We start from the raw sequence: 123,039 nt of genomic DNA on the forward strand, positions 1-123,039 counted from the left end.
CCTCAAAGGAACTGACTGTACACCAGGAAATCTATGATGCCACACATTCCTACCTCATGCCAGCACAAAATCATCATTTTCATATGATCTTACTGGGAAAAAAGGGAGTCAGATCCAACTGCAACCACGCATTAAACTGTCTCAAAACTTTTCAATTGGCAGATCTGCCATGCACGCATGTTATAAGCGCTCATAAGAACATATCCTCACTGATCTCTGGACTTCCACATGGTATGCAGATCCTGCTGCATCTTTTTCTATCTACTCTTTCTCAACTTTGGCAAGCCAATCAACCATTCAGTGAATGTTTTGTTTATCCCTCCAGGAATTGAGTTGCAGATCAGATCATGGGTATTTTATGCTGATTCTACCTGCATTATCAAGCAGAAGTTCCAAAACGGCATGCCACCTGGGTTTGCCAGGAATGCTGTTGCCACAGGCATCAGAACAGTCACTGACCTTCTACTGTGACACTTCCGCCCTTCACACGTACCTCTCAAAGCCCCAGAACCTCACAACCAGGATGTTCCTGGTTGATGTCCCCTCTTGGTCAAGCAGAACGGCTTGTTCTACTTCAGACAGTTTTGGAAAGGTATTTGTGTTGTTTCAATTCTCTGATACAACACAACAAAGCATACAGATACAGATGACTGCATCCAGGGTGTTTAATTAATTAATTGGTCAGTATATCTCCTAAAGTTATTACTGGAGCATTATTACAGCATCTTCACCTGTCTTCTACCATAGTCCCATTCTGCAATGGAGAGAGTGGTGACTTGTGGTAGTTACCTGAGAATGAATCTTTTATATTTTTATATAATTTTGGGGCAATGAGAGGATCTAAGTAGACAGCAGAGATGGTGAAAATGTATTCCACTTATTATGCGTCGCTTTCACATTCAAGTGCCAAGTCCACAGAGATATTTGAATAAACACCTAACTACTGTTTAGCTACCAAACATCTAAGTGATTTCAGTGAAGGCCTAGGCGCATAAGTTCCTCTGTGTGTCTCAGTTAAGCTTTCTGAGATAGACCAAACTTATTATTTCATAAAATTAGAAGAATAAGGCTACAAAATTATGTGCTAGGGAAGAACAGGAAGGAAATGCAAAAGCAGAAAGGAGGTAAAATTTATAACTATTCTTACTGAAGCAAAAAAAGAGATTACTTAGAATGTGACACATGGATCTAAAACAAATATTGGGATTGTGAAGGCAAGAACTTAAAAGTTCAGAAACTGTCAGTCTGACCCATGTGCATTTGAGCAATGGGAAGGGCTTTGCAATACTTGCTGTTCAAGCATACATACCAGCTGCATGCTGTGGAGTTTCCAAGATATCCCAGGCCATCAGTTATCCACAAGGCTAATGAGAGCGCTCCGCTTACCCTGTGGGTAAGCTGGAGAATGCACTAGACTAGAGACATCAAGGTAGTTGTTGTGACAAGGCCATGTCTCAGCTCATCAGTTCCCCAAATAGATGGATAAGGAAAGCCTCACTGTTGGATAAACCTTAAGCCACTATTCACCTTAAACCAACACTTAACTCAGGTCAGCCTAAAGACAAAATGCAGGTAAAAGAGCATTTATTCATCACATCCAAGAGCAACAGAAATCTGTAGATTTTACAGGAATTACTGAGGGAATCAGAAAACTCTTATTTGGATATCCAGATGATTTGGGTTTTAAATGGGATTAAAGTATATTGCCCTTGACTGAGACCAGATGTGACCAACCAGTTCTAACTAATGATCAAAACTAATGATCATTAGTTTTGGGTGACTGTTTCCCACAATCTTTAAAACATGCAGTACCACACTCTGAGTGTGTTCAATGACATAAGCTCCACACCATACTTTTCACAGACCAGTGGAAAACATCCAGGCTCTCTCACGATGCACTGAGGCATGTTTCAGAGACAGAAGGGGTTAAAAAGTGGAAAAGGCAGGCATGTTTTCTCTTCTTCCCACCGACTACAGCCTTACACTCTCTTTGTCTCACTTCCGTGTCTTTTCCCTCCCACCACCTGGTCTGGCTCTTGGCTCCTCAGCTTTCAAATCAAGTTCAGGGAACTGGCTCACGATCCCTTGCCCTTATGACTCAGAAAGGACCGAGCATGCTCGGCCATGAGAGACCTTTAGAAAATGTTGATCTTCTATTTTAAGAAGCCAGTGCTGAGCTACTTGTTGGTGGCCTGAATGTTCGACATTTTTCATGAGAAAAACACCACACTTGTGACAGATTCAAAGGTCACACTCTGCTGATAGTTGAGGCCTTGGTCTGATGCACATGGGCAAGAGATCACCTGAAAGAAGGTATCAGAATAGTTTTAGCATTGCAGAAAAAACTCATTCTCCAATCCTAATGTAAACATATGCCTTTTGTTTGTCTATTATGGGACTTAATCCACTGTCTTTATTCTCAGTTTTGTCTTCTTAATCTTAAGGAATGATTGACATTAAAGTATTTGGAGTAGATTTTGTGCAATGACTTTCATGAGGGACTGGCTCAGGATTTTTACTTCTTAGGGTTTATACCAAAAGCAAAGCTGTCCAATTTGCAGTGTTGCATAGTTTCGCAAGAGATCATGTAGCCCATGTAAAGCTGTGTGCAAAGTGGACAGGATTGTGGATGTCACTTCTGATCAGGCTTTTGATGGCCTTAGTTAATAGTGTGTCATGCAAGTTTTCACAGGTATGTGTATATTCTGTGTATATATTCTTGCTGAAGTACAATTACTTTTGGTGTGTGGTCTGCAGAGATGAACTGTTGAAGTTTGGCCTCAGTGCAAGCTGTAAAAGCTTCATGTCACACAGCAACTATGACAGTAAATGGTCAACTACACAGTCCTTTTTAACGTCAAAGTGTAGAACCCCTAATAATTTTCTCAAAAGAAATCTGAAAACATTTTCATCTTTCAGCAGCAGAGACAGTTTAGAGTATTTAAATAAAAGGAAGGTCAGACAGACTACACTTGGCACTGTTGGGAAACGACAGACAGTTTTGAGAAAAACCAAAAAAGGCCACCTGAAAAAAAGCAGCCAAAAGATTCCCGTTTCTTTACTACATTGGTAATTAAATGAGGTTTCAGAAACACTCACAAAAGAGAACAGGGAATTTCCCAAGATTTTACAACTTGTTGTCCCTCTCTGTCCCTGCTCATATCTGAAAGTAAATACACATTATGTAACAGAAGGAAGACCGTTATATATCATTAGTCAGCAGTGCGTTTCCAGCAACTGAGTAAGAGATTATAAAGACAGAGAAATAGCACAAGAAACTGCAAAATCTAGCTAGTAGAGAAAGTAATTTATGTTCACAAGAGACCATTGTTTCCACCTTTCCCCGTTACATCAATTCTATTTGCCTAGATCACATTAGCACCCAAGTAACAGTTGGGCTGTCTTCCAAAGCGCTTCAGCTTTCCTTATCTGAAATGGAATTACTAACTTTCCTTGTTTACTAGTAATTCTATTTATAGTTTACACATGTTTTCCTTTTACATAGAGGCATAGAATGAATAGTTCACTAGGAACTGAGCTGAAAGTGCCCAGAGAATAAAAGAAGGGGGTAAACACATGGGCACAGTAGGGAGTGGGATCTCAAGAACAGGTTAACAGTGGAGGTTAAGAGTGAGCTGCTGACAGAAAGATGCTCCACACAGCATACAACAGAGCTGTGCCACTGGCCCCAGCCATCCATGAGCTTCTGTTTTTTCCTGGGACTGTACGGAATTGAGCAAGAGGAGAACCCTGTTAACATATATCTGTCAACACTCCCTGTTCTAGGGCAGAATCACAAATCCGTATGGATCCTAACACATGTCTGTTGAAGTGCTCTTTCTGATGGTGACAACTGAAAACCCTCCTGAGATCCATCTTCCAGCCTTTCATGATCCCTCATAAATTTTCCTAATACATTATATTTCCCCCATGTCTAAGCAAATCTTCCTTTACTGCAGTTAAAACTCACTATTTCTATCCTACTTACGGTAGGTATAGGGAAAAAAAGCCACTATTGCTTCTATCTTTAATTCAGCCCATTATGCATTTGAAGACCAGGACATCTCCCGTTAATCACCCTTTTTGATTAAGCAACTCCAGAGTGCCTGTTTTTTCCATTTTCCTTAAAGATCGTGTACCTTCAAAGACTCCATATTGCTGTAGCTCTTGTTGGAATTTTCTCCAATCTGTCTACATCCTTCTAAAGTCATACTGCTCCAACTAGACTTAGTGCTGCAGCTAACATTTTGGTAATGTCAAGTGGAAAATCTTGATGTATCCTGCAAGCTAAGCTCTTTGTTTATATGACTCAGGATTTGTCATCTGCAGAGTAGCAGCACTGTTGATGCATTTTTGTGTTTTCAACCACTCAGTCCTTTTTCTGCTACTTAACCACTTGTTCCCCACCAAAACCTGTGACAGACTGCTTGATTTGTTTTAAAATCTCATCCTATTTTTATTAAATCATTCTTCAATTTGTCAAGATAATTTTGAATTCTACTGTCCTTTAATTTACTGAAAATATTATCAGGCACAGGATATGCCCATGAAGCACCTGATTCTTCCACTTTATCTATCATATACTGAATTAATCTACATCATGTTTCCCTGAATTGCTTATCTGAACAGCATCAAAAGCCTCAGTAAAATCGCAAACATCTGAAACCTACTTCTTCCTCCATGCTCACAAGGCTGGTTACACCAGGTCGTAGAAGGCAGATAGACTGATCTGCTTAGAAATAGTTTACAGTTTATTATGACTTGAATTTAATCTATGTTGATGAGTCTTAGTGTTCAGTTCTTCTTTCCTGCTTTCCTTTTCACTGATGTGGAAAAAATACAAAAAAAGGGTTTGGGCAGTAGATACAAGTGTGTATTCAGCTCAGAAGAATTTTGCAGATGAAGTCACTGAAGTTAGCAGTATACAAGGAGATACAAGAAAAAAGTGTCTATAGAATTAAACACAACACTATGTTCAGTTTACTGCAGCAACGCAGGATCTACTGGAAGGTCAGAGACTTTACAGGTAAGCAGTAAACAGCTAGTGTTCAGAAGGAAATAATAGAAAGCGTCATCAAAAGTGCATGAAAATTGTTAGGACAATGTGAAAAAAATGTTTCTAAACTGTAGTTTAGAAGAAAGTTTAACAATTGGAGGACATCCTGTCATTTCCAGGGAAAGAGAAATGCCTACTTTATCTGGTTTACATATTCCTGGCAAGAAAAAAATAAAACCTTATCTCCAAATTTGTTTTTAATTCAAATAGACTGAAAATTCTGAGTGGATACTCCAAAAAAGTGCAGGAGCAAGGCCTTTCTTAAACAAGAAACTTACTGGCTAATTATGCTTGTTCTGAAAAGTTATTCTTAATGGGCTGAATAGTATCTCTTTCAACTGCCTGTGAAAGTGCTTCAGTCATTACAGTTAAGTATGCTGATGACAGGGTGTTTTTTTCCACATAGAATCATAGAATCATGGAATCGTAAGGGTTGGAAAGGACCTTAAGATCATCTAGTTCCAACCCCCCTGCCATGGGCAGGGACACCTTGCACTAAACCACGTGGTCCAAGGCTCTGTCCAACCTGGCCTTGAACACCACCAGGGATGGAGCATTCACAACCTCCCTGGGCAACCCATTCCAGTGCTTCACCACCCTCACTGTAAAGAACTTCTTCCTTATATCTAATCTAAACTTCCCCTGTTTAAGTTTGAACCCATTACCCCTTGTCCTACCACTACAGTCCCTAAGGAAGAGTCCCTCCCCAGCATCCTTGTAGACCCCCTTCAGATACTGGAAGGCTGCTATGAGGTCACCACGCAGCCTTCTCTTGTCCAGGCTGAACAGCCCCAACTCTCTCAGCCTGTCTTCATATGGGACGTGCTCCAGCCCTCTTATCATCCTCGTGGCCCTCCTCTGGACTCACTCCAACAGCTCCATGTCCTTTTTATGTTGAGGACACCAGAACTGTACGCAGTACTCCAAGTGGGGTCTCACAAGAGCAGAGTAGAGGGGCAGGATCACCTCCTTTGACCTCCTGGTCACGCTTCTTTTGATGCAGCCCAGGATACGGTTGGCTTTCTGGGCTGCAAGCGCACACTGCCGGCTCATGTTAAGCTTCTCGTCAACCAACACCCCCAAGTCCTTTTCTGCAGGGCTGCTCGGAATCTCTTCTCTGCCCAACCTGTAGCAGTGCCTGGGGTTGCCCCGACCCAGGTGTAGGACCTTACACTGGGTTTGGTTAAACTTCATAAGGTTGGCATTGGCCCACCTCACAAGCGTGTCAAGGTCCCTCTGGATGGCATCCCTTCCCTCCAGCGTATCAACCGAACCACACAGCTTGGTGTCATTGGCAAACTTGCTGAGGGCGCACTCAATCCCACTGTCCATGTCGCCGACAAAGATGTTGAACAGGACCGGTCCCAACACTGATCCCTGAGGGACACCACTCGTTACAGTTTTCCAACTGGACATCGAGCCGTTTAGCACAACTCTTTGCGTGCGGCCATCGAGCCAGTTTTTTATCCACCAAGTGGTCCATCTATCAAATTGATGTCTCTCCAATTTAGAGACAAGGATGTCATGCGGGACAGTGTCGAACACTTTGCACAAGTCCAGGTAGATGACGTCAACTGCTCTGTCCCTGTCCATCAGTTCCGTGGCTCCATCATAGAAGGCCACCAGATTGGTCGGGCAGGATTTCCCCTTAGTGAAGCCATGTTGGCTGTCACCAACCACCTCATTGTTTTTCATGTGCCTTAGCATGCTTTCCAGGAGAAACTGTTCCAAGATTTTGCCAGGCACAGAGGTGAGACTGACTGGTCTGTATTTCCCTGGGTCTTCCACCTTCCCCTTCTTGAAAATGGGGGTTATATTACCCTTCTTCCAGTCATTGGGAACTTCACCTGACTGCCAGGATTTTTTGAATATGATGGACAGCGGTTTAGCAACTTCATTTGCCAGCTCCTTCAGGACCCGTGGATGGATTTCATCAGGTCCCATGGACTTGTGCACGTTCAGGTTCTTCAGATGGTCTCAAACCTGATCCTCTCCTACAGAGGGCCTAAGGTCTTCATTCTCACAGTCCCTGCATCTGCTTTCCAAGACTTTCATGGTGTGGTCAGAGCATTTGCTGGTGAAGACTGAGGCAAAGAAGTCATTAAGAACCTCAGCCTTCTCCAAATCCATGGTAGCCAGTTCTCCTGATAGCTTCTGGAGAGGGCCCACATTGTCCCTAGTCTGTCTTTTATTTGCTACGTATCTATAGAATCCTTTCCTGTTATCTTTTACATCCCTTGCCAAACTTAATTCTAGCTGGGCCTTAGCTTTCCTAACCTGGCCCCTAGCTTCTCAGGCAATGCTCCTATATTCTTCCCAGGCAGCCTGTCCTCACTTCCACCTTCTATACACTTCTTTCTTCCCTCTAAGTTTCCTCAGCAGCTCCTTGTCCATCCATGGAGGTCTCCTGGCCCTCCTGCTGCACTTTCTTCTAGTCAGGATGCAACACTCTTGAGCACGTAGCAGGTGATCCTTGAATATCGACCAGCAGTCTTGGGCCCCCCTGCCCTCTAGGACCGTATCCCATGAAACCTTACTAAGGAGGTTCCTGAAGAGGCCAAAGTCTGCTTTCTTGAAGTCCAGGGCAGTGAGCTTGCTGCATGCTCTTCTCACTGTCCTGAGGATCTCAAACTCAACCATCTCGTGATCACTAGAGCCAAGGCTGCCCTGGAGCGTTACATTTCCAACCAGTCCCTCCCTGTTGGTGAGCACAAGGTCCAGCATGGCACCTCTCCTCACCGGCTCCTCTATTGCTTGAAAGAGGAAGTTGTCTTCCACACAATCGAGGAACCTCCTGGATTGCTTGTGCCGGGCCGTACCGTCCCTCCAACAGATGTCAGGATGGTTGAAGTCCCCCATGAGGACAAGGGTCTGCGAGCGTGAGGCTGCCCCTATCTGTCTGTAGAGCGCTTCATCCACAGAGTCCTCTTGATCAGGCGGCCTGTAACAGATCCCCACCGTAATGTCCCCCATTGCTGTTTTCCCTTTGATCCTGACCCACAAACACTCTGTTACCTCATCACCCATCCCCAGACAGAGTTCCATACTCTCTAGCCTATCACTGACATAGATAGCAACGCCCCCTCCCCGTCTGCCTGGCCTGTCTTTTCTAAACAACCTGTAACCTTCCATTCCGACACACCAGTCATAGGAGCCATCCCACCATGTTTCTGTGATACCAATGACATCATATTCCCGTAGCCTTGCACACATCTCTAATTCCTCTTGCTTGTTCCCCATACTATGAGCGTTTGTATAGAGGCACCTTAGCCGAGCTCCAAATGCAGCCGACTCAATGGCTGGGGCAGCTGGAACATCTCTACATCGCTCCAAGCACTCATTACAGGTGCTGGCAACTGACTAGGAGTGTTGGGATGGATCAATGCTCCCCTGCCCCAACACATCTAGTTTAAAGCTTTCTTGACCAGCCTGGCAAGCCTCCTACCAAAACAGCTCTTCCCCTTCTTTGTCAGACCAGCTCCACCAGCCTCCAGTAGATCTGGCCTCCCAAATGGAGCCCCATGTTCTAAATAGCCAAACCCCTGACTATGGCACCACCATTCTAACCATTTATTAACCTGCCAAACGCGCCTAGCTTTTTTAAGGTCCTCCCCTTTGTCCTGGAGAATCGATGAAAAAACTATATCTGAGCTCCAGAGCCCCTAACCACCTCTCCCAGGGCTCTGTAGTCCTTCTTAATGTTCTCCAGGCTACTGCTATCTATATCTCTAGCACCCACATGGACCACTAGAAGGGGGTAATAGTTAGCAGGACTTACTAGAGCAGGCAGCCTCTCAGCAGCATCCCTGATCCGAGCCCCTGGCAGGCAACACACCTCCCTCGAGACTGGATCAGGCCGGCAGATGGTTGCCTCTGTGCCTTTCAAAGTAGAGTCCCCTACTACTATGACCCTCCGCTTTTTCCTGGAGGCACCAGTAGTGATCCTCTTTACTGGTGCACCAGCAGGGTGCTCATTAGGTGTGGTGGGTGCTTTCTCATTAGCCACCTGCAGAACTGCGAAGTGGTTCTGGGTGGGGACATCAGATTTAGAAGGAAGCCCCTTGTCGTTAATTGTCCTCTTCCTCCTTTTTTTGTTCGTTTTTCTCGTGACTAATTCCCAGCTTCCCGGGTTGCTGCCCTCCTTCTTTCCTATATGAGCAGTGCTGGACGTTTGCAGCCCCTGCACAGTTTGGGCCTGGAGCAAGCAGCCCAGCCTCCTCTCAGCTTCCCTGGCATCTTTTAGCTCTCCAACAGCCTCCCGCAGCTCAGCCACCTGCTGCAGGAGGACCTCCACCAGGGCGCACCGAGTGCAGCCCTGCCCATTGTGCACCCTTGCCTCAAGAGACCAGTCGAGGCACTCTCTACACTCCGAGGTCTGCACCGCAGCCTCCCCTCTCATCGGCTCTGTCTGGGTGCCTACGCTGGCCACCGCCGGGGCAGAGCTCCCAGAGCGGGCCCTGCTCCTGAGGCGAGTGCTCACCATCCCGCTCGCTACCCGCTCGCCCTGCCTGCGCCAACTGCCGCGCCACGCCCTGACTGACATGCCACGCCCTGTTTGCCCGCCCTGGTCGCCCGCGCTCCCTGGGATGGGTTTTCACCCACTGAGGGCTGGTGCCATCACTCCTGGCGCCGCCCCCTGTGAGTCAGCTGCTCTCATGAGCTGAGCTGCCAGCTCCTGGGCAAGTCATGTCGAGGACTTGAGGCTCCCTCGGTCGCTCTCACCGCTCGGAACTGAGGCTCCTGGACGCTGTGCTTCCCCCCGCTCCGGTGTTAAAGGCGTCCTCTCTGGGCATACTCACCTCGGCAATTGAAAGTGCTTTAGTCATTACAGTGAAGTATGCTGATGACAGGGTGTTTTTTTCCACATACATAAACAACCCTTCTGTAGCTTCCTACTATTATGACAATGGAGTATTTCCATTTCCATCCATTAGATCTCATGGAACCAATGAAGTTAATCAGTCAATGTGTGGGTAGAATCAGTGAAGTTAGAGACGACCTCTAGAGAACACCAGCTTTGATGTCAGGTCAAGTTGCTCAGGGCCTTGTCTAGTCAAGTTCTGAAAATCTTTGATTAATATTATTATTCCAGTATTTATCCACCACTAAAGCCTCTCCTGAGGAATGCTGTTGCAATCTGCCATGTCAGTTGGCTCTACCACACCTACTGCATGTGGTACAGCCTTGGCCCTCTCACACTAGATGCAGCCGAAGTCTATGACTGCATCATCAGTGCTCTCTGTGTTACGTACTTTTTATAGTTTATTTAAATAGGCACTCCTAAAAGAAGTGCTGCAGGCATATATGACATGAGTTCCAATGGTTAAGTAGCAACCAATTAATTCATAGAGATTCTTTTCCCGTAATATCTTCATGCTTACAGAATCACCTATAAAATACCTTCCAAATGGTATTAGACTACAGCTTCCATACATACTTATGGTACTATTTAGTGAAGAAAGAAAACTTTTGGGCACTAATATAAAACAAAGAAGGTGGGATTTGGCATCAGCAAGCTATTTGAAAAGCTACACAATTTTTCGTAATGAGAAAGGAGCATCTGTCTGCCAAATAATCGTGCTGCATGGAGCTATGCCAAGTGCCCCAGGGGGGCATGGATAAGTTCTGGAGCACCACACTGGTGAAATGGAAAGTATGAATGCCTCTGAATGCTGACAAAAGTATGTGTAGGAGTGCAAAACAATTATGTATCACTTAGTGAAAGTCTACAGGCCTACTGCAGTTTCAACCACCTCGTGTCAGCTAATAGAAACAAGTGTTACACTTCCGGTCATGGAAGAGAGAAGCATGGGTAGATAACTATTCTCATTAGAAAAATTGCCTTTCCGCTGTTCAGCTTCAAGAAATGGGAATCTCTTTAAATCAAGAAGAATGCTCTCCCATTCTTGCCTATGTGGTAGGGTATGCAGGGTATGCAGGTTGGCATAAGGCTCAGAACTTTAAAACTGGTTTAATTTATTCACATTATCTCTTATCCGTGGATCCCTGTGCAGGAGGGAGAACCTGACACATGAGGAAAACCTTCAAGTAGATAAAATAAATAAAAAAGAAGGGGGAAAGAAAATTGCAGAACCAATTCCAACATTCAAAAATCATTATTTTAATTTAGATTCCTTTGAGAAACAATCCTATTCTTAATCTATTACATCCCTGTTTGAGTCTGTTACCACTTTACATGTTTAAAAACAAACATCCTGAAAATAAAACATGTGATGTGCCACAAAGTAAGTAGTCTGATGGAAGTGTTTCCTGGGAGAAAAAGAAGAGTTACAGCCTCCTCCAGCTAGTCCAGTCCTCATGTTCAGCCATGCTGATTTTTCTTTTTATATCCAAAAAATCAATATATTCTCACCTCTGAGCATCCCTATCATTGCTGAAACCAAAAATATATCGATGCAATGCAATGGAGCATCCAGATAAGCTTACCAGGGCCAGGGCCCAGCTTCCTCTAAAGAGTAAAATGAACCAGGCAATCATGCTTCCAGCCACCCAGCCATCCATGTCTATATTCTCTCTCGCTGTTCCCAGGAGCTCAGTTGGATGGATGCACACTGGACTTCAACTGAGTTTTCTCCCTCTTTGCCAGTGCTTACTGGCTGACAATATATCCCTTCTTTCCCCATTCACAGCATTATCCTTACCAGTGTTGCAATCATGTTACTCAGTTTGTTTTTGCAGAGAGACAGACCCTGTGGAGGCTTTCAGCCTTAGAGTTCCCTCCATACCATACAGCATGAGGAAGAACCTGGGAGGATTGCTTTCCGTTTAGAAGGGATTACCATTTATTAATGCTCAGTGGGAGACTGGTACGGTCCTGGTGCCATGTTTTCACTACTATCACGTAGGAAAGTAATATCCCCTTCCTGAAACAGTAGCACTGCCACTTTCTGTAATATCGAAGTGTTGTTTTGAGATGGTAGATGGACACTGCACCCATAGAATTATCCCACAATTCACTCCCAATTTTTTTGCCAGGCATTGTCACAGTGAATGCTGCGGGCAATCATGCAGTCATACACAGATACAAGAACTATCAAAGCCTAGCTCAAGGTGACAGTTATGCTCATGTTCTGTGATCTGAGGCTAGCTCTAGGGCAATTCAGTTTTCCAAAAAAAATTTTGTATAACTACATCAGGTGGTCTTGTTTGGCCCCCATTCATCTCATCTACTATTAAAGTCATGTTACGTGACTGACATTAAAGAAGAGATTTCAGGATCTTTTCTACAAGTTTCTTAGAAATGCCCCAGTATTGCCCGCCATAGATGCATATTCTGCAGCATGAATAATGGGCTTAGTGCAAACTACCTACAGGAGCAATATGGAAGTGAAGCATCAGTCTCAAGAACACCCAAGGTTTTTGGCTGCTCTGGGCCTGGCCTGATCAGGTAGAACACAGACATGGGCAGAAAACGTCTGACCACTTGGACCTACCCAAACTGAATGAAGATACCTGCAGGGACCACCTAAGGAATGAAGTTCCTGTTCCTCTGGGAAACTGCTCTGAAGGGAAGGGTGGAAGAGGAGTTAAAATGGATCACGGGAAAAAATAGTATTATTTTGTTGGATAAAACTTGTAAGGATTATATGAATTTTAGCTGTAGGTGTTGAGAGAAGGAGAAAAGAGAAAGACCTAAAGGCTTAATGCTAGACACAAAATCAGATGCCCAGATAGTGAATAATCCAACTAAGGAAATGCTAAATTGCTAATTCTTCACATGAGGAAACATCTCATTAATAACCTTACAAGAACAAACACTTGCCCTGACTTCAAAAGATAATTCCCCTCTGTACATTCCAGTCACTCAGTTCCACCAAAAAGGAAATCTTCAATAGTTTAGCAAAGGCATGAGCACTGAAAGAGACAACTTAATGACTCACCAAACATGTTTGAGATCTCAAAGAGAAGGGCATGTCTCTAGAGGAAACATCTGGACAGAACAAGAGCTTTTTACCTTGTTTGGTTCTGGAAAGCAATCTTTCAAGCCTAGTTTCTTCCCATAAGTATAAAAAAGTATTCCTAGTAGAAGACTAATTTTCACAAGAAGTATTGGCTTAGTTATATTTGGGGAAGAAAACAAATATACTTATTACAAAATGTGAGTGATACGGAGAATCTGTCAGAGATAAATACATGCCAGGAAAGCTTCTTTATTTTTCTTCATTATCATAATTACTTAATCTTAAAAACAAAGGGTGTTGGGTTTTGTGCAGTGAAAGTTGTTAAAAACAAACTAATTTAATTTTCTAAATCTCAAGACTTACTTGCCAAAATGCTCTTCACAGCTCAGACTTGGTAACATTTAATAAGTGGTGGAAGAAACAGCTGGGAGCATGCTGAATCTTTGAAGACTACAAATGAAGCAAAAGCACACAAATTTCTCTCACAATAATTTCATAGTGTTCATTTCTCAAAAGAAATTTAATTTGGCATTGACTTACAGCTGTCCCCAAATGTTGTTTATACTAGGCTGAGCACTCTGCAAGTATTTTCTGTGATTAGATCCCACTTATTTTGCTGTTTCTCACAAAAGAACCCCAACATTTTGGTTGTCCCTGCTGACATGGACCACCAGATGTCATCCACTGCTGTCAGAGTGGAACTGGTTGGCACGTCAGGAGAGTACACTCATTACCTTTCCAATCATATCGATGAATATCACTTCTTTGGAAAAAAACCCTTAATTCTTACTCTCAGCTTGCTTGATAAATGGCACCATGGATTTTCAGCACACTATAATGAACATCTGACAATTCTTAGATGTTCCTGCTACCTAATACCAGTGTAGACCAACTATTCTCTTCAGATACCTCCCTGGTTCTCCCTTCTCACTCCTGACTTTGTCCTGTAACTTGCTTTGAGAGGGAGCATAACCACTCAAAAGTCCACTTCAAACTTGAAACTGATCATCTCTACTGTATACAGTGGAGAGGCATGCATTCAGATGAGTAGGAGAAAGTTTGGAAATGAAGCAACTGCTCTATTAGGCTGGAAAATATGGATTGTTGAACTGTATAATAATTTCTAAAAAAGCAGCTTAGAAATGCATGGTTGGAGTTCATATGTGGTGTTGGCTACAACTTTCCCCAAGTACTTGCTGTGCTTTGGGGAAAACTTCATCATAGAAATAGGAACTTACATGGTATTTAACAAGTTAAAACATTTAGTCACAACATAGGTCACTGTTTCACACAGGACTTGCTTACTCAAAAATATAATGTTCATTTACAATCCATATACTTTATAATTTAAATAAAGGCATGCAATTTGTCAGTAAACATTGCCTTTATAGGAAAGTGCAGTAAAGCTTATCTTTTTCCGTATTTACATAACAGTCTGTCCACTGAGACTTATTGTTGTTATTGGCTTGCCTGAAACCGTTAATAGCATAGATCATCTCCTACCTAAAAATCTTTTATTAGTCTTGAATACACTCATCATTCTTGCAGTCACACTATCACCAGGGAGCCAACATAAAGATATTAGCTCCCAAAATGGGTCTACAAGAACCCTAAGAAAATGAATACAAGATTTTGTATCATCAAATAAAATCGAGTAACACTGTAATGAGCTTTGTTAATCAGACAACCATATGGACTGGCATGACATTTTTCTGAGAAAAAGTAACATGCTGCATCAATGATGCAAGGGGAAAACAAATAGAAGAAAGAATGTTACTAAAATACACTTGAGACCATGAGCCTGGATCCTAAATGTCAGCAGCCCTGGAATTTCCCTGAGAAATAGAATAGGGAACTAGAATGCTGACAAAGCATGCTTTTGTGATCATATATAGAATGTCACCTGGAAGTCAAATAAAAACATCAGCCTTGTCACCTGAAGCTAAGAGACCCTTCAATGGAATGCTATCAGTAGCAAAAGCTTTGATGTTCCTAAGTAGGACAAAATAAGGCATGCTAAAAACTTAAGAAGAAATATGTTCTATTAGTACTTACACTTCTAGTTTTCTTTGTGACTTATTCTTGCCATTCTGATGGCTGCCAATGCAGTCTGCAGAGTCCTTATGTCAATGAGGTAACTTTGCTTAAGGGTAAAGGAGATTCTACAGGAAGCAAATGCACACGAATAATATTTTAAGCATATGAATACAATGTCTTCAGGAAGTGATTGCTAATAAAATAGCGATAGCAATAGTAGTGACATATTCATCACTAGGAAATCACAAACCTAAGGAACAGTTTACTATCTAGGATGATTTTCTAATAAACTGTATTCTGCACAGATGATTATTTTGAAACAAACTGCTACTCCAGAAACAAAAAGGGTAAAACCTTGCTGCCCTCACTACACCTTGCCTTTCCTTTCAAAGGAACATATTAACAAAACATTGCTCACCCTTCATTTCATAAAACTGCACAATTTAAATAGCCTTTTTAATAGCTCCCAAAGCAATAAACTTTTATGGAAGTAGGGTGTTGAGAACATCTGTTATACTTCTTTCAAAGCCAAGAATAAAGACATTAAAAATGCAGGAACCAATCTGTATGACATAGTGCCAAACATAATCATAGCATAAATCAATAGCATTGTCCTGTCTTTTATCCCCAGCCTAAAATACCTCTAAATTGAGCTTGTGTGGGTTACTTTGACACAGTCATGAAAAACAGAAAGATCTACCATGTCACTGAATTCATGCTTTTTCCCTCAGAAGCAGAAATAACTTTCATGTTCAAACCCATCCATTTTCCACTGCATGTTTGGCACAAGCTGAAGGCTAGGGTAAGTTCCCAAAGCCATTTGTTCCATTACTGTTACACCTAAATGAGGAAAGAGTTAGCATGTGAGCCCTAGCTGAGAGGCAACCAACAGGCTAAGGTAAAACTGGCACCCAACTGCAGAAGTGCTTCTACATTATCTTAGGAATAAGTGACACTGGGAAACTTAATCCATGCCTGGCTTAAACTAACATGCTTGCTCCTGTGTGGGAACAGAGAACAGCACTTAAACAGCCAGATAGCTGCACTGGATGTTAATTTCTGTAGTTTCTATTGCCCATGTTAGAAGAGGCTTAAAATACCCTAAACCAGTGCCTGTCCTCTTACATGTTGCTCCCAGTTGGCTTTCAGAATAGAAACATGTGGCCAAAGAAGGTGCCAAGAGGTGGACCAGAAAGACTAATTGCTTAAATGATCTACAACTCAGATCAGAAGCTCTGGCTTGATGGCTCTTCCTAATGTTTAGAAAACAAAAACCCCAAACACCACCACCCCACCCCCCAACAAAAAAACCACCACTACCACCAAAAAATCCCAACACTTGTCTTACCTAATTATTTTCTGTAGAATAGTTGATGTGTATTCTACAGCTGAAAAACAAACTTCCATTAAAGTCAACGGGTATTTTACTATGTGACTGCAATTGGAACAGACCATTGCCCAAAGAGATTTTTGTAAGTGGACTTCTCTATTTTAAGGGCCATTTGTGTGGCATGTCCAATGATTAACTAAATTTCAGAAGTCTCAAGAAATGCTTGAATTTTTTTCCTTGGGTTAGCTGTGGTCTTTCTACAAGAGCAGACAACCTAATTCCCTCATTTCATCCTCAGAAAGAGGAGTGTATTTTCTGAAGAAAGCCCTGAGTTCTCCTTGTGGGCAACTGAAACATTTCCAAAATACATAAACTCCTTGCTGCTCATAGATTGCTTGGAAGTAGAGCTTTCCACAAAAATCTAGTTTAGTTCAAGAAATACTGTCTTCTGTGAAGTGTTCACCTATTACTAATGGCACGAGTTTTGACACAGTAGAATAAATAATTTCCAACTCTTTCTGGAAATCAAGTCAACAGATCCCTAGTTAGATGGTCACCTTCCTTGCCAGGACATGCTCAGGCAGAAGATGTACAGACCTATGCTAACAGCACGAACAGATTGGGTTTCGGCAGCGCACAGTAAAGTTCACATCTTCCTCAACTTCCAAAAGGCACATATTTAGTCTTTAATAGATTGAAAGAAATTTGTTCCTCTTCAGTTTTTTACTAGCCTCCTAAACAGTCAGAAAATACTTAGATGGATGTAGAGATTCAGATCCTTAACAAGAGAGAAAAGTACTTTACATACAGCTTGTGTCAGGCAGCCCAGCTGACACACACAGCTAACTCTGCGCTCATCATTTTGGGTGAACACAGCTCTGACAATATATTCTAAAAACACACCATCTTCACCTTCTCTGGAGTTTCTTCCAGCTCTGCTGTTACTGCACTTGCCTGAACACACTTCTATGGTAACTCTGTCTCTGCTTAGGGAAGAGACCCATGTATTCCAAAGACACTGTGTTAAATAAGGAATTGAAAGTGTCTGTACAGAAAGAGATTTATATTCCGGGTTTCTCTGAATTACAGCTGGTTTCGCTATGACCAGCAATGTACAAGGTCAGCTTTATCAAAAACTTGTCAGTAGTCCAGATCTAAAGCCTGAATCAAAGCTGGAGCTGACTATCCCATTTCCTCCAAAGCTAAAATGTTTCTTTCCTCTGCTTGCTTTCTTTTGTCCTAGACAAACAAAAAGTCATCAACCTTTTACTTGCGAATCTCATAGAAAGATGATTCATATGCATGTCATCCTATGCCCTTCTCTGTATGGGAAGTGATCCAGGACTTGAATCCCACATTCAATTATTTTGATCCCTGACCGCTTGAGATGTTTGTTCTTGTTAGGGACATTGAGTTCATTAGGCCACATAATCTGACCCCTTATATATCACAATCCATACATTTTACTCAGATTGGTGACGACCAAGAACATCAGTCCTCTAAGACAACCCTTAAAATAGGTGAAGAGAACAGGAGAAATCAAGTGTGGTCATTGCTACTTGGAATGGTGGTGGCACTAGGCAACTGCAGGGGCTAGACAGGTTTGTGGGTGCTTGGTAGCAGCAGGGGGATCTCAAGGCACAGGGGAGACCGCATGAAAGGAGAGAAAAGTGAGAGAGAGAGAGAAAAAAAAAACACAGATGATGTCTTCATCCAAAATTGACTCTACTATTAATTCTTTATCTCATTCTCAGAGCCCCTTTGCAATGCCCTTTTCCTCTCTCAGCTTCTTTTTAATTTCACCCCAAACACCAGTTCCCTGCTCTCAGCCTTCCTTCCCTTTTTCCTCTTCTGGTGACCTCCTTTTTGCTACTGCTAGAAAATAAATTTGGAAGCCTCTAGCTTTCTCTGCATAGGAACATTCAAATTGGCCTACCCCACTAAAAAGATTTTGTCTGCTTCTGTCAGTCAGGAGTTTCCCAGCGTATAAAGATCCGATTAGTGTGAAAGTCAAGTATCATTCATACCAATATTTTCAAAACAGATCTAAAAATACTAACAGAAGTTATTATTATCCTTCCACAGCAGAAACATTCCCTAATTTCCCATAATTATAGCTAAGCCTCATGCAGAGAGGGTATAATCAGAGTAATAAAACTGTTTGTTGGAGCATTCACTTGGTAAGACTAAAATTGCAGTTTTAAGTGAGACGCTTGGGCTTTCTCAAAAACTTCAAACATCAGTTCTTTTAAAAGCAATATGGCACGAAAATAATTTTTACATAGTAATATCAAGTCAGATTTATATTGAAAAATAACATTTTCTGGAATGCAGAAAGAAGGGACATGGCTGCCCAGCCTATTCTCTGTTAATATCAACAAAGTCTGAACCTGACTTCAGGCAAAGCTCATACAACCTCTACAACAGAAAGAAAACCATTGATAGAAGGAGGCTCCTCTCTAACCTGTGAAGAGATTAGTTTATTCTTTATTGTATGAACTGGAAAAAAAATGTATTTTGCAAATAAATTTGTAAACTGACTCATGCCTTCTCATATATAATTAACCACTGACCTTATTTTTCAAAGAAACAAATCACATATGTAAGAATGAATTTGGAATTAGAGAGAGATTCTGACATATATCTAGCTAGGCTGGTTCTCATTTTCATTCAAATAATTTCAAGTTATTCCTGAAAATACTCAAAATTACTGTAAAATTCCTTGGATCCCCACTTTAACACCAAAAAAGCTTATGTCCAATGTGGAAGTAAAAACATCTATTAGATCTTCCTCCAAGAGTCTTGGTTATAGAGATTACAATGATAAATCTCATCATCACCTATGAGTTGCACAAATTAGGAAACTAGCTATGTGATGAAGGAATTATGTCAGCTGACATGAATGACAACATACACTGACAGCCTCTTGCTGCCCTCCCACACAGGCATACACTCATCAGATTAGTCTGCCACCTACATAACTCTTTCTATAAGTGAAAAAATATTCCTACTACCGCATGGATGCTCTTTGTGTTAGTGAACTTGTGAAGTCCAAGAAATGGCAAGGCTGACAGACAACAAACATTCTAGTAAGAAAAAAATAGAGCTTAAAATCCTCAGAAAAAAAAAAAAAAACAACAAAACTGCACTTCAATAATCACAGAAGTGAGTTATGGACATCAAGAAAATTCAGTCCAGCTGTATAAGATAAGGCAACTCAGTACTCCGTAAGGTTGGGGCAGTAAGGTTGACCTTCATTTATGAAGCAGATTGGTTTGACCTGTTTTTAAACATTGGTCACAGTTCTATCACAAGTTAACCAGACCTTCCAGAAACTCCTGGAGATCTCAGGACATTGAAAGCTCAGAAGAAAACAGAGTCACATTACGTGCATGCAATTAAAAAGGAATGACCAGCTATCAGCTCAACAAAATCTTCAAGGTTAACAGATCCTCCAAAACCGTACCCCTGTGCCTATCAGCTATATCCACAGTCCCTGAAATATGGCAGAGAACAGTGGCTCTCATCTCTATCTCTGCAGACGCTACCATTTCTAACAGTTAATACCATCTTCCAGGCTCTGCTTGCTTATAGCCTACTTCTAAGCCAAACCTAACCCTTCTTTAGCAGACCCTGAATTCAATATAATCTTTACTAGCCATAGAAGCTGTCTCTTGCTGCATTACCACAAACAATCCATGATGAAACAGCAAGCCCCTTTTCTAGACTTTGTTTTCTGCAGCTAAATGAGGTACCATATGATGCTAAACCTACCTTGAGTTTTGGGACTGAAATTAGCGTTTAAGAAAGCCATGAGAGCCATTTGCTTTCAGAGATGCTAGTTTTCCTTTTATCTTCACAGATTTTAAAGGATTCATACAAACTTTGCTCTCCCAGCCCTACTTTCTCAAATGCTGACCCTGAACTTAGCTTAATATATGCACAGCAGATATTTCAATGTGTCCAAGATGCTTAGGATCCCACTCTACCTGAGAATATCCAGCAGTAAAACATCCTCTCTGGGCCTGGGTTTCTTCAAACATCTCTCTAATCACAACCCTAATTTACCCACCTCCATAACCAGAGATTAACCTATTCAGTCGTTACCAGGCCTAAATAAAATAACTTCTTGAAGCAGTCGGTCAGCAGTATAATTTCTATATATAAATGTTTCTATAATTTCCGTCAGTAAACCTTCCCCACCATGTACAGCTGCCTCAAACATTAAACTAATACCAAACAACACACTCTCCCTACGTCTAACCTAGGTATCCAGCTGGCCATTGAACATAGGCTAAACCATTCTTTCCCACTGGTAAAAATTCAAAGCCTGCCTTTACAGGCAGTACAGGTTTCCTCCTCATGTGAAAAAAACAGGCTTGAGGGAGGAAAGCTATATCAGTATGAACTGGGAAGAATCTTCTAGAAACACGTGTATAATGGCAGCAGGTCCAACTTGCAAGCATGCACTTTGAGAGAGAAAACATGGGACAGGAAAGGGGCTAGCTCATATGATGATGTCAGCGTTAACTTTAGGGGAACGATATAAGCTGAGTGTCCTGTTCATGGAAAATGGAGAAAAAAATGCTATTCAGAATTTGTATGACAATAATTTCACTTCCTCACTAAGGTTCACATTGCTGATTATGTTTTGCCACTATATTTGCTGAGCCAAGCTTTTGTATTGCGCTTGAAAGAAAATGATTGAATGAAAGATCATGCATGCTAGGATACATCCTGTCAAGCCATTAATGAAAAAGAAAAACCCAACATTATTGCTGGGAGTCTTTTCTGTTTTTAAGGGAGTTTGTACTACTTTTTATTTCTTTATCTATCATGGCTGGGACAGCAACAACAATTTTATAAATCTCTTATGTTTTTCAGGAGTTAAGCTGTAAAACACCCATGTAATGTTTTCTGCTTTTACTAAATTTAGCTGCCAGTAAGCTAATTCTCAGTATGTTAACAGCCAAATTAAAATAAATGTAAATGTTAGTATTATAAAGTACAACACCAATCTGTAACATCACCCTAACTATTCCTATTAATACAATTTCTGTATTTATTATTAATCTTTATACTATATTATAAATTAAATATTATAAACAATATAGTAAAATTATAAATAAATTTAATTTAAAAAATAAATCTGGCTGAAATCCATCCTATGCCTGATCTAGAAATGTCACAAAGGTGCCTTTGTTTCTTATATTTTGGAATACTAACACTTTGACTTACCTATAGTTCCAGACCTAAAAATAAAGCCTCAAATAGCATTTTTGTGACAACTGAAACCAATAACCAAAAACATGAACAGTTTCAACCAAAGAAGATAATCAGAAAGAATGCTTTTTGGAGGTCAAAAAAATGCTGCTAAGAATCCCAAAGTTATTAAAAAGTAAGCAAAAGCTTGGGTTCTTGGGTTTATTTTGATATCAAAGCTAACTGTTACTCTGAAGCAATGTTTATTTCTATGCTCGAAAGAAAAAAGCTTTTTTTCATATTAAACCCATATTACATATTTGGGTTTTGAACATGCTATGAGACTGAAAAAGCCATTATGTTGGGTAATACGTTTTATTAGGCAATCCAGTATTGCTGAAAAAAAACCCCCAGATTTTAGGTTTTTTAGGTTTTATTTTCCAAGAACATTGGCTGGTCTAACAAAAGACAATACAACTTCCTACAAACTCTGTTACTCATTTTTATAACAGTTAAATTAATTTGTAGTCTGCTTGGCTTCCTTTCCTTCATCCTTGCTAAAATTAGCTGTTCATGCCTCTATCACCTCCATCCTTCCTGAAAACAATAGTAGGAGCAAGTTTGGATTTTAGTTCTTCCCTTTAATTTTGAAGTCTATTTTTTCATTCTGTTTGAGTTCAGGATTGGGTCAGTCTAAGCCAAATTGTTCAAGAAGTTTCAAATATAATGTGGATCTCTCTCATAAAACTATGTATTCATTCTTCTATATTCAGACACAGTTTAAAGCATGTAGTGCAATTTTTTTTCCTGAGTATAGAAGGGGCAATTTCGGAAAGTATTTGTGAACTCTAATGAGCTACCTCACAAGGTTGCTTTCACAGATTCCTCTAAAGAGGCTCATTCAGAGAAGGAGCCTTGCAGGTGATCTAAAGTATCTTCTTAGGAACCATGTCCCCTTGGCTATAAGAGGAGTACTGGAAAACTAATCCTATGTGTAGAAACTAGTCTTTTCAACTAATCCCTTACAGTTGTATTCCTGTCAAAGTAACGGGTAAGAAAGTCTGTTTTGCAGATCCAGAAGCATATTTAAGATGTCCATGTTGCATACAAAACAATTGCATTTAGGAACTTTTAACTGCTGAACCCAGGTGAGTTGACCCACACAAATCCATGTACTTACATTTGCAAATACAAATTTTAATTAGTATCCTAGGACATAAAGCCCTCTGATTTACATGCAAAAGAATGAGCCACCAAAGTTTCTCACTCAATCACTCCCTATACTTAGTTTGCTTGCTCCTACCATTCCCTTCTGAGCACATCCCCCGATTCATTTCATGCATAGTCACGTCACTTCCATTTCCTTCTAATTATTTCTGGATATTTCCTCTAAAGACTCAACATGCCTTCGATTCTCCAGTATCAAAAATGTCCAAGCACATTGCTGGCTTCCTTCTGCCTTTCACCTTCAAATTCATTGAGCATATTCTGTGCAACAACAGCCTGGAAGCATCTTCCTCCTTTGCCATCCTACATCTACTGCAATCCTGGCACTAAAAAGAAACTCCCACAGGCTATAAGCAACCTGAGAACCAGTATTTAATCCTTTCCCCTCTTGTCTGTCAGGTGTTTTCCAAGCCATTGTATATAAATATACAATCCTTCCTACTTCTCCATTTATACCTTATTGCTAGTAAATCATTAGATTTACAACTCAGCTTCCATCTCTAGTCTAACAGTTTACAGATCTACCACTGAACACCAAGCACTTTTGTCCTAACAAAAACTTTCTTCCACGTATGAAGTATCTTCTTATAAATGTTGAGATGACATCTCAAGCACAGCAGAATCTAAAAAGGGCTCATAATTCCCTTGCAAATATCTGCCATCCTTTTTCTCAGAGACAATGGAAAAGATTCATTCCATCACTAAAACATTCATGACACTATTTATTTCTAACATTGGCTTGTCCTTAAGTCCTCACATAGAGGCTATGCCTAAGTCTTGCCAACTTATTTTCTATGCCACCACCAAGACATCCTTCCTTAACCTTTTTTATTAGATTAACAATTTTTATTAGATTCTTCATTGACACAGGATTTTTATATAATAAAAGCATATAAAGCTTTTCTAGGTTTATCTAACCAGAAGAATACATACCGAGGTTGCTGACAGCAGTCAAATGACTTTGTTAACTTCAAAGTTGACCCTTGCAGTGTTAAATCACCTTCCCTTGAAAGAAGCAGCATTTGATATGGGAAGTAGGGTCTGGCATATTCAATTTTTGGACTGACGACAGGCCCCCATTCATGGTCCCTCACCCCTCTGTTGCCATCAGTGAGGGGAAGCACAGCTGGGAAGGGCCTGGGCCCTCTCCCATTACAACCGATGCAGATGACCTGCATGAAAACCCTTTCAGCCTGTGGTCACGATCCTGCAAAAGAAAGGACATGTTGCCTGGAAGGAGCAGGCGTAGGGTAAAGCTGGAGCAAAGTGGGACAAGTGAGGAACAGAGGACAGTTGGGTAGTTTTGACTTGTAATCTCTAGCGATAACTTCCTATATGCAATGCTCTATTTGACTCCACTGCATGCCAGTGGCCTAAGACTAGAGAGACATCAAGAGACACCAAGTACTGGTAAGTTCTCCAAGATATACACTCCTGACTTCTGTAATGGAGCCTTTATTTTGAGACAAGTGTGTGGCAGTTTTGGACAATGCAAGACAAAAATGAAACTTAACAATATACACATCAGGATTAAAATACATGTAAATCAAGATTAAATCTCGGGCCCTTTGCAGATGATTCATTCAATCCCATTTCCAAATAACTGTACTGATCTTGAGATCTCAGGTTCCCTGAGCTAGCAGAAGCTCTCCAAGAGCTGTCAACATTAACTCTGTACATAGAGGCACAGAGATAAGGTCTTTTTGGCTGTTTGTCTGAGACTGGAAAGTTCACTCCCACACACTAAAAATTATTACAGATCCCACCACAGCACTGTCCTCATAATAAAGGCAATTCTTACTTCCCCTCCCAGAACCTATTAACACTATACTAACCTATTAAACAATAAATCCCAAGCACTAAACTACTAACTACTAACTAATCCCAAACACTACTACTAACACTAAAAAAAAATAACAAAAAAATAAAGGGGAAAAAATTGAGCTCATTTCATACACTGTGATTCCCAAGATGCTCTGATGCCAAAGCGCAAACACAAACCACTCAGGGCTGTGTTTACCACAGAGGGGTACCAAGATGTGAAATTCCGCTCATGAAATTGCCATTCTCACTGGTTTATACTGCATTTTCTATCTGCAAGTGTAGGCCAGAAGAATTTTTTGACACAAATTTATTATCGGGAAATTTTTGTTAAAAAAAACCCTCCTACACTTTGTGCACTGAAAACTATAGCAGGAAATGTAACATAAAAGCAGCACAGTCAGTAAATACTCTAGTCAGGGTAAAACCAAAAGAGAAGAAAGGGCTTAGATGTAGTTTTATGTGATATACCTGCCAAAGTTCCCACATCAGGTTTCACAGGTTTAGGCTTTAGGTTTCATATTTTCCTTTGAAAGGTATTTTGTCCTTTCACTGTAAATGGAGCTACACTGTCATCAGAGGAAGCTAACCAGACGGTGTACTTTCTCTAGAGTCAAGCTCACCATGAAGTCACACTGGAAAAAAAAAATTACACTGATTATTTGGCTCTGTAATTTCTCCCATCCAGCTTTTAATAAAAACAGATAATGCAAAGCTTTGCTGTTCCTTGTGGTTGCTGAGCTGGTAAAGGTTAGAGTTTCTACTTGGGAATTTGCCAATCTCTATAGCAAACGGCTATACCTGGTTTGTATGAATTGTTCAGACATCAGTGTTAAATACGTCTAAATACATCTAAATATATACTTTGGGTTTTTTTTTCTTTTAATACTTTAACATTAGGCTTTATCATTGTGAACCGCTTCTCATTTATATTTTTAATTTTCTAGCTTTTCATTCCTGTATATTTTTCTGCATGGGAACTCCACCCTCTCAAAAATCTGATCCAACCAAAATTCAACTTTTGTTATGTGCTCTACACTTAATGTTACTAATTTGTCATCATTAAGTAAAAATTATGCATTCTGTGTCTAATTCTGATCAGTATGTATTTCCAACTGTGAAATCAGGTTCGGCGTCAGAAGGTTAAACGAAACTGGATCCCCTAGCCACAGGAAGGGGACCCATCCCTTCCTACTCACCAGCCACTCAGAAAGGGTACTCAAGGGGAATCACCCAAGGGACCACCTAAAGAGTGCTCATAACATTGCCCTGATGAGCTCTGGTCTCCAGCACAAGAAAGGAGGAAATATGTTGCCTTATTTTATTCCCTCATGTCATTGTCCTTCCTCGTATTGTGACTGGACTAAACCACATGTCATCCTGAGATGGGAGCCACCTCCTGCAGCTGCTGAATTCAGGACCATGAGGAATTAATTGCCTGCCTCATCTGTGTGTCAGATGAGGGGAGAAAAAAGGGTTTCAACTCACCTGTGGCTAAGTAGATGTTTTCAGCTCCATCCCACTACAACTCACATGTGCTGATAGCTCGTGAGTTGATCCACCCATGACACCAGCACATACTTCAATTGCCAGACTTTCTCATAGGGCATAGAAGAGATTTTCTCATATGGAAGAACTTGCAGACTGCAGTGTAAACATCCCAGCAGCACAGGCCTCTGGTTACATTTCCATCTGTTACAACTTTAGAAGTTTCTAATGCATCTGGCAAACAAACAAACAAATTTGCAAATCCATTATGAAAGTGAAAAAAACTTGGAAGGTTACAAGACCTACTTCTATGCTTTTACCAAACCAAACTTCCTTAAAATATAAAGCCTAGGTTCTAAAACATTGAAAAAAACTAAAAATTTACCTCTAAATGAAATCCAGGGATTGAGGTATTCCCCTCTGACCTTATGTGGTGGAGATGATGCTGGGTATTTCAACACATGAGATGCAGTCTGCTTAATGTAAGAGAATTCCCTCCAAGTTTCCTGCAGAACAGACACAGTTTCCTGTAACAGTACGTTTATCTGCGAGAAGCCATTATCTACTCAGCAGTGGGTCTTGCTAAAGAGAAATTGAGCCCCACTAGGAAAACAGCGAGAGGGTCATTGCATCATTCAGCACTGATTCATCTTGGCTTTGACTGGTATCTGGTAAACTACAAATAACCTAAGGTACCTTTTAACGCTCTAATCACTTTAACTCTCATAATATTTGTCCACATCAATCATAGGGAAACAAAATGTGATAAAACTAATCCTTAAAAAACCTCATCTTCTTTAGGCTTGCAAGTAGTACCTCAGCGCTGAAAACTAACACCATATCTCCTTTTCCAGAATTGTGGGGGTATGCAAAAGTGCATTTAATTTAGGGTTAGTTCATTCCTGGGGAACAGATGCTCCAGTGTGGTTCAGAATGCACCCTCTCTCTAATTTATGACTTGCATTGCTTTCTCTAAACTCTCATCTCACACTCCATGGTCTCTGCTTCTCTCTTCCCCCTGCTTTTCACTTCATCCTCAGTAAAAAAACTGAAAAAATTGTAACAAAATTAGCCTGCTCAACCCACCTATATACTAAGTCCTTGTCATTTTCTATGTTCCTATGAGTCAGTGTTTTAACCACCGTCTATTTTCAGCAGATCTGACCTTTTGTATACCTTCCTTCCATCCCTCGCTTCTTTTCCTTTAGCACACCCTGATAGCCAGTCCCTATCTTCTACCTCTAAGTGTTGTTACCTAGCCTCAATTTTACCAGACAACTTAGATAACAGAAGTTTGTTGACAAGCTGCAATCTAATGTACATAAAACTGGAGAGGGAGTAATGTATAATGGAAAAGGGAAACGAGTTAAAAGGCAAGCTCCTAATAAAACCCCTTAAGAATGTGCTGTGCTAGAGTGCCAATGAACTGTAATGCAGACCATGGGCAAGACTATTCAATAAAGAGCTATAAAAAACTCCTGTAAAATAAGAGCTGCAATTCAACTGTTTACTTTTCTCCAGACATGCTTAACTTTTAGTCTAACTCAATCTCCTATTTTTCCCTTGAGTACTTTTCAGAGCTAGCAAACACTTCCCCAGCTAACCCCAAGTAAACACTTCAACTCATCAGTCATATATTACATGTCACAGAAAGTGTTTGCATCCACACCACAAACTGACAGCTTCAGTAAAACTACCTAGAACAAGATCGTTAACTAATGGACTTCTCGTTTTGACAACAAAGAGGAGAAGCCCTCACTAAGTAGCTCACCAAATGGCTGGTTTAGGCTCAAAAATAATGAAGGGGCTATTGCAAAATGAAAAATGAAGTCCAGATGTCTGTTCCCAAAAAGGCAAAAAGAATATTACTATATTTGCATCCTCAACAAAGCTTTTAATGCCTCTTATTCTCCTGTCTCCTCACTTGAAGCTATGCCTTTTGTCTACCCAAAACGAAGAGAACAGACCTGGAGGTTCAGCCCACAGCTAAATCACTGCAGTTCTTTCCAAGTCACTTCCTACCCCAGGCAGCCAAAAATCCTATACACGATCTCCCCACTGTTTGTATCCAGAAGGCATCTCTTGCTAAAACTCACACTCGTAAGGAACTCCCATTAAACAAAAGTAAAAGCATTTTGCCATCCTTTTCCAAGGATACACAATCCCTTTTGCCATGGTACACAGATGAGAGTGGTTACCAAAACTGACTCCCTATCTCCTTCCAACTGCTCAGAGCTTCCTGTTATCCCATGCTTTACACTCCGTGCATACACTGTATTGGAGGGGGTGTGAGAAGAGGAAGGGAGGATGTTGTAGGTACCATATGTTTACACAGTTCCAGTCACAACAGAGGTCTTTATCCATAAGCAGAGTTCCTAGACACTGTGATAATAAACAAACAGTAACAACATGCCTGGCAGAGACAGGCTTCTCAATCCAGGCTGTGAGCACCGAATCCCTCTCCAGCACAGTGCAGATTTCACATACAATTGCTAGCTGCTCTCATTTGAGCTCAGTTTCCCTAAAGAGGCTATTCCTGGTGTCCCCAGCACTCAGACCCACTCCCGCCCATTGCATGGGAGCAGTCATAGCTGTGACAAAGCTCCCCAGGCAGCCAGGGACTTGAAGCAGACCCCTGTACTGGCACATCCCGGCTGCTAACAGGGCCCCTTCCCAGCTGAGCCAGCGTCAGGAGCTCCAGAGCTCACAGTGAAGAAGGGAAAGCATGTCAGCAACCCTGCAAGGTGACTCAAAGTGGTAAACAGCTCCCCACTAAGCACTTTCCTATTGAGATGACTGTGCTCCCTGCCTTACACATGCTCTGCTGACAGGCTGCAAACAAGTTCAAAGGGTCAGCAATCCTGCAGCAGATGCTGGGAGAAGGCAACCAGCAGAACCACCTTCAGCTACATCACCAAAAAAGAGGAAAAGTAGTACCACTGCATCACATCACAACAGGAGCCAGGAGAAGGGTGTCAGGACTCCTCTCAGGCAGCATCACTGGCCATCTTCATAACTCCATGAACAAAAAAAAAGTTCATCTACCAGTAATGTAGAAGTCTCTGCACTTGAGAGGAGTTTCTGCTGGTGTTCATTGCTTCTCTTCCAGCTGCGCAGGCTGAGCACTGGTAAGGGTAAGAAGTACGGGGGGTGGGCAGTAGACAACTGGAGAAAATTCAGAAGCCATCCATCTCCCACAGGGAATGGCAGTGCCTGGCACAGACCAGCACGAAGGTGGCTGGTTCAGGCCCATCTGGCAACAGAGGAAACCATGAAATTGTGGAGGCTGGCAGGGACTTCTGGAGATCACCTAGGCCAACCTTTCACAGCAGGGCTGGCTTCAAACAACGCCCATATGCCCCAGGGAGCTCTTGTCTCTGTGCTGGCCTTGGACAGCTCATGGGTTTCAGGGCCTGAGTTGAAGTCAAATGCAGATGGTGGTAGTAATAGAAAGAGAAGGTGGCTTAAACCAGGCTGAACACACCATGTGAATGCCCATAGTGCCATAATTAAAAGGACTGGGGATACCTCCACCATATACATACATTTGTTCCTCCAGCCTCCTGCTTTCTCTGCATCTTCAGCCAGATGCAGTTCACTATCTACTGGAAAGCCAAGCAGCCTCTTCATCTGTGTGCAAGAATAAAAAGAAAAAGAGCCAAGAGTCATTTTCACAATGAAGACATTGTGTCACAGACTTCCTTATTAACTGTGCTGCTCGTGAGGGAGCTGGGGGTGGGGAGGACATCAAAACCCTTGGTATGGGAAGCATTTGAGTTGACATTCAAGTACAAACAGCTTTGCTCCATTAGACTTTATGCCACCAGCAGTGATTACATCAAGTCAGAATTTGAATACACTCTGACCTGGATTTCAGGAGCCCATACAGAAGATGGTTGTCTCAATCCAGCTTCATAGATGTACTGATTCACTTAGGATTTGCTGTTCTATTCGTTAAAAATAAAATAAATCAACATATACAGACAGTGGATTGACAGTTGGATTTTGGGTAAGGACACAAATGATTGGGTCAGGGAGTGCGAGCAGTAGGATTTTTTTTTCTCCAGAAAAATCCGGGAATTTCTAATTTGTATCACTGTTGGGGTATCGTCAGGAATGTTGTAATTAGATTGATCAGAGAAAGTCAGTTAATTTCCTGGTCCTGCTGCTATGTTTTTTATTAGTCAATCAACTGATATTTGGACAATGAGTCATCTCATACTTATTATCAGCAATATGTCATTTTTCCTTGTCAGTATTTCTAAGCTAGTCTGGAAAGCAGAGTATACTGGGAGCCTTACAGGAATCTTCTGCTGTTTCTTTTAGGAATTTACTTTGCAGAGCTGGGCCTCGTGCTGATTACCATCAAAGATCTGCTGTTGTCTTACAGCAATTTATGTAATAATATATTAATAAGGAGCCATAAAAAGCCGTATTTTTCTCATAACACGAAGAATGAAAAATATCAAAAGTTTTCTCCAAGAAGTATTAAGTCAGTTTTATGGTGGCAAGGAACTCTGACAATTTTAGCAGGGTGCACAAGTGAGATGAGGATGCTGATCTATTTTCTTTGACAATTGTTATTATCATCTTTGAAGTTTTTAGCATGTAAGAGGAATGTTTCTAATTAAACTGAGAAGACAGGGAACATATCTCTAACATACAAATGAGAAAATGCTTCTATGATCACTCAAAAGTTACTCACTGTTGCAGTCTACTTTCATTTTCCTTCTTGTGAGTGTCCATGTCATAACAACAAGATACTTTAGGCAATTTAGCAGTGATTGTAACCAACCGTTACAAGCCTCCTTCCCAGCCTCACTCGTGATTCAGCAGTTCACCTTAAGCCATCTTCTTTCTCCATAAATCACCTCCTACAGACCTGCTATTCCAACCTTCTTTCGTTTTGCACCGTGCTTAGTTCCACTCGCTGTTCACGATTTCCTTTGTCTCCACATCCCCCTTGGCACAGCTGGTTTCTCAATCAAAATAATTCACCAGGATTTTGTCTCCCTCCTCCCTGAGGAAAATGGTAGCATCTAAAGCTACTAAATCTTCCTCCACAGAACCTTGCTTTTAAAAAAAAATATTTTTGTTTTGTGACGTTTTTGTTTGTGAAGAAAATAGAAGACGATACCAGGACACACTGTCTTCCTTCAGTCTCACTTTCGAAATGTCTCTAAAAGCTGCAGAGCATCATTAGATATCTCAGCTGTGATTCTGACCGCACTTTTTTTTGCAGAAAGCAGTGTCCCAGGCTGCTGATCTCTATGTGACTTCTAAGCTCTTTGAAACACAGGCCACCCTCCCCTTCAGCCCATTTCCATCAGGCTGAGGCTCTGAGAGTTTCTTTGCTCAGTCTCACCCTCATTCGTGCGATATACAGTTAGAGATTACACTGGCATTCAGAAAAGAACAGAGTTCAACAAAAGAGCTTTGTAGACCAAACTCACGCAAGCTTTAGTGATCTCTTCAGTGAAGAGCTAATGATTAGTTTCAATTCTGAATTATATGTGATATTTTCTATGGGACCTTGCACCTATGGTTATGACTCCTGTCAAGTTAGAAGACATGTAATCAGAAAAGATTAAGCATGCAGGAATGAAATTGCATTTTATGTGGCAAAATAATTCTTGGTTATAAGAAAACCACAGCAATTAGGGTAAAAAAAAACAAACCAAACTCTCAGAGTGTATGTAAAATAAACACACAGGAATGATTCAGCTCCAAAATGCAGAATGATAAATTGCCTTTAGGAATGGACAAGCTTTTGCTGTCACCATTAGAAAACAGAAGCAGCATTTACAGGCTTTGCTTCTAGATAACCCCCAAATCCCAAAAAAAAGTCTCAAGTAAAATGAGAGCCCAGTGGTAGGAATATTGTTATTTTTAGCATCTGTGTACATTTAATGTACAAACTGTGCACAGCACCTTCAAAATTGACCAAATTTTTCATTCCCTTCTGACTTCAAATCACCCATCCAAATAAAATAAACAAAGAAAATATCTAATACACCATAATACACATGGTCAGTAGCCAACTAGGAAGAGCTTCTCATTAATGAAGTTATTAGATTAAATATACATAATAACATGCAGAAAATAGGTGCCTTGTGTGCATTCCTGATTGCTATACAATTCCAAAACGATAAGCCCAAGTAAAGCAATGTAAAGAAAGAAAGGAAAATGCACTGGCTTTTGAAGTCAGTGTTGAAACATGAGACCGTATCCTCCAGAGAGGATGTCCTAGATCAAATTTGCACATAGCAGCTAGGAGATTTTTTTTCATGATAAAACTAAACTTTATTTGCAGAAAAGCTGTATATTTGGATTATTAAAATCAACTAGGAAATTGATTATTTTTGCTGGATCTAAAAATCCATCTTTTAAAGTAACAAACACGATTATGATTCATTTCCATATCTCAAAATTAAATGCTTTTAGTTTTGTTTCCAAATCAAGCTAATAATTTTGGATTAATATAAAACTTTAAAATATCAAGAAAGAGATATTGTAACTTTCCTTCTAAAATGGAAAGAAAAACACCCCATTTGGATTGATTCCAAATGACTGTTTTTCCAAGAAAAGCAATTAAAGTCACAGAAAGCTCCAGTTTCTAGACAGCTCCACACATCTGTGTACCCCTTCCCATGTGGCCCTGGAGGAGGGAGACCAAGGCTCTGCCCCTGCAGGGGCAGGTGGGGACACCAGAGCATGGCACCCTGTCCCAGCCTTGAACCTGTCACATGTACAAGCTCCTCTCGTGCTCAAGATGTCTCCTGAAGAGCCACCATGAGTTACAGCTACATTATGCTGTGAGTTCTGGGGGGAGCTTGGGGGCTTTTGGTTAGAAACAGCAGATGCTAAGGAGAGAACAAGAGTTTGAGGGCGGAGGAGTAAGAGTCTGGAACTGATCATGAGGAGCAATGTGGAGATGATACAGGAAAACTGTACAGCATAGAATAAGGTGAAATGAAGAGAGGAAGGAAAAAACAAACAAACTTTTTTAGCAAGTACTTTTGAAATGAAGTGCCAGAGCACTTCTGACTGTTGATCTCTCAATTTTCATTCCCCTAAAAGGCCATCCAGTAGTAAAGTTGACCAAGATCCAGAAAGCTTTTGGAGGCAAAACTAGCGTTGGATAGTAATATGGCATCATGAAAAAGAAGGTGGGGGTGGGGCAGAGGAAAACACCCAGAGAAAGAGGGGATGAATGGCAACTGTAAGTACAAAAATATCAGTATTCAACACAGAGCAATTCTCCTTGTTTAGACCTATTTCCACATATTTTGTTCTAGTACCTGCACAATGCTGCTTGAGGTCTAACCCAGAATTTCAAGTGGGCAGGAAACTCCCCCTTTACCACAAGAAAAATTCCGCTCACTCTGTCCTTAAGCAGTGTTATTCCCCTTTTGTATTACAAAGTTGAGAAAACCCCACAAAACATTTCAGATCCTTCTACTTTTGAGTAAGCTTTTTTCCCACCCTTCCAGATTCAGATATTAGTTTCAGCTCAAAGGAAGCATTGCCGAAGTCTGCATCAGCACTTCCTTTTTTTTTGGAGTGGAGGTTGAATTCTCATCTTGACACGCTGCAAGCCAAAACCAAGCCTCTACCTGGTAGAAAGGACTAAGGCCCAATCAGGGTTTGGGAGGTTTTTTTCATTCTTTCTATTCCAGATGCAAAACAGCTTACATCGGCCAGGATGACACAACTCAGACCAATGTAGTACCTGCAGGCGAGGGGGAATGCGTTCAGAGTTTTGCTCAGGTAAAGTCAGTGCAGCCTGTTTCAACCAATCTCCAAAAGAGGAAGCATTTCTGGAACTGGAAACACGATGTTTTAGCCAGCTGTCGCTTGCTCAAGCTGACAGCAAAATGCTAAAGAGAAACTAAATTAAGAAAAAAAAAAAAAAAAGGGAAAGAAAAAACAAAAGCCAGAGTGTTTTCATTTGGTAAAGGTTGAAGCTATGTTTTCTCAGGGAATGCCAAGTAAACTGAAACTGTCCTAGTGTTTTTAGCCACTCAAACTATCACTGATCTCTATGGCCATCATTCTGTCTTGTACCACATTTGGTGTGGTTTCAGAAGTTGGGCATCTCTAGGCATGCTCTTTCTCCTCTTCTCTTTATTTTTTTATATCTTATTCTTTTTCTTTTTTCCTCTTGTTCTATTTTTTTCCTCTCCACTTTTCTTTCATCAACCCTACGTTTGTTATTAAGCCTCCAAGGTTGAGCTTCTCTTTAGGCAGGATATTCTTACTGTGAATATATCAGACTTTCTGAAGACCAACAGAAAATACATTAAATAATTCAAGGGTACTGTACCTATAATGCATTACACTATTTAAGTTAGATAATTCAAACAGGTTAGCATGCAGTAAGAGGCAAAATAAGAAACACAGCAGTACAGTTTTATCGACTGCCAGTCCTCTTGTTGCAATAAAAGCTAAATAGAAGATTCCCGTCATAAAAGACTCCTGGTACTATAACACAGACTTCCAAAAATAAGTACAAATAGCTGTTTAGTATGCACAGAATGTCATATGAATTTCTCCTAGGACTTACTCCATGCTTCCCACCATGCTTTTGCATGTCATCAGTCTGCCACCATTCCCTTTTCTACAGCACCTCTTGCTAAGGGTGCTCTCCCTTTTGGCAAGTAGGGGTCACAGCTCTGGAGTTCACATTCTTGCTAAGAACTGTGGCACTACTGAGCGCTATTCTGCAGACCTGACAAAGTGAGCACGAATAGACCTGATCCAAACAGAACTGTTCTGTTTAGATCAAAATTTGGCTCCCCAATTTTGTCACATTTATATTCAATCTTTTTTCCATGGAAAAAACCCAGAGGGTCATAGTTCAAATCAAAGAAACAGCTTGCGAGTTGTAAATCCTTGTTTCCCGTCTTTATGAGTTACACACTATGACCACAGAAACCACAGAACCTCTGCCAGGTCCTCCCTGACACAGCAGTATCTCCAGCTACCTCCAGGTTTTCTGTACTGTCCCACAAAATCCTCAGTTCTCTCCCATGTCCCCAAAGGTCACCTCCTCTCCCACACACACTGCAACATCACACTTGTGTCTCGTTTGGCTTTTAGCTAAATAACAGACAGTGCAGGCTTCAATTCGTGCAAAGCTATGCATTTGTGCCGGGGTCAGCAGACGTCTTTCACACACTGTGAACCAGGGTTGGTCCCTCCCTGCCTCTTTGTAAATGCGTAAATAAAATTGTAAATATCTTTCGCCTTTTCCCAGCCAGTGATTGATTTTCATAAAATGTGAAAGCATGTAATATCTTGGGACCTCTCCTGCTCTGTCTGATTCTGCTGAGTTGCGTAACAAGTCCACAAATTACTGGAAAAGCCTGATGGACGCTGCAGTTGCGTAACTGTCATTTCTGTCTGAAACAGAGCAAAAACCAACACTATCACCACCACACAAGTTTCAACTGTCTTAGAATCATAAACTCATAGAATGGTTTGGGTTGGAAAGGAGTTTAAGATCATCTAGTTCCAAACCCCTTGCCATGTGCAGGGATGCCTTCCACTAGACCAGGTTGCTCAAAGCCCCGTCCAACCTGGCCTTCAACACTTCCATGAATAGGGCACCCAGAACTTCTCAGGGCAGCCTGTTCTGGTGTCTCACCACCCCCACAGTAATTTCTTTCTCATGTCTAACATAAATCTAGCCTCTGTTAGTTTAGCCTCTACTTGTCCTGTCACTAAATGCCCTTGTAAAAAGTCCCTATCCAGCTTTATTGTAGGCTCCTTTTAGGTACCGAAAGACTGTTATTTACATTTTTATACATATATAAAAGTAGATATATGTATGCATATATATATATGTAATAAGCTTGAGTTACGTCACATATTGCTAGACAATTCAACACCAGAAGTGCCACACATCCATTTCTAATAATCTCATCCTTTTGGAATAAGATTTTGGGTTTTTGACTATGGGTCAATCTACACAGCGAAAGTCCTGCTGGCAGCAGATGGGGTACACCTGTCCCAAAGGGGAAAAAGGATTCTAGTCCAGGAGCTAGCAGGGCTTTAAAGGTTTGAAAGGGGAAAGGGTTCGCTAGAAAGGAGCTATGGGGTAGTGTGCCACTGTTGGAGTCCAGATCCATGAGGCAACTTAAATGAACTTATGCCAATGCCCACAGCATGGGCAACAAACAGGAGGAGCTGCAAGCTATTGTGCGGCAGGGAAATCATGACATAGTCACCATCACAGAAATGTGGTGGAATGATTCACGTGATTGGAGTGCTGCAGTGGATAGCTACAGGCTCTTCAGAAGGGACAGGCAAGGATAAAGAGGTGGTGGGGTTGTGTTGTATGCCAGGGAGTGCATTGACTGTCTTGAACTCAATGTTGTGAGTGACAAGGCTGAACGTCCGTGGGTGAAGGTCAGGGGGAAGGCCAATCAACTAGATAAGCTGGTAGGAGTCTCTTATAGACTACACAACCAGGATAAAGCTACAGATGAAGTGCCCTTCAAACAATTGGGAGAAGTTTCACAATTGCTTGCCCTTCCTTGTTCTCGTGGGGGACTTTAACCTCCCAGATGTCTTCTGGAAGTACAACACAGCAGAGAAGAAACAATCCAGGAGGTTCTTGGAGGGTGTAGAAGATAGATAGCTTCCTAACCCAGCTGGTTAGTGGGCCAACTAGGGGAGATGCCTAGCTAGGTTTGCTGTTCGCAAACAGAGGACTGGTGGGTGATGTGATGGTTGAGGCCATATGAGGCAAAGTCATCACAAAATAATTGAATTTTCAATCCTTGGAGAAGCCAGGAAGAAGGTCAGCAAAACCTCCACCTTAGGCTTCTGGAGGGCTGACTTTGGCCTGTTTAAGTCACTGGTTGGCAGAATTCCTTGGGAAATATTACTGAAGGACAAAGGGTCCAGGAAGGCTGGACACTCTTCAAGAATGAAATCACTAAGGCGCAGGAACCAATGGTCCCTATGTGTTGGAAATCAAACCAGTGGGGAAGAAAACTGGCCTGGCTGAACAGGGAAATATTGCTGGAACTCAGGAAAAAAAGAGAATTTATCACCTATGGAAGAACGGACTGACACCCCAGGAAAAATACCAGGATGTTGTTAGGTTATGTAGAGAGGAAGTTAGAAAGGTGAAGGCACAGATGGAACTAAATCTGGCCACTGCCATAAAAGGTAATAAAAAGTACTTTTACAAATATATTAGCAATAAAAGGAGGGCCAAGGAGAACCTCCATCCTCTACTGTATACCAGGGGAATCCTAGGGACTGAGCATGAGGAAAAGGCTGAGGTATTTAATGCTGCCTTTGCCTCGGTCTTTAATAGACACACCAGCCATCCTCAGGGTACTCAGTTGCCCAGGCTGGATGGCAGAGATGGGCAGCTGATTGAAGTCCCCATAATTCAGGAAGAAATAGTTAGAGACCACCTGCTCCGCTTAGATGTACACAAGTCTATGGGGCCAGATGGGTTACACCTAAGAATGTTGAAGGAGCTGGCAGAAGAGCTTGCTAAGCCACTCTCCATCATCTATCAGCAGTCCTGGTCTAGTGGGCAGGTCCCAGAGGATTGAAGTTTGGCAGCATGATGCCTCTGTACAAAAAGGGCAGGAAGGAAGACCCTGGAAACCACAGGCCTGTCAGCCTAACCTCAGTGCTGGGGAAGGTCATGGAGCAGATGATCCGAAGTGACATCATAAAGCACATGTGGGAAAACAGAGGGATCAGGCCCAGCCAGCATGGGTTCATGAAGGGCAGGTCCTGCTTGACCAGCCTGATCTCCTTCTACGAGAATGTGACCCACCTGGTTGATGAGGGAAAGGCTGTGGACATTGTCTATTTTGACTTTAGTAAAGCATTTGACTGTCTCCCACAGTGTTCTCCTGGATAAATTGGCTGCTCATGGCCTGGATAGGTGGATTCTTCACTGGGTAGAAAACTGGGTGGGTGGCCAAGCCCAAAGAGTGGTGGTAAAAGGCACCACATCTAGTTGGCAGCCGGTCACTAGTGGTGACCCTCTGGGCTCGGTGTTAGGACCAGTGTTGTTTAGTGTCTTCACTGATGATCTGGATGAGGGGACTGAGTGCACCCTCAGGAAATTTGCACACGACACCAACTTGGGTGGGAGTGTTGATCAGCTGAAGGATAGGGAGGCTCTGCAGAGAGATCTGGACAGGCTGGATCAATGGGCTGTGGCCAATGGTATGATGTTAAACAAGGCAAAGTGCCGGGTCCTGCACTTGGGCCACAACAACCCCATGCAATGCTACAGGCTTGGGGAAGAGTGGCTGGAAAGCTGCTCAACAGAAAAGGAGCTGGGGTGCTGATTGGTGGCTGCTGAACAAAAGCCAGCTTGTGCCCAGGCAGCCAACAAGGCCAACGGCATCCTGGTCTGTGTCAGCAATAGTGTGTCCAGCAGGGCCAGGGCAGAGATCATTCCCCTGTACTGGGCACTGGTGAGGCTGCCCCTCAAATCCTGTGTTCAGTTCTGGGCCCCTCACTACAAGAAAGACATTGGGGTGCTGGAGCGGGTCCAGAGAAGGGCAATGGAGTTGTGAAAGGTCTGGAGAATAAGTCTTATGAGGAATGGCTGAGGGACCGGTGGGGCGGTTAGTCTGGAGGAGGCTCAGGGGGGACCTTATCACTCTCTACAACTACCTGAAACGAGGTTGTAGTAAGGTGGGGGTCGGTCTCTTTTCCCAAATAACAAGTGATAGGACAAGAGGTAATGGCCTCAAGCTGCACCAGGGGAGGTATAGAGTGGATATGAGGAAAAATTTCTTCACAGAGAGGATGCTCAGGCATGGAACAGGCTGCCCAGGGCAGTGTTGGAATCAGCCCCTGGAAGTGTTCAAAAACTGTGTAAATGAGGCCCTCAGTGATATGGTTTACCTCAGGTCTTGGCAGTCCTGAGGTAATGGTTGGACTTGATCATCTTAAAGGTCTTTTCCAACCTAGCTGATTCTGTGATCCTGGAATTTCCACCCAAGCAGAACAAAAATGCAGCTCTTCCCTGAAAGCCACTGGCAAAGTTAGTTACACTAAACACCAGTTACCTTTGTGTAACTTGAGCCCAAACCTTGGTTTGGATCCTATGTTGATTTTAACATGCTGCTGTCAGGATTTTTTTTTTTACGCCAAAAGGCAGAAGCACTGTAAGTATGCAGCCATAACAGCATAATTATTAGAAAACCCTTACAACACTGGATTTTACACCTTTACACATGTATTGCAGCAAGCAAAACAAGCTTCTAAATCCCTCTCCTTGCCACAACCAGCTAGAAGCTTAGAGAGTGCTACATCTACATTAAATAATCAAAATTTGTAATAATGGCACTAGGAAATAGATCAAGCCTCATTACTTGTTTTGTTTGAGTATTAGTGCTTTTTAGATAACATACACATATCAGCTTTTCAGGCATCTGAAAAGACCATTTACTGCCAAGTCAAATTTAGATGCCTGTATTAAGAATGTTTTGATTAAATTCTTCTAACAAAGAAGTGAATACAGCTTTACCAGAATACATTTATAGATTTCTTCACTTTTCATTCACGACTTCACTGTAGCCACCAGGAAGATGTAGGTACCAAGAAAGCTGTTTGGCATAGCAGGGTAAAGCAAATACAATTGAACTTTTCTGCTAAAATGTCTGGGAGATAAAGAGTGAATATGTATTTCTGACTGCTGTTATATTTTCTGAGTTAAAAATCTCCTACAGTTTTAAGTTTAGTTCTTATTTATTACTCCCAGACCTAATGGGAAAAACACATCAGGTCACAGCAGACGAAGAACATGTATATTGCTGTATTTTATTCTTCATTTTGCTTTTCTTCAGCTGTAATGATTAGAAATATAATTCGTCCTGAGGGAATGTTGAGGTCTCAGAAGAAGGTTTGGCAGCAAGAGGCAGATGCTAGAAGTAATTTCTGAATGCAGAAGGTCTATACTATGCCTCTAACCACCTGGGAGATAGCTTTTTCCTCTGTGTTTGCAGAGCTCCTGGCACCCAGAGTTTGTAGGGTTTCAAAACCATATTATAGATAATAGTATTTGAAATAGTGCTAACTGCAAATTATTAGGATCTATCAGTAAGGCTAACTTCTAGAAATGATACTGGTGCTAGCACATAAGCACTGATTTATCCCATTACTCGCTGATTAAGAGGGTTGAGAGAAGACCAGGGAAGCAGTAAGCTAAAGTTCAATAGAGAAACGAAGTAGAACAGATAATCAGCTTGTTATGCTGATATGGCTGAGTGCATGTGCCTTTCCACATACAATATGCTCTGCTTTTTTGTTATCTGTCCAGAGCTTTCAGAGTTAAACAGTGCTCTTCTGCTAGCTGCGCCAAGTATGGAGGCAAATGAAATTCCTTCTATTAAGAAATGGTTCCATTACTCAAGATACAAATCCAAGTCACAAAAAGGGGGGGTGGGGGTGGGGGGGGGGAATCTAAAACCCAGATATAGCGTATTGGCTAAACTATGGAATTAATTCCCAGAAAGAAAAGGAGGCAGAATAGCAGGCTTAGGCCCTAGGTTTAATAGTGGTGGGAAGTGGGTTTTGCTTATGAATACAGCATCAGGACTTGCTAGAAAGCAGGTAAAAGAGAAAACTATCAGTCATGGTACTTGCAAAAGAGGGCTGCTACATAGACTAATTGTCCACCAGCCAGTTCCAATCTAGTGATTTTGCTTCAGCTTTCTGGCTTGGGAAACAAGTATGCTATGCAATGCAAAATGAAGATGTCATAAACTGGAAAAGCAATTCCCCACAGGCGAGTTGCAAGAAGCATCAGACAGTGCTGAATCCAAGATGAGCCACGGCTGTGGGAACAGAGGAAAGGCACTAGCTGGAAACAGCTAGGTTTTTTAATTAAATATTCTTTTGCTTTCCTCACCACATTAGTAGCAAAAATATTAAACCATTACTCACTGTCTTGACGCTCCAAATTTCGGTTGGGCTGATCATATTGGAATTGTCGCTGGTGAAAAACTCTGATGCCCTGGAACATTGCATCCTGCAGCTCTACGTCAGCATGGCCCTGCTGACTCCATAGGCACGGCCCCACCGTGCACAAGTCCTTTTCCCTCACACATCATCAGTCTACTTGGCTTCCACACCAGAACCTGGCACTTGCTTTGCATCCAGGGAAGAAACCACGCATGGGAGTATTGGAGCCACCACTCATAAACACACTATGCAGCAGAAAAGTCCAGTGTGAGTTAAGGTCACTTCGTTGGGCACAGTGACCCAAACCAAGGCCTCCCCAGGCTAGGATTCAGGAAGGGAAAGCCTTCTCTCCTGCTCCTTTGAGCTGGGATGAGCCAGTCTCAAGGAAGCTCTAGAGAAACAGGCAACAGGAGGCTCTCCCAGAGGGAGAAAGACCTAGAGCGAAAACACCTGAAATGCAAGCCAACCCACATAGACCCAAGTAGCAGAGGAAAAGGGACAGAGGCAAGTACTTGTCTTCTCAGACATAGTTTTCCAGGATGGGTTTTGAGGGATAAGCCTCCACTTGCAGCAGGACATGTAAAGAAGAACTTCTTCCTTATATCTAGTCTAAACTTCCCCTGTTTAAGTTTGAAGCCATTACCGCTTGTCCTACCACTACAGTCCCTAATGGAGAGTCCCTCCCCAGCATCCTTATAGGCCCCCTTCAGATACTGGAAGGCTGCTATGAGGTCTCCATGCAGCCTCCTTTTCTCCAGGCTGAACAGCCCCAACGTTCTCAGTGTGCATAAAATGGACTAGTTCTCAATCAATGCAGGACAAGGGAGTCATCATCTGACTGCTTAAGTAAAAAAACACTGCAAACCTGGCAAAGCAGCTGGCAGTACTCAGCCAGTTTTCTTAGGGGAGGAGGGGAGGCTGTCAGCAGCTGCTCAAGAGAAGTCATTTGGGCTTACCAGGAGAAGAGAATACTAGTGGAGAAGACCGCTAGGATAAGAAAAGAGAGAAGGCAGCTGGTAGGCATTTGCTCTTTCTATAAGCTCAGCTGACTAGGCCACCTCTGAGCTTGCAGGTTTTGTAAGCTGCAGGCATCAGAGGAGCATGCTCACACAGTATTAAATCATTCCAGCTTTTAGCATCCATGTACTTCCCATGTTCATTTTTCTGAATGGCTTGACATATTCTGTTGTGTCAGCTATTTAGACTAGCTCCAGAAGTTTTGTAAATCTTCCACAGCTTCTGTGAATGTCAAAGAGGTGTGTAATCACAATTTCTAGCATTGCTTTTTCATATCCTTTTTTTAAAGTGGGTACATCTTTCTTGCCTTAAAACCAGATTATCTATAGCTAGTCCTAGATTTTGGGCTACTTAATTCCCTGAATTATTTGCTGATTAGTTCTGAGGACAAATAAAAGTACCTGCCATCTAAAGTCTCCCTGGAAGCGTAGGTAACATATCCTTTCACGTCCCTCAAAATCCCTTATCCGTAGTACTGAAGTTTCTCTCAATAAAGTGAAACCAAAGAAGTCATGTTTCTGCCTGCCTGTCATACTAACCATGCAGCTTGGTTTGTTAGCTTTGTGGTTTCCCATAAATAAAACCTGTTATGTCAAAACTGGGCATGGAAAAGGCACTGAAGTCCATGTGCCTGTAGATCTTTTTAAACTTAATCTTATACCTGATGACACAAAAATAGGTTTGCATTTATGCTTTATGACCAAAGGCAAGTTCCCTCTTGCAGGTCACTGTGTTTTCCTGTGTGGCAATTTCCAGAAAGAACTAGATAACAGAAAGGAAAAGCTCTGTGTGGATGTGCAGACTGTACCACTCCAGCAGTAAGAATCTGAGGGGTGAAAGCATCTGTGTCACAGTGAGAAGCATATATCAGAGCAGCACTCCACCTTGACAGGTACCTGATGGGTAGTGCACTGCACCGAGGGACAGTGATGGAAGTGCCCCCAGACACACTGCTTTCCTTTTCCCTTTCTCCTTTCTCTCCTCCCCCTGTCCACACCTACATCCTACATGATCATGGCAATCATTGCGGTTTGGGGAAGAAGGTGATTAGTAAGCTTTTCAAATCATCTTTTTGAAAAGGATTTAAAAAAAATCATTTTCTGCAAGTAAAGGCCCCTCTGCATCAGTTTGGTTCCCTTTAAAGTCTTGAATGCTTGCATTGGTTGGTTTTGGGGTGTGGGGTTTTTTTCTGTGTCCTAAGCAACTTCAAATTTCCATAAATTAGAAACACATTTAAGTTTCAGAAGACAATTATTTGGCAGTTGTTTTCATGAGAAAAACATACTGCAAACACAACTCCAAACTACAAAAGACCTTTCAGGTTGGATTGTACGGAGCAAGGCAGGACCAGCCTAAATATTTGAGCAAACTGGTGTATCAGCCAAGCCTGGCACACAAAGCCAGGGTCTTAGATGCATGTGAATTACATGTAAATGTGATAGTAGGCTCACACTGATTAGTCTCTTAACCAAGGTAATCTGGGAATAGATCCATGGGGGTTTTATATTTTGAGAAAGTCCAAGATGACTGATTTTTTCAGATGCAGAACCGCAACTACTTCAAAAGGGCTGCATGGGCGTAGGCAGATAATAGTAGAAGCTTAATACTTGTGAATGAACGCAAGAATAAGTAACACTGCTGAAACGACTGGTGAGTCCGCTAAGATAAAGCCACATTGAAGAGTTATTCACTCCTTCCAATGGAGTGACAATGGATGACAATTAAGTATTCTGTGATTACAAATTGCTTCAAGACAAATTTAGAGATAGCATAGTCTGATAGCCCAAAGAGATACTAGCCTTCCATTTAATCCAGACGAAACACTAGGTTAACTGAGTCACTAAATCCATAGAATCATAGAATCATAGAATCGTAAGGGTTGGAAAGGACCTTAAGATCATCTAGTTCCAACCCCCCTGCCATGGGCAGGGACACCTTGCCCTAAACCACGTGGCTCAAGGCTCTGTCCAACCTGGCCTTGAACACCTCCAGGGATGGAGCATCCACAACCTCCCTGGGCAACCCATTCCAGTGCTTCACCACCCTCACTGTAAAGAACTTCTTCCTTATATCTAATCTAAACTTCCTCTGTTTAAGTTTGAACCCATTACCCCTTGTCCTACCACTACAGTCCCTAAGGAAGAGTCCCTCCCCAGCATCCTTGTAGACCCCCTTCAGATACTGGAAGGCTGCTATGAGGTCACCACGCAGCCTTCTCTTGTCCAGGCTGAACAGCCCCAACTCTCTCAGCCTGCCTTCATACGGGACGTGCTCCAGCCCTCTTATCATCCTCGTGGCCCTCCTCTGGACTCGCTCCAACAGCTCCATGTCCTTTTTATGTTGAGGACACCAGAACTGTACGCAGTACTCTAAGTGGGGTCTCACGAGAGCAGAGTAGAGGGGCAGGATCACCTCCTTCGACCTGCTGGTCACGCTTCTTTTGATGCAGCCCAGGATGCGGTTGGCTTTCTGGGCTGCAAGCGCACACTGCCGGCTCATGTTAAGCTTCTCGTCAACCAACACCCCCAAGTCCTTTTCTGCAGGGCTGCTCTGAATCTCTTCTCTGCCCAGCCTGTAGCAGTGCCTGGGGTTGCCCCGACCCAGGTGTAGGACCTTGCACTTGGCTTGGTTAAACTTCATAAGGTTGGCATCGGCCCACCTCACAAGTGTGTCAAGGTCCCTCTGGATGGCAATTAATGACATAGATTATTTTTCAAATAATAAAAAATCATAGCTGTAGACGATAACTGTGTTGTTTTTCCCCTGTAAAGTACCTGCATTTGATCAACATGAATAAGGACAAATCCTTTTGCAGAAGTGAATATTGACTCAGTATGGCTCTAAACTTTGTACACTCTCTCCAAAACACCTGAGGAGCACACTTCCCAGCAGCGCTGAGAACACACCCACTAAGCAAAAACCTGTCCCTTTGCAGTGTTTTATACTGTTACCTCAAAATTGCCAAACTGGGTATCATTTGAAACAGCCTAAATTTTGAGAGAAGTATATTGCTAAATTGCCAGTGAGAATTTGGGAACTCCTGCAATTTGTAAGATCAAAGAGTTCAATATTTAACCATGTGCCTAAGAACTAACACAGTTACAAAGAGAAATGAATAAAATCTTACTTCTTTGACCTTTATTAAATTAGGATTTTTAAAGATATAAGGTGGACAATAGCAGCATCAAAAATCTCATTTTATAGCTTAGAATCATAGAATCACAGAATCATATAATCGTTAGGGTTGGAAAGGACCTTAAAAACATCTAGTTCCAAACCCCCTGCCTCACACTAGACCATGTTGCCCAAGGCTGCATCCAACCTGGCCTTGAACAGTGCCAGGGATGGGGCATTAGCCACTTCTTTGGGCAACCCATTCCAGTGCCTCACCACCCTCACAGTAAAGAACTTCTTCCTTATATCTAATCTGAAATTCCCCTCAAACATCCTCAATTTATTCACAAATTACAACAGATTAGTTGTCGGCAGATTAGATAGGAAGTCTGTGTGGCACATCATGTCACATTATAATGAGGAAGGAAGCTAGGAGAATTCTGGAACAGAAGAGAGAAAGTTGATTTTGGTTTTCTTACAAAAGAGTATCTTGATGTTCCATTTGTCTCCTAAGGACTTGTGGTAAAGACCATGGGGAAACGTAAATATAGGAAGTAACATCTGTATAATCTTGTTTTAAAATCTCAGCACCATCAACACACAGAACACACTGTGCTCTCACGCTCAGGGGTACAGTATATGCTGAACTTTCAATGAAAACAGGAAAAAAACAATTCTTAATTGCTTTATCTTCAGCATATGTTTTTGTCTATATTTTGCTTTTCAATGAATTGCAAAGGCCTGAAGTTACATGTTTGTCTGGGTTTTCTGCTCATGAGCTGTTCTCACACATACACCTAAAGTTCTATTATAGTACATTGTTTCAGAAAGTGCTTCAAAGTACACACAGTACACAAACAGTTTCAATCACAGTTTAGAGCCTAAATTCCCTTCAAAGCATCAGAGAAATAGGAGCAAGCTATGCTAGGATTATGTCATGACGACAAAGCACAGTTCCGTTTCTAGCATGGAATTGAAATAAGCCATTCCAGACATTTACTTGTCAAATTTTCATTTGACAACTTTTTCAGCTTTTTTTTTTTTTCTTTTTAAGTATTCCAAGTTCATGCCATAACAAGCCTTTAAACTGAGATTCCAGATCTGATTGGCAAGAGGTTCAATAAAGATATAACCTTGGGCAAACTCCATAGTTAAGAAAATGTGTTCTTGGCATGTATCCGAAGTCATGCAAATGTTGAGGATGTGAGGGAGAGAGGAGTAGGCAGAATCATCATGCAGTACATTGCCTCCTTTCATTGTCGCTTTGATCATCCTCACTGCTCCTATGCTATGCCCTCAATGCCAAATGAGGCAGCCTCACTTGACTTGACAAGAGGAATCATAGTTTTTTCTGCAGCCGACTAGGACTCTTTCTCAAGCAGTAAAGTATTTGTTGTATCAACTCTTCAGTTTCATGCAAAAAAAGCACTATAATCCCCGTGGGTTTAGCTACAACCGTTCCTGTGGGATTTGCTCATACGCTTCCTATAGCAACATATCCAAGTACCAGTTAGCCTTAACCTCGCTTACTTAAAGAGCCAATAGTACATGAAACACACAGTTATAGGGTATAGTTGCAATATATAGTTATAGTGTAACATGTAACTAGTTGAAACCACGGAGCACCCCTGTCAGATGCTCAGTATTTGCCAAGCTGAATTAAGTGGCATTTCTAGAACTGAAAGGGTAACTTTGGGATACCTCAAAATGGCTAAACAGCTCAAATAAATCAGAGACTGTATTTTGCCTTCTGCATTTGGCAGAAAAGAATACTTTCTTCTTTTTCTCGCACACCCCAGAATATTTAGGATTATAATAATCAAAAAGATTGGGAACTTTTTCAGCTGAATACATGCATGGCAAAAATTCCAGTTTTGTATTCTTTTAAGCCTCAGATTTTGCTCTCAGGATGTGTCATGTTCTTACCACCAAAAAAATAAGTGTTGCTCTTCTCTGGTATCCAGAGAATAGAGGGAGTAGGAGTTAGCTATTAAGATAGCAGCATTTTGTACAGTTTATGAAGATGTTTATGAAAATTATTTCCTGTTATGAAAAAGATGTAGTGTCCAAAATTGCTGTTCCCTTTATAAGTTCCCTTTATAAGTACATTGTTGGAAATACTAAGGGTTCTCTCTTCTCCTGGACAAACAGCCTCTGTAAGGTCACACAACCCTCTAGACATAACAAAATGACAAAGACATTTTTGGATGATGATGCATAAGTGTTCCTTACACACTCTCTACATTATTTGCACTTTCTCTTTGCCCATCACTATCATGAGAAGTTTATTAGTAATAGAGGATAGATGATTATAAGCACTAAAATGCCATATAGTGGATATGAGAAGTCCATATGGATCTCTGCTGATTGAGACATGGAAGAACTGCTTATCTCTTCAAGCTTATTTTTTACAGTGTGACTTCTGTGAGACTACATGGTAATGTTCTAATATAACTGTTCTTCTAGCAACATATAGCTGTTTTATTCTATGGGTTAGGATGCAGAAAGGTTTGATTCCATTCCTTTGAAATCTGCTTGAAAGATTCATCTATTTTGTAAAAACCTGTTTATATTCCTTGCCAGGTTTTTGCATGCAAGTAACAATTAACTGATGTGGTTGTGAAGGACCAATACTCTCTTTTATTAAGGAGCTGCTTAATGTACTGCTCTCACACCATAAATTTTGTGAAAATTATTCACGCTTCTCACAAATGTAATAATAAAATTTCACCATGGCTTTTTCAACTGCATTCTTCTATATTCTGTTTCTACAAAATTGAAAACTATTTAAAAATAACACGTGATTCTGGGGAAAAAGTAAATGGTTTGCTTTTCAGATAACATGACAATATTTTAATAAGCAAAGTCTGAAAATCTGAAACTCTAACAAATGACACCTATGCAAAAAGAATCATAGCTGTTACTAATATGAGTAGAGGAATTAATAAAATGAAGGAGAATACAATCTTAAAAGAATTACCATATTTATTTTTTATTAAAAACAGACAGTACACCAAGGTTTAAAATATAAATATCAAAATTATTGCACAGTTGGCTAACTAGCTTTGTTTGGCAGTAATATTTTACAACATCATTGTTCAATAATATGCTTTGGCAGATTAATCTGCACAAAATCCATGATGTGTACCTTTTCTGTTTACATTATAAATAATCCTACAACACTAAGATAATTGTTCTGGCGTATGTATAAAATATCATACAGTAATACAATACATGCTTTATGAAAGCTGGAAAGAAGGGAAGAAGAGAGGATGTCTCTTAATGCTTCCCTTACACCTTTGACTCAAACAAGTTTAAGCAACAGATATTTACCCTCCCATTTGCAGTCATTTAACACAGGCTGTTCCAAGAATACATACAAACACATATATATTAAGAGGATTTGTAATAAATAACTATTGCTTTTATAGGCAGCTTCAAATATACAATCTTCTGTATGTCTTCCCAGTTCAGTCCATAAAAAAAATAAGAGTTCACCCACAGGTAAATATCCTTAATTAGAATGTGACTCTGTGAATGTTCCAAAGAGTTTGTCCCAGTGGGTGAAGTAAGGAGCATAGTTTGATTTGAATTTCAGATGATGGAGATCATGATGTGGTGCTCCTCCATACAAACCAAAAGGCACAAGTCGGTGAGTTGACCACGGAAGATCATATCCTGAATGGTCCTCCACTGACAACCAAATGTTTACAAGAAAGAAAATCATTTCTGTCAAAGGATGGCATCCGAGGAGTACTGGGTTGATAGCAGCAAAAAATCCCAGTGAAAGCAATTCCCATACACTGGAATATTGTGTAGTAAGAGCAAATGTTGACACATGCTTGTGATGCACCTTGTGGAAGGTCTTGTAGAGCCAAGGCACCTTGTGATGAATCAAATGCCACAGAAAGTACTCAAAATCAAACAGAAGCAGGCAAACTCCTACTTCCAGCAGGACCACAGGCAGCTCTGGAGCTGTCACTGGTAGTTTCATTGGTTTCCAGTACCAGTGGAGAAAAGTCACTGGGAAGATAAAAACAACATGGTGATACACACTTTGAATTATGCAAGGCACCATCATTCCAAGAGTTGGATAGTTCTGCGGCTGGATTTTGTATTTTCTCAAGTTCGGTAGTCTAGTGCTTAACAAGTCCAGCGCAATATATGGAAGACAGAAAGCCATGTATGCTGTAAAAGAAAACAGCACTGGGAAAAAAGGTGACTTGATCAGTAGCTCCTTTGCTGTGACAAAGTCCCAAAGAGGCTGAAGGCACAACCTGTCCCGCTCTCCATTCATTGCGTAGCTGAGCAGCAGCACTCTGTCTGGCAGGGTGCAGTTCATGCTGATGGCAGTCTGAGAGGTCTGCGAATCCTGCAAGCCTTTATCTAGCCTGCTCAAGGAAAACTCCGCCCATCAGAAATCCTCCTTAGTAATATGTAGCTTTAAAGAGGAAGTTCCCTTTCCTGTTATACAGAAGACGTATAATGCATTACAATCTCAGAACAGAATTAGCTGGTCAGGGTAATCACTAGAGCTCTACAAGAGACTTGCACAATGGGAAAAATAAGCAGAAACGCAGAATTATAACATTGGAATTCAGAGAAAGAGGGTAGGAACATTTTCTACTCCACTTAGTGCACACACTTGAAAACTGCTGTCTCTTATTAATTTTAAATTGTGTCATCCTTTGTCTTTTACCTTTATAGGTCAGGAAATACAACCTGCAATTGATTTTTCTTACGTGACTGTTAGCAAAGATGTACATGTACATATGTACAGGTCTGACCTGTGGATGTTTTTGGATGTTCATGCAAACACACATTTTCTTAATGATCCCTTGGATTATACAACAGGCTAAGTCAAAACCTTAAGGAGACCTACACTATGTTTCCAGTCTGAATGTGGTGGCTGTGATCTATCTCCATCTACTTTTGAGGTCATGTTCTCCTTTATGTTCCTGTATGTTCCTTTATGTACCTGACATGGCAAAATCCACCTGACTTGATTAGATATAAAACTGAGCCAATGACTTTGAAAAAAAAAATATATACCCCCAGTTGCTGGGAGGAATACAAGGTAAAATCTCATTATGCTTCCAAACAGCTACTTAGTGACAAGTATTACTGCATTATTACAATATTCACTCCACATCTCAACAGCTCTTAGAGCAGTATGATATGGAAATCATTCTTTACCCAAGTATCAAACTAACTTATGCAATTAAAAGATCCACTGTTTAGACCTAAGTCCTTTAATGGATCTTCTTTTGACCGTAGGCAAGCACACAGCTGACTGAAGCTAGCAGGCTTGACCCCAACATTTCTAATTTGTTAAAGTATTCTAGGGGTAAACGATGGAGGTTTTGATTTAACCACTAAGACATCACTCTTTCGTGCTTTAGAAAAAGGCAAACAAAGCTTTGAACATTTAGGGAAATGGAGCTTGCCATCAGCTTCCTATGAACTCACCTCTTTTGTAGGTATGGCATTTATTCTAATACTGGAAATGAGCTCAACTTCCTGGATGACTTTATTAGCTTGTTCAGACGATTTTAGTTCTCTGCTATTCAGAAATGCAATCTGATGGGGGGAAATGGGAGACAGAATTTCCTTGCTTCTCGATAATTAAGAATAATTAATTAGCTGTGACCTTTTCTGAACTATGGGTGGACTTCTCTTAATACTTCAATTTGCTTTCAGTCTCCACCATTTTCTTATAGAGATTCTGCTCTTTAAGGAAGTGCAGATTTTGTTCTCTCCTTAGACATGAAGGAGTTTACTGAAACAGCAATATTATCTGTGCTATTATTTAGGCAATCAGAAGTTCTTTGTTGGAGACAAGTATGGTGCAGCCTTCAAAGACTCTACTCATTGCATACACACTTTAGAAATGTATTCAGAGTCTCTGCTGTTGGGCGACTGTTCTGTTGAACTCAATTAATTCAGACTGTTGAATGCAGTGGAACTAAAACCCAGTGAGAAACACTAATCTAATGAATGAGGATGTATATACAACAGCTTCATTTCTATCTTCTGATTGTATTTTATCCTGACCTCCATTTCACAATAAGGACGTGAAAAATGCATTTGTAACTCAATCACCGTCTGGGTCTGAAAATATCCTTGTGAGAGATGCTTTCTGTTGATTTATGTAGTTACAATCAGAAATTAAGCCTCCCAGATGGGGCACGTGATTCTCTATTTTATTAGAATTATGCAGGGACTAAATTTATTCTATAATGTATTCCAAATCTGCCGAAAGGCAGACTGACAGAAACTGCTCAGCTGCCTTGAAGACACTCTTCTGACTAATACCTAATAGCTGTGTGAAGTCCCAAGAAGTTTTAGAACCACTGCTGCCTATAAGTAAAATTTAAAGAATAGGCATTTTGCCTGCAGATTAGGTCATAGAAAAATATTCTTAAATCCCTTAAGGAAAAATAACAGAATTCTGCAGTCTTATTACCAGTAGATCCTGCAACATGAAGCCCAAGCAAGGCACAGGAGGAGTAGAACTTGTCCCATTCTGCTGGAGCTCTGCGGGACAGCTCAGAAAAATGAATCCTTGTGCATCAGAGGGAAAACCCTCACTCCCCAGCAACATAGTTCATGCTGTTTGGCTTAGCCACCAAAAAGCACTGCTCACATATTTTCACTCCGTTAACTCAGGTTTCTTTGTCAGCACAAGGTACGACATGAAGAAAAGACAAAGTGCACACAAATCCTTTCTGTACTTAATTCAGCAATACAACCCCAGCTTTTTTTTTCACTCAACTTACGATGCTGCCAAACCTCCCCATATGTTACAGAACTCTAAATGGGTCTCAAAAAATCAAAACTCCTGCTACAGAGTTTAGGTTGAAGGGCACATAGTTTGGAATGAGGCCCTGCAAAGGGTTTTAAATAGATTCCACATGAGCACAAGACACAAGCACCTACCCCAGGCTCTGCTGTTAGGTACAAGCTGCAAGGTAAACAGCAAAACAGTAAGTGGGTAGGAAAATGAGGAAAAGGTAGCAGGAGGGAAAACCAGGATCAACGTACTAAAAGGATGTCACAGAAACTAATGTCACAGCAGCAGAGGGAAAACGCCTTTTTCCCTCCTCCTCACCCTCTGTATGGGGGGGACTATTGTCGTACCAAAGATAAGGCAACATCCCAGTGCATGCTGAGCCTTCTACCAGAAAAAGGGTGCTGGGGAAGAAGGTTGGGAACTTGGTGAGGACAGCAGCAGGGAAGCAGGACAGTAACCAAAGCAGAGGCAGGCAGAGGCAGCCCGTTCTCTCATATCAAAAGGGATTGCGGTCCTCGCACCCTAACTCACCTCTGTCCGGGAGCCCGAGCGGGAGGGACGCGCCGCGCAGCGCCGGGCCGGGCCGGGCCGCCCCGCAGTGCCCCGGGGCTCCGCGCAGTGCGGGACCGCGGGACCGGAGCCCCACGAACCGCCCCCCCCGCGCCGCGCTGCAGCTCCGCTCCGCGGGCAACAGCGCCCCCCCGCGCAGGAGCCGCGCACAGCCCGCCCGCCCCCGAGCTGCTGCTGCTGCTGCTGCTGCTGCTGCTGCCAAGAGTGAATGCGGGCTCGCGGTTAACCTTACCGGGACCAGGAAATACATCCTGAGCTTTGTTACTCTTTTCAGGGATAACACCTTTCTGGGGCAGGACAGCAAGGTAGGCAGAGATCTGTCACAGGCCTTGTCGGTGTCAGGTGGGAAGGAAAGAGGGACATTGCATATTTACATCGTTCCAACCTACAGTCCCCTTAGGTTTAGGTACACTAGATTCAAATCCAGGATCTCAATCCACAGAAGGGACATAAGTTTCTACTCCTTGCATCCCAGGTAAGCAGCGTGAGTACTGAGCGTGTGGGTATGCTGAGTGCTTGAGGATGAAGAACACACACATTCCTCTTCAGTTTTCATGAAAGATTTTAGCCTAAACATGAAGTACTTTTCCTAACAGAACTAATACATTTTCTTAATCAAAATATTTTCATACCAATGCTCCACCTCCCCATCCAAGCTCCACTGAAAATCTCCCCAGCTAGCACAGAAAGAAAGCTTAATTATGGGTCTTTTTAATGAATTCCTAACAACAGCCGTGGATGGAAAGCCGCCAGCAAAGTAAATTGTTAATTCTCAAGCTTTACATTATCAGGATCAGTTTTCAAAATAATAACAATCAGAAAAAGATTCTATAATTCCTTCATTCAGAATTCATAACTCTATAGTGAGAAATTGATTTGCATCCTCTACAACTGCACATGTGCATCATTTCTGGAGGAGCCAGAATGCAATACAGACATTTTTCAGCTCAGCATCCCCAGAAAATAAGACTTAGGCAATCATATTCCAGGTATGGCTACTGTCCATCCAACCATGGTAATTTTTCATTTAATTGATGATTTCAATGATTTTGTTCATATAAAGTTATTTGAAAATAGGCTACTGCAGAAGAGAGGCCATTATTAGCGTGCTTGTGATGGGCAATGCTGCAGCATGAGTTTGTGTTTTGTAAGACCTCAAAGAAAGGGAGAAGACATTATAAATGCTGTAATTATAGGAAAATCTTCCACCAAGACCCATGTTTTGTTATATATCAGAAAATTTATCCAGCTATATCTCATATCTTAGAGATTAAAGCTATTTGTAACTTTTCATACTAAAGTATTCATGTTTTGCGGGGTTTTGTGGGTGTTTTGTTTGGGTTTTTTTTGTATGGCACATTCAACATAAAGAGTAATTTATGAAAAACTGGTTTGTTTTGTTCCTAAGCTGACAAAACTGTTTCTCTTACAGGGCCCAAGGGAGTAGGAGCTCTGTTTTATCACCACTTCCTATTCTGAGGCACTTTGAGGTTGTTTGGGTTGATGTGTAAACTTTTGACAGTGTTACCACTATCTACAGAATTACTAAATAGTGTAAAAATGCTCTGCATTGAGCTACTACATCATTCAGTATGCACCACTAACACACATGCACTCTACTATCCCTAGGCCTTCTGCATGAAATGAACAGTGTGAATATACTTGCAGATGATCATAAAAAAAAACCTTTTCCAAGTTCCAAGCACACATGGACAAAACATCTTTATGTCTGCGTAAACCCTTGTATGCTTTGACATCTCTAAGTCAAAGCCCCGCACTCACTTCAGAAGCACACAGGCCTGTCAGTCTGGCAATCCATCACCTGAAGGAGCACTACTGTCTTCTGGCTTTCTGGCATAGTTTGATCACATCGCTAAATGCTGAGACTAAGTCAGCAGAAGGGGTCCAATGCCCTGTGATGCCAGTACACTTCTTACTATCCAAAGCTGACCTTCAGCCAACCTTCAACATCATATATATACACCCGTAACACAAAGATGTCTATAGACCAGGCACTAAGTATCTAAGATTTGCTTTGAAACATGCACCCCCCATCAGTGCTCATTCTTATTGCACCAACCTTCTCCTCTATGTTTGGGGTGTCTTACTTTGCACACTTCTTTCCATTGACACCTCTCCAAGTTTGTGTCACACAGTTTAGCCAGCTGGGGAGAGCACAACAGCCCACCATTCCGATAGCCACCCCAGCTCCAGCACAACTCCGCAATGGCTTTTGTGTAAAATTTCCACTATTCTGGCTTTATTTCCAGGCATGCAAGAAGCTCACCTGCATGCAAAGCTGACAACACATAGAATTTAACACACCTGCTTTTCTGACTGCACATTTAGAGTATACAGAATGTACAGAAAGGTACAGCCTGAACGTATTTATTATTGAAGATGACAAAAGTCAAAAGCTGGGTCAAGCGTACCATGGCAAAGATTAGCTCCCTGCCTTACTATGTGGTTAAATGCTATTTATGAGATTACCAGACAGTCTGTTAAGCAATCCAATTACCCAAGGTTTAAGGATACGATACAAGAAGCTTTCTACCATGTCAGTGGTTTGAAAGGTTAGAAAATGACTCTGCATTGTGAGCAGTTATTTACAATTGGTAACTTACTGAAATGTCTCAGAGAAGTCTCCCAAAAACAAGAAGAATGTCCTTTTAGGCTTAGGAAAAGCCTCTTCCAGGACCCAAGTAAAATTGAAGCTTACTTGGCTATTTTACTTTTTTTATTGTACTTGTTCTGTGGATGAATAGTTGTGAAAAACAGACAGTTTCTGGATTCTGTCCCAAAGATTCATATGCATTCATGAAACAAGAAGTGAAACACAACACATCGCTCTGAACTCCAAGCAGCTCTCATGTTTATTGGAATATTTCAAGCTTAATAAACATGATGCAAATGGCTTTTGCTGTATTACATACCCTCACAACCGCTAAGTCAGCCACTTTGGATTCCAACAGAAACTTCCTTTCAGCACAGCAAGGTGAAGCAAATATGGCTGCTACAAATATAAAGCAAACCTAGAGGTTCCGCTAGGAATCACAACTGAAATATCATGAACCACTTTTTCCTTAAACAAAGCCTGAGGATTCCCTGAGTCTGAATTAGGAATTAAAAAAAAAAAAACCCAAAAAAACAAAAAAACAAAAAAACATCCAACCAACCTAATTTTTGGTTTATGCGTATTTTTGCATTATTATTTATTTTTACCAAAAAAGTTTGCCTCAGTTTAAAATGTACTATTTTCTATGCCATGTTGAAAAGTGGTTTTATCCTGTTGGGTTGAATCCAAGCATGGCACAGAAATCATCTGGACTAAGGCAACTGACTCTGGAGGTTGTTTGTACATCTACATTTGGCATGGAACTTTTGTGCAATTCAGCGGAGCCGAAGTCTTCTGCATAATCAATGAAAAGAGCAAGGCACCTATACCACAGAGAATCACAGCTCCAAAGTCAGACCCCTAAAGCAGATGTGAATCCCTTCCCCCATTAAATGGGGACTTTGTCCCATTTTGAGGTGGAAACTGAGACAAACGGAGACTGCCATTAATACTGCCAGGCTTCACCAGGCTGTTGTGTGGTTCCTGAACACAACGGTGGCAAGCACCACATAAACAGCTAAGAAGTAAACATATCTTCAAAGCAGCAGGTAAGTAAGGGAAAAAGTCCATGCAAATTAAGTCACTCAAGCTATAGAATTAATGCTTTGGCTCTTTCCTCGTCAGTAGTATACTGAGGAGTTTGTTTTCTAGTGGTCAGTGCAAAAAAACCAGAACACAAGCATGTTACATCACTGTCCTTGAAAGCCATAACCTACCGACAAAGCTATCTGAAAGTGGTGCCACTTTCAACTACTTCTCTTGTTACTTGCCCTTGCAGGTTGCTGGAACGATCCTTATCCATAGCTGGTATGTGAAACATGAAAGGCTTCAGGGACAGCATTAGATCAAGAAAAATGCAGCAATTAATCACTCCCAAAATAGTAGATTTCAACTGGCAGTGATGATCTTCTCTGGCTTCATGACAGTTCTTCTGGGCAATATTGAAAGTCATCTCATGTAGCTAGGTTGTATGTCATGGCTCAAATGTCATAGATGCAAAAAAAAGTCACTAAGTGCTTTTTAAAGTACCAGCACCAAATGGGTCACTGCAGTACCAGGAGTATTTCTGAAAGGTACTCAGAAATGGCAATGTACAAAGAAATGGCAGGGGTTTATGGACAGTAAAATACTTATTGTTTTAACTGCCAAGCACCTGAGGTGCTGAATGGACTAACTCGTCTTTCAGACATGTCACTAAATTTATATGCATGTGACATACTCCTTTTGCGCAAAGTCACACTGCTGTTTTTTGAGTACCATGCCAGTGTGTGCAAAATCAGCAGGGTACAATGAGGATTTATGCAGGAGAGAGAAATAATATTGAGAAAAAACAAACCAAATATGAATCCAATTCAGTAGTCATTGCTGGCATTTTAAAAGTGCATCATAAATAAACAATGTAACATTACTGCCAGAAAAGCATATGTTCCAAAAAGATGAATTTCTGGTGAGCTAATACTTTGAAATACCATGTTAGTTTAGACATACTTCCTAATCATGTTAATTATTTCATTATACATGCGGTAAGGTGCATCAAGGCCCCAGATGAAATCCAAATGTTCCCATTCTGGAATGTTTTTGTGGTAAACCAAGTTTGTGATTTGAGTGAGCAGCATAGCAACATCCTTTGGGTCTGCCAGCCAGTCATGTCCACCAGTCCACACCGCAGTTGGTACAGTCATCTCTTTTATTTTGTAGAAAGGGGGAGTAGACTGAGGGAAGGACAGCAAAACCAAAAGCATTAGAAAGAAAAAGTCTCCAGTGTGATACTATACTGCAGTGTAACATACTAGCAAATGCAAGAAGAATGTGTCAGATTCTCATTTTCTCTTCCTCTCTTGGGCAGCTAGAGATGGAGCCCTGACTCAAGAGAAAACATAATTCCCAAGAGTCCTGCAATATTACAACACACATAGCAGTAAAGATGTGCTTCGAGGAGCTTAAAAGACAGTAGGGTAGCAGAAGTCTCAGATGCATCCCATTAAAGTTATTTCTGAACCCTAATCAAATACTAAAAGTGATTGCTACTCTGAAAGTATGATACTGCAATTATTTCCCAGTCACTAAAACGATAAGGGGCAAAATATTTTTAGTATTGCACACAGCAATTGAAAAACACACGGAGATTAAACAGGCTGGAGACAAGCAATACATGTTTGTGAGTGTGTGTGTGTCTGTGTGTGTGTGTGTGTGTATTAAAAGGCAGGTCTCCGGTCTGGTTACTAGGTAACACCAGTGGCCCTTCAGCAGCATAAACACAGCACCCAGAGAAGTGCCCAAGGACGTTTTTTGTGACATTCAAGAATTATAACATATCCATAAAAGATGCCTACCTGGTTGTAGTGAGCTGTATTTGCAGCCTTGCTTCCCCAGTCATAAGCTTTGAGTTCACCAGTCTTCACAGCCTAGAAATAAACAAATATTTGCACATACAAAGAAGAACTGCAACACTTCTACCTCAGGAATAAAAAAGGTGTAAGTAATCTGGAGAATTGGCAGAGACAATTGACACAAGAAACAGTGAAATGCCAAGTATTAACAAGGACAAGTGTCACTGCTTTGACCAGTGCCACAGGAGTGGGAAACACTGACATTCAACACCATTAGACTTTGTCCTTTAAGATTTCACACTCTTTCATAGCAACAGTAGGAAAGATTAAGGAAAACACTTCAGTGTACCCAAAGTCAGGATGTGGCAGCACCATGCTTAATTGTGAAATATTTACCTTGCCGTCCAACGTACAAGCAAGCTCCATGCTGTGTCCATAGAAATCTACTCTGTATGATTTACCATCTATTATTTTTCAGAAACAGAAGTCTATATAAAAGGCGGGGGGCGGGGGGAAGGTCTTCACAAATTTCTTTCTGAGCCAACACTTGAAGAGCAGAACACATTGCTTCTGAATAGGTGACCAAGTCTGGCTACAAGATCACAAGTAGCCCTGACCACTGCTTCCATGGCAAATGCCTTCTCTTATTTGTCAGCCTGCAAAGCAAGCTTCAGGCACAACAACGTCACTCATGAAATTGTGCATTGCGGTGAAATTCAAAATATACCAATAAAATATAAAATGAAGCCAAACAGAATAGAACAGAACGCCTGATGCTTTTCACTGGCTAAAAATATAACTCGTAATCAAACCAGGGTTTGCTGAAAGGGGAGCAAATACTTGTTATAGCATTGCTCCGAGTTTAGTTTTTCCATTGTATTGTTTGTTGGCTTCATGTACTTACAGTCAGCATATCTTCAAAGAAATAAGGGAGGGGGGTGAGCCACCTTAAGCCAGTATCATCAAAGCAGCTACAATGAACAGCTGCCACTCTAACAATTGGCAGTTCCAGAATTTCACTCAGCCTACGCTGCATATATATTTTGGCATTTTATTCCATTTAAATATCAGATACATCAATATTCTACAAACAAGACAGTCGTGGACATTTTGGATTCTGGAAACTCTACCTGGCTCCAGTGGATCATGTTTTGTACAGATGTCCCCGCAGGACAGTGTGCTGAATACACACCCACTCGGCTCTGCAACAAGATAATTCATATGGTTTACTCCACGCAGTGCAACAGTTCTGCCCATTATTGCTTCTTGAACAATAGAGAATTTTCCATTCCTCTTAAAACTGTTATAAACAAAAGTTAACTGGAGCCATACCTATAGATGAGGTCAAAAGTCCAAATGTTTGGAGGAATAACTACAGTTAACTGCAGAACTTTAAATCTAATAATGATATCCCTTAAACATTTTTATATATTAAGAATATGCTTTTAAAAGTGCTAGTGTTGTAAGAATTGGGAGCACATTAACTAATATTTACATGGACCTCCAGAGAAACCTTCTGTTAGTCTACATCTAAACTAGTAGCTGTCAGTTTAAAGTGATTCAGAACCTCTTACACTTTGAGTTTAGAAGTACAAAATACCCAGGGGAAGCTTAAATCCTGGCAAAAAAAAAAATATCATCCACTATTAAAACCATGAAAACTGCATGTGCTGGGCAAGAAAACATCAAAAAAATGCACTTTCACCTTGATATAAAAAGCCAAACAAACAGAAAGTACATTTTTGCACATAGAAAAGCAGTAAAATACCAATAAAACAATTCTCAGCCTTCATCCACTTCCGGGTAAACTGATATCAGCTTCTACTGATTTCAGGGAGATAGAAACACTTTAAGAAGCATTATGAAGAAAGGTGGCCTCACACCGATTTCTGTTAACTAGCTTTTAGATAACAAAACAAGTCCTATGAACAAGCCCTTTGGAACTAGGACCACAGATGAAGCCATCGGCAGGGTCAGAAATTGGTCCCAGGGAAAATAATTGCACATGTCCACCAAAAGAATAGAAAACTTTAAAGGTTCTCTCGAAAATAGCTGAAAACTGTATCTTTCTTCCTCACTTCATTGTAAAAGGAATTAAATACTTGCGCCATCGTATTTATTCATTTCTTTTACCCACTTCCCCAGCAGATCTAAAATAATGTATTTTAGCTTTCCAGTAACATTTTAAAAGGTTAATTCTATCCATCATAACTGGACAACTAATCTATACCAAGGAAAGATTTTAATCCAAACTCAATATGATGAAGAAGGCATTAGGGGTTTTCTAATTACATGTAAAGGACAATGAGTACAGTGATACACAGTCAATACTATGATAGAGTGCACAATAACTTAGCTATTGAAAGTCACTAGAACATACCATATTCAAGTTTCTCTCATTAAAACCACATAGAAGAAAGAATGCGTTGCCACAAAGGTCATCAAGTATTCTGTGAGTGCAAACATGGGTAGCAAGCCACTTCAGCAGAAAATTCTGAGGGAGGAATTGTTTCTTTCCAAACATGTCCTACGAAATAACAAACACATAGGACAAACATGTAATTGCATAGAATGACTTGGGTTTAGTTTTCATACTAAAACATCCTTGAGGTAATTATTTCCATTTGCCCTGGTGACAGGTGTGTCATGAAAAATATTTATCCCCTTATCAACCTTGTTTACAGTCCAATCCAGAAGGTCACGGTTAGTGCTTCTGCTCCAAATGATATAGTCCATTAAACCCCACAAAAAGTACCTGGGAACTAGGACAATCTTTCAAGAATTCCAAACTTAACCTCAAATCCAAATCAATTTTAAATTCAGTATTTCACAGAATATTGTACACCTTCTTGTCATCAGAATCGAAGTACGTTAAGCTGTGTCTGCTAATGTTAATGGCTTTGTAGTTGTAACTTCCTCTCTTCAAATCATGTAAGAAAAAAAAGTTGCATGAGCTGTGGTGGCCACTTCCTTTTGATGGGTATTTTTAAAGTGTCCAAGGATTTAAAAATGGCCTGCTGAGAACTTCCTTAAAAGTGACACAGCTCTTTAAAGATAAAACTGACCCATGGGTTTCTCACTGTCATGTACTTCTGCATTCTAGTTTTTTGCAAGTCACCATGAGAATCAAGTTCCTCAGCACAACATGAACATCTGCAGAAGGCACTGATCAGCTACTGTTCTCATTAGACAAAGTTCATTACACAAGGAACAGGAGATTACAGCTGTTAGTATTGCTTTTAAGTTAACTGCCTTTGGAGTAGGGAACTAATAGTGCAGACACGCATGTATTTAAATCTACATAGCATTAAATCTGTACAAGGTACATTAGAGATGGGTGTATCTCCTACAACAAACAGTTCTGTGTGTGAATCTCCATGGGTGGTGGAAAGAAAAGTGATCATTAAAAATGACACACAGTGGGGTGTTCACAATGTCTGACTTCAGGCACTCACTGCAGCCTGCTAGTCTGCCTACATTCCCTTTGATGTTAATCCGGAAAGGTAAACTCCTCCAGAGCATGACTCACAACATCTAAATAAAGCTGCTGCTCTTAATCATCCTCTGAAGGATCCTCTTCCAATACTAAATGGTTAATTGTGAAACAAATCTGTTAAAGTTCATGACAATTCAGAAGTATTCTATATTTAAAGCTATCATATGACTCTTCTAAAACACACTGACTAATTAATCGTGTGATTTCTGTAGCTTAAATTCTAGAAACATGTACCTGGAAAAACACAGTTTTATTCCACCTATTAACTTGTAATTGTAAAATATTACTTTAAATGGATGCAAATTGTCTCCTTAAGCAGTATAAAGCCAGAAAAGCCACTGCTTACTTCCATAGCATTATTATGGAAAAACTGGGCAGTATTCTTGTCAAATATGTTACTCTCTAATCACAGCTATTAAGCCTTTGCTATGCTGTTTTCAACTAGGAAGGGAGGCACCTCATCTGGCTTAAAACATTTATGCTAAAATACAAACCTTGAGCAGCAGGTCAGGAAACACTCCCAATTTTGCCAGAGGACTAGTGGCAAACTTGACTGTAGCTACTGGTGCCAAGGCAAAGAACATTTTGATTTTCTTAGCCAGCTGTGGCAAAGTTGAAAAAGCAATGAAAGCTGTAAATAACAAGAGAATAATTAACAAACCTCACTGGCACAAGTTAACAGGAAATTTTACCTGGCAATGATTCTATAAAATCTAAGAGAAAGTGCGCAAAAGTACTTTTAGATGGTTTGATTGTTTTATTTAGGATGAGTTTAGATACTGTAAATTAATCTAGTTACTACAGAACACAGATTAAATGAAGCAAATAAGAAGGACTGTTTTCTTCTGAAAAACGAATTCATGCTAACTCACCCAACACTCTTCTAGCTCTTTCTCTTTGTAGGTCTAAAGACACCTGAGCCAGGTCTTACATGCAGCAAAATATCCTGGAAATGGGATTCTTTATTCTACACATCTGACGATTCTAATTTTATTATCCATAGTTCATTAATTTATTTTAATAGAAACTGTACTGGTAGCTATCTGTGACTTCAGCTTATATTTTCAGCAGCTTCCCACTTTAAGTAAACACAGAAAGGTTAAGTCTTTCATTTTAATGTTGATGACTATTCCAGGAAGCAGCTAAAAACCAGCAGCAGTAGATATCAAACACCCTACTTTTTCATCATTAAACCACATACGTGGAACTTGATATCATTTCAAACACAATATATTCTAACAAATGCATCTCTTCACATACCCATTGTGGTGCCCTGTGAATGGCCAATGTAAAACACTTGTTCCTGGCCAGTTTTCTTCAAAATAAAGTCCACTGAGGCTGGAATATCATACTTAGCCATTTCATCAAAGCTACAAAGCAAAGATAAAAAGTCAGTTGTGTAAGTAAAGTTATCAGTGTGGAACAGCTGCACAAAGCTTTACTGCACAGCAGATCAGTCTGGACGTAAAGAAGAGCTTCCTTTGGGTGAAGCAGAACTGAGTCTTCACACCAAGCACAGGTAAAAGCAGTTGACATTCTACTGACCAGGCTGTCTCAGGACACCGTACTGACCATGAAACTCCCCTTTACACACGTAACCAGAAAAAAAAAATACGTTCTACATTCACAATGTGACTGAACTGAGATGATGGGCAAAGAGAGGAAAAGCAGCCTGCTCGCAAACAGCATGCGTAGTTCCTCTAGCAAGACAAGGATACCTGAAAACCCAGAATTCTTCTTGCTTCACTGTGAAGTGTGTATGTTTTCTGGACCAGGTGTTCCCTCTGCTGTTTCCAAGCCATACATCATAGCCAGCATCTGCCAGCATAAAGCCAAGGCTGTTGTAATCCAAGTTTGTGATCCAATTGCTGGCATCTGCAAGCAAACCATGCTGCAGAAACATGGCAGGCCTTGGACCTGAAAAATAATGCATTTATCATAGCTTCCTGTTCACCTGCAATTGAATGCCTAAGAAAAGTTTAAGTGAGTTACTGAAAGTCTACTTTAGATTTGGACTTTGAATATTTAATCTACTTGACTTAATCTACTAAGAACTTGTACACTATTCGTAGTGCCCTGAATCACGTGTTTTCACAAAAAGCTACTTTTTATCATTAAGAATTTTAAACTAGCAACTTGTTAGTTTTCTAACTAGAGCAAAAGACTCCCTGAAGTTCAAAACAGACAGCAAATGCGCAATAAGCAAACATGAGAAAAGCAGGAGCTACAGGAAAAATACCGGTAGCCTTTACAACTGTTTCAAGACCACAAATAATCAAAGTGGCCCAAACAGAGACAGCTAAACTACTTATGACCCTTGCCCTGCCCCTAAACCTGGAGAAGGCATTCCCATATATGTGCTACTGAAATCTTTGTTTTCCAGTTAAAACAATGCCAAACTAGGTGCTGAGCTGTGGAAATCTCTGCAGCTGGTACTGATACTATCTCTGTGCAACTCACTTCCATTACCAAAGCTCTGGCAGAACCTGAAGAACAGTACAGTAGCCAACAGGGGAATCTATATTTCAAAGGACTTTCTACCCTTGACTTAAGTAGTTAAAAAAACCCACAGTCAAAACCCAGCTGGAATTGAGGAAACCTCTCTCCTGACTTCCCCGTCATGAAAAGGGAAATGACATCTTTATGTGGAATATAGATTGAAAAAAAAAAAAAAAAAAAAAAAAGGAAGATTCCTGCTTCTATACAAATAAAATAAATTAACAAATAATCCGCTAGAAAGAGTACAACCTTCCGAAAATACAAAGACCTCTTTGGATCTTGCAGTAGCACAGGTATTTTGGGGTTTTTTTCTGCTTTAATAACTGAAATCTGATGTCATGGTAACTTTAGTTCAATGCCAGAGATTACTCAGGAATTACCTCCTCCAATGACACATCATTCTACTACAATGCTAACTCACACAATACTTCCTCCATTGATAATTTAGGCTTGGATCTTTCAGCAGCAGCTGCCGAATCACAACCATTTCAGTCACCTGTACTCTCCATTCTGGGTCATGTTCATAAATGTTTGCTGTGAGTTCCAAAATCCAAATTAGCAATATTCCTCCCTCCTAGCAACCTTTATACTGGTGATCACAAACCTTTTCAGTGCCTGCTTTTTCCATTTTGTTAAAAAAAAAAAAAAAAGAAACATGTGGCACACTGTGCCTGCAACCAGAGCAAATATCCAGCAGTGCCAAAGTGGCACTGGAGACACTACAGTTCAATACAACTGTTTACTCTGCTGCAGTAATACCTCATTGCCTTACAAACAGTGTGCAGGATTTTCAAGCCTAACATTAAATTTGTTTTCAGTAATGTTCACTTTTAGCTGTGATACCTTCTTCGTTTTTACTAGACTCAGATCAGCCAACTTCTCACTTTTGAAGAACTGGCTGTCCTCAAGCTGCTACTTGCATGTTTCATAACATAAGAAGTGGAAAACCGCTTAACTGCTTTAATGCTTCAATTCTGTTCTCTATCAGCCTTCAGTTTCTGCCAGTTCCTTTTTCACTTTACCAAGCAGTCATCAGATCTGCACATGAATTGCACAGTCATACAACAAACTGACTTGCACAATAATAATTTTGTGTATCACCTTTAATCCTAAAACTTCCAGAGGGGAAATATGAAAGGTAGGTTCTGAAACTACGCTTTCCATGGTAGAACATTTTGTTCTCTTCACTGTACCCCCAAGAAACTGAAGACAGATTCATTTCCATAAATACGCATACTGTGCAGGAAAAACTATAGCAAAACATCATGTGATACATAATTCCAAGGGATCCCATTCACATTATGCAGGTATTGCAAAAGAAGAATTATGGCATATATACGTTGAGTCAGCAGTAACACACCATTGCTATCTTTCTGAGAAAAGATACCAAGTCTATAAAAACTTAAGATCAACATGAACTTTGAAACGTTCATTCTTCTAGGAGATCATACTGCCCCAAATGTGCTCACTAATCCTTGTTTTCAAAATTAAAGCACTTTGCAAAACATGAACTTGAGGTCGAGGGTGTGGCAAGGGGAATGTGGAGAATTCCCACAGGTCAGGAAAACTTCTGTTTGCTTATGTCATCGGAGGATTTGACAAGATCAACAGGTACAAAGGCAGCCTGACTTTTTCCTCTGGGCTTCCCTGAAATTCTTAAGTACAAAGACACCTGTCAGGTTTAAGTGGCCTCATCCATGTACTGATCATTATAAACCCACCTTGTGAGGAACACTGAACAGTGCAAACATCCTAACTCATACAAAACCAACAGATAAGATCAGGAAGACTGATGCTTGGCCACTGGCGGATAAGAGCAGTTTTACACAGGTCTTGTTCATACTTAAGGCTACAGGACAATCACTGATTTCTTTTGAGCTCCATGTTTTTACTTGTTATCCTAGGTTTTTTCAGCCCAAAGGGTCCTGAAGCAGTTCTTAGAATATGTAGTTTCTATATAAACAGGCTGCTGCTGTTGTATGCGTGCAATTGTCTAAAGGATCATTTTTGAGGGGTGATGACAAGACTCGATACCAAATTCAGCCACTGTTGTTCAAATACACTGTTAGTTCCACACACATTGTATGAGAATAGCAAGCCAAAGGCTACATGTCTCTCCTCTATCAGTCTCACTTTGAAAGCATTCCATCCTTTTGCCCCCACAAAACCCTTTGCCCATACCACTTCCTTAAGTTTTGGCGTACATTCCCCCTATCCTTTTTCTCCCCTAGCTCCTCACCTGTACACCCCGTGCATCCCTTCCATGCACCTTCCAGCTTTCACAGTAACTCTTACCGCTTTTAACAGTGCTCTGGTGTCACATGCCAATGCTCCTCCCAGTCTCCCATCAAATCACATCCACGAAATAACCTGGTCTGGGCCAACTGTTGTCAACTACCTGTTACTTACCTCAGTTTGCAATATATTTTTACATGTATTGTACTCAAGATCCTCTGAAAGGATTTTATCTTATCCCTGCTCATTGCAGGGGAGGTGGACCAGATGACATTTGCAAGTCCCTTCCAACCCAAAATATTATATGATTCTATGATTCTGGTATTGTTTCCATAAGCTTAAGCAGCTATGTAAAATATAACACCCCAGTAGCACATATTATTGGTCTGGCTGTACCTTACTGCAAAGCCAGCTTCAGAGAGGCTAAAATTAATGAATTCTTATGCAGAAAACAGACAGTAATTATTTTGTGAACAACAAGTGGGAACTCTTGTAGTTTAGTTATATTTCACCAAAAGAGGGATGTGAACTGCCCTTACCTCTGAAAATGGTCAGGCATTTTTTTTAAATGGGGTCTGAAATAATGCAACCATGTCACAATCAATCTCTTTCCAAGATACTTTATTACTTAAAAAACCCAGTAAATCTCAACCTTCACTTTCCACTTCCTAGAAAATCCAGGCTGCTCTACCCCGAAAAGAAAAAAAAGAAAAAAAAAATCAAACAACAATGAAGGGCTTGTATTAATGTCACACAAAGGCAATGCCAGGAAAATACAGCTTTCTAACTTCTCTCCTTTACTCAAGCCACTCTACATGTGCCTAATCTTATTTTGGCCAGAAGATTCACTAATAAAACATTCCAGCTGTATATGTCATATAGTCTTTAAACTTTTTCTGAATTATTGCAGAAGTAAAAGTTTTATAAATCAAAGAGAGCTTTTTTATGACTTCTCACTTTTCCAAGCAGACATAAATCTTACCTTTGCTCCTTTTGTAGTCTTTTCTTCCATAAGGAATTCTGTTAATGGAAAGGATATACCCATCTTCTGTTGTCACTTCATACTCCTCACTAGGGTATCCCCTAAAGGTAATAATTTGACTCTGAAGAAGGAAAAGAAACCACCTTGGAGTCAAACTCCTCCTCAGTTCATTAACACGTGCTAAGTACTCTGCATTCCTTCCAAAGATGGGATGTGAAATTAGTCTCTGCTAGGAACCTGCCATACCACCCACCTATTCGATGCAGACAGGTTTTCTTATGGACTATGGCAGTACGGAGTCAGGAACTAGCCAGAGCACAAACTTTATCCACGGAATTTAGGAAGACTCCCTAACCTGTCCCCATCCACTCTCATGTTAGTCACTCACACGCTGCTTACACTGAGGAAGGCAACTGAAGTGTTGGAAAGGAGATGATGATAACAGGGCAAAATACCGCGATGCAGATTTGGCAGACAAAAATTGAAACTGTCTGCTCGCAAGGAATGCAGAAACTTCCAGTAATAAACAAGTGAGGAGAGCACAAAGCCACTGGCACCACACCAGCACATGGAAGAAGAGAAGGAGGGAAGAGTTCTCTCTCCTGAAGGGAAAGGCTTCTTTAGAACCATTTCAGATTTATATCTGAACTTTATGTTGAATTCTCTGTTATACACACGATACAATCATGTTTAGGCAATGTGCTGAAATGAGCCACAAACACACCAGCTTTAATACATAAAGGTCACATTCTTCACATGTGCAAGCTGCTGACATTGCCACCTGAGCTCGTCGTTTCATGGGCCATTTCTAAGTCACCTTTCTCCTCAAACCTTATGCCTGTTACAGAGTTTTTAAGTGACTTTGCTGACAAGCCAAAAAAGACAATAATAGGAAAAAAAAAAAGCACACTTCTTTATGATTTAATTAATAGGTTTATCTCCTACATCTTACATCTCAGGCTTTATGTTATTTTCATTCGATGCAATTCCATTAGGACAAAGAACTTGCTACTTTATTGGTTTTATGACGCCAACTGTGCTTTAAGAAAACTTAAGGAAAGAAAAACTTTTCTGTAGTCCTACTCTTAGGCTGCTGGGCAAGGAGAGAAGGAGCATTTAAATAAACATGCTATTTCTCTTAATCATGCTATTTCTCTTTAATCATCCACAACATTAATATTCCAAAATTATTTTAAGGCTAAATGCCATTCAAATGCTATTAGCCTTAGACTAAATGACCATTTTCAGTCCTCAAAATGATAGTTAGATGATACCGACAACTCAAGCACTTCTTTCCTTATAGACCTCAAGCATTTGCAGCTTGAAGTATGCTCTCGCACATGTGAAAATACAGCACGGCTCAGATGGGGCAGACAAAAGAGCGACTAATACCAGTTACAAACTGCAAATATTTTCTGGAGTTGGCTGTTGCAGCAAAAGAAGGATAAAGTTAAGAGAGTAAATGCCAAATGGGAATGAAGGCAGTCATGGGTAAGAACACAGGAGCATCGTGCTAGCAGCACAAGTATATTTCATAAGCATGCACTTCTGTAGCAGTTCAGAGAGTCCTGACTAGCAAAAACCACAGGTCTGGCTCACAAAATATGGGAGAGAAAGATCAGCACAGGCAGCAGGGGACCACGAAGGACCTGGAAGGAGGAGAAAAGAAAGACGACGTCTAGCAGAGGGCCGAAGCAGCAGCCAGCTGACCGCTGGCCAGTGGCTGCAGTCCCCGGGGTCCCACCGCGGCTGCGGCGGCCGGAGGCACCGGGTTTGCGGCCTCGGAGCCGCGGCAGGCCCGCAGGCCGCTCGGACGCCCCTCTGCTCCTCGGCCCCTCGCCTCGCCCCGTTACACCCGCAGCCACACCCGGTGACCAGCCTCGGGCGCGCTTCCCTCACGGCCGCGCCACTCACGATGTTCATGTTCGTTTCGGGGTCCACATTCCTCCTCCCTCTGGCGAACGCGCCCGAACCGGCGATGCTCTGCAGCAGGAGAGCGGCGACCACCAGTCCCCGCATCCTCACCCTGCGGGAAGGGCGCGGGAGGCCCCGGCTCGCCGCAGCGGTGCAGCACAGCCCGACGTTGAGGGAGCAGCGAGCGAGCCCCGCAGCGGCTTATGTGCTGTCTCCGCCGGGCGCGGCGGCCGGCACCGGATCGCGTGACAGGGGCGGGGGCTGGTGCCCGGCTGACAGGGCGAGGACGGGGCCGGTCGCGGTTGTCAGCGGCGGGGCGGCAGCTGAACGAGCGCGGCCGGGCTGGGCGCTCGGGTGTGTCCCGCGCCGCTTCGCGCCTCCCCACGTCGAATGACTGCGGCCCAGCGGAGACCCGCTGCCGCGCCGGGACCAGCCTGCGCTCCGCCCGTCGCTCCCAGCGCGGAGGAGCGCGGTGCGGTGCAGCGCGGCGGGAGGAGGGCGCTAGGCCGGCGGCGCAGCTCAGGCCATACAACGCAGCCTATCGGCGGCGGCGGGGCCGGGCCCTCTCTGCAGCGCCCCGCGGGGCGGAAACCCGGCCGCGGGCTGCTGCTGCCTCTCCGTGTCGGCGGGCCGCGGGTGCGCGACCTTGAGCTGCCTGAACCGGTGCTATTCAGCGTTCCTCAAGTAATCCCTGTGTGGGCCTGCCCCGCCGCCGCGGGCTCCATTGCCAGCAGTCTGTCAGCCCCGAGAACGGCGCCCGTGATTTTTGCTTCCCAGCCCTCCCTATGGCCTGCGTGTGCTCCCCATCCGAAGTCTCCGGAATCCTCACAGTGCCGCCCTGCCTCGATCACGCCGCAGAGCCCGCGGCGGTCTCCAGGGAGAAAGCAGCGGCAGGAAGGAAGGGGTGTAGCCTCGTCCCCCACGGCCTCTCCCCGCAGCGGGAGCATCCCCGGGGACGCCTCCTCAGCGTCGGGAAGAGCCGGTCCTTTGTCAGGGCTATAAAGCGTTGACAGCAGTCACTGTTATTCTTAGACAAATAGATCATCTATCTATCTCTCTGTCTGTCTGTCTATTCATTATCTTCAAGCACAGTCAAAATATGTCAAATCTAATACAGATGAGCTTAAATTACATGCGGGCACACAGTTCCAGCAGGTTTATAATCACAGCTGCTTGCAAACCTGCTTTACCTTCATGCACTGAGGCAGCTAATTGGCACGGCATTGCATACTGTAAACTCCCAGAGAAGCGTGTCTGTGGTCAGAGATGTGTGACCAGGCTTGCAAAAACTTGGACCAAATTCAATCCTGTAATATAAATATTCATGTTACTAGCTCCAGGTCCCGAGTAATATCCTCAGAATAATACAGAAATCTGGTACAAAGTACGCAGCAGTAGAGCAGGAATGTGTCAAGAACAGAAATGTTTATTTAGAAAGCATTGAGATTTTACATGAAGCTTTCATAACATCTCCTTGTTTTGATATATGGATACATGAGTTGATACTAGTGACATTATGCGACTGTTTGCATTCCCGGATTCCATTTCTTAGGGACACATCATTTTAAAGAACTTGGGTAGCAAAAATATTGCTCAGTGATTCACTTGGATTTTCTCTCAAATTAATTACAGGGTACCCTTCCCCTCTAGGGGAAAACCCAAGTTATAAAACACCACAACTGCTGCTGTCCAACATAGTAATTATATGCTAAACTAGGCTAAATGGAAACCAGCATAAAATAGGATATTTGAAGTGAACCTGTCATTTACTGTGGTATAGTTCATTTACATTACTTTAATAATGAAAACTGCATTTCAGGCAATTGTTTGGCTGGGCTAGTGATACCAGGGGAGAATTCTTTGTCAGCAGTTACCCATTTCAGCTCCAAGGAAATGTACAGATATGAATTTTCTCCCTAAAATGTGTAGATACTTTTGAAGCCATTCCCTATGTACGTCTTGCATATGTACAGAAGAACACTCAAGTAAACAAAGTCTTTGTATTAAATATGAATGCAGTTGTTGTTTCCAGCCCATTTCTGGACACGTGTTTTTCAAGAAGTTCTTACGTTTGCTGCTACACCACTCAGCTCTCCCTGGCAACAGTCAGCCCGGCTGTAGCTTTCCTCCAAGTGAAAGCAGCAGGGCTGTAGAAGTATTTCTGATCTTTCCTGTGCTGTGCCAAGCAAGTTACGAAGATGGCTGCAGAAAGGCATTGCATAATAAAGGCATTGCATTCTCTTTCACTTACTCTATTTTAAGCAATATCCTGCACTTATTTTATTCAATGGGCACTGTGTCAAACCAAAGCATATAGGTGCAACTAAACTTGTAAAAATATGGGTACTAGGGCAAATGTTTGCATTCCAGAGGAAAATTACTGCATTTTCCCATACGTACCATGCTCAGAACCGAGCAATGTACCAAGAAAAACAGGCACCTGGGACAGAAGCAGAGACAAGAAGCCCATAGATACTTACTACCATAGTAAATCATTAGTGTCCACCTTTGATTCTGGCCTTGCAGAAACCTTTTAAACACATTTTTCTACAGCTACCTGCAGCCTTTATTTTCCACAAAATGCATGAATCTGTGTAGATACCCTAATACTTTTTCCTTCCCAATTCACTGCCTCTTTTCACCACTTGTCAAATACCTGATTGCTAGAACATTGCATGCTACTCAGAGTAGTAGCTGTACTTTTATCTTGAGCAGCTCTGAAACATCAGCTTCAACAAACACACACACACACACAGAGTCACTTAAACACAAGAGGGGTGTGTGTTGCTAAGGATGTCCAAATTCTTGTAGAAACCAGGAGCTTTCATAGGTAAGATTGTTTTGTTTTATTTTGTTTTTAAAAGAAAGGGAACAGGAAAGGAGGGAAAAGAAGGGAAAGGCAAAAGACAGCCTTGTCCTGAAGAGTCACTGCCTGCTGGGAGTTCACTCTATGTGGGCTGAAAGTCCTCACGCAGTCTGCATCCTTCCCCAGGAGAGTGCTTCCCCAGAGGATTGTGGGCTGCCCCCGCTTCTTTGGCCAGGCCGAGGGTGTCTGGAGCCAGCTGGTCAGAGCCATGACCTGATCAAACTGGAAGGATGAGCACAGCTTACTACCCTACCTAGAGGTTCACTCCGCCCTACCTAGATGCTTCCTACACGCTTTGTGAGAGTGGGCGTACAGACACTTCATACCATAGAAGACAAGTTTATAAGCCAGAACCTAAACTTCTTGAAAACATACAAATTGGCAGTTAGTGGTTATATAAATTTATAAATAAAAACATGGAATACTGTTAATTCTTGTCTGTAATTGCAAAGATTTACCATGATGGCAGCAGCAGCAGTTCTGCAGTGATTACGGGGTTTGATATAAATGGCTTTCTGGCTTATGACAGAGGGGCAACCTTGTACATCCTCCCCTGAAAACCGCACAAAAAGAGGAGACCTGACACTGTTGTATACCAGGAACAATGAGAAGCCTCGTGAGGCTCCCTTACATGCATTTTTATTTGCTTATTCCTACAAAAGAGAGGGGAAGGCCTCAAATTCTACACATACTAATTATAAAAGGACATTAGAAAGTATTTAATTAAATATATTTCTTAATAAGATACTCTCACATTTTTAAATGGAACGTATTCAGGAATGGAGAGTGGTTCTGTAGTGTTACTTGAATGATCTTCATGGGTGAAGAGGAAGCAAATCTTGTATAGATAGGTAAAAACAAGATTTTTTTTGTTAGTATAATGAAAATCTTCATCTAATGAAAGAATTATCGTTAGTCTAGATCTAATTATTACAGAAGGAAAGTAATAATGCAGTTAAAGTACTTATATACAGAAAAAGTCAAAATAATAGTAATATTATGCTTAAAATTGTTATGCACACATGCAAACGTGTAGACTTCTTTAGTTTGTATTCCTTCCCCTAAAGATTGCTCCTCTGGGCATTCAGATCAGCAGCTTCAGACTGCTGAGGGAGCAACACCAACAGTCACCAACCACTGGTGTCCTTTCTTGGGAGGAACGCAACGCCAAGGTCGTGGTTTCTTCTTCCTCTCCCCAGCATCACCTTTGGGTCATTTTCATATGTTTGCTAACATGCTTTTACACCTTTCTTCTTCTTCACTCATCTGCAGCTTCAGGTTCTATCCAAATTTACTATACATAGTGCCATCTACATATTAGATATTATTTCTTTGATCTCTTGGTTACCCCTAAAATCAACTTTATCAAGCCCGGTCTGGATATATTGTTTTTTTTTTAGTGTTCAGTGAGTTGTTTATATCCGCAGGTGCTCCAGTACCCAACCCATGCCCTGGCTCTTTGTTAACCTGTAGCCCTATAACCAGCACTGCTGTTGCTAGCAACTGACCATAAGCGTTGCACTGAGTCTGCATGACCTCAGGACCAAGGCTTGCCAGGCCTGCTCTGTATGAACTTGTCTTGGCTTGACTGCAGATTTATTTTGGTTGGCACAACTCTGATAGCAATTTCTTGAATTGATTGTCTGTATCTAATTTGTTTTACTTTCGTCTTTGCCCAGTACAACTTCAGTTTTACATAGAGAGCAGCAACAAACAGTTGCTCTAGGTGGGATGAGATATTTAGTACTCTTACACAGTGACATAACACAGAGAAATACAGGCCTGGTACAGCAGCAGATACCTTGTGATGTGGAGACACAGGATGGAGTGCAGGCAGGGGCAGTAAGACATTGAGTGACTGTTATGTGGATAACACAATACCAATAAAACAGAAGCCTAAAGCATGGTGCAGAATTGTGCAAAAATGCATCAGCAGAGGCAGGAGGGAGAAATGACCCTTCCCTAGCGTATGCATGATGACCAGGTCAGCCTATACTAGCCTGAAATATTCTCCTTATTATAGATGCCTCTGCATTTGAACAAAGTAAATGCTGGGAGCTATTAGGAGCTGTTGCCACATTCTCCACCACACAGTGTAATGCATGGCATTGAGCCAGGCGAATAAAAGCAGTGTAGTTACAAGTTTCTATTCCCTGACAAGCAGCTCTTCTGCTTCTTCTGCAGATTCGGATAGAAGCTGAAGTTTCGCTTTCCATTTCCCTTCACAGATCACGTGGGGGCTGGAGCACATAAAAGGGAAGGCATAACAACGGTGAGTAGCACTCCATTGGCTTTGAAGCTACCTTAAGACAAGTGAGCACAGAAGGATAACCATGAGGTAAGCCACCAACCCAGCCTCTGAAAATGCTTTTATGCTGTGCCATGGGAAAATAAAGCTTATTATTTACATAAATGTAAGTAGTGAGGAACTTTGGGGATCCAAGTAGCAGAAAATATTTTCCAGAGTATTTACTGGAAGAATCAAAATGAAATAAAGATGCTACTGAATATTGTAGTGAGTACTGTTATTGCTTCTCTGACAAGGAACAGTGTCTATGAGCAGAACTTGCAGTCAGAAAATCTGTGTGCATGCAGTTCAGGGATGAAATCCAGGCTACAGCCATAGATGATGCTCAGCCAAATGAGTGACTGGCACTGATGCATTTGAGAATTTACTTTGATCTCTACTACTATGAGGACCAGCAAACAGGCCAGTGCAGGTCCTGAACTGCAACTTTTAGCATAAGAGTGAAGGTGACATTTTCTGAAGACCATCACACATGCACACGAGAGGCACACACACTCTCAAATAGGGCAAAGCCAAGAAGTTTATGACAGCTTTGGAAACTACATTTACCAGTGACACATTGAACTAAGCTAAACTGTATTTAATCTGCATCACAAACCTGTTTTTGTGACATTCATGAATATTCATTTTCCACCATGCAGTCACTCGCTCTGTCCCCCTGCTCCCAGGATGGGGAGGAGAATCAAAAGAATGTAAACCCCACGGCTTTAGATAAGAACAGTCCAATAACTAAAGTATAGTACAAAACTACTACTACTGATAATAATGCTAAGGGAAATAACAAGGGGAGAGAGTATAAACCTAAAAAGGGAAGGGGGAAAAAAACACAATAAACACAAGTAATGCAGCCTGACCCAAGCAACAATCTGAGCCCTCCAGGTGACTCTCCCCAGTTTCTATACCGGGCATGATGTGCTGTGGTATGGAATACCCCTTTGGCTAGTTTGGGTCAGGTGTCCTGTCTGCTTCCTCCCAGCTTCTTGTGCCTCTCCTCACTGGCAGAGCATGAGAGACTGAAAAGTCCTTGATCAGAGTAAGCATTACTTAGCAACAACTAAAACATCGGTGTATTATCAGCATTGTTCTCAGGCTAAAGTTGAAAACATACCACTACATCAGCTACTAAGAAGGAGAAAAATAACTGCTACAGCTGAACCTAGAACAGGGGAGTTGGCTGGGAGCTGCCGATCACTGCTCGGGGATGGACTGGGCATAGGTCAGTGGATGGTGAGCAGTTTCATTGTGCATCACAATGAAATACACACCCATATGTTTCTTAGGTTTTATTCCTCTCTCTTTTTATTTCCTATTATTATTATGATAAATAATAATAATATTTTTTTTACTTTATTTTATTAAAGTAAAATTAAAATTTTATTTCAATTATTAAACTCTTCTTATCTCAACTCATGGGTTTTTATGGTTATTTTTCCCCTGATTCTCCTCCCCATCCCATCAGGGTGGGGTGGGGAGGGAGTGAGTGGCTGTGTGGTACCTAGTTGCTAGCTGGGCTTAAACCACAAAAACTAGTCAGGGACACAAAAGAAAAGCCCCCACCTAGCCTTCCCAGGCGACCCTCAGCCTCATGGGCTGGGGGAACACCCAGCACTGGGAGTCCACTGGAGTGCCTAGGGATATGTGACACATTACAGGATGCAGGAAAAAGTATTTGGGGATTGCACAGGACTTTTGTTATAGGACCAAGGGCAGAGAAACGAGATCTGAGTGATCCGTTGAAAAATCATAGAGAGGGACCAGTTGTATCTAAACAGGATCTGGTCAGCATGCGTGCGTGTGTGTGTCTAGGGGTGAGAACCTGCATGGAAAGAAGATCCCTGACCAGCTACTGGATATCCAAAGCCAGTTTCTGGGGATCCATAGCGTGAACAAGTGTGTGGTCTGTACCAGCAAGTGGAATGGGATTGCACTGTTGGGGGCCTGTATATTCAAATGCCAGCAACTGGGGAGACTGGTGAGATCTGGGAGCCAGCTACTGGGTACATCAGTTCGTAAAAATGGTGCTATGATCTAACAAACAAGGATTTAGAAAGGCAAGAAATTAAAAATTAGATTTATAATCCAAACCGTAAAATATATAGACACATGGGAAAGGAAATGTATCACTTTCTCTATATTTTGGGGGAAGTTTTTTTATTTTATTATCTTTTCTGGATCTGCCTCAGAAGTTGTTACCAGCACAAGAAATATGTTCCTGGGGCCCAGAGGTGTGCCAGCTTTACCATAGATACTAGCCCTCCTCCGATATCCATATCACCAGCTCTGTTGCTATGTAAGAGGTGTCCTCATACACTGCAAGGAGAATTACTAAAATAACTATTCAGCCCTTTAGACCTCTGGCTTCCCACAGCTTTGGCTTGTTTGAAGTATTGTCGACTAGTGGCACCAGCTGTGGTATGGCCTGCATTATGCTGGGTTTAAAACCAAGAGTAGCAAAAAACAAATGAGTATAAGTAAGTTTTTCTTTGATTTCTTCTAGTACCAATTCCTTGAAAAGCTCCTTGATGCAGCTCCAGTGTCATTTTACATGGACTTTGCTGAAAGAGGATGTAGATCTAGATGACCTAGAGGAAACAATAGGTGATCAGATCAAGTTTTTTGCAAATTCCAACATAAAAAATTATAATCTGCTCTCCTATGTATGCCACCTAAAGAATTCAAATGAGGAAGCCCTGAAATATCTCCAACAAGCTGAAGAAGAAGTTAAGAAAAATTACCCAGATGAAATTGCCAGAAGTCTTGTTACCTGGGGGAACTATGCCTGGATCTATTACTACATGGGGAGATACGAAGAAGCTCTAACTTACGTAAGCAAAGTGGAAAACAGCTGCAAAAAGCTTTCAAGTACTGCTCCAGGGAAGATTCAGCTTCCAGAGATCTATGCTGAACAAGGATGGGCATTATTAAAGTTTGGGGGAAAATACTACCAGAGAGCAAAGGATTGTTTTGAAAATGCTCTGAAGAATGAACCCAATAACCCAGAATTTAGTGCCGGCTATGCAATAGTAATTTATCGTTTGGAAGATTTTTCTCTGAGACAATGTGAAGATGTAAACCCATCCTTTGAGGCCCTGAAGCGTGCATTAGAACTGAATCCAAAGGATACTTTTATTATGGCTTTACTTGCATTAAAACTTCAGGACTTAAAGCGAGTCGATGAAGGGGAGAGGTACATTGAAGCAGCAATGCAGAAAACGCCTGATCTTCCTTATGTCTTGCGATATGCTGCTAAATTTTATAGAAGGAAAAAAGAAGTGGACAAGGCACTGGAGATTTTGAAGAAGGCCCTAGTAGTGACACCAAAATCAACCTTTTTGCATCACCAGCTAGGGGTCTGCTACAAAGAAAAGCTGTTTCAATTGAAAAGGACTACAAGATATCCACCTCAAGAGCAAGTGGAAGAACTCATCCGACTTTCCATTTTTCATTTTAAAACAGTGACTGACCAAAAGACAAAAAGTTTTGTTGCCCATATTGGCCTAGCAAACATGTATGCACAAGCAAACAGGTATGAAGAAGCAGAAGAGACATTTCAGAAAGCATTTCAGATAAATATTCTATCCTATGCTGATAAACAAGAACTCTATTACCATTATGGCAGTTTTCAGCGTTTTCAGATGAAATCAGAATCTGAAGCCATCAGGAATTACACAGAAGGGCTGAAAATTGAAAAAGATTCCTATGGAAGAAAAAAATGCATAAATGCCCTGAAGCAATTGTTGGAAAAGAGAATTCAGGGAGGTCTGGGAAATGCAACAGTTTTTGGTACACTTGGATTCATTCACAATCTAAATGATGAGAAACATAAAGCAATTGAGTGCTATGAGAAAGCCATTGCATTGTGTCCCAACAATGAAGAATATCTGAGTGCATTATGTGAGCTACAACTTCCTGTCACAAGCTAAAGCTCCAAAAACCCTTCATACCAAAAAAAAAAAAAGAAAATCCCAAACCCAAGGACATTTCAACAGACTCTCAAAATGTTTTTTAAGGTTGAAGTTATAACCAGATGAAACATCTGGTAGCATCACTTTCTAGTGATAATGTAGAAACTGCAGATGATGATTGTTCATTTGTTTGTTCATTCACCAACAGAGCATGCTTCGAAAGACAAAATAATAGCTAGGCTATCTTAGTCTTCAGTGCTAAAACACAACTGTTATACCAGTGTGATATCTGTAGAACACAGAACTTCAAAGGTGGAAATCAGATCCTACCTTCTACTGAGAAAAAGTTAAGGGAATAGTATTATAGTATTTTATCTGTCCACTTGAAAGGCACGCTTATACACAAATGGAATTTCTGATGCTTTTTCAAACATTTAAAGAATATCTTTTTTAATGTTATTTAGAAGAAACGTTGAAGACTTGTTCAGTTTACTAACTTGTATGTTGTTTAGCTATGAAAAATAAAGACTATTTGACTAGTTCTCTGCCAAGCTTACAAAATATGTATTATCGTTGTGAACTAATAAAGAGCATTGCATCCATCAGCTGTTGCTTCTGGTATCTCTCTGCTGACCAGTCCTCATGTTAGTAGACAAAAGAAAGGGAAATGGCCATTTGAAAAATTAAGAAGGGTGAAGTTTTGGCAGGATATGAAAGAGTCAGGACATAGCCCCATTTATTTTCCCAAACTCTCAGCAAAGCTGATTTCAGGGGTGTTGCACCAAAGAATTTAGCTGTGCACAAAAGAGCATCCGTCTAGTTTACCCAAAACCACATGCTCCGGAACTGCTACAGCAAACATCTGGAGAAGAAGGAAAGGCAGTCTTTGAAATGCCAAAGAGAAGGCTACCTGCAGTTGTGCTTGTGAAACAAGCCAGGGGCAGAAAACACACACAAGAAATGTACTGAATTGGACATGGAAGGCAGAGCGCAGCTAGAACAAAAGATTGCATGAGCACTGAAGAACAGGGCAGCAGAACACAAGGGGTGTATGGGAAAGGAGCAGGTGCCCACAGAGTCTATATGAGTGGAAGAAAGAGCTGAAAGGACAGGGAGAATGGGTGGAGAAGGTGATTGTCTTCAGATACCCAACTAAAAGTCAGTATTCTTTATAACAGGCCAGCCTAATTCCACAGTATTGTGCCTTGGTATGATAGATCATAGTGCTCAGGGAAAACTAACGCCGTGCTTCCAAAACACTTCTGAGCCCTAGCCAGTAGCTTAGAATGAAGCAGAATGGTGACAGAGCCGATCAGGAAGGATGTGCACTTTTGTTTCCAGCCATCTTGGAGCATTCCTGTCCCTGCAACACCAGTCCCATGTACAGTCAAGTTGACAGGCCTGAAGGAGTGTAAAATATGATACCAAATCATGAAATATCAAGAAGCTTCTCCCTTCTCAGCTGAAAAAATCTTTCATAACGCAAGCGAAAGTGATCAGGAGCTTAACAGCATACATAATACAACCACACCTTCTTCCTAAGAAAGGGAGAAAAACCATACTAGTTTCCCAGCCACCTGCCAGCTTCTGTCTTACAAACAAAGGTGCTGGTCCTTCCTAGGGAAAGAGCAGGGATGGAGGAGAGAAGGAAGGACTGTGAGCAGGACTGACACACCACTCCTGAAAGCTGGTAGGAACAACAGTAGGGTTGAAGCCAGGAACTAGTGACTACCTGTGGTGGCATTCTCAGAGTTGTTTGGGCAAAAGGGTATGTTGGGTGACCTCACTGCCTTTCTCAGCCTTGAGGCTTCTAGCCTCAGCATCATTGCCATCCAAACCCTCCTGAGGGCATGGACAGCAGCAGGGAAGAATTCAAGGAAGAAGTAGTACAGGTTCCCAAAGCCATGGCGGCAAAACCATGCTCCCCTCCACACCCCACTATCAGGGCCTCTCTTGCCTCTCTCCTGGAAAATGAACCTTGCAGAAATAAGGAAGATCAAAAAAGTACTTTGAGAAAAATGTGTGCCTGACTGTTTATGAAGAGTCAGAGTGGCTCAGTCTTCTCCACAGCAAAGAAATTGATTGTGGGGCGTAGTAATGCAAGAAATATATTTATTGTGCCTGACTTGCTTCGGGCTTTGGAGGATTGCACTGGACTGCAGTACTACCCATAGATGCTCTGGTCAAACACTGCTTTCTAGTTCTTGTCTAGTGGCTTGTAAATGAGGAGAAACATTATTTCCCACAGGGTGGTGCTGCTGCATTGTCGGGTGTAACACAGGGAAACGCTGAGCTTGAGCCTCAGCAACTGAACAAAACGAAACACACATTTTGCAGTGTCCAAGTCCAGTGGGCAACACCAGAACCACACAGAAGCTGAACACCTCTCAATTCACACCCAAGTATGAATACATGACTGGAGCCTATGCTAGTGGTGGAGGGAAAACAGGAGTGAAGATAGCCTTTCAGGAAGTATTCACTTATGATTCAAAAGCACTTTCTAAATTATATTGAAAATTCTACTGGAATACACCAGAATAGTCGCTTAGAAGAAGGTCTTCTTTATTGAGAGAATCCCGACTAAGGACTTCCTTTTGATGACCAGGAAGTCCTGTTACAGCTTAACTTACACAAGCTCTTCCTTCTCACATAAATTTATAACACTTTAGAAAGCAAACGAGGAACTGTTGTGGCAATATAAAATATATTCACTGTATAGTAGCACAGACAACTTTTGTTTTTCAGAAGGTAAAGTATTCTGCCAAGCTGGCAGAAAAGGTCCAGGCTCAAAGTTTTGGGTTTTCTTTTTTTTTTTTTTTCTCCTGAAAACAGGGCTATTTTTTTCAACAGAAGGGAGCTGATTTTTCCAATACTGTTTTCACAGAAGGTACAATTTATTAAATGTTCCAAACCTGATCTGATAAAACTTATCATTAACACATATGCAATTTCAAAGGAATGATGATTTCTACATTTCAAAGCTCATGGAATGGAAACAGATGTGATAACTTCAGCAATTGTAAGCAGTTTCACTTATGCTGAATTCCCATTCATTGTACAGAATAGAGTATTATTCCAGGCAGGACTCATCTGAGGTAGGATCCTTCTGTTTCTGTCTCAGGCAGATGTTACCCCAGCCAAGTCTGACCATGCTTTCCCGGAAAGCCAGGCAGGGTCAGTGGTGCAGTGTTCCATCTGAGCTCATGTCCATCAGTGCTCAATAGGGCTGGTGGGAGCATGCAGTGTTAGCCTGGCAAATTGTTCACAACTAGCCCAGGTATCTCTGCTTACTGCTGCACAGTGCCATGCCAGGAAGTGTCCCCCTTGGAGGACAGCCTGACAGTTTGCGTTGTGTGGACCAGGGGGTAGGAGTTTGGCCTGAGGCTTCACAAACCTGGACTATATTCTCATTTCTTCCACTCTCAGTTTATGCTTCCTTCCTTCTGCTTCTTAGTGGGGAGATTCATAGCTGGTATTTCACAGTGTGTTTTATGCACATTCTGGTAGATAAGTTTTTAGCCATTGACTGAAGTCAAAGCAGGTAAGTGTTAGAAAACGCTTAAATAATTCTACCATTTTCTACAAAAGGTCTGTATATAAAACCAGTTGAATGTTTTCTGCTAAATTACACATTTAAAACAAGAAATACTTTTGTAAACATAAATGGAAAAGCCTACGGAAAAAAATAAGTTGAAATAAAAAAATACTTAAAAAATGCTCATAATGTATTACACAGTATTGTTTACTAGGATAAAAATGCGTATAGTATTATTCCAACAGGCTTTTACAATATGCTCTTCTGGCTTGAACAACTGCTGACATGTCACGATGTGGTAAAAAAAGTAGTTAAATTTTTGTAAAGTAAATGACAGTGGTAATTTACAACTTGTGGAAAATAGCTTATCTTCTTTGTAGACCACATTCTTCGCTATATTTTTATATTAAAATTTTGCATTAAGATCTAAAACAATGTCTTCATCACTACCAAATAATAAAGCCACTTCGTCTTTTTCCAAATGTGTGTTGTTTTCCTAACTCATTAAGAAACACTCATGGATAATTTCTCTCCTTTTTTCATGAACCTATGTTAAAACCGAACTTGGGGCTCAGGACTTAATTGCCAGGCAGAGCTGCAAAAGATTATGTCATTAGTTTTAAGCAGTCTTTGAACTCCCATCCATCTCTTATTCTGTGGTCTGGGCATGTAGATCATACTACTGGCTCTGGCCATGCTTCTGAAGCACGGCAGCAGGAAATGCTTTGTTTGAGCACAGACAACTGAAGACAGGTAATTTGAATATGTTATATTTGAAATATACATGAATAATAAAACTACTTGCCACACATAGTATTCATATATATATAAAAATACATTATACTCCTATGGCTACACTCTTGATCTAAATCAAGTTGGTGAACATATTAGTCTATGTTATTTTCCCTTACGTGGCACAGAGTTGAATAGGACACGGTGAGCAACCATTGAATACACTGCAGATGATTACAAAACTTCTAGTTCAGCACTGGTGAAAATTAGTTGGACTCTGATCAGTTTGCTAATCAACAGAATGCAGTTTTATATAGCAACAAAGCACAGAAATGATTCACATTGAAGAATGTGAAGTTCCTCCATTCAACAATTTCACTCTGGAAGCATAGACACTTCCCATTACATATTAGATCATCAGTAATTTACCCCATGAGCTACATTCAGTATGTAGCTCCTGTGAAACAGCCAGCTGTAGTATATTCCTCACACAAGTAGAAAGAAAGCCTTGGCAAACCACAGCTGTGGTGTTCTGGTCACCCAGGACAAGTGCCCTGCTCAGCTCTTCAATTGGCAGAAACAAGTAATTTGCACTAACTGAGGCTACAGCTTCTGGGTCTGAAAAGAGGCAGACTTGCCACTGCAGTATGCAGAAAGAACTTTGCCAACATCCTCTTTACTAATGGCCTGTGGAGTGGGCAGTCTCACAGTCATCTGCTTGCACAGATTCATTAACAGCTGCTGATTTTATAGGAGGAAGATGCTCTGTGTTTGGAAACACAATAGCCTCTCCTCTAGCCTCCTGAACTGCCTTTGGGCTTCTTCCAACTAATGCAGATAAAGCAGGTTTGTCTATCAGCAAGCCTAGTCCCCAGGCACAAATTTACTCCTCTTCAGACAGCAGAGTGGCCACAGCACCTCTTTCACCCTCCCAGAAAAGGATCTGCTGGAGGATCGTACCTGGAATGTCAATGTTTAGAAATTCAAGCTTTAAAGATATCCAGGAAAAAAGAAAAAAAAAACCCAAAACAGCAGCAACCACCTCAACATTTTGCTGTAGGGGGCTTCGGAAAGTCAGTCTGAAACTGTATCTGAAATGAAATTGCAACGTATGTATAAAAATTTAGGCACACTGTAAAAATTAAAGCTGCATCAGAGATACTTTCAGCATAAATCACAGATTCCTGTCAGATTTTCAAAGAAAAAAAAAAAAACCACAAACCCAAAAACCACCCCAAACTAAAACAAATGGCGTTGGCATCTGATACAGTTATTTGCAAAGAGTTTAATGCAGACTGATACACATGGAGGGGTTTTGGTAGTGCGTGTGATTAGTCCATTGAAAAATAATAGACCTGAACACCAAAAAGTTTATTTCATTAGTACTATTTTTTAAATACTTTAAACTTTATTGTTCAGTTTTGGTGACTGATTACTTTATAGTTTTCTTTTCATTATAGCCAATTATCATCTTTGAGATTACCTGTGGAGTCGACATACTGCATTTCAAACAAATTTGTGAACATTTGTATCTGCAAACACTATTTTCAGTCTAGCTTCCTTCTATTACTGCATTTACTTGGTATTACTAATGCTGTATGTAGACTTTAGCCAACTAAAACATGACAGAAAAATCTGAGAGGTGCCTTGTTTCACAGGAGTAGTATCTTCAGTAGTGTAACACTATAGAGCCACCTCCGTCTCAGTCACAGCTGTGCAGTACTGAATCTTGACGGCACTTGTCACCTGTTGCTGTAGCTGTTTGTATCCACAGCCAAAAATTCAACATCCTTTTGGCCTAATTCTGCTGTGACAGAATAAGCTATTGCTCCATTACTCCAGATGTGCTGTTTCTTGCCCATATCGTTGGTGAGTGGCAGCAAATGAGTTCTTTTGATTTTCTTTGCTAGATTTGCAAAGCACAATAACGTTGAACTAAATATCATAGCAAATCCACACAGGAGGAATGATGCAGTATAGCTGCCAGTTGTGTCTACAAGCCAACCTGTAGGAAAAAAATTTATGGGTTATTAAAGGTCCACCAGAATTCTAATAATTTACAAATCCTGTGATCAACAGGGGTTTTATAAACTTCTGGAGTTATCACATATACATACAATCAAACAATACAGGTTTATGTCACCACTATACTTTTACCTCCTGGGGCAGGGAGGGATTTGTCCTCAGCAGACAGATAAGATTTTTATGGGCTTTTGTTTGGAGGTCCAATACATGAAAAAAGGCCCAGAAGTCATCACCACAATAGTAAATAAACATCTTTCAACTGCATGAATTTAAGCGGCAGTCTTTAGTCATGCTTAGAGAGCCCTGGGATTAAATATTGTGTGCATGACATCCTCATAGAATCATAGAATAGTTAGGGTTGGAAAGGACCTTAAGATCATCTAGTTCCAACCCCCTTGCCATGGACAGGGACGTGTCGCAATAAACCATGTTGCCCAAGGCTCTGTCCAATCCGGCCTTGAACACCCCCAGGGATACAGAAACATCTAATGACATATGCCCTAGGCTCATGCATCACTTAAAATAATTCCACTTTCCAACAATTTCTTCTATGGAAAATTAAATTAAAATATTCAGAAGCAGTGATTAACCAGGAATTGATGTGAACAGCAGACAAAATACACAAGACATATATATACATTCCACAATATTCAAAACTCTCAGCTCTCATCCTTACTTCAATCTGATGGAACTGATGGGGAAAATGATGGTTAGATATTACAGTGATGAGCTTGTGACCAAACAGTACTGAAGCTGACTCACACACCTGTTCAAAGCAGTTCGGAGATGAAAAGATCAAGTCCTCTGCACCAAAAAACCCCCACCTTGGAACGAAATTCTCTTTAGCTTATATTTTCAAAATCATTATAATTTCACAGTGAAATCTTTTGTCCCTTCTGCTTGCACAATTTCTGAACTGTGTGAAGTAGTGATGTAACAGCTCTTAGAAGTCCCATTCTATACTGTTTTGACTCTTAAATTTCAACTCACTCTGTATGTAGAAATCATCCCATGAAGACAGGGCTTAAGAGTGATCTAAAACCCTTATGAAGGTCTAGGCATATTATTTCTCTGCCCATGGGCTATCTCCACATTTATTGTGCATTTGCTGTCCTTCCTCTCCTTTCACATCACACTAACAGGCAAACCTGAAGTAGTGATAAGATTATAGGAAAGTCATTTGTGAACTGACCTGCAACAGGCGGACTCACTAGATATGGTATGGCATGCAGAAAATACACAACACCCAGTGCTGATGATAAGGAAGAAGTTCCCACTACATCTGCTGTTATGACAGGGATTAGCGTTACATAGGCTCCATCGAAGTAACCAAAGGTAAATGAGAAAGGCACAAGCAAGGGGAAGTTTTGGAGAACTGGTAGAAAAAGACAACAGAGGCCATCCATTCCCACAGCAAAGAGGTAGCAAAAGTGACGATGCTTCTTCAGACACCTGCAAATTTCAAAACAGAAAAGGTTTATCACTGGGCACAGCATCTCAGTTTCTATGCCCTGGCATGCAGCGCCTCAGTCTCTCTCTCTCTCTTTTACATAGCTCAAAGTTAAGTCCATTTTCTTACACAGTTTTCAAGACAAAAAGCTTAGCACTGATGAGCCGAGGTAGGGAAAGCTGCACACCTACAGCTGCAGAAACATCTGGGAAGCTGCAGCCCATGCTGTCTGCAGTGGGTTTTGGGCTACTCTTAGTGAGAGGAATCAGTCTGCTGGCAGAATTCCAGTTTCTGAAGTTTCAATGTTCAAAGCAGTATTCCATCAGGCTTTACATCCCAGCTCAGCAAGGTGCTCTCAGTATTATGCAAAAAATATTACAGTATACGTCTCTTAGGTGTCATCCTTCGCATCAGCCCTTCAACACTGGCATTAGTGTGAGCTAAGTGAGATGACAATTCCTTTCTCCCTGTCCCATAAAACCAATAATTGATTTTTCCCACAAACTGAATAAGCAAAAAGAATGTGTCCTTTAGAATAAAAATCCTTCTTAATTTAGCCAGTCTCTACTGATGTTACAGATGCTGCACGTAGACGTCTGGAGTGAACTGAGTTAGCAAAGCACGGTGAGTTCTTACATACTGGAAAATGTATAACTATTTTAGGTCAGCCCTTCTGAGTATGTGCCTGACAGTGTTGGGCCAGACCCTTGACCCTTTTCCATAACTTTTGTGCCTCCCCAGCAGCACAAAAGAGATGGAAAGGCAGAGGAAATAGAGCGAGATCCGCTAAGAAATAGGAATGGAGGATCATGCTCATCATACCTCAGGCAGGGGTTACATTTCCACTATCAAATGCAAGAGAATTAAACAAACTCAGAAGAGACAAACACATTAAAGAGTAGGCATTTCTGAAAGTTAGACTGTGTGCTGGGGGGTTGGGTTATGGGGTTTGGGGCAGTTGTGTTTTGGGTTTTTTTTGGTTTTTGTTTGGGGTTTTTTGGGGGGTGTTTTTTCTTTTAGTTATTTATTGTTGTAGGTTTGGGGGTTTTTTAAGTTACACATGCTACAGAAAAAATCCATAATGTTAACTTTTATATCTATTATGCCTCACTTGCACCAGCCTCCCACCAGCTAAAGCTTACACTTGCTTAGCCATAAGCCATTACCTTCTGTCTGTTAGCCATCCAAAGGTGACATTACCAATGATGTCTATGACACCAAGTATTGACATGAGGAAGGCAGCCTGGTGGTGACTCACTCCAACGCTCAAAGCATAAGGCACTAGGTAGACAAAAAGAGGACTACAGCCATATGCCATAAATAAAACTGACACTGCCAGCACCATGAAGCCTGGCATCAGCAAAAAGTCATATTCCTTCCATGAACAGTAGCATAAACATTCATGAGACCACACTTTGATTAAGGGTGAACAAATGGACATTCGCTTTAAGTCTTGTTTCTGTGCTTTGGGGACATAATCCTGTTCAAGAAACTCAGGAGCAGCTTTACGGTCTTCCTTAAGAGCAATGGGCCGCATCAAAGCACCACAGACACAGAGGTTTAAAACAAAACCTCCCAGGATGAGTAAAGCTCCACGCCAGGAAAACTGCTCAATTAAGAGCTGGACCACAGGGGCCAGGATGAAGGTACCGATTCCGCTTCCTGACATGGCTATTCCATACGCCAGCGCTTTTCTTTTGTTGAAATATTTGCCCACCATTGCAATGGCTGGAGAATAACAGAGTGCAAACCCAAGACCTAGAAGAGAAAGCACAGTGCAGATAGCTTAATACTAAGCATGACATATGGAACACATTAACTTAAACCACATAAACTACTTTCATTAGCACAAAAGAACAGGAAGCTTTTTCCGATCCTCTATTACACAGCCCAGCCACAGTGTGAAGAGAAACCAGGATGACTCCTTTCTTCCACTGACAAACCTAATGGATCATCATTAATCCACGATAACAAGACTCAGAAAGAAGAGATGGGGTTCACTTAAGAAAAAGAACAAGGACGATCAATAAACATCAGAGAGATGGTGTGTCAGCCTCTCCTGGATGCAAGATAAGGCATTGCCCAGAGGTCTGTGCAGATGCTGGCCCTGGATATAGTGTCCTGATGAGGTACCACTTTGTGTTTCAGTCTGTTGCAACCCTGAACATTAATTTTCAGGTCTCTGAAACACAGTACAAAGAGTCTGTCTCTTTCTAATATTCTACAACAAACCTTTTTTTAGTCAGCTAAACAAACTTCATGCAGCAGCTGCTTGGAGTCTTGATCATTTTAAATCCCTACCTACAAATAAAGAGGGCAGAAAAAAGCCTCAGAAAATAAAGCCATGTCTGATTCAGTAAACAAATGAGATCCATCTCTGGGACTGCGAAATTTGAGGTCTTTGCTGCAGAACCAGAGAGCAGATTTTAATCATCAAATGCTTGCCTCGTCACTAAAACATGTATTTCTGAATGAGCTGCAGAAATGAGTTCCTGACTAGGGTTTTGTAGCATGTCCCACACTAAGGGTAAAACATTCTCCACTGCTTTTGGCAGAACTGGCCAATAGAGGAGATAATCACCCAGTGCTGTAACCAGCTTGCCACGTCCTCCTCAAAGGCCACACTGTACGGGGTGGACGCTAAGCCTGTCCAGACAGGATAAGTGGATTAGAGGGACTCTGGGTGATGAGTACCAGCTCTGTCACCCCTCAGGAGGCGAGGGGAGGAGCAGAGCAGAGAGCTGGGGTTGGACCTGTGTGGACAGCAAAGCCAGAGGAGCAGCCCTGAGCTGGACTTCATTACTCGAGAGCCGTAAAAATCACACTCTGTTTGGCATACACACTGCTTATTTTTTAGTGAGTTGGTGGGGGAAATGTGTCTAAAAAAGCCAGTAATAATAAATGTCCTGTGAAAAGTGGAAATGCAAAGTCTGGGGCCAGAAACATTTTCATGCCTCTTAGGAGGAACTTAGGAACTCTGCTACTTATTGCCACTCTCCCATCTCACCTCTGCTTCACTCTTCACAGTTTCAAGTACTGAAGCTTTTATGGATTTAGACATTCCCCAGTTATGGTCCCACCCTCTCTCTGGGCTGGGGCACAACCCTCCAGCCTTTACCAACAGATCACCTCTCCATTAATCAATTCCCACAGACTTGAAGTTCACTGCTTGTAGAATTGTGTCTTTACAACTTCATGTACAAAGTGCAAATGCCTTTCCACGTCAGTATTCACCGTGGTTCTCACGAAGGAAGCCTCGATGGCATCAGCATGGTATGTGGCACAGTCCCTCAACTTACGAGGAGCCTCTTTATTTGTTGTGAACACATTTGTCAAAGATTAACATTGTAATACAGGAGTGACATGCACTACAATAAGGATTTTTATTTTTCTTTAAACAAATAAGCTGCGGCAGCATGTGAACTGCAGTAATTCCTCCAACTTGTTACTAAACAGCAGGAGACCAAGTACAAGGGCTTATATCACCATGGCTACTAGGTCAGTATTAATGAGGAAGGAATGTCAGTGTGACCATGGGCACCTCTCAAGTTCCTCTGTGTGCAACAAACACAGGGAGACAGGGCAAAGATATTTGTTATCACCATACCTGAACACAAGTGGAAGAGCTGCTACAGCAACACTACCAACCAGCAATTTGTTTGCTTTTCAACTGGAATATAATGTAGACAAAAATAAAGTGCACAGTGGAGGAACCGAGTATTCACCCAGTGCTCCTGTGCCCAATTACTCTTATGTTTTGGGTTTTTTTAATATGCAAATATTTTTGGACAGTCTAGAACTCCTACTATAATAAATTCTTCCCAGATCACAGGCGAAAAAAAGGAAACCTTTTTGTGTATCACCTGCAACAGCAGTTCTTCCTGGCCTCCCATAATTTCAGAACTTCACCCATAGTCCTCTCTCTAATAAAGGAGTTGCTTTTGCAGGGTGCTGCATTTGGGCTGTGTGAGACTCACTGAGAGCTGAAACCCTCGCAGTGGCAGCCAAAGGTTCTCTTTTACAATGAAGGGAACAACTCTGGGTATTTCCGCTCAACACTGTGGCAGCAATATGACATGGAGAAGAGATCACCCCTCTTGAAAGGAAGGACCATTATTTTTAACATTCCTGTGTTGTTTTCCTGGCAGAAACAAAGGGGCTGAATGCCTCCTACCTGTAAGGACTCCTAATGATAAGTAGAGATGTTCCAAGCTGGTGGCGAATGAACTCAAAATTAGTCCAGTAGATGCAAGCAGCCCTCCTAGCATGATGCCAACTTGGCAGGATACATGATTACTGATCAAGCTCCCAAGTGGGGCTTCAAAGAAACGAATACAGATGGTAGTTAATGGCAGGTCCTCACCCACAGTTCATTGCAACAGTCATCACAAAAGAAAGTAGTAGGCTGGCAGGAGAAAACGATGATCACACATGCAGAGTGGTCTTCCAACATCCCTCTGTCACAGTGGTGTGAGCACCAAAATCTTCTAAAAATCGTCTTCCCAAAAGTCAGGGTAAAACTGAAATTTATAGTAGCTTTCTCAGTAGCCATTTGAGTACATCAAAGTCATTATGGGACACAGCTAATTCACAGTTCTGAGGGTCAAGGGAGGCTCACACTCTTCATTACTCCTTGCTTACAACAGCGAGACCGTCCCCTACCTGGAATTTGCACTTCAGCCCTCAGTAACTTCAGATGTCCTTCCTCAATCCTTCCTGGCCTTGTGGGCTCTGCGTCAGACCCAAACAGGAGAGGTGTCACACATTCTGGACCATCTCCAAGGCTGCTACCCCTCTTTTGCACTTCTTCAATGTTGATAGCTCTCAGATCACCCTGACCCTACCACAGGGTATCATCACCAGCTCTCTCCCTCTCTCCTACCTGTAATGCCAGGTTATCCTTATTTCTCTTTTTTAACTCAAGATATAACCTGGCTGACACAGGAGAGTTGCTACATTTCATTCCAGCTGTGTCCCTGTGCCTTTGTAGCAATTCTCACGGATTAAGCCTCTTCCACAGGATGAGAAATTGGGTACAACTACTCCATTGATGCATGTCATTTTTACTAACACTGAATTTTCTTTTAAGGGAAAAGACTGTTTGTAAACATACAAGTTTGCTAAAAGGAGGAGGACTGTAACTTGATCTGAAGGCAAGGTGTATATCCTGTACTAAATCTCAAGTATGGTTCCAATCAAAAGGTGAAAGAAACAAATGCTCAGTAGCTCTCAAACACGACTTGTCCCACTAGACCTGATGAAAGTACATTTCTGAAAACTTAGATCATTTGACAAAACAAAGTTCTACTACTTTTCTGTAGCACTTCTCTGCAACATGAAGACACTCCCTTCCTGCAAAACTATGCTGGAGGAAGAAGTGTGGATATACCATACACCACAGAGCCCACAGTATCTGTGTTTCCCAGGTGACTCTACCAACTTGTGAACATGCTAAAACCAGATGGAGCTGAAGAAAAAGCAGCCATATTAGTCTCAGAAGGGTAATACACACCACAAAGCATCGTAGCACAGTCTACAATGGAGTGGATCCAAGCTGTTCTTGCATAGTCCTGCCCAAAGTATGTCTGGAACTCCACAAAAAAAATGGAGATGCACCTAGAAAAGAAAACACGAACTTGTTGAACATGGGATATTTGCCTCACAGAAAACACCAGTCTCACTCTTCAGGTATAAAGAGTACCTGCTAGAAGGTCCTCTCCAGCTCCCAGGAAAATCAAAACTATGGTTTGTCTAAATCCCAAAGAGACGGAGAAATTTTAAAACATGTTCAAAGGGATATTGGAAATGAAGGGCTACAATGAAGGGCTACCTTAATGCATAAGGGGCAAGATGTGAACTGATGAGTGCAAGCTGAATAATCCCAACAGCACTCTGTGTAAGGCACCTAGGCTAGGGTGATTCAACTAGAGAAGAATCCTTACTTTTCACTGGCAACAACTGAGTCAAAAATTGCTGTCCAACTATTATCCCAATCCAGTGGCATTAGACATTAAGGCCAAACTAGAACCTAATTCAGACAGATAACTACTCCAGAGAGATTCTGAACATTATAATACCATATTTCTCACTGTGGTATCTGACGTTAGATTTTTACGATTCATTCTTTTAACCGAAATGAAATTGAAGCTGTAATTATCACCAGCAATTTATAGCCCACATCATGATATTGTTTCCCTTGTACACAAAGACCCAGCTCCCCAGTTTTTCACTGACCTGGTTCCTTGCTAATGGTGGCATTCACATCTGCACCAACCAGCAGGGCAGGGCCAGCATAGTAGGCCTATAGAGCCAAAAATGCTATAGCTATATGTTCATGGATGCACAAGTGCAAAGTAAATGCAACTCCTCATGAACAGAGAATCAAAACACAGCAGGAGCCCATGGACCTTCCAACAGTTTATTAAAATGCTTCCAGGACCTTCCAGGAGAGGTTACTTTGCTCTGCTTAATGAGTCTTACTTCCTACCTATCTCTGCAGGGGAACAGATTAAAAGCTGCATAGTTTTATTCTGGTTTCTGGGTCAGCAAGAGATCCCTTTTCCCCCTCTCTTTTCCTCCTGCAATGAATGACCACTCTCTTCAGCTTTTTTCTTTCACATACTTCGCTCTTGTAGATATTCTAGATGTGCGCCAGCCGTTAGATGTTTTCTTGTATGTAAAGCATTTCACGCATGAAAAGGGAATTAAATCCACTAGGAAATCTCTAGTGTTATTATGGAATTTGCATACATAAAACTAACACTGTATGAACATTTACATTCCCCTTTTATGCTGTTGACTCCAAGACCCTAGACTTTAGATCCCTAAACCTGTCAGCTTTATTTTAAAAGAAATGTAAAATGTAGGTAGAAAAAACTGTATTTACATTATACTGACTGTCCAACAAGACACCGTCTCAGTGTTTCTCACTTACCAGGGTGCTTATCTCTCTGCTTAATATAGCTTAAATGTCCATGTTCACACACACCAGGCTCCTCTGTCTCCAGCCGACATCAAAGTCACTGCAGAAGCCATCTCACCCCAGATGTATACATTATGTTTATGCAAGGCAGCAGTCTATTCCTGTTCTTTCTATTTTTGAGAAGTATTTTTGAGAAAATGTTTTCTGCATATTTCAGATACCAGAGGGGTACAGAGAGGGGCCTCCCCTCTAGGGCATGGACCTTCTCAGGCAGGACAGTATCTGAAATGCTTGCAGTAGGAGAAGGGGGTGTTTACAGGCTTCTCAGATAGACTCAGGAGCAAAGGAAATCCACTGGGACTAGTAAAAATGAGGATGGCTTTGGGGCCAGAGGGACACAGTGGGCCCAAAGAGACCCTACATGATTCCTCCCCTCCCCAACTGAACCACCACAGCCTGAAATAACGCTGCCTGCCCCAGGCTTTGCTTCTGTAAGAAATCAAGGAGACGGTGCTGAGAGATAGAGCAGCTGTCAGAGGACACGAGACTAAAACCAGAGGGCTCATAATCCCTCAGCCTCCCCCACAGCCTTGGGGATTTCAGGCAGCCTTTAAAAACGTAGTAAGAGAGAGGTTTGTACCTAGCCAGAATAACAATAACCCCTGCAGCTCTGGGACATCAGGGGATGTCCAAATCCTCTTCCTAAAGAAAAAACACCAAAAAGAAAAAAAAAAATAGAGAAAAAAAAGGAAAAAGAAAAATGTAATCCTGTAAACAGATCAGAAAGACAAGAAGAAGCCCCTTTACCTCGTCACAGCCCTGGTACAGATAGTGACAAGGAAGCAGCCGGCAACGATCATCCATCCCCAGCCTCCATCGGGAGGGCTGGCGTGCTGGGCTGGCCGCGGTGAGGCCATGGCGCAGGATGGGGCAATTCCTCCCTCCTCCCCGCCTCAGTGGCAGGGAGTGATTCCGGCTGGCACACCGAGCATGGGCCCCGGCTGTCCAGCACGTGGATTACTGGCCATCTGATGAGAGAAAACAGAGAGTGAATCAGGGTAACCTGCACAGGTGAGCTAGGACATACTGCTTTAGCTTTAGTGCATAAAGGCAAGGGATTTCTTTCAAATGCAGCTTACGGAATTTGTTGGAATCCAAAGTACCATTAGAATTTGGTTCTGTGTCCGATATCATTTATTTCAGGGTAATTCACGCAGCAGTTACATCCTAGTGAATGGCAAAGAGAACCATTCATAACCTCACAACCAAATGTGTGCTTGTCAACACTTTTGAGCAGTGATTTAAGGTAACCAGGGTTGAAACAATGTCCTTGAAAAATTTCAGTGAATAAAAATATCCACAAAAGATGGGAAAACTATATTATATTGCCATACAGTTACACAGGCTAAAAAAAAGCTGCCAGTAAGTATCTGTTCCAGGTCTTTATGTATTCCTCAAGTACCATTTATTTTTGCCTCTGTGCTAGTCAACATATTTTACTTTAGGCAAAAAATACTGTACACTGTTTGGAAATAAAAGTTACTGTTCTATTTTCTCTCTTCATTTAATAGCCTTTGCTACTATTTATACGTAAGTAAATATTTGTATAAAGCTTTCTAATGAATCAGAGCCCAAAGCAATGCCCATGACAAGCATTAGAACATGTACTAATGCTGTCTTTATTATTCTCTCTCCCTCCTTGTCATAAACATCTGTTTCATTGTAAGTTAAATTGCATTATAAAGCCTTTCAAGGTCTGTGTAATTCTCTGTGTTCATATGGAGTCTAGCACAATAAGGATCTTCTCTGCAGCATGAAGTGCTATTACAATATAACCTGCACTAATGAACTAGAAGAGAGCTCAGGTATGATAAAAAGAAAATCTCTAATGACCTGCTTTGCTTGTCATTTCTGTGGCTCTTTGGAGAGATACACAGTGCTCTGCTCTGCCTGATAATGTAAATGCTTTACTCTTGGTATAAAGAATAGGTCACATCTCATATGGAACAGCTGATACAGCTCTGGTTTGGATTATGTAGCAATGATCATAGCAGCTCACAAAGATCAAACACGAATTCACAGCTGGGGTTACAAGAGGTTTTGTAAGCAGCCACCAAACCTGGCATAGCGGCTCTTACGTGAGTTTAAAGGGTCCCAGCTGGATGCAGTCATTACAAGTTCATTCCTACAGCTGATTGGAAAAACCACACAAAGCAAATGAGATCCAAATGAGTTTACAATTTCAAACCTCATCTTTGAAGTATTCAATCGTTAGGACTTAAATACATAAAAAATTGATGAAAGCTCATTGAAAGAATGGAGACCAGGACAGTTTGCCTTTTCTGACACAACTTTTTAATAAACAGCAAAAAATGCCACTGCAGCTGACAGAGCTTTCTGAGCAGCCATTGCAGGTACCCACATGACCCGGGGGACATCCCTGGCCCCTTCACAAGCCTTGTGATGTTTTGCTTGAAGTATAAAGTCCATTTTTTGACCTTACCCATTTGCTTCAGGACAAATATACAGCAGTGCCAGTGTGTACCCAAACACTCTTTCTCTCCCTTCTGTGGTTAGAAACAAACTCCCTGACACAAACACAGACAAACTGAGGAAAAAAGGAACAACAGACTGGCTAATGCAATAAAAGAAGAAGGCACATGCTGTGTAGGCAAGTATAGCACTATTCACAAAATCTGTGAGGGAGGCTGAAAATGCTTACATTCAAGTTAGTTAGAGGATGCCAGGCATGTGATACAGAAGATACATCCATGAACTTGCCATTTGGCACACACATTCTGTATTTGCTTTCCAGCATTTGCCGCTGATTTGTGAGAAGACCATATATCTCATGTGTTGATTCCACTCACATGACAAACAATTTTATGGGGTTTATGTTACATTTTGAGTCAGCTGACATGACCTAAAATGACTTAGTTTTTATTTTTAACTAATAGGATCAATTATATATCCCTTTCTGCATAGCTCCAAGCAACAACTGTCTAATTAGATATGTGCGAATATTGGATCAACAAGTTATCTGATAGCTAAGGCAGCGATCATATGATTCTTCATGTTGGATCAGTGAATGTCCAGATTATCAAGCAGTACAATTTGATGCAAACCACCACCATATCCCTGTCTACTTAGATGGAAAATAAAATTCAACACTTTTGTGGCTGCCTGCATCTGGCCTAGCCACAAAAAAGCTGATATCCAGTCCAGCATGAAGCCAGAGTGGCTCAAATAGGTTATACCCTGATTTGGCAAGGAAGTCTTGCATTATATTATCCTGCCAAATTCACTTGAACAAGTAGAGCAAGTACCAGTGCCCTGCATCATGTGGCCACCACATTTTGCATCTAACACTAAGGGCCTCAAAGGTGGATTCAGTGTATTACTGCAAGTTTAATATCTTATATTCAAATGCCTGAATGATTGAATAGCCCATAAGAATCCAGGACAGCCATCTGAATTAACAGGCCACTGAAAAAGTTCAAATTATTTTGCTGAAGGTTTCCCAGCAACTGCTAGTAAAGCAGTTAGGTGGAGTTTGCATAAGCAGATGATATATAAGAGGGATCCTGAGCAATTCAGACATATATCTGCAGCACTTTTGTGGAGTCCTGGCAAGGCAGGGCTTTTTATTTTGGATCTAAGCAGTAGCTTTCACTGCCCCTTCTGAAGAGATGAAGATTTCATTTTAAATTCTGATTATTATGGGTGGAGGAGGAAGTTCTGAGAATGCCAGAAGGGCTAACAATAACTCTTCAATAAGCAGAAATATACACAAAATTTTTCAGAGGAGTCAACAATCTCCACATACAGAGCCCTAACTAACTTTAATGCACAAACAGCAATAGCTTTCCCAGGCAAGCTTGAAGATTGGGTCTGAGACCCTAATTCACATTTAACTGTATGTTAATGTACTTGGGAAATATTTGATGACATACCAGGCTAAGCAAACATAGATTAGGTATTTGGTTACATGATTACTTACTGTTATTTTCTCAGAACCTTGCCTGCCAACATACACATGAACAGGAAATGTTTAATGAGGTTACAAGTAACCGAAAACAACCATATTATAAGAAATGTCCAACCAACATAGAAATAGGCCACCCAGCCTCCCCTTTGTAGGATCAATGCAAACCTCATCTTGACTTCACACTCACTTCAAGGAGTACTGTGCCTGTCATAGTCACTGAACTGATAGGCAAGTTAAATAATTACCTTTCTTGTTGCTGCACACATCTAATAAACACTTATTATATCAGTCTGGCAGTTTTATTGTGAGGTTAGAAAACTTGATTTACTTAAACCCTGATGCTGCTTTCTAATTAAGCACATAATGGACAGCACAGATTGTAGACTCTGCAAATGAAGTCAAAGAGACAGAAAGCACATAATTTGAGCAACAGTGCCCTCCCCTTCCCAACCCTACCTTGGTTTGCTCTCATGTTGTATCTTTTTCTTAACCTTTCAGGTGCAGGATAAGACTCCAACTGCACATCTGTTCCACCTTTAGCACTGTAAGGTCTGACGCCCACTGGCAGCACTAGTTGTTATTATAACACACGTCAGATGCGCATGTAAGTTCCTGCTGCTTGAGATGACTAAAGGAAAGCAGGGTTAAAAGAAAAGCTCATGAAAGAGCTCGTGCACTTTGCAACCTTTGCTAGGTAATTTTTACTCAAGCATTAAGTAAATGTGCTTTGCCATGAGTTTAAAGAAGATGTAAGTGGGGTGAAGGTGGCGACAAATTCTGCTGATTCCCAAGAAAGCCTTAGTTACCCAGCATGCCCTGACAGCTCACTAAAGAGTGACTCTGTTCCCCAGGTTAATACATTAGGTTTAATTTGGCAGGATAAATAACCTAACAGTTACTCCTGCAGCTGTTTTTGAGAACCCTGGAAAGAAAAAAAATGCATCTCCCTTACTCAGTCTGCTCAGCCAGCAGAAAGGAGTGGGTGAGGTTACTAAAAAGGCACTATTATAACCTTGCACCTCATCACAAGGTCCCTTTTGCCGGAGAAAGGAGCACAGAAATCCATGGCAGCCTAGCAACTGGCCAGCACAGTGACAAGAGCCACTGACCTTTTAGAATATGGCATGCAGCCAGCAAAGCACTCGCTGCACCCCTCCACCTGCCCCTCCTTCCACTGTAAAGATTTTCTTCTTTAAACAAATTGATTCAATAATGATATCGCAACAATGTGAAGATGCAAAACATTTGTGTGATGAAGGACAGAGGAACAGCAGGTACAGTCATGCTGGCTTGCCTGGAAGGGTGCTTTTGTCCTGCCTTGTTCAGCTGCTCCATTTACAACATTGATGTACCTGGGCAGCTTGAGATATGTCACCTCACTTGCCAAACAGTCTGGATGCTCCGTTTGTAGAAGGATAAGGCTTCAGATAGAAGGCGAGACAATTGAACGGCTTGCCCAGAGAAGCTGTGGATGCCCCGTTCCTGAAAGTGTTCAAGGTCAGGTTGGACAGGGCTTTGAGCAACCTGGTCTAGTGGAAGGCGTCCCTACCCATGGCAGGGGAGTTGGAACTGGTTGGTCTTTAAGGTCACTTCCAGCCCAGACCACTCTATGATTCCATGATAGAAGAACCGGCACAAGGTCACGTTTGTATCACAGCTGCCTCACGGCAGGAGCACTCATCCGCTAGACCATACTGGGACTCTCACCCTGCTACTTTCTGCTTCTTTGCGCTATCCTGGCTACACAAAATTAAAATGGCTGCGTGTTAAGATGCCTTTGTAATTTCTTTCAGAACTGCAAGGAAGTATTGTGTGCAGTTTATCCCAAAGGAGCTGGCCTAAATATGTATACCAGCATAAACAAGCACAGAATCCAGTACTTGGTTTTACTTTTTTGATAACACAGAGATGCACACGAGAAAAGAATGACAAGGCTTGCCAAGAATTTTTTTTCAGTGTAAGATACACACATAAACTGTACATACCATCTGCTACCTTCACAGAGGTGCTGGGTTGGGCGAGGTCTGAGAAATCTGTGACAGTCTCTATGTCCAGAATGCCAGAACGCACTCTCAAGGATGGGTTCATTCACACCAATGAATTTAAACTCTCTTTTTCTTGTGAACAACAACATACACAGCTTTCACATTCATTTTGAGAGCATCTGTGTATATGAATTTTACAAAGAACAAGTCTAAAGCAGCGTAAGCTTTGCTGGAGAAAATTCATTGCTGCTTAGAGTGGAAGGTAATGGAATTGCATATATTTAGTACATTTACCCTATGCACCCAACTCTTGTGCAGTTTTAATATTTTCCTGTATTTACCCTATTCTCGTAGCTCTAAGGACGATTCTTTCTTACTTTTCTTGTTCTTAAGATTGTACCAAACATATTTGTAGGCATTTGCTACAGTCATGTTAACCTCTTGCTTTGTGTTCCCTTCTCTCTGAGTGCTGCATCTTCAATAAAGAAAAAACAACTATGAATACAGAAGGAACACAAAGAATGACTACCAGAGGATAGAAGAGAAAGAGAGAAGGAAAAAATATAAAGTATTGTATGTACTATATGATAGTGGATCTTAAGATGTGTGTAAGATTAAATATTTTACAGGTTTTGAAAGAGTTAATTTATTTTGCATGCCTTGAAGGATCAAGGATAACCATATCTGACCACTGACTGCTGTCCTCCCCAGAGTCTTACTCGCCCCTTAACTCATTCCCTACAGGCCATCAAATGCAGTAAAGCACATTTAAATGGGGCACAGTACTTGATACGAGCACAGAAGATGCCGACAGCTGCAGAAGCTTCTATCAACCGGATTATTAGGAAATGGCACTTTTTCAGCCTCCTTTTGCTTCACCCTGCTCCCACCACACCAATTGCATACCATCTAGGCACTGCAGTCAGCAGTCTGGCGAGACTGCTAAACTCCAAGTTGTTCTTAAATACACAGAAACTAGACTCTAATTCTGTACAGCTCTTGTGATTCAAAGGCTATTTCTAATCTATTTTCTTCAATAAAGAGCTGTCTCATTCTGCAAACTGGATTAGCTATTTAACTGAAAAATAACATCTTGGTTTGATTTCAGCAGAGGCTATTTATCAAGAATTGTATGATTATGACTTTGACTTGCTTAAAAACAACCAAAGAGATCCTTTCCGATCCTATGTTCCTAAATAAAAATAACTCTATTGAGCATCTTAAGGCTGCTACTCTGTATTCTCAGCTCTCTTTGCTTAAAGGTGTCTGTGTCCAGCCTCTAGATAAAACCAAAGCTTTTCTAAGAAGACTGGCAGATTGATCAACTCAAATTTCCCTTGTGCAAGCCAATAACCTTGAGGATTATGTGTACCTATATAAGAAGGGTACACATTCAGCTTCTCAGACCTTCACAAATTCAGTACCTCTCCAACACTGTTACAAATGGCTAACAACAACAACCACTTACCTGGAAGTCCATTCAGGAAATTGTACCAGAACCAAAGTAAAAAAAAAATAAAAATTAAAAAATCTACAGCAAACACCCCCCCCCCGCCCCGTGACTTTTAATTGCTGTCACAGCACTAACACAAGAATCATATTACAACAGATTGTAATAACTTTTTCCGTTTTTTAATCTATAATATACCTGCATAAATCTGGATGGCTTACTCAGCAAAACATTAACCTCTTTTATACTTTTAGTGAGGGATTTACCCTGCGATACCAAATAAGAGTAACATTAATAACCTATTTGTGTTCCTGTATATTTGGGGACTTCTAATCAGAGAGTGGGTGTCACAGTGCTAGGCATCATATAAATATCTAATAAAACTTGCCTGCCAACCAAAATGTATCAAGATAGAGAAGATGAATCATATGAGAACCCAGCTTATTGACTCCCTTCACTATGCTGAGCAGAAAACGTTCATTTGCTTGAAATTGTTCAGAAAATAAATTGTTTATTTCTTCTAAATTGAAAGAAGAAATTGTTCATTTGTGTGTATGATGGAGGGAGGTGGCTGCTGAAGAGGACAAACTGAACAGAGCATAGATGTGGGAAGAGGAGAAGCAGCGTGGAAACCATGTGATGTTAAATAGCTGGTAGAAAAAGGAGCTGCCAGAGAGGGGCATAGGTGAGTGGAGTGGCACAAAAGAGGGGCAGGAGTTGAGGAAACTCCTTTTTATTCAAGAGAAAAAATACTCAGAGAAGAAACATTTAAAAGGTGGTAAAAAGTAAAGGTCATAGAACAGCACAACATCCATTTGTCGCTCCACTACCAAGAAGTGCGTTGCTGGGAAAGGAAGAGCAGTGATGGCCTCCCATAACGATCCCTTTGCAACGCTGGCTCCTTAATTTGTCAAATTTGACAGAAACTGCTAAAGCAAATGGCATAGATAGAGCCCCAGCAGAAATACTCACTGTTTGCTGAGTTGATAGCACTGAGATGAGAAATGTAATGTGACCTTCCTTTTTCTCTGGAAACAACTGTATGGGGCTAGCAGAAAACCATTGGCCTGACAGAAGGACTCTACAAGTTATAATGGAAACTTTTTGACCCTTTAACATAGTTTCTGGCTAGGTTAGTCCTTAAATAACCCAGGTTAACTATAGCAGGAAAAAAAAAAAAAAAAGGAATAATTTTATAGGAAAACCCCTTCACACAGAAAGCTTGACATTAGCCTACCTAACCCCACCTGGAAACATGAATTTTTGATGGACATTGTGAAAGGTTTTTAAACTAGCAAATGCAGTGCTCACCATTTTACTTTTCACTGTGATGAAAACAACAGAGGGCTCAACTGCTTTCCTTGAGTACACAACAATGACCAAAAATCCCAGCTGAGCCCGTCAGTGTGCACAGCCTTGGCAAGGTTATGGTCCAGCATGTTCCATCAAACACTTATTTTCTCCCTGAAAGGAGAACACTAAGTATTACCTAACTGACAGCCAATAGCCATGCTGCCGCAGGTGGGGAAATGGTACCATCACTGTCTCCATTTTAACATGTTTCTTCCCCCTTCCTGCAACTAAGTGAGAATAGCCAAAAATTGTTACAAAAAGTATCAAGAAACCTTCTGTGGAGGAAAGGATCAGCCTCTGCTGTCCAATAACTGCAATTATACACAAGACTTCTAAAACGATGTTTGGCAATTTTTGGTGTCAAGAGGTTGCTGATGACATATCAGTGTATACTGAGAGCATAAGATAGTGTCACAATTGTCTTATGTTTATTGTTTTTCTAATACCTCTACATTTTTAAATATTTCTATATTTTCCTAATATTTCTAATATTTATTTCTAATAATTATTTTTAACACATGATAGCATAATTATACACATAATTATTTTTAACACACTGTACGCAACAGTTGTGGAAGGGGTTTTTTGTTTGTTTACAGAGATACCTGTATGTTTATTGGCACATTACATTTATCTTACTTTTAAGATACATGATATATCATTAATGTTGACTAAACAATTTGGCAAGCAATTCTCATTTATGGCTAATCTTAAGTATGTTATAGTCCAATCATTTTCTGAATCATCAGGCATTTATTAATATCCCATTATATCCTTAAAGAAATGTTAACATGCAACCATAATCGTTTGAAAAAGCTGAAAGAGGATTTTGTTTAAAGTGCTCTTCAGCCAACACTTTTCCTACATCTGGTATATTAATTTCTCTATCTTCAAGAAAATCTTGCCCTGGGAAAGAATACCACTGCAAAGCTGCTGTGGAACATGTGGGAACAGGACATTTTTTTCTTAGACCATTATGCAGTCAGCCTGTGGTAATCACTACTCTTCCCTTCCTTCACAGATTCTGCACCTCGGATTCTTCTTTGGTGATAAGGATCTGAAAATCAACCTCGCATAGGTTAGTTGGAGATGACCTGGCAAAGGAGATACCAAGCAAATGTTCTTCTGATCCCTCCAGAGAAAATTAGGAAGTTATCGGGCACCCCAGGAGTGCTCAGGCATCAACAGTGCAGCTGTGCCTAGATAAAACTGAGGGGCTGAAGACTATGGAGACACATCTTCCTGCATACACCTGGAAGCGCCAAAGGCCATCCAAAAGCTGTGGTTGCTGCCAGCTTTTATATCTTGTCTCTGATAAGAAATCAATGCAGATGGACACCAGTTCCAGCATGCATCCCCGGTGTGGGTCACAGCCTGGGAAAGTGCTGCCAACCGTTCTATGGTGTCCTGGGAGAGCTGCCACCCAGCGCCCAGACACTCCTCTGCAGAGGGGAAGCCAAGCAAGCAGGAGGCAGGACCACGGGAAACTGATATGCCCTCACCTAGAAATCTCAGTGCTGTACTTACAGAAAGCATATAATTGTACTTCGAACTCTTTCATAGTTGTCATCTTTCAGCCCTTCTGTTTATGGAAAAGCCTTATTCAAGTTATACAAAACTAATTTGGTTTATAATGTCGTTTAGGTTCCTGTCCGGGTTTTAGTAAAATAAGGAACTGCATTTAAACAAAGAGATCTTTTTCCCCTGTTCTTGAAGTGTCCAGAGCCTGAATAGCAGAGCAATGAAGAACATTGTCAGGCTTTTAACAATTCACATGGAAAAATCCTTTTCACTATATTTTTTCAAGATGTGAATCTTAGGGAAAGAAGATTACTACTTTAGAAATAAATCATGTTACAGAACAAGCTATCCAGGCGATTGCTTCTATTTATCAGATGTTCTAGGGCTGCTGTTACTGTCAATTCATCATCTGCTCTTTCAATATGCAAGATTTGTTTGCAAAGACTGATCAGGCATGAAAAGGCAAGGCAGGTTATTTCCTTTTGTTCACACAAGCTTATGTTCTGAAACAAAGCTATTAGGACACTTAATGCCATACGTGCTCTTCTAATGGACAATTTGCACCATATGATAGCAAACTGTCACTGTGACCATTATTTTTCTTGGGAGGTTTTCAGCTGAAAGCTTGAACTCTAAAATTTAGATAACCCTACCATAATATCAAAGCCACTATTAATTTTTCTTTTAATAATGGTACTATATAATCATTGTATATACAAGGGTACACTAATATAATCTCCAGCAGGAATGGAAGAAAAATCTCTAAATACTGGGGAGTCAACAGTTTAAGACAAAAAAAGACATCTGCTGTTTGCTGAAATAGGCTTCCAACAGCAAGTACTAATGAATGTTGCTTTACAGGGTTAGGTATTTCTGAGAAGTCATTGCACAGATCACATTTACTCCATTAAAAAAAAAAAAAAAAAAAAAGAAAAAAGCATACTATAATACACTGTATATGTTTTATATGTATTATGTATAAATAATATAGTCGTAGTCACATATTAATGAATACATCTCAGTACAAGAAGGCTTATATGTGTGTCACTGCACACAAACTTGAGAAAATAACAACAGGGAAGCTACTAAGCTTCCCTGGAAAGAAACATCAAATACTAAAATGAAAGAGCAGGAAATAGATGGAGGCCAAGAGGAAAGACTCTTTGCATGCCACAAAAAACACAATAAATCTCTGACCAGGGAAAATGTATTTGACAGCATGCATATTGTGAAAACATGCATCTACTCACAAGTAAGTTTATCTTGGTGAAATCACACACTGAACGTTCACAACCAACCAACACGTCTTGAGCAGATCAGCACATTCTTCATGCTCGGTCTTCCATTCAGCCTCACCAAGCCATCCATATTTCAACTAGATCCTTGCTTAACAGCTTAGTTTAGCTTTAAGGGAATCTTTAAAGCTTCAAGAAAAGTGCCTCAAGTTCCCTCTGCTGAGTGAACACTGGTGCAGCTGCTTGATTACATCATTTGTAGGAATGATCCATGCTACTTAAAGGTGTACTTCTGCTAATTAGTACTGCAGCCCAGAAATACAGTTTCTCAGTTTTTTGTTAAAGAACAGTTCTCTCCATAGAGAGAAATGGTGAGTGAAACATGAAAAAAATCTGCCTTCCTATTAAGTATGTTTTACCTTTGGTCTCCAGATTTCTAGCTCTTTTAATTCTTTAAAAGTTAATTTCCATTTTCTCTGATGTTCCCATACAACTTCTCAGCTTATATCCTCTCTCTTGGCTCCATAGACAGGGAGAACTGTCAGCAAGCTGAATATTAAAGCAAGTGTTCAAACAGTAAGTAAGTGTTCACATTTAAGGAGTGGAGGTGTAGTTGTAGAGAATGCTTGAAAAAATAGCTGGCCACAAGCAGCATGGGATTAGTTTAACTTGTAAAAAGCTCAAGACCGAAGACTCTGCAGCCAAGGACCCAACAGTGCCTCTGGCAGGAAAATTAACCTGTAAGTAAGGAGGACAGAAATTCTACAGGAGACAGTTTGAGTTACATTAGGAGTAATAAGACAGTACATAGAAAAACAGGAAACCACTTTCCCGAGATTCTATCATGCTTGTCTTTTGTCTTCAACAGCTACACTGAAAAGGCAGATAGATATAAAAGACAGAGGAAAAGAGACTATATGTAGCATCAAGACAAGATGTTAGGGAGTCATCTCCCTCATTAAATGGTAGACAGCAATGATAAGAGAGCCCATAAAAGGTGACATTTTAAAGGACTTGAAAAGAGAAAAAAAGAGAGAGACTGATGCTATCTAAGAAAAACAACCCAGAAATCTATGTCATAAAAGAATTTATAAAACTGTTCCAGCTCTTCTTCCTATTAAACCCAGTCCCAAATACAGCAGCTGAGAGTAGAAGAGCATTTACAACCACAGAAACAGCCCAGCCTGCCAAATCTCCTGTAAAACATCCAAACCCTCCTATCAGCAAACTCTCAAATGGAAACACTTCAGAAGCAATCTGTACAGGCTCTGCTGCTTCATGTGATCCTACAGACCAACTGCAGGCCATTTATCACAGCGTCTTGGACCACTGCATTAGAAAGTTTATAACAACAAACACCTGGCTAAGAAATTCAGGAAAAGACTGTAGCAGTAAGTATAGCTTTCAACCTGGTACCATGCTCCCAAAGGAGTTATGAGAAAGTTAAAAAAAAACAAAGAGTAGTCCTGGCTCCTCTCTCTCAGCTTCCTTACTGCCATTACTGGTTAAGGAGCCATTGTGAAGAAATGCATTTGCCACCTGTTCAGATTGGACAGTCATACAAGTATCATTTGGTGAAAGACTCACCACATGTCAACTCAGGAAACAAAGAATGAGAGACTTAAAAGGAGGACTCAACAGTCATCCTTTTATCCTGTTATTCCAGCCAATTGTCCCATAACTAGATCCCATTATCAATAATCCTTTTAGTGGGATCAGTTTCACTTTAAACAGCTTATTACGCGGATGACAAAAGAAGCTAAAACAACTCAAGAAGGACCAGAATAACAAAAATTATGCCTAAACCCAATGTTTATATCTTGATGCACAGAGGATGATATTCCTTAAAATCTTTTCTAGATGAAATAGTCTTTCTGTGAAAGAGAACAGATCCCTTTTTTTTTAAAGAACATCTTCTATTTACAATGGAAATTCACCCTAAGGAATAAACTATGTCTACTATGATAGTATTTAAATTTTATCTTCTGAATCAGCTGAAAGAATAACCTGGAGTGTCCTAAACAACAGTTGTTACAGGGAACTGCTGGTTCACCCACAAGCTCATCAAGACCATAACAAAATGATAATCTTTTTTGCAGTCTTATTGATCTCACAATAAAACTGATAAATAAAAATTAAAGTCAAATCAAATTAATATCTATTTCTCAGCTAAGAGGTCTCTCGCTGAGCTAAGTTTCCATTTCCAGTTAAGTAACACCTGTGCATGTTGGCAGCCTGAAAAACACCTGAAAGATCTTGCCAGCAATGTCTGCCTGTGAACCTTCCTGAATACAGCTCTGTTCAACGCTCTAAATCCTGCACCGTTTTTCTTCTTGAGCAGGCATTTCACATTAGGGCAGGTTGCATTTGATACATTTTAAATTACTACAGACTTCCAAATTCACCTGAAGGAAAAGAAAAAAAAATCCCAACTTTTAATCAGTCCTCAAGTGCAACTAATTTCCTTTTCCTCCTTCACAGCCAACCTAAGACACACTCCACTTGTTTCACGCATTATCCTGCCTGTCACCATCTTCACATCCTCTGGTGTTTTTTTCCCCACCCTGTTCTTATTTAGTGTTTCTGCGCCAGCTGCATAGTCCTTCCCTGACAGGAGGCATTGATACACTGAGAACACCATTTACATGCCTGCTATATTCTCCAGGAGCAATAAAACTAACTTTTGTAATTTTCAATGGCTTTGTCCAAGGAGTAGCTTCACATACCAGGTTTTCACAACTGTCTCCCAAGATTTAATTTCTCATTTGGATAAAAGTGAAAGAGTAAAGTTTTCTGCTAAAGGAGTCCTGCAAAATATCTCACCAACATGCCTGAGATGTCCACGCAAGAGCTCTTACTTGAAGTATTTTGTTATCCTGTACTTTCTGGCAAGCAAGCAGAACTTGGAAACTTTTGACAAATGCTATTTTACCATCAGCCATGTGTGGGTTTTTTCTATGTAGCATGCACCATAAGCAAAAGGCAGAATTATATCATGTGGGTTGTAACTCCACAGAGATTACTCTCCACTCCATGAACTTCATTAAGAAAAAATAAGCTGTGTAAGATAACTTACTCTTTTCAACTTGCTACTCCATCAAACTAAATTTAATTGACACTGATAGAATAAACTCTGTCCACAAACAAGAAGGAGATGAAACATTGGCTCACACTGCCTTGCTCTACTGCCCTGCATATTCTGCATCTGGATCCCTAAGCAAACCAAGATGGTAATTGTTCAAAGGCTGGGATCTGTGCTGTACACCAATGAGCTAAAGAACAGGGTGTAGAAATGACAGTATTTGCTTCTATGGGAAGCCAGTTCTGGCTGGGATGCACAGAGATGTCTCTGCTACAAAGCTTTTCTTTTCTTTTTCCCCAATTTGAATTGCAGCCACATGTCATTCTCCAAAACTGAAAATGAAATTTGACCAATTTAATTATTCTCCAATTACATCCTGATTTGACCACTGAAATTTTCACATATTTAGGGTGGAAGCCAGGTCCCTCAATACATAATGACACAAATTGCTTATTTTTGCTAAGAGCTTGAGGGCCCTTTGTGATCAGCTGTGCTTTTGCATTTGATACATTTTTCATCTAATGCCAATTTCTCTGCTGTCATCAAGTTATATTTTATAGCAGCTGCATTTCCCAAATTAAATATTTGGGCCACTTCAATACAAAATATCAGCTGCACAGAGAAATAGTCTGAACTGTTTGAGATAAGGAAACAGAAAATATTAAACAGAAAATATTAATTCTATACTTAATAATGAAAAACTTTTGTACAAAAAGTCCCAGATCCTACTGGAATACAGCACTGATATCACTCAAGTGGAGAAACTACCCGGACTTCGTGGTAACTCAGTCCCTTCACAAGGGGAAGTGCTTTCCCCTCAGCTGGATCTCCATGCTCTGCTGATTTCTATTCCCATATTCTCTCTGGCCACACAAAGACTTTTTTCAGCCCCTTCAAAAAAGGCACTTTTGCTGGCTACTGCTCGTATCATGCTATAGCTGTCCCGAGGACCATCCAGACTAATTAAATGAACTCCATTACAGAAATTTAGCAAAAGAGAGAAAAAGGGACTCAACAGGCAGAGAGCACTTTATGGAGAAGCTTCCCAAATGCCTATTGCTTTTAGCCAAAACAAGTATTATTGGTTTGTTAGATTAAGCAGGTTAGTGTAACTTTCAAGCTTTTATGGAAGAAAGTAGTTTAAGGGGATATTGGCATGAAAGCAGGGTGGCCAACAGATACAGTCAACAGGGAGAGAACTCTCCAGGAACATTTTACAGCACAGGACACGATCATAGTGAGAAGAGGTGGGCAGTGGTTCATTATCCAAACGGATGTGAGCTCATCTGGAAGGCTGCAATGCTTAAAAAAAGAATGTGAACTACCAGAAATGTGTGTGTGGGGGGTGTTTCTCTAAAAACATGAAAAGCTGCTTCTAATGAGAAGTGTAGCAATATCAGCACATTCAAATCGATTCCTTAAACGCTATCTCAGAACATTAGGTTACAAACACAAAAGTTAGCCCATAGGATGAAAAAGGCAGCCCCTATGCTCCCACTAAGTTCAGTGTTGCAACGTGTTTTAAAACCACCTGTGAGTATTTATTGAACAGTGATGCTGAGCAGTGCCTGTGTAGGCAAGGCTGAGTGTGGTGCCCCTGGCCCAGGAAATTTCAACCTCAACAGGTGAGAGACTGAGTGCAGCATTTCAGTGACAAAGGTGAAGCCGGCACATGCCTTGAAAGTGGAGCCATTCTGGTTTTAACTTTTCTTATTTCAGCTCTTCCTTTCCCTGTTCTTTTAGTGACTTTTATGGGGAAATAAAGGTGATGAACTTGAAGGGCTGATTGTAGGCACCATTGAAGGAAATGAACAAATACAAAGCCAAGAAATTACCAACCCAAATAACCTGGTACCTTGGGAAAAGCGTATGAGTAATGCACAGGATTTCATGTGGGATCACATAGTCCATCGCAGTGTCAGCAAATGAAGACAGAGCAGAGAAGGACCACAGAGAAACAGTGCACAAGTCTTGTACTACTGGCTTCCAAACTGTGCACCAACCAGCTCCAAACACTCCTCTGTAGAAAAAATTTGATGTTGTCAAACATGACAACTTGATGAGGTAAGTCCTAAAATGGGCAGGAGGAGAATGTATTTGCTTAGGTCAATGGACCAAATTAACAAGTTTTGTATGGTCTTCAAGAAGCTCCCAAAGCCAACAAAGTGTAAGGTGTGTGTACAATAAACACTCTAAGACATGACTTACTAAATTCTGTAACAGTGCCAAAAACACTGTGGCCAGCAGGAAACTATTTGAATCAGGAGGGACACATTAAGAAACTCAACAGCACCACAGACTGAGAAACTCCTAGACAGGCAGGGGAAAGATTCCACTTCCCACACTTCCATTTCACATCTGGGAAATGTGAACCATCACATCCACATTGGGAGAAATCCAGAAGTGCAGGAAGGAAGGAAACTTTGATTTTAAATTAAAAAAAAAGAAAAAAGTGAAAGCCAGGAGACTGTTTCCATTGCGAACAAAGGGAGAGAAAGTGGTCAGCACTGTCCTGCTGAGGACTGAGGATGAGGAGTTAAATTCCCAACTTCAAAATTCCTTTTAGGTCCTATTCAGAAAAGGGGATGCAGGAGTTTGGTGATTGTTAGCTAAAATTTTGTACTCAAAACCTGCCTCTAGGATCTTCTGCAAAGGCTGGGAAACACCTTTCATTTTTTAAATATCTGAAGACAGTGTTTTGTTCTTCTATTGGTCTCCTGTCTGGAACTTTACAACCAAGAACTGAAATTTCTGTTACCATCTTTTCATTTGCACTCTTACCTAATGCTTAAAAAGAATTCAAGAGAGGCTTCCAAACATGAGGTACACTGTTATCCCAGAAAAAATAGAATATAAATGGTGTGTGTAGGCAAGAACACTGGCAAACTGAGACAGTTGAGGAATCCCAGAGGTCTGGTCACATCTCTTGGAAAGCTATGGCTAACATTTTGATGGTATCACCAAGTGTCAAGAACAGAGGAGACATTTTTCTTGACAGGCACAGGCCAGTTCTCACCTAGAAGAAGGAAAATTTACAATTCCCAGTCCCTCCCAGATTGCACAAGAAAGAACAGGGTGACAAATTAGTTCTCCATAAATAACCTAACAGTCAGTTAAAAGAACAATAATGTACACTGTAACTAAATACCCACATATGGCCTAGGGCTGCACATTACCATTATTTCTGGACACTGTTATGACAACCCTGTGGCAGCAACTAATGTACTTACCATTCAAAAAGCATTCAAGGACAATATTTCCCAGAAACTGAATAGATTTTCATGACAACCAGAACAGTTAAAGAAAATAATATTTTCTAGAAAAAGAAACCCGGTTTCTCTCAGATGTATTGTTTTTACATTAATTTTAACTCTATTCACTTAAATATTATTACCCAACTTACACTTTGCACCAACTTGCAAACCTGTTTTCTGGTGTATTCAAGTGTGGTGATACATCCACAACATAGACCAGAAATACAGTGAGTATAAAAAAGACAGTTACTTAACACCCTGAGACAACATTCACACCAAAGCCCAGAAGATCATCTTACAATTAAAACACCAGAAAAGGGGGGGGAGGGGGGAAAAGAGATCAACAATCCATCTGTGAAAGCAGATAACATTGTCTAAAAGCAAACACCAGAGACCACTTCATTTACTGCCTTCTCCGTTCATTATCCCATCAAATGAGACAAGCAGAAACCAATAAATATGACACATTAAAAAAACAACAACAAAAAGCGCTGCTTCATTTAAGCCCCAAGTTAAAAGAGCAGAAGGATCCTGTTTTATGGATAACCTGCAATTGTCCAACACCAAACTGCAGCTGAGAAACAACTATTCAATGGCTGTTTTATTGTATGTAACTGATAGAGTTTTATTAACAAAGACTAAACACAACCCAGCTCACTAATAAAATGCATTGCCTCATTCCTTCAAGCCAGTTCCATAATTCCTAACTGCTGCAGGCTCTGGGGAAGAAAGCTGCCACAAATGGCTGGCTAATCTCACCACTGAATAAGTTATCTTGCCACCAAAGTGATAATCTGCTGCCTCAGGGACCTGCACAGCTTAAAATGCTGCTGAGACAGAAGTGATGGATTTTGCCTTTACAGTGAAAGGAAAGATACTGTACGTGCCTCCTGGCTATACCCTGATCAGTACTACCATGGTGTCTATGTCCTCATTCAAGCAGGAGGGCACACAGCACCTCCCTGCCCTCCGGTACCAAAACCAGAGGATGTTTCTTCCAAAAGCAGCAGGATGAGGGACCTTAACTCCAAAGATTTTGTACTCAGAAGGTCATAGCTTGCCCTGCATGTAGTTATCTCCAGCATCCTACAAGCCTAAGAGAGACAATGAGACAATCCAGAAAAAGACTCTCTCCATCTGGGTATTTTCATCCAGAGCAGCTGAATTCGTATATAATCCTACTGGCAACAGCTCTTCCACTTACCACATCATAACAAGTACAGCTAACAGAGAAGAAAACAAAACTATCTTTGCAGTTCAGTGAGCTGAAAAGAAAACACCTTTATTTCCAGTGAAGAAAAATTGAGTGTTTAGCCTGAATGCGTTTGGGTTTAGGTTTAAAGAATTGCACCTTTCCAAATTTCTCCATACCACAGGTGAGGAGTCCACCTCCTGCAGGCAAGCTGTAGTTTGCAGTTTTACTGCTCACAGACACAACAATATATGTCAATTAATACAGGCAACAATATAGCTCATGAAAGGATATATTTGGCTCTCAAAGGTTGTTTCCTGTTTGAAAGGATGGATAAAATGAATTTTTTTTTTTTTTTTAATCTGCTTGACACTCTAAGAAAATAATCCAGACTGCAGTTGTAGTGACCCTCCACAGGACAAACAATAACGGTAATATTGTTCTTAATTCTAATACAGTTTATTCTTTTAGGTTAAAAGAAAAAAGTCTGTCATTATTCTCTGTTGAAAAAAGACTGTAATGGCAAGTAATTACTCCTTCAAGTTCTGTGAACAAGAAAGGGTACCATTATTCTCTAAATATGCAGACATGCTACACATAAATTGAAGTGCTGTAGGTGTTTTCTTACTGGCTACAATAGGATCATGACAGAGACAGAAGGTGTCTGAAGTAAGAACGAGAACAAGGCCTAAAGCAAGACACAAAACGTCAATGCTTTCCAGACCAAAAGAAGTGATAGAGATTATAGAAAGTAAACACTCCACTGATTTTTCAGTCTCACTGTACCAATTCAAACAGTGCTACATGCCTGATCACTTCTGCCACTCAGAATTTAACAGCAGGTCTACACTACATTCAAAAATATATGTAACATTATGTGTACATGTAAAAGAGTAAATTGCAGGCAGGTGACAATTATGTTCTCTAGGATTAGACACACCCCCTTAGAGGTGGTTTAATCTTCCCTTGTAGAATTTTAGGCATCCATCTATCCAGCTGAATGTAATCTGATTAATAAAACTCATGCTTACAATGCCTAAGTCTACTTTCAAGAAAAATGGTCTTTTGAAATGCTCATACTGCAAGAGAGAATGGTACAGGAAATGCATCCTGAAGTTACACAAACACATAGCTATACATCACAAACCCAAAATCGTTAGGTGAAAACTCAGAATTACAACAGAAATACATAATCAGTTCTCTCTGTATGCAGCTGACTACGTTAAGGTATCTGAACATTCATCTACGTTTTTAAAGGAACAGCCATAACCATGTCATCTGCTGCTGACCACAGTTTGATAAGCAATTACTTCTTTCAGCAGCAGCGATGCCAGCAGAAGCAGCCCTTACCTCCTGCTCCCTGCCACACATTCCCTCCTCCCAGGCCACCTTCTCAGCCCTGGCACAGCAGCCACACGGTCAGGCAGATCAGAGTTAAAAGTAATCAATAACCAAAGAAGAAAAGGCGCTTTTGAACCCGCGGCAGTTCCCCGATGCAGTTCCCCACCAGCCCCACAAATGGTTGTACTAGTACAGCTCAGAGAGTGGCAGGGGGCTGCTTACGCAAGCACGGTTCTCTAAGGAAACACATGCCAAATTTCTCCCTCAGGAGGCAATTGTGTTTGCACCAAAACATCTGAAAAATCTTCCCCCCTGTGTCCAGTCCGTAGGATCTTGGCCTGGGAATACAGATCCGGAAGGGATCCCTGGGGGTCTCCTAGTCCCCATCCTCCCTGTCATGGGCAAGAACCAACCCAGCAAATCCAATCAGTCAGGAGATCTACTGCAGCGAGGCACTTGCTAGGTAAACAAAATACAGCTTGAAGCTGAAGTGAATGTGCAAGCTGGGGGAAAAGAAGGTCCCTGAGGTTCCCCCTTTTACACATCAGTTAGGTCAATTCTGATAAAGCTTTGTAAAATGAAGTTGCACACTGTGCTAGATTGTCCTTCACTGTCACTTTCCAACTTGAGTTTAAGGCAAAAGTTAATGATTGAATTTTAAAGACATTAAGGTGGAAACCCCTAAGGGAAGCCGTGAGAACCGTTCCATTAAAGTTCAGCTTCTGTTACATTGTTGCAAAAGATAGAAAAGTAAACATTAAATACAATGTAACTGAAAAAAAGAAAACAAAAACCACATTATCAGTTACATATGTCTAAAAAAAAAAAATGTGAAAAGACAGTAACTGCTAATGATTTGAGGTGAGTAATAGTACAGCTCTAACTGAGGCGTATTAGAACCACTCTGAGCAAAATGCAACCCTGTTTCACTTCATTAAGTTTCATGTTATCCTCTAATTTCCCAGCACTAACGGAAACGTTTCCTCTTTGCCACTGCAGGAGAGGACTTACAACAACACAGGGACTCGGCTACCCCAACCAGCTTGTTAATTTAATGAAATCGATTCAGTCAAAAGGATACCGCACAAACCCAAATTCATCCCAAATACCTATTTAACGACTTACCCCTAGAGACATTAAACAGAACAAGTCAAGAAATGAGTGGCAAGTTATCAGAAAGTTTAAAATAAGGATATTACTCATTGCACCTTTTGGCATATTTTTTTTTTTCACTGAACAGTTTCCTGACCTTGCTCAGCCTGTCTGTGAACAGAGAATTTCCTGTAAGACATATGCCTACAATACCACCTGGCTTAAGTATACTATTGCACATCAGGTTAAGTCCTGCAAAGGGTCCTGGAAATGAATTGTTAAATTCAGATCAGGGAATCACCGCAATTAGCCGCTTTCACAGCTAGCTCTGTCTGCAGAGCACCACGGACCAGCTCTCCCAGCCCATCACTCAGCAGTCTGCACCTCAGTCTTCAGCGCAATTTTGGGAGCCACTTTCACTTGCGTGTGAGTCCAGGTGGGCCCGTACACAGATGGAGGCGGCACACACAGCAGAGCCTCGCTCTGCACCTCCGGCAGCCGCCGGGCTCTGAACAGGTATATATTTCTGCTTATGCAACAGAGAACGAGGTAATCAAGTTTTCCTCATACCATTTAGGAACTTGGAACGCTGTTTATTCTTTCACTGACTAGCATTCTACCTAACCATCAGCTTATATATCTGTATGCACATATATACCGTTTCTTAATGTAGTGGTGGGGGTTACGTTTATTTTTATTTATTTATTAACGCTTCTGCTCCACGGTTTGTTCTACGCTTTATGGTGCCGCCCGGGCACCAAAGCTACCCAGCCGAACCCCCTCCGGGCCGCTGCGCACAGCCGCCAGAGAGCACCGCGCTGCCCGCTTCGTTCCGCTCCGCGCCCCGGCCTCGCACCGCCCGCGGCCCCCAGCGATGCCCACACTGTTGGACCCCCCCCAGCCCCAGCGCTCCCCCCGCGGGCTCACCCCCTCCGTCCCCGCAACTCCGGGGCCGAGCCCCGCGCAGCCCCTACCTGCAGGCGGCGGCCCCCGGCCCGCCCGGAGCCCCCGCGGCGGCGGGACGGGAGGAGCGCGGCCCCCCGGGGCGGTGGCTGCCGCGGGCGCTGGGCGGGGGCCGGAGCAGCGCCCCGCCCCGAGCAGGGGTTCACCCGGCGGAGCCCCCAGCCTGCGGCGGGGACGCAGCTCGCGTTCATCGTCGCCCGGCCCGCCCTCGCTGCCCGGGTCCTGCCCCCGCTGCCTCCCTGGTGGGCTCGGCGGGGCGCTTCCGCTCACCGTGGCTCCGGCTCCGTCAGGTTGTCAGCAAAGGGACCAGGCACCTTCACCAACATGGAAAGGGCGTCCTAACAGTGCCACAGGTACTTTCATCGCATTAAGAGGGTTCCCCCCACCCCGCCCCCATGAAGGCAAAGCCTGTACTGGGATTTCTGGATCAGTGCTCTCAGGCATTTCAGAAGGTATTTTAAAACTGTTTGCAACCCAGGCAAAACTGAAGAGTGAGAATAACACCAAAACTAGTGCACACGGCTGGCCCTCTTGTCACCACACACCAGCCCTGCGTGCCCTATACACCATTAGGAGTCGTGCTGCCATCGCTTGCTGGCCTTTAAATTTTCAACCTCAATTCAAAACCCCAGAGCAGGGGAAGGACTCACACAGATTTCAGCAGGCTTTGGACCCTAGACTCTTGGAACAAGTTTCAAATTCCAGCAGCCTTTTGTTTATCCAAGGAAGATAAACCAAGTGGCCTGCTGAATACTGCATGAGTTTTCAGACAAGATCTGGAAAACAGCAGGTCTTTGCTCAGAAGGGACATTAAACATCCTGTGACACTTTCCATGAGAACAAATGAAAAAATCAGATCTTTTCTTATCCTTCCCAAACACTGTCGCCAGGCAAGAGCTGCTTGGTTCCTGTCTTTCACCCAGGACCTTGGTGCCTGTCAGTGCTGTTGTAAAGAGCAAGTGCAAAGCTCCTGGGAGCACAAAAGGAGAGGGTGGCAGAGAGGTGTTTGTGATACTGCTCTTCCAGGCTAAGTTCAAAACCTTTCAGTGTAAGGATGTATACACAATTTTGGTAAGCATGGCAGCTTCAGGGTGGATTATTAATTGGAAAAGACTTTCCTTACCAGGTGACAGAGCTACTCGATACAGGACAATGGCATGAGCAGCTGTGAAAGACTGGCCTGAAGTGCTTCCCCTTCCTTCTGCACACTCTGGGGTGAAGCTGCACACTGGGGAGCCCAAATCAGCTGCATACATCTTCCCCAGAGCAAGCACTCCCCTTCCTGCAGTGTGGCAGCTCACAGCAGCTGTAGAGAAAACGGGGTAGGTTTTCCCACCAACTATGTAGGTAACAAAAACTTGTTCATGAACGAGAAAAAACTACAGCTCTTTCCACAGAATCATAGATTTGTTTGCGTTGGAAGGGACCTTAAAGATCATCCAGTTCCAAACCCCCTCCCACTGGAAGGGACACCTTCCACTAGACCAGGTTGCTCAAAGCCCCATCCAACCTGGCCTTGAACACTGCCAGGGATGGGGCAGCCACAGCTTCTCTGGGCAACCTGTGCCAGTGTCTCACTGCCCTCATAGTAAAGAATTTCTTCCTAATACTTTCTTGCTGAGGTTTTCTTTTTTTTTTTTTTTTTTTCCCTTTTTTACAGTTCTGTTATAATTTAGAAAGATCTTTAACCTTAGCTGGATTAAACTGCTTCACGTTGAAACATTTTCCTTGCCAAAACACACTGCTAACGCAATTGCAAGAGGCTTTATTTGTACTGTGTAGTGCTGCAAGGTTAACAGACAGCTCTGAATAAGACGGCCTGTGCATTAAGCTACCACTCAAGAGACTGGGGATCTCAGCGTGGCAGCAAACTTCCCCCCTGTAAGTCTGGTTGGCAGTGTCTGTATGACAACTCCTATCACCAGTGGGAACCACAGTGGTTATCTATGTTGGCTGCTGGCATTTTGGTGCCACGTAATGCTTTCTTTGTGGTGTGGAAAGGATATTGCCAGAGCACCACAGATTCGTATTGTGCATTGTACATACCAGCAATATACAGAGAGGCAGTAGCACTGCTCATGTGCTGTTGATCTGGCCATTGGCACCACAATAGCTTTAAAATACTTTTGTGCTATTTGATTTTTATATAAAATCATTTTAAGTACTGAAGCATCACAAAGTAGGTATCACCAAAACAATATGCATGACTTCATTTGGCTCTAACAATAAAATAAATACAAGGGTTTGGTTTACATTTATGGCAGGCTTCCTCTTGTCACTGCTAGAACAGATTTTTCTAGTGCAAATTTCAACTGCTGCTACCAGATAAATGATGGCTGCACCGCTCCATCTAGCAGTTTGACAAGCAACACATTATTACTTACCTGTAATGACCTAATGACCTTAATCTCTCCAGGACTGCAGGACTATGCATGCTGCTCCTCTAGAACTGCTATAACCAAGATATGACAGGAATACATCCCCTCACCTGGAGTGCCTGACCAGGCAAAGACAACACAGCCATCAAGGGGACTGTTTTGGATTGGTCCCGACAGAATCAAGAATAATACCTTTACACTCTCTTGCACTTTCCAAACCACAAAAATAATCAGGAACTGTAACACTGTAGAATTTAAGAGGTAAAATAAAGGCTTTGACAGTTTGGAGGATGATTAGGTGCTGTGACACATGAATAGCCTTCCTATGCATATACGCATGTTCTTGAAATGAACCTTTACTTACAAATACCTGTAGTAAAGTGAAAATCCCATTACTCTCCTTCCTCTGCCCTCTTCTCTCCCTCGCTGTTACAGCCAACCAGCTTCACAGGGATATGCTGTAATGGCATGCTCAGAGTATCATTTTCCCATTTGGTCACTGCCATGTGGATCTACAACCTCTGGCATCCTATAGCCAAGGGGACACCCTGACATCTCTGGAAATTCAGCCAAAGACATCACAGACTGGAGAAACTGTAGTCCCTATGGTTCCCTGAGTTCCCCCCACTGCAGCAAATCTTGCCAACTCCAAGGCAAGAAGGTGGAGTACTCACCACTTGTGAGTGAAGGCTCCTTTCCAAAGGTGAAGGCAAGCTCTGTTTCTTACCAGCATAGAGGGCTTCAGCAGAAGGTCGAAAGACTGCAGTGAATTCCTCAAAATACACAGCTGTATAAGTCATATATAGAACTGGGTTAGCAAAAAGAGAGTGTGTAATTGTTATTCCATGTCCTCCTCACTTTTATATGGATAACAGCAATTCTTGGAATGTAAGACTACATGCAGATTTGTCTTGCAACCTATTTTGCCTGAGTGTTTCATCTTCCAGAATCTTTGGAAATTTTGGTGGAAATATCCTCTCTTTCTTGAGTATAGGCAGATCAATACTTATAATTAGTTGAACAAGAGGATGATTACAAGCTTCCACATTGCAAACCTGCTGTAGGAGGATCCTGCACTCCTGCTGCTGTTTTTCTGGGGTATCCCTTCTGGTTTGTTATTGAAATCCCTGGTCCAAGCACACACTGTAAGCTTTTTGGATGCATTTTGATGCATGTATTTTACAAAGAACAGCACTCCAGCTAGCCAATGCAACGATTCTACAGTGCAATAATTTTTCACTAGAAAATACAGATAACATAAAAAAAAAGTCCCATGGTTCTAACAAACTTTCAGCTGTACAAAGGCAGGAGCTTTAAAAAAACCCTTATCTGTGAAATGATTGTTTTGGCAGCATGCTAGGCTTCCTGCTAGCAGGCTTTTTGGGTGGAAAAAAGGGAAATTTCAAAACGTCAAAATTTCATTTCACATCAGAAGAAAAACTTAATTAGATGTTGGAATTTTTCACAGCATGGGAGTAATAAATTTGAATTAGTTGTACTTGGAAGCAAGCCTTTGCACGGTCGTTGCAGTCTCTCTTCCACATCCCTTTGACTGTGGACCAGAGGCTTAGGCTATTTCAATCCATACAGGAATCCAACACCAAATATAGGCTGTAATGTTGCTGTAGTCTGAGGAGAGCTAACCATTTCCACAGCTGTGCAGCTCTTCATGGCATCTTGTTCTTCCTGCTGGATAACGAGTATGGCTTGCTGCGTTCTTCTGCAGAGATGGTGTTAGCAGTTTTTCCTGCTCATCACCAGCACCCTTGCCTGTTCCACCTCTTGGGGAAAAGCACAAGCCAAAGGCGGCTGAACTGGGGTTCGAAGCCTGAAGGCAGAGCAGATCACCTTTATCCTATTCCCCCTAGTGAAAGACGGTGAGCTACCCCTGATTCTTTGCACCTCCACAGCACAGAAAACCAGTCGCTTGGCAAGATTTGGCTGTACCTCACACTAAACTCCAGCTGGCATTTGCTGAGTGCTGGGGCTCTCAGGGAGAGCTCCTCACCCAACCCAGGGTCTGCTGTGCCTCTGGATGCGGTTTTGCTCCAGCTCACCTGTAAAACACACAACTTAACAGCTAGGAATACGTTCAAATCCAACTTTACACCTAATCGTTGTATTTGTTTTGTTCACTGGCTGGGGAAAGAGTTTCTTTGCTTTAAGCTTTAGTACACTCCTTTGAATAAAACATGCCCATTGATAATATCTTCAGCAAACATTTACAGAATTAAACACAGAAACTATTGCCATTCCACTCAAGAGATAAAGATACAAGCATCACAGATTCCTGTTGTATTTGGAGATGTACCAGATTATTTCCAGGGCACTTATGCAACACAAAACCTTACAGATAACTTTATTTTTCCTTTTACTTTGTGTGTGTGCAAGGATTCCCCCCACTGCCATTTGATTGCTTTTTTCCTCTCCAAGTTAAGCATGTGTGGGCAGAGACCTAAACCAGAGCTAGCTAGAAGTACATCAGAAACTATCTGCTCTGTGCAGCAAGATATTTTGGTAAATATCACAACGTTGATTGTCCACAGCCTTGCATTTCAGCACCAGCCATGTAGCTTCTCTGGACCTGCCCCAGCACCTCTCTTTCACTGAGGGTCCCAGGACTGAGCAAGGGATTCAAGATGCAGCCTCACCAGTGCCAAGTACAGGGCAGTCATTACTTCCCTAGTCCTCCTGGCCCTTGGTTTCTGATTCAGGCCTGAGTAATACTTTACTAATTAAAGAGTTTTGCTGTTTATCGTTAAAAGCAGTTCTCTGATGTTTGTGTGATCAGCCTTTTTTTTTTTTGGTGGCCAGACTTTCCATCACCGAGTTGCCAGTCATGTACCATCACTTTCCTAGCATAGCAGGTGAAGTAGAAAGGTCAGGGACTGAAAGGGAACTGACTCTAAATTATCTTCTTTCCTCCAACAGGTCTGCAAGGCAAATAGACTAGAAAAGGAAAAGCCAGTTCTTCTCTTACTCTTGTGAATAAAGATATTTCAGTTGCCAAGCCTAATAATCTCCATGCATAGGAAAGACAGATTTTTACAGTGTCTTTATACCAGTACTCCAGAGTAACAGCTCTTCTGCTCCTATACTGATGAAGGTACTTAAAATTTCAGGGTTAGGATCCAAGAACTTTATAGTAATGTGTGCAAAATGAGCCTTAAAAAAAAAAAAAAAAATCCCATAATGCTGTGAAGCAGATGTTCATGGAAATGTGTCACAGAACATTTTAGAACCCTCCCAGGTAACAGAGCCAGATCAAGGAGAGTTGTTGGACATCAGGTTAAAAACAAGCTCCTAATAGTGGAGAAAAAGATTAGAAGATCAGCTAAGCTGACCTTGGTGATTCTTCCCACGAATAAAAGGTGAATTCATTTGCAGGGGTTGACGATCTTTTTTTTAAATGAAATTTCTCATGTGATGAGAGCAAGGAGTAGAGGGGAGAGAACACTTTGTGAAAGTTCAGCTCCTGAACGTTTTCTGCCCTACCTGTAAAAAAGCAGCTGTAGTATGAGTTATGGGTCAGTCTGCAGCCATCATCAGAGAGCAGCTTTAGCTTTCCTTGCAGTGTTTTTCCCCTTCAGAAAAGAGGCAGAGAGCTGCCGCACTGAACAGGCAAATCTGCTGGACTTCAAACTTCTTCTATTTGAAGAGATAACTTAATTTCTAAGCTCAGAAACAAACGACTAAAACACTGGGAAATTTGGGAGTGTTTTGTCTTCTCTTGTAAATATTTCTGGATATTTTCATGCACAGCCTTTTGTAGCCAAGTGCAATATGCTGAATGCTAGCTGGGTAACAGCATGCTCCATGCTTAGGACATAGGAACAGCATGTATTTGTTTACTTATTCAAATAACACTGGGGTGAGCTTGCTCAAAAAACAAAACAATTCTGCTAAAAGGAACTAAAATTTCTTTTAAGGACATTCAGCATTTTGCAATTCATTTAGCCAGCCAGCTTTGAAAACAGAAGATTCATTTTAGCCTTTTAAATTAATAAGCATTATTTTATAGTTAATTTTTAAAATATAAAAATAGTAAGAATAATTTTCAAATACCAGAGAGCATTCTCACTGTTCAAATCAGCTCCAATAATAACTTATTTCAAACTGCAGGTGAAGCCTATCAACCTCCTCAGGGGAGAAGCTTCTCATAGCTTCAGTCGCCCTGCCCACACTATACTACTGAATTTCACAAGACAGATGTTCACAGACCACATTTACAGTGCTGCCCCCACTGCATGCTGAGCTAAGGGTATGCTTACAATCAGGATATCGATGGGGTAATACCAATGGGAAGATAGAGGGGGCAGATTCAGCAAAGTAGGTAAAAATATGAAGACCTTAACATGGTATTACATCTGCCAGTTGGTAATGATTTACTGACTTACACAAGAATACTTCGATTGCAGTCTCTCAACTGATGCAATTGTTATAAAAACTGCTATGAAGCATGTAGGAAAGAATATTTTCATCAGCACATCTTTGCTATGAGCTTGAGGCATTAATTTTCTCATCCTGACTGGCACACACATATTCCCTATTCCACCCAGCCGAGCATTTGCATTAGGAACTCCTACAAGCTGAGAGCAGCTATTTAATTTTTGTGCAATTGGCTAACATATGAATCCAAACTAAAATCCCAAACAACAGCCAACCCCCATGATGGAGTTAAAACATACCAATGGCCACACTATCTTGCTGCTTGAAGCACTGATGCCTCCGTTGCAATAATCATCTGCATTATCAAACCAGTGGCTGTTCTTGAGGCTCTGCCTTGCTCTAAGCATTGTTCCTCGATGCTTTCAATGCAGCAGAGAATATGTATTCCATCAGAAGGGAAAGTTCCTCTCACAAAAGAACTTAAACCAGAAAGTATGCCAGTTGGAAAAAATAATTCTAAATATATTATGTGAGAAAGTGGCAACAAGGTTAGCTGAGGCCACATCCGCATGGATGGGCATAAACGGAGATGTCTATGACAGGAGTAAATTCAACTCCGTGCACACATTACCAATGCTGTTTTGGCACGTGATAGCATTTGTTAGAGGGCACCTTCTGCTGTGTTCTAGATACAGTGTTCAGATTTGCTCAGACTTTGCAGAGAAATGGATGGGTCATCCATCCAAAAAGCTGGAAAACAGTGAAGTTGTCAACTTGGAAAAAGTTCTGGAGCTGGAAGCGCCATGATCATCACAACGAAATAAGCAAACCCCATTAAGAACAGGGAGTGACACACTGCTGTTTTAAGTACATCATGATGCCGCTTCAGGCTGCTTGCTTGCCCTCCTTCATTGCCTTAAATCATATCTTTAACTTGATGTTTCATAGTCGCACCTACAGCGTTTAG

At 41.5% G+C, this 123,039-nt stretch overlaps 5 protein-coding genes and 1 long non-coding RNA gene across 9 annotated transcripts; 3 read left to right on the plus strand and 3 right to left on the minus strand.

Annotated features, from left to right (window-relative positions):
* Window positions 1-48,186: 48,186 nt before the first annotated feature.
* CH25H (cholesterol 25-hydroxylase) lies at window positions 48,187-51,399 on the minus strand. Its single transcript, XM_030487640.1, has one exon. The coding sequence runs from the start codon at window positions 49,512-49,514 to the stop codon at window positions 48,687-48,689; it is 828 nt and encodes a 275-aa protein (XP_030343500.1). The 5' UTR covers window positions 49,515-51,399; the 3' UTR covers window positions 48,187-48,686.
* Window positions 51,400-55,385: 3,986 nt separating this feature from the next.
* On the minus strand, window positions 55,386-69,596 carry LOC115608581 (putative lysosomal acid lipase/cholesteryl ester hydrolase). The gene is made up of 9 exons (XM_030487641.1): window positions 69,107-69,596; window positions 67,193-67,313; window positions 63,195-63,393; window positions 62,737-62,846; window positions 61,971-62,107; window positions 60,361-60,507; window positions 59,111-59,182; window positions 57,984-58,055; window positions 55,386-57,362 (listed from the first exon to the last, which is right to left on the minus strand). Exons 1-9 carry the CDS (start codon window positions 69,209-69,211, stop codon window positions 57,129-57,131), a joined length of 1,197 nt encoding a protein of 398 aa, XP_030343501.1. The 5' UTR covers window positions 69,212-69,596; the 3' UTR covers window positions 55,386-57,128.
* On the plus strand, window positions 69,401-71,081 carry LOC115608582 (translation initiation factor IF-2-like). The gene is made up of 2 exons (XM_030487643.1): window positions 69,401-69,790; window positions 69,884-71,081. Exons 1-2 carry the CDS (start codon window positions 69,497-69,499, stop codon window positions 70,106-70,108), a joined length of 519 nt encoding a protein of 172 aa, XP_030343503.1. The 5' UTR covers window positions 69,401-69,496; the 3' UTR covers window positions 70,109-71,081.
* A 3,177-nt stretch (window positions 71,082-74,258) lies between these two features.
* On the plus strand, window positions 74,259-78,237 carry IFIT5 (interferon induced protein with tetratricopeptide repeats 5). Its single transcript, XM_030487051.1, has 2 exons — window positions 74,259-74,310; window positions 76,778-78,237. Exons 1-2 carry the CDS (start codon window positions 74,306-74,308, stop codon window positions 78,201-78,203), a joined length of 1,431 nt encoding a protein of 476 aa, XP_030342911.1. The 5' UTR covers window positions 74,259-74,305; the 3' UTR covers window positions 78,204-78,237.
* Window positions 78,238-80,725: 2,488 nt separating this feature from the next.
* SLC16A12 (solute carrier family 16 member 12) lies at window positions 80,726-115,376 on the minus strand. Of its 3 annotated transcripts, none has more exons than XM_030488265.1 (7): window positions 113,260-113,356; window positions 93,657-93,877; window positions 91,440-91,543; window positions 90,102-90,245; window positions 87,094-87,685; window positions 85,670-85,929; window positions 80,726-84,457 (listed from the first exon to the last, which is right to left on the minus strand). In XM_030488265.1, the coding sequence occupies exons 2-7, from the start codon at window positions 93,764-93,766 to the stop codon at window positions 84,195-84,197; spliced, it is 1,473 nt and encodes a 490-aa protein (XP_030344125.1). In that variant the 5' UTR covers window positions 93,767-93,877; window positions 113,260-113,356; the 3' UTR covers window positions 80,726-84,194. The 3 variants fall into 3 exon arrangements, with proteins under 3 accessions (XP_030344125.1, XP_030344127.1, XP_030344126.1); XM_030488267.2 differs by lacking the exons at window positions 93,657-93,877; window positions 113,260-113,356 and adding exons at window positions 101,584-101,736; window positions 115,317-115,376 and having other exon boundaries at window positions 83,722-84,457; XM_030488266.2 differs by lacking the exon at window positions 90,102-90,245 and having other exon boundaries at window positions 83,722-84,457; window positions 113,260-113,355.
* On the plus strand, window positions 114,655-117,969 carry LOC115608841. Of its 2 annotated transcripts, XR_003991669.1 has the most exons (3): window positions 114,655-114,858; window positions 116,432-116,627; window positions 117,722-117,969. It is a non-coding gene; the product is annotated as an uncharacterized LOC115608841 (long non-coding RNA). The 2 variants fall into 2 exon arrangements; XR_003991668.1 differs by lacking the exon at window positions 114,655-114,858 and having other exon boundaries at window positions 115,476-116,627.
* Window positions 117,970-123,039: the final 5,070 nt, after the last annotated feature.

The sequence above is a fragment of the Strigops habroptila genome, chromosome 5 (genome assembly GCF_004027225.2).
Source record: "Strigops habroptila isolate Jane chromosome 5, bStrHab1.2.pri, whole genome shotgun sequence".
Lineage (NCBI taxonomy): Eukaryota > Metazoa > Chordata > Aves > Psittaciformes > Psittacidae > Strigops > Strigops habroptila.

Coding starts and splice junctions, on each gene's coding strand:
- CH25H (XM_030487640.1), bottom strand. CDS start 49,514: ATGAACTGCACCCTGCCAGACAGAGTGCTGCTGCTCAGCTACGCAATG.
- LOC115608581 (XM_030487641.1), bottom strand. CDS start 69,211: ATGCGGGGACTGGTGGTCGCCGCTCTCCTGCTGCAGAGCATCGCCGGT. Junction 58,056..59,110: donor ACATGATCCACTGGAGCCAG/GTAGAGTTTCCA, acceptor GTTTATTTCTAG/GCTGTGAAGACTGGTGAACT. Junction 57,363..57,983: donor ATACAGCTCACTACAACCAG/GTAGGCATCTTT, acceptor TCCTTCCCTCAG/TCTACTCCCCCTTTCTACAA.
- LOC115608582 (XM_030487643.1), top strand. CDS start 69,497: ATGACTGCGGCCCAGCGGAGACCCGCTGCCGCGCCGGGACCAGCCTGC. Junction 69,791..69,883: donor TGCTATTCAGCGTTCCTCAA/GTAATCCCTGTG, acceptor TTTGCTTCCCAG/CCCTCCCTATGGCCTGCGTG.
- SLC16A12 (XM_030488265.1), bottom strand. CDS start 93,766: ATGGCCTCACCGCGGCCAGCCCAGCACGCCAGCCCTCCCGATGGAGGC. Junction 90,246..91,439: donor CTGTGCTACGATGCTTTGTG/GTGTGTATTACC, acceptor GTTTCTTTGAAG/CCCCACTTGGGAGCTTGATC. Junction 84,458..85,669: donor AGTGAGTCCGCCTGTTGCAG/GTCAGTTCACAA, acceptor TTTTTCCTACAG/GTTGGCTTGTAGACACAACT.